General features: G+C 30.7%; 10 protein-coding genes, 1 long non-coding RNA gene and 1 other non-coding gene across 28 annotated transcripts; 7 read left to right on the top strand and 5 right to left on the bottom strand.

Moving 5' to 3' along the window:
* Window positions 1-9,493: 9,493 nt before the first annotated feature.
* Window positions 9,494-19,628, top strand: LOC112536748. The gene is made up of 3 exons (XR_007217466.1): window positions 9,494-9,864; window positions 15,119-15,189; window positions 17,528-19,628. It is a non-coding gene; the product is annotated as an uncharacterized LOC112536748 (long non-coding RNA).
* LOC8286291 (transcription repressor MYB5) lies at window positions 17,247-18,943 on the bottom strand. Its single transcript, XM_015727149.3, has 2 exons — window positions 18,639-18,943; window positions 17,247-18,309 (listed from the first exon to the last, which is right to left on the bottom strand). Exons 1-2 carry the CDS (start codon window positions 18,941-18,943, stop codon window positions 17,568-17,570), a joined length of 1,047 nt encoding a protein of 348 aa, XP_015582635.2. The 3' UTR covers window positions 17,247-17,567.
* An 11,982-nt stretch (window positions 19,629-31,610) lies between the features above and the next one.
* Window positions 31,611-38,366, bottom strand: LOC8286292 (peptidyl-tRNA hydrolase, mitochondrial). 4 transcript variants are annotated; one of them, XR_007217399.1, is made up of 11 exons: window positions 38,249-38,366; window positions 37,920-38,073; window positions 37,749-37,833; window positions 37,599-37,666; window positions 33,562-33,612; window positions 33,299-33,474; window positions 32,889-32,947; window positions 32,734-32,810; window positions 32,357-32,497; window positions 31,924-32,005; window positions 31,611-31,810 (listed from the first exon to the last, which is right to left on the bottom strand). XR_007217399.1 is itself a non-coding variant. In XM_015727152.3 (10 exons), the coding sequence occupies exons 2-9, from the start codon at window positions 38,025-38,027 to the stop codon at window positions 32,366-32,368; spliced, it is 756 nt and encodes a 251-aa protein (XP_015582638.1). In that variant the 5' UTR covers window positions 38,028-38,073; window positions 38,249-38,366; the 3' UTR covers window positions 31,611-32,005; window positions 32,357-32,365. The 4 variants fall into 4 exon arrangements, 3 of the variants coding, with proteins under 3 accessions (XP_015582638.1, XP_002532065.1, XP_015582639.1); XM_015727152.3 differs by having other exon boundaries at window positions 31,611-32,005; XM_002532019.4 differs by having other exon boundaries at window positions 31,611-32,005; window positions 33,401-33,474.
* A 3,312-nt stretch (window positions 38,367-41,678) lies between these two features.
* LOC112536749 lies at window positions 41,679-41,785 on the bottom strand. Its single transcript, XR_003080709.1, has one exon. It is a non-coding gene; the product is annotated as a small nucleolar RNA R71 (small nucleolar RNA).
* Window positions 41,786-42,566: 781 nt separating this feature from the next.
* Window positions 42,567-53,856, top strand: LOC8286293 (importin-5). The gene is made up of 20 exons (XM_048379614.1): window positions 42,567-43,978; window positions 44,265-44,468; window positions 46,628-46,732; window positions 46,838-46,903; window positions 47,023-47,187; window positions 47,463-47,537; window positions 48,040-48,194; window positions 48,677-48,812; window positions 48,905-48,974; window positions 49,071-49,198; window positions 49,306-49,362; window positions 49,529-49,714; window positions 49,801-49,893; window positions 50,697-50,782; window positions 50,868-50,934; window positions 51,007-51,073; window positions 51,174-51,310; window positions 51,492-51,583; window positions 51,704-51,770; window positions 53,192-53,856. The coding sequence occupies exons 1-20, from the start codon at window positions 42,716-42,718 to the stop codon at window positions 53,351-53,353; spliced, it is 3,381 nt and encodes a 1,126-aa protein (XP_048235571.1). The 5' UTR covers window positions 42,567-42,715; the 3' UTR covers window positions 53,354-53,856.
* A 2,100-nt stretch (window positions 53,857-55,956) lies between these two features.
* LOC8286294 (ethylene-responsive transcription factor ERN1) lies at window positions 55,957-57,297 on the top strand. Its single transcript, XM_015727150.3, has one exon. It carries the CDS (start codon window positions 56,122-56,124, stop codon window positions 56,995-56,997), a length of 876 nt encoding a protein of 291 aa, XP_015582636.1. The 5' UTR covers window positions 55,957-56,121; the 3' UTR covers window positions 56,998-57,297.
* A 999-nt stretch (window positions 57,298-58,296) lies between these two features.
* LOC8286295 (tubulin alpha-3 chain) lies at window positions 58,297-61,170 on the bottom strand. Its single transcript, XM_002532022.4, has 5 exons — window positions 60,902-61,170; window positions 60,115-60,329; window positions 59,827-60,026; window positions 59,006-59,514; window positions 58,297-58,883 (listed from the first exon to the last, which is right to left on the bottom strand). Exons 1-5 carry the CDS (start codon window positions 61,012-61,014, stop codon window positions 58,571-58,573), a joined length of 1,350 nt encoding a protein of 449 aa, XP_002532068.1. The 5' UTR covers window positions 61,015-61,170; the 3' UTR covers window positions 58,297-58,570.
* A 23,117-nt stretch (window positions 61,171-84,287) lies between these two features.
* On the top strand, window positions 84,288-88,091 carry LOC8286296 (mitochondrial dicarboxylate/tricarboxylate transporter DTC). The gene is made up of 6 exons (XM_002532023.4): window positions 84,288-84,527; window positions 84,772-84,855; window positions 85,324-85,385; window positions 85,642-86,003; window positions 87,301-87,515; window positions 87,655-88,091. Exons 1-6 carry the CDS (start codon window positions 84,405-84,407, stop codon window positions 87,709-87,711), a joined length of 903 nt encoding a protein of 300 aa, XP_002532069.1. The 5' UTR covers window positions 84,288-84,404; the 3' UTR covers window positions 87,712-88,091.
* Window positions 88,092-89,403: 1,312 nt separating this feature from the next.
* Window positions 89,404-94,984, bottom strand: LOC8258944 (elongation factor P). Of its 5 annotated transcripts, XR_007217313.1 has the most exons (12): window positions 94,704-94,984; window positions 94,562-94,592; window positions 94,454-94,467; window positions 94,318-94,368; window positions 93,570-93,639; window positions 92,964-93,030; window positions 92,781-92,848; window positions 92,103-92,226; window positions 91,261-91,300; window positions 90,241-90,320; window positions 89,948-90,015; window positions 89,716-89,784 (listed from the first exon to the last, which is right to left on the bottom strand). XR_007217313.1 is itself a non-coding variant. In XM_048379123.1 (11 exons), exons 1-11 carry the CDS (start codon window positions 94,851-94,853, stop codon window positions 89,772-89,774), a joined length of 696 nt encoding a protein of 231 aa, XP_048235080.1. In that variant the 5' UTR covers window positions 94,854-94,980; the 3' UTR covers window positions 89,404-89,771. The 5 variants fall into 5 exon arrangements, 3 of the variants coding, with proteins under 3 accessions (XP_048235080.1, XP_048235081.1, XP_048235082.1); XM_048379123.1 differs by lacking the exon at window positions 90,241-90,320 and having other exon boundaries at window positions 89,404-89,784; window positions 94,704-94,980; XR_007217314.1 differs by lacking the exons at window positions 89,716-89,784; window positions 90,241-90,320 and adding an exon at window positions 91,964-92,029 and having other exon boundaries at window positions 94,704-94,983.
* Window positions 94,985-101,301: 6,317 nt separating this feature from the next.
* LOC8282187 (mediator of RNA polymerase II transcription subunit 13) lies at window positions 101,302-121,136 on the top strand. 10 transcript variants are annotated; one of them, XM_048379367.1, is made up of 25 exons: window positions 101,302-101,607; window positions 101,996-102,100; window positions 102,193-102,269; window positions 103,255-103,367; window positions 104,136-104,209; window positions 104,332-104,471; window positions 104,601-104,687; window positions 104,946-105,033; window positions 105,117-105,197; window positions 107,420-107,494; window positions 107,594-107,673; window positions 108,688-108,766; window positions 108,904-109,236; window positions 109,911-109,970; window positions 110,765-111,011; window positions 111,621-111,890; window positions 112,437-113,792; window positions 113,959-114,156; window positions 114,266-114,417; window positions 115,184-115,271; window positions 115,400-115,478; window positions 115,860-116,155; window positions 116,817-117,921; window positions 118,252-118,623; window positions 120,188-121,136. In XM_048379367.1, the coding sequence occupies exons 4-25, from the start codon at window positions 103,344-103,346 to the stop codon at window positions 120,796-120,798; spliced, it is 5,895 nt and encodes a 1,964-aa protein (XP_048235324.1). In that variant the 5' UTR covers window positions 101,302-101,607; window positions 101,996-102,100; window positions 102,193-102,269; window positions 103,255-103,343; the 3' UTR covers window positions 120,799-121,136. The 10 variants fall into 10 exon arrangements, with proteins under 10 accessions (XP_048235324.1, XP_048235322.1, XP_048235323.1 ...); XM_048379365.1 differs by having other exon boundaries at window positions 101,303-101,607; window positions 107,423-107,494; window positions 113,959-114,226; window positions 114,294-114,417; XM_048379366.1 differs by having other exon boundaries at window positions 101,303-101,607; window positions 108,688-108,751; window positions 108,907-109,236; window positions 113,959-114,226; window positions 114,294-114,417.
* Window positions 121,137-126,091: 4,955 nt separating this feature from the next.
* On the top strand, window positions 126,092-128,132 carry LOC8282186 (H/ACA ribonucleoprotein complex subunit 4). Its single transcript, XM_048379398.1, is given in 2 exon segments — window positions 126,092-126,812; window positions 126,814-128,132. Coding segments are annotated over 2 exon segments (1,740 nt in total). The 5' UTR covers window positions 126,092-126,227; the 3' UTR covers window positions 127,969-128,132.
* A 7,382-nt stretch (window positions 128,133-135,514) lies between these two features.
* On the top strand, window positions 135,515-137,681 carry LOC8282185 (H/ACA ribonucleoprotein complex subunit 4). Its single transcript, XM_002523381.4, has one exon. It carries the CDS (start codon window positions 135,635-135,637, stop codon window positions 137,378-137,380), a length of 1,746 nt encoding a protein of 581 aa, XP_002523427.2. The 5' UTR covers window positions 135,515-135,634; the 3' UTR covers window positions 137,381-137,681.
* The last annotated feature ends 2,828 nt before the right edge of the window (window positions 137,682-140,509 follow it).

Genomic DNA, 140,509 nt, shown 5'->3' with positions numbered 1-140,509 from the left:
TTATATTTGATGTCTATCATTATGTATGTGGATAGATTTCCTTGTGTAAATATAACTCTATTTCTGTAACCATTTATACCTATAAACAAGTGTTATAATCAATGGAACAACACACATAAATACACATACATATATATATACAAAATATTGTCCCTTCTCTCTTTATTTACTTTGTTCTTGATTTTTATTTTACAACACTCTAAATTCTTCTTCTTATTCTTTGTTTCACAACATTAAACAAGTTTTCTAAAGTGTAATTATAATTTTAAAACACAAAATCTGTGTTCTATTTTCATTTTAAAAAAATTATAAAAATATTCTATCTCCAAGAAAAACTCAAAGATTTGTCTTATAAAAAAATGGTGCATTTTATGTTAATAAACGATGAGTTTAGAAGGCTTTTACAACATATTTAATTATCTTTTCACGTCAATAATTTCAATTCCAAATGACAATTCAGCAAAGGCACGTTTACGAAGGATTGAATAAGACTTTAACCATCCACAAAGTTTGATATGAAAAATCATTACTAATTTGAAAATAGATAAAAATGAGTAAAATTTAAAATAGATTGGCTCATTAAGCCCTTTTTGGTAATTTGTGCTAAGGTTTTCTTTGTTTTCAGATCCTCTCTTCATGAATCTTTTATATGAAAATTTTCATTAGGGTTTGTTTTTCTCATAGAGACGTAAATTCTTGAGAATTAAAATTATGAGACTCGTGATTTTCAATTTTAGATTTCTAAAAATGTAAAATTTATTGTTCTTAATAGATAGATTTAAAAAATTCTATTTTTCGTATTTAAGAAATTTTTCACAGTAGAAATTGTATAGCAGTTTCATAATAAATTAGAATGGTTTACATATTTTAGTATTATGAAACTTACTAATATTATCTTACCTTCTAATTATTAAACTTTATTTTTAAAATATCAAATTTTAAAAATCACAACTAGAGTAAAATTTAAAATTTTAATATAGAAAAACAAAATTTTTTAAATAAGAATGTTTTATTATTAGAATAGATTAATAATTTTAATTTAAATATATAATTTTAAATCTTATTTTTGAATTTTGAATAATATTTAAAAAATTTAAGACAAAAGATTTTAGGAATTATATTTCTTATATACCTTATCTTTCTCATATTTAAATTCTTATGGATTTTAATTCCAATTTCCAATTATATAAAGAAAAGTAAAATTTTATGAATTTCTTACAACTTTTAATTCTGTCATTATTTTTTTTGTTGAAAAAGTAATACCCTTAATGAGTTTACAATGTTCAAACAAAAAAGTACAAGTATTGTTTTGTTATCCATAGAAGACTGAATGAGCAATGGACTATACAACAGGAAGTAGCCATCCTCTTACATTCACCATAAAAACGAAATCTCACATAGTGCAAAGGTGAGAACTTGAACTCAAGACCTGCACCTCATAAGAACATTTGCTCTTGTAACCTCAGTTAGGTCTCAAATATAAAAAAAGAACAAGCATTTCAAACTCCAAAATCTAATAACTTAATTTTTTTAGTTAGCAATAATGCTTCTCACAGACAATAAATCCACGATCATAATAATAATAATAATAATAATAATATAGAAAAATGTATCTACCGGCTTAGTTAATAGTAAAAATATATTTTAAATTGTCCTTCTAAATCCAAAAATAAAGGCTAATAGAATAATCATATTAACATTGAAAACATATATTATTCATCACCAATGATAAATTACACTTTTAATATATTTTACAATTGTAAAGAGAATAATCAATATTTAAACACCTCTAGAGATCATTTCCTGAAAACGTTTAAAGGACTCCTCTCTCTGAATTCTAAGCTGATTATGGAAGTTCTTAATGAAAGCATCTGCTCTTTCATTAATATCATCATCCTCCATAGTCATCATCAGCTTCCTTCTTCTCATTCTCGTTTTCTTCTTCTCATCACTCTTGCCATCCATGTTAACTCTGACTTGCTTATTACAAACTTCTCCTTGATTCTCCATTTTAAGCCACTTAACTTTATCTTGGGTTGGCCAAGTTTTCAATCTATAAATAGATAGAGAGCTAAGGGAATTTAAGAGAAAGAGAGAGAGAGAGAGATGAATTATGGAGTAACTTAATTCTGAAGACGATGCTTGTAAACATGATCATTTATTTATAGATATTAGTGTAAAGTTAGAAGCATAAGTTTGCCATGCTTCAAATCAATTATAAAAACAAGTTTAAAACTTAGAGGCATGAGTTTGACATGCTTCAAATTAAAGGAAAGTTCATAGAAAATTTGTAGGGAATGTTTTTAGGTCACAAAATGACAAGCATAACGTTTCTTAGTATAACTACATGTACGTACTAGTTTATACATTCATGATATCTAAACCACTATTTCATAAATTATTAATTTAATCATCAAAATAAGTAGTCGGAGAATCTCATTTCTGGATTCTCTAACTATTTTTCTAAGTATTCTAGAGATCAAATCAGCCTGCCGAGATCCTGATGATCAAGGGAAAAAATAATTTGTATATGGAAGCAAATAAATAGTTAATGGTTAAGGGGTAAAAGACATTAATTATTATTATTAAGAGTTTTGTTTGAATAACATATAGTTTGATTCTAATGTGGTAATGCTTATCCCATTAATTGCTTTTTAGACAAATTAGAGGTCTTGGGTAACTTTGTTGTATTATTTTTAATTGGTGACAAATACCTAATTTAAACAAGAACAAAGCTCTAAAAGAAATCATTTAAATAAATACATTAGGGTCCAAAACCTTCAGCTTTCATTCACAGCCATTTCTGACTGAATTTAATATACATTCCTCCTAATAACAAAAAGTGGAATGTCATATTCCCAAGAAAATAATTATACAAATAGAAAGGACAGTTCAGAGTCAATTGAAAGGGCAACAATTTTTATTCTTAAGAATTAGAGATCTGAGTGTTTATTATTGAAAATAAAACATTTTAGAGTTTAATTCTTTTTTTTTTTTTTGCACTAGATTTATTTTTATTTTTTTGGAGAATATAAAAAATAATTATTTCTATTATATAAATATTTCACAAAGCTAATTCGGATTTATATAATTTTAAGTATATATAACAAAAAAAAAAGATCATTGTGGATCATGTTTGGAATAAAAATCATTAAAGAATATTCTTATTGGCTGAATTCCCTTTTGATACTAAAATAAAAAATGTGGTATTAAAGAAGGAAAAAAAGAAAAAGTAAAAGACTTTGTACCAATTAAGAACAAAGTAACACTTTATTTATTATGACATTTTAGTGAATGTCACTATTATAAATGTTACTTTTATAATTAATGTGGTTATAATTTGGCTTTATGAAATATTTTGTTTCAACTGTTGCTTAAAAGATTACATTAACATGTAAATAAAACTGATAAATTTCAAACTGATGTGAAAAAATAATTTAAATACTAAGTTGAATTTCAAAATAAAAAATTAGTAACTCTTATTTTAAAAATTTAATTAGCTTTAAAAATAAAATTTATTATTAATTAACTAATATTAAAATATAAAAAAATATATTATTCTCTTAGTTATTGTATATACACGAAATTTCGATAAAAATTTCTCTAAATTTAATAGATCTTAACTATTAATATTAATACGGTAAATACAAGAGCTTTCCGTCTATAAATCTGCCAACTCAATATTTCAGACTTAAAAAGAATGTAAAATCATAAATCTTGCAACTTCTAAGGGCTGTTTGTTATATTTTTTTATTTTTTGTTTTTTATTTTCTAAAAACTATAAACTGTTTTTTATTTTTATTATCTATTTTTCTAAAACTGTTTAAATTTCTATAAGCAATTCTAAGAATATTAAATAGAATTAATTTAACAAATAAATATTAAATATAAATAAAATAAATAGAATTAAGAATTAATAAGAATTAATAAGTTAATATAAAATTAATATAATAAATAGAAATATAAATATAAATAGAATAAATATAAATAAAATAAATTTAGAATTCATAATATCAAATAGAATGAAATTAGAATTCATAATATCATAAGTACTTAAAGAAATAATAACAATAAAGTTATTAACATAACATTGTATAAAAATATTATATTTTTATATATAATTAAAAAAAATTATTTATTAAATTAAGAAAAATTCACATTAAAAGAAACTAAATAGTAAATAAAAAATATTTTCAACAAACTAAACAAAAAAGATATAATTGTCACTTAAGAAGTGTATTAATTTATTGATTGATATAATCTTCTCACAGACGTTTTGCTATTCAATATTAATACTTTCATATGCTTCATTTCTCTGATTGTCCTCAACATCGATGTTATCATTTGCATATTCCACAAACAAAATATTCATATCTCTTTGCATTTTAATAAAATTATGGACCACAGAATAAGCAAGAGCGATATATTTTTTATTTTTGAATTTATATGAAGGCAATGTCTCTAAGAATAGGAAATCGTACTTTTAGCACTCCGAAACATCATTCAATGACATTTCTTAATGAAGAATGCTTATAGTTATATAATTTTTCAGGACCTTATGGATATTGCCCCCTCTATAGTCACGCAAATGATAACGTTCTTCTCGATATGATAAAAGAAATTCAGGTATGTTAATATATCCAGAATTAATTAAATAATATTTACCTCGCGTTGGCATTGGAAATTTATTTTTTGGTTGAATAATAGTTTCCAAGAGAACTCTTGCATTATTTGATGTTCCTTCCCATCTAGTCATAACAAAAGTAAATCGCATGTCAAATGAACAAGCAAACATAATCTCTTGAAAAGCAAAACCTAACATTATGAAAAAATATGGTTGATATTATATCTATATAATGCATATACAAAATTATAACATTTAGTAATTATATAAAATAAAATAACAATTATTAACAAAAAAAAGAGTTCGCGATTTATTATAGTTTTATACATTATCAAATATTAAAATAACATTCATAAATAATTAATAACTAAAATGAATAAAGTTAAAAACAAAAACAATTTGAAATTCTAAGGCTAGCTAAAATTGGCTCAAATATTAAGCACCCAATCCTTTTTTATTTGGTCTGGCATAGCTAAGAATATAGCTCTCCATATTGAATCATCATGTAATAGTTTAGCTGCCTTTGCATAAGAATTCCTATCAATTCCTTCAAGTTCATTGAGTACACTTAAGCAACTTAAAATATATTCCTCAATTTAACTTGAATGAGATCCACTTTCCTCTCCGCTATCCCTATTTGATAATATTTCTGAGTTCATTTTCATTTAAATTAATTCTAATTTTTTTTTTAGAATTTTCTCCCATTATATTTCTGTCTCTTTAATAAGTTTATTGAAATTCTTTCATCGACTTCTCAAAGCATTAATTTTATTTTTCAATTGTACTTGAGTATAACTCTTTCTAGTTTTCTTCAGTAACCCTTCAAAAATGGTTTTCCATCCTTTTCTAGTGAGTTTTTCTATTTTCCTTCTTCACTTCCTCTTCCATTAATGATATAAAATGATCTCCAGCTTTCTGAGACCATACTACCTCCTCTTGACTAATCTCAACGTCATCTTGACTACAATCATTTCTTCGCTTAAGCTTGTCATCTAGAAAAATCAAATTAACTCTAACATGTAAAATATAAAACACAGGAGCCAAATATATCTATAAGAGGATTATTGAGTGATAAGTTTACTACTTGGTGGTTTATGTAGCCCGATTACAACATGTGAAGTAGTCATTTAAGCAAATATCTCACAAGTTGAGCGTGTACTTTAAAAAAAATGAACCAATGATAACTCCAATAATTTTGAAATATTATTTAAGAGCCCTACACAAAAAATATTGATTTTTTTTATGTAAATTCTATTTTTATGAATCTCTAAATTTTTAATATTTAAAAAATAAAGAAATATACTAAATGTGTTCCAAATCTTTTTTAAAATTTTTCTCGTGGTATATTATATTATTCTTAATACATGTACAAAAAACTAAAATTAAAATTTTTTTAAATGAATTTTTTAAGGGAGGAGTATGAGGAGTGTAACATAATGATATTTCCTACTAACAGACTTCAACATGCTTCTTAGCCTCTTTAGGGGGGTGCAGTATGCCTCACCCCATCTTGATGTTAGAATTATTAATATGGCCTAATAGATCCCCCAGACCATCATAGGAGTCCAAAGGCAGCAATCTTAACTTCTTGGGAAAGTGTTCTGCTAGGATACTCGGGCATCGGGGATTACCTTTAAAGAGAAAATCATCTCTCATTATCCTTTCCATACGATACTTTTTCAAAGCATCATTTATTCTCTTATTTATTGTCTCATCAATCCATGTAGAGTCATGAATTTGAGAACCAAAACTCTCCTCTTTGGTATCTCTAATTTGGCTATTCCTCAAACCGATTATCCTCTGTCCAAGTATTTGTTGTCCTTGAAACTTGGATGGTCAGTGGTGGACCAGTATTAATAGTATGCTCAATGCTCCCTAAAGCTTGGCTAGTGCTAGTCAACATAGCTTTTCTCGTAAGTGTCTGAGCTAGAACACACTCATAATACTTTTTCATCTCCTCCACCTGCCGATTATACATAACAACAACGTCCTTTGTTGTTGCCTGCCAAGGAATCTGAGGAAGACCAGGCGGTGGAGGTCAGCTCGAGGTGTGATGGGCAATAGAAATAATGGTGGTTGAGACATAGGTGCTGAAGGTCTCTACCCTATCTCCTTCTACCGCGCAGCCGAGATATCCTCCATGGGTGGTGGACCTCTCCAAGTATAATTTTCATTGAAGATCTGCCCATGCATGAGGTAATGATCAAAAAGATTTCTTCTCCAAGGTTAAGAAGATGGTATAGTCGATCTTATAAAGAATAATGTAGTATACTTTTTATGACGGGTTAGGCTTGGTAAAAAATTTAGACCTGCATAGTCGGCTAGGTCTAAAAATTATAAAGAACAATGTAGATTTTGATTGATTTTAAATTTTTATCGGTCATTTTTAATAAAATAATTGAAAAATAATAAAAAATAATTAAGAAACAACTAAAAAATAATAAAAAATTAGCAGTAAATATTTAAAAGAAAGTTAAAAAATTTTATTTTTGAGAAAAAAATTTACACAGTAAAAATGATATTTTTTATTTTAATATTTTTTTTAATTGTTCCTTATCTTATCTATGTAAGGACCAATGGATGATAGATTATACATCAAAAGGCCGTCATTCCTTCATACTCGTCACTAGAGCCTTAAATCCTATTCATGAACCACATTGTATTGTGGTTCAGTCCAGGTACAACACGTGCATCATAATTTTGACCGCATTTTTTTAAATAATTTATATTCATTAAACATATATTAAATATTTATTAAACATGTACTAAATGTTCATTGTTTAAACATTAAATATACATTATTTGTTAATTTTATTTTTCTGAAAAGATATTTATACCATAATATATATAATTGTTATATAACTTTCGCTTGACGTTTTATTTTTTACTAACTGTAATGACGATTTATGTTATGTCTATGTTATATATGTCCATTTGAATCAATTAACCGATATATGATATTCATTAATAAATATTCATTAACAAACTTATGAATGTTATGTCTATGAATGATGAATGCTTATTTCAATCATAAAAATATTTCCATATGCATTATAAGAACAGTGAATCTAACTTTCATATAGAATCAATATCTTTTTCATCTTAAAACAATATTTCATAGTGATTTAAAGAACATATATAAAGTTTTAACTGTTGAATTAATAAGAATAAGTTAATAAACATGCAGATCATAAATGATGAACATCTTCACTAAAACAAGAGTATTTAAAAATCGACGGAATACAAAATGAACATCGTTACAATAAATAATGAATATTATGCCTATGAATAATAAATATTGATATCCATCATAAAAATATAAAATTTTTTGTTATGGAATTATCAATTACATATTGATGCAATTCTTAATTTGTCAAATGCATAAGAAATTAGTTTCATTTACTAATAATATAATTTCTTAGTGTATGAAAGCTTCCTATAAATTATATTATATTAGTTTTAATAAATAATTTATCTTTTATTTATCGAAAGTGTATCGATTTTTAAGTTCATCAGAATATAACTAATTAAAAATACAAAATATATTAAGTTTTAAAATTTTATTTACCTATAATATATATATATATATATATATATATATATATATATATTCCATGTAAAATATTTCATAGATTCTTTCCAATTTCCTTATTTGATAATGTCATTTATATATATATATATATATATATATATATATTTATATTTATTAGATTTTGAGGCATAAAAATATTTTGACTTGTGTTACTATATTTTAACATATATTATTTTTATTTTGACACATCTACTTATTCTTAACACATAGAATTCAAGTTTATATATAAAAAATTTAAAAAGATTACAAATATTTAATTTATTATTATTTTAAAAAATATTATAAATAATTATAAAATATTAAAAATTCTATTTTCTCTATAAACTTAATTTACATTATTATATATAATTAAAATAATTACGATAAAAGAATAGTTTTCTAAATATATAAAAATTTAATCAATATATAATTTTTTAATATAATATTTAATTTTTATAATTCATTTTATCATAATTAAAAAAAAGCAACCTAAAGAAGCGAGGTGTATGGCATAATTTATTCTCGTCATGAAAATAAAAATTCACCTAATACAAAAATGAGAATTCAAATTTAAAATTTCCATTTTTAATAAACAAACGATTTTCCACTTGAGTGAATGAAGTTTTCATTACATTACTAACTACAAATCAAAATAATTTGAGACAATTATACATATCCTCTTAAATATTGGCTCTATTGTGCTTTTCTGTTTTAATTATTAAAGTTTGAATTTTTTCATCATTTATCTATAAACAAATTAAAATTAGATATTAATATGAAATATTTACATTGGGCTGATATTCAACCGCTTTGATCGGTAAAAATAGTAACGAGACTTTTAACTAATTGATTTATCGGTTTGGTTTTTAAAATAGTAATATTTAAATTGTTTATTATTTTCATTTCGCATTTCACTAACAAAATATATTAATTTGAAGAATAAAAAATACTGAGATAAAAGTACAAAATAACACAAATGTAATCCTAAATAACCCTTTGGAAGGGAATTATTCCAAATAAATTTAGTTCCAAAGAAGCCTTCCACTAAATTAGAAAGGAGAAATATCAGAATGACAGATTTACCTTCTGGAATGACAGGCAGAGTAGACAAAGTATTAAGGAAAGTTTGTTCTGTCTAACAAAATCTGACCCATGAAACTTTGAGAACGTTTGGTTGGTCTTTCCAATGGGTCCATCAAAACACCTGCTCAACCGGTCAAACTTAAACAATCATATACACAAAATCTATAAATCTACTGGTCAATATATATTTATACCTTATTTTTGCTTCCAATTGCTACACTTGTCCTTCTCTTATTAGAACTACTCTTACAAAGACCAAACCTGAAAAAAAATAAAATAGGAGAAGCCTTATAACTTGAAAATTACAAATTCTAAAACCCTTTCTCAAAGAGAGAAAGAAGTCTCCCTCTCCTTATCATCACCCATTTCATCAGAATACCCAAATCACATTTCAAAAGAAAAAGAAAAGGGTTTTGGAGCTTTTTCTCTCTATGTTTTCTTCTTTTTTTTCAGTCCAATATTAATAGATGACGGAGTTTTGAACTTGAAAATGCTATCGGTCGTAAAATGTAATTTTTCGACTACTAAAATATCCATGAGAAGAAGAATATTACGATGGAAATTTCGTCCACGAATAGATTTTCCGGTAAGTCTTTGTTTCCTAGTCTTTCAATGAACAGTTAGTTTTAATTCTTGTTCTTGTTATTGTTGCTTTTCTTTTATCTCTTTTCAAACTCTTGCTTCACTCTGTTGATATTGGGTAGTACATGCAAAAATGCTGTTTTTTTTTTTTTTCTTTTTCTTGATATTTTGCTGTTTTATGTGCTATTCTATTTAGAAAATTTGTGTTGTGGGTTTTTCTTTTGCTTCAAATAGGCAAAAATTAAATTCCTTTTATTGTTTGAATTGGGGGCACAATCTGCAAATGATTGTTGCACTTAAACTTTGTTAGACTAATTAGTTGAGATGATGTACCGGAATTAATTAACATTAAATTGCTAAATCTTTTCAGTTTTTAAACATGTAAGTTAATTTACTCACATAGTTTTTATATATTTGAGAATGTTTATTACTTTCAATATTTTTTGTCTGGTTAATTAGTGAATGCTATATACAGAAATAAATGTGGTGCAATTAAGTTACATAATAAGAACTCATTGTACCATTTTAGAATACATGATAATGATATATTTATAAATAAATCGTTTTGAATATCACATTATTCAACATTATATATATTATATATATATTTATGTTAATGGGTTTTATAGCATTTTGCCTTTTCATGTGAGAAATTTAGTTTATATTATAGTTGATCAAGAAGGCAATATGTAGCATGTAATGGAAGTTGTAGTTCAATCTTGCACCATTCATTATATTAATGTGTTTTTCAATTATTTAAAATAATAAAACATATATTAGTCTAGTGGTAAGATAAAAATTTAAAAAAAATTAGAGCGGCCGGACTGAATTTAAAAAAATAATTGTAAGAAAAATAAAAAGATATTAATTACACCTTTCCATCCTAAATTGGTGTATTTTTTCTAAGAAAAGTGAAGACAAAAAATATAAATTATATATTTTAAAAAAATAAAAAAAATCAATCCATGCAAATTTAGTATTTGAAAAAAAAATAAGGATGAATGACAAATGGAAGGGAAGTAAATGATCAACTAACAGTAAGTATAATTAAGCTATGGAGTTACCAACTTTGTGGGTGCCTAACAAGTCAGCCATCCACCAATCTGATTCTATATATGACTGGTAGTTTGAGTCTAACAATAACAATTTCCATCTCCTATAACACTATATATATTAGCTTAATTGTCAATAAGTTTCTGTATTTTAAATTTGATTTTAAATTTAGTATGTATTTTTGAATTTCTTAATTTTTAATAATATATTGAATATTATTTTTAATTTTTAGCAAAATTATCAATTAATATTTATTGAGGTGATTACAATTTTAATTATGATAATGAAAGAAAAAAGAGAGCTAGATTAACATTAGAGTTGTCGATTGATTTCATAACTATAAACTAACTAAGCAAATGATTTAATAATATGCATTTTTATTTACTATCTTACTCATCTTTATTATGGTTCAAAAGTTTTGAAGATTCACAATTTAACCTTGGAAAGTGTAATTTGGACATTAATTTTATCGGTCCTATTCAATTTAGTTATTTTTAAAATTTATAGACTTTTAATTCAAATTTTTATATATTTAACTCAAATTAACTCTTTTTTAAAAATAAAAAAAAAAGAAGAGAGAGTAATAGTCACCCTCTCTTGAAAATAAAAAATAAAAAATAAATATAATAATATTTAAAAATATTTTATATTTTAGTACAATTAATATAATTAAACAATAAGTAGTTATTACTTTCATTATTCTTACTGAAATTATAGTTACTTTCACTATCATCGACACCACCACCACAGTAATTGTGTCATTCACTATTATTATTAAAAGAAAAAACAGTAAGAATATTGAAAAGTGTGAATATTTATTTTTTTTATTGTGTTTTATTTAAATATATATATATATAATTTAAATAATTTAATTTAATGTGAGAAATTAATATTTTTTATTTTTTATTTATCCATTCTCTTTCTAGAGAGAGTACAACTCACTTTCTTATTTTTATAAAAAATAATACTAATTTGAACTAAATATATAAGATATGAGCTAGAATATCTATAATTTAAAAAATAACTAAATTGAACCGAAACAATTTGGAGAATGATTAAATTGGACATTATTCCTTTAACCTTTTATCCATTTTCTGCTTTTTTTATTTTTTTTATTTATTGTAACTGTCGAAAATATTTTAAAATTTAGATTTTTATGATTTTAAATAAAAATATGATAAAAACTCTCAAAATTTCGAGGAATCAATTCACAACTCTAATGCTTATAATTTTGACAAATACTAAAATTAAAATCAACAAAACATGTTGCATTTGGAACAAATAAAAAGTATAGAATTTATATGACAATTAAGCTTTTCTTTTTAATTAAACAACATACATTTAGAAAGAGACAAAACAAAGAAGACAGAATTATATTAAACTATATAATTTAATATTTTAATATTGAAGATGAGTCCAATATTATTAAATAGAAATAATTCAATATAAATCTATGAATTAGCCATCAAGTATTTATTTTAAAAATCAATTGAGTTAAATAAATTAATAAATTAGAAAAACTAATAAAAATGTGAAAATCTGAGGTAGATTTTTCTTGCAACAGATTAGGTAGTTAGTAAGGTATGTTATATATACTTTTATATCATTTCTTGTTTGGCTGGTGGGAAAGTGATAGAAAAATGAATAGTTTGTTGACTTCCTTCTTAGGCTGCTGCATTGATAATTTGAAGTGCTTTTGCAAATGATTGACTGAGCCCAGAAAAAGCCCATTTTCAAAAGTTGTATGCCCTTTAAGTAACAAATAGACAATTAAGGTCAGCTTCTAGATGCAATCACAATCTTAGTCTGATTGGAAATTAAAAGTAGTTAATTAATTTCAAATGTCACCTAAATAGTCATAAAAAAAGACTCAATTATCAATTAAACTAGATAATCATATATATTAAAAGCAGTGATCCTAGAAAATTTAATATATATTAAAACAATTAAAATTAAGAAATATTTTATCAAATATAAATAAAAAAAATTAATAAAAATTAACGAATTAAAAATAAAAAATTAATAAAAATCAGACATAAACATATAAGAATTTAAAAATTGAGAACAATTATATAATAAAAATTAAAATAAATTTAAAGAAAAAGTAAAGGTAATAAAATATTAGGATAAGTGGAAGCAGCTGGTCCGTTGGCCCTCTAATAAAATTACGACTTTTGAAAACCGACACATTAATCTTAAAATATTATTATTTTTTATAATAAATATAAAAAGTTAATTATATTTACTGTACGGACTCCTTCCTATTGAAATCCTCATTATTTTTTTTGAAGAGAAGAAAATAAAATAGGAAAAATGGAAAGGGGAGAAAAGAAAAGGGTCAAATAATACGTTTTGCCGTTAGTGCAACAAGTCAAACATCTACCAATCTCTTTGACCGGTAGTTTGAGTCTTAATGCTTTTATCTTTTATCCCAAATTACTTTAGGAAATCATTATATACATATATATATATATATATATATATATATATATATATATATATACACATTGCATGGAATAATGAGTCTTTTTGCCCTAAATTTGTTCACATTTTTATAATTCTATCTTATTTTTCAATTAATATTGATTTCTCATTTCTTACGCGTAATTAAAAATAATAATGTAGAAAATAAAAGCATATAAAACTTATTTACTTGTAGAGAATTTTTTTTCCGTTTTCGTTTTCTAGTTTTTAAGAAAAATGAATAGAAAATTTATAAAATTTGTACAAGATGTTTATCTTATACAATTTTTTTTATTTAGATAATATTTTAAGTATAAAGAGTAAATTTAAAATAAATAAAATAAAAATTTATTATTTTCATTTGAAACCAAATAACGAAAAATATGGAAAATATGATAAACTTATTTTCAATAGTTATTTTAAACTTCAGTTATAATTTTAAGAACATAAAAAATTATTTCTATTTTTTATTTTTAAAAAATACAATGAATAAATATAAAATTCTATTTTATATTTTTATTTATATTTTTAAAAAAAACTAATATAATTTTCTATAAGTAAACAAGTTTATGTCTTTTATTGTTAGAAAAAATAGAAAAAATTCTTAAAGTAGTAACTGTGAAAGGGTGATTTTCCACAAATACTTTACTTTCTTCACATTTTGTATTTTATTTTAAATAATTATTATTAACAAAATATAATTTACTCTATAAAACATAAAGCTATCGTAGAATTGGACAAACTAATTGGAAATTCTATTTTGTTTTTCTTTATAAATTAGATCCATCGATAAACTTTGAACCTTGACACCTCACAACTTTTAAAATGATTCTATTGGAAATCTTTTTACTAAAGTCAAAAAAGGTATTTCTTACTGAGATAATAATATTATTAATCTTCACTTATTTTTATTTTTTGTTATAAAATTTTAATTTATTTAATTTTGATCATTTAAATTTAGTTTTAATTACAATTTTGTTATTTTTTCAATATAAAGTGACATAGGTATTTCTTTTTCTTTTTTATTCGTCTTTTCATGTTGGCTATTTTTCTCAACGCGTCAAGCTTTCATTTGCCAATTACTAAATTGAAACACAATTAAATAATTTAAAGTTGAATAGTTGAAATAATAAATTAAAGTTTTATGATTAAAACAAAACTAAATGCTAAGTTCAGTGATTACTTATATCATTGTTTTCATATTTATTAGTTTTCAATAATTTTACCATCTATCGACCATCAATGTCGAAATATAAAATTGTGTCACTTTCTTATTCGTTATAGTATATACAATTAGTGTAAGTAATATTTAGCCTAAACTAAAATTTATCACACTTTAAGTAATCCATAGAGACAAAATAAGAGTTAGTATATGATTTATTCGAAGTTGTCCTGTGGATATTGAAGTTCTACAAGCAACACTTCCTGATACTGTATTCGAAGCAGTCGTTCGAATTTTTTATGATATGCAACTGAAACATAGGATTACTCCTATGTTTCTGATTTATGAATCTATGATTTATCAATTTATCATTCATGTCCTATATATTTACATTTATAATTCAGCTTCCCTTCCATTTTTTCCCTTACCCATTATCAAATCCTCTCAATCATCCTCCCTCATTTTTCGTTCGATGCACCCCATCTTTCCCCTTATATTGATGTTTGTTAAACAAAGTTTTCAGATTAGAATTTCATTTATAAATCCCAACTAAATTAACCCACATATATTCATTATTCAGATGGCTCCAACAAATGTTGACTTCAACCTATGCTCAGCTGCAAGTCTTTTACAGATTATGCTGCGATACAAGTAAGTTTGTGTTTTTTTTTTTTTTTTTTTTTAATATGAATGCCTTGTTCATACAATAACTATATTTGGTCAAGTAAATGTGCTCATGCATTTGTAATTTTCTTTATGGATGGTATAAGATATTGGTAATAAAAATGTAGATATTGGTAATGAGAATGAAACCATGCGTATAGGTACTGAAAATGTAGATTAATAGGTGAAGTTTTGATTTGGAACAACGTTCATATGCATACTAAAGATACAAATATAGATTATTCATCATTTGGAAAACCTTAATTTAATTATCTAGGCCGTTTTCAAAGGTCTTGCAAAGGCAACCAATTCATCCTAAACTTTGGCCTGTTAAGTGAAGTTTTGAGAATGCATCTATATCTCTAACACACTTTTTGCACTCAAATTCCTATTAGTTTTAAATTATCACCCGTAAACCCTAATCTCTCTAATACATATACATATCTTAGAAACATTTGGAACCATAAGTTATTTGAGTATAGTTTTTTTTTAATTATTATTTTAATACATATATATATAGTTATTCTATAGCGGTAGGACCCTTACGGGTGGCAAAACACTAATTCAAGAGTTTTAACACAGCTGCATACCTAAAGTTTGAACTTGAAACTTTGGTTAAGCTAGAAGAGACCATTATCATCTCATCTATAGACTCTAGGTTTTTTTTAATTATTTAGCTAGCCATTTATGCTCACGGGTGAACCAGCAAGCCAAACTATTGAGAAATTATATAAATTTATCAACTTATAAATAATAAGAGGTAAGATAAAATAGTTTTTTTATTAAATTGATGGCACATTCATGAACATGTGCATATACGAGCATGGTAATTAAGAAAGTAATCTCAAAGAGTTTAAATTAATAATTTATTTTCTTATAAAATGTGAATGGAATAAACAAAACTAGAGCCCTGTTTAGCAAATTGTTATAAAGAACATGACTAGTTAGTTAATTAAAATGAATAAAATCTACCTTGATATTTGAATAGATTAAGAAAAGAGAGAGAGAGAGAGAGAGAGAGAGAATATACTGTATCAGACACCAACTTTAAAGTTGCAATACAAGTCAGAAACCCGAAATTAGAAAACACAGAAAAAAGAAATCAAAAGTGGCCTAAAGTAGTATTTCAATCTGCATGGGAAGGACCAAATTCCATGCAAAGAGGTGTGGATATTGCAGGTATGAACTATATATGCTGGTGATGATTATAAGTTTCTATAAACAAATGTCTAGAGCATATGTTAAACCCATTAAATTTTGTACATTGGTTCGTGAATGCATTGTCTCAAACAATCGCTACACAAGTTGAAATGCAGAACTGTACAAAATGCTACTTGTTTTCATATAAAACCTCATTCTCTTCCTCTATATTAGTTGCCATCTAAGCTATTGTGAATCTAGAAATGTTGTCAGTTTAGAGTAACGATCTTGTTCATCTCGAACAATGTCAAAGAACCCTTCTATTCGTAAACTTAAAAATTGTTGTAGATGAGATTCCAAAAATAACTTAATATTTCTGGTATATCTCACATGAAAATATCCGTTTAATCAAAGTAAATTTTGTAAGTTTTACAGCCATATTTACAAATAGGCAAAATAGGCTGCAATTGACAAGATGAGAAGTATAACAAAATGCCTTTGCCATTGAGAAGGGAAATTATAGTACTTGAGTTTTAGAATCAAAGTAGAAAGCATAATATGTAGCTAGTCGCTTTAGAACATCATCTTTATAACATATAGGATGATGAGAGAAGCAATTAACTTCCAAGGAACTTTATAGATTTCTAACTCTAGACTTAGAAATAGTTCCACTTGGGATTGCGATTGGAAAAGTGATTTCTCTTTTTTAAGAAAAGAAAAAGAAAATCTTTTGATTGTGAAAAATGATTTTAGGAGAGAAGCAAATCGATTGATTATGTAGCCTTAGAAAATAAAGGATGATAACAAGTAACTTAACATGTAACCACATCTTCTTTGAATAATTGCTAGAAAGTGTTTTAGTTTTTGACGTATATGTGAGATTGAGAAATTCAATATCAAGCATCTGAATCCCAAGCATAGATAAAAATTGATAATGTAATGACACAAATGATTACATATTCACACCAAAGTCTGCATTGTACATTGTTCTGCAAATAATATGCGCTTAGAGCAGCAAATACAAACTTACACCACAGGAATTGAAACAATTAGAAGATGAAAACTGATGAAGTGAAATACAGATATAGATATAGCATACATAAAATAATAAACAATCCCTCTAGCATTCTCTGCTAACTAATAAAACAGCTGAAATTTTCAATTCCATGCCCCTGTGCAAATGCAGGTGCTTAGTTTGGATATATTTGGATTGCTCAAGATGGTCACTAATCCTTTTGGCTCGGACCATTTTGGTTGAAAGTGGAGGACATGAGAGCAGCTGATTCCCAGCCAGTAGCAAGGCCAAGTGCTGAGGCATTAATTGAAACCAAAGGATCAGAACTAGGAACAATCCCGTAAATGGCCTGCTGCTGTTGTTGCATCTGATGTTGTTGACTAGTGAAAGCTTCTTCATTGATGAGTGAATCAATAAATGAAGAAAAGACATCATCAGTGCAATAATCATTGTTACAGTAATTGATATCTTCATCAGCTTCTTCATTGCTAAGCCCTTGAATGTTGCTTCCCAAATGCATTCTAGAACCTTCATCAATACTTCTCAATAAGCTTGTAAATCCATGGCTAGCATAATAAGCATTATCATTGGCACAAGTAGTAGTAGTAGTAGCAGTAGTGTGATATTGATCAAAGGAAGTGTTTCCATAGTATAGATTTTCTTTGTTGCTGATGATCATTTGACCACTTGCACTTGTAGTTTCTTCCAGAGCAGAAGAAGAGGAGGCAGGATTATTATTACTTTTACGCTTAGGGCTTGATGATTTGCGAACAATAGTAGTACATGGTTTTGATGAAGAAGCTTTGTGCTGATCAACAGATTGAAGGCTGAGTGCCTTGTGCGTTCTTGGATCAATTCCTTGGCTTATCAGCTTCTTGCTAAGGTGAGTGTTCCAGTAATTCTTGATCTCATTGTCTGTACGCCCTGGAATTCTCCCAGCTATCAGTGACCACCTAAACCACAATCCAGACAAGATCTGAGTGGAAGTTTAATATCAATATATAGTTCAAATATAATGTGTTTAATGAGTACAAGGATCTGAAGAATATTAGAACATCCAATTGCTGACAAGAAAGAGAAAAAGAAAGAGGGGAGCGAAACTCGGTCTTTTCCGATGACAAAATGCAAAAGTGAAACCCTAGAACTAGAAAAGAGAAGAGACGCAGCAGGAAGCAAACCCTAAAAACCCAAAGGATAAACAAAGAATCTGAACAAAACCCAGACAGTAAGAAGAGTAAAACATGATCGAAATGGAGTGAGATTATCGATTTTGTTAATCAACCTGTTGCCCAGAAGGCGATGAAGGCGAAGAATGAGATCTTCTTCATCAGGAGCGATCTGACCACGTTTGACACAAGGACGAAGGTAATTCATCCAACGAAGACGACAGCTTTTGCCACAACGAAGAAGCCCAGCTTTTTTAGGTAAGGTACGCCATCTTCCTTCGCCTTCTTTGTTTATATAGTTTGCTAGGAGTTCATCTTCTTCTGGTGTCCATGGTCCTCTCTTCAGCCCTACTTTACTGCAACATGCCGTAATCTTTGCTGATGTTCCTGCTGCTGTTTTTGAAGCTGACGGGTTTCTCATATTCTTCTTGTTCTTCACTTCTTCTTTTCGTTTTTTCTTTTTGCTTTTTTTGGGTACTGTTTCTCTCTTGTCTGAAGAGATCTAAAGTTTGTGTATTTGTTTTTTAAATGTTTGATCTCTTATTCGTTAAGTATACAAGAAAGTGAGAGTACATGTGTAGGCTTTGATAAGGATGACTTGGATTGGTTTTTATTTATTTATTTATTATTTTTTGTGGGGGGGAAGATTTATGGATGATGGAGCAAGTACCGATTATGGTAAAAATATATTATTATATTCTTTTAATCTTTCAATTTTATTTTATTTAAATTTTTATTTTATTCTTTATAATTCTCAAAGTTGATATTTTTTACTTGAATTAAAATATTTTATAAATTTTTATTTATTTAATTGACTTTTATATTTTTTTAATCTTAATAAAAATTATTTAATCTTAATAAAAGTAAAAAATAAAAACAAAATAAACATCAGAAAGCATAATAACATAAGATTGAAAAGTTAAAAGAATCTAAAAATTTACTTTTCCACTAATTTATTTTCATATTTATAATTTACAAAAGTAATTATTTTAAAAATGATTGTTTTTGTATTCGTAGGTGTTCCTGAAAATGAAGGATGAGACGCGAGAGGCTGCAGGCAATAGCAGCAGCAGCAGAAAAGATTAAAAAAAGAAAAAAAAAAAAAAGAAAAAGAAACACAAACTGAAATGAGATTCCAACGCGCTGTTAGAGAGATTCACGAACACGCGCAAAGGGAAATGTCTGGCATCCATTGGTTGGTGGTCATTAAATATTTATTGGACGATCGACACGTGGCAGAGCGAGAGTCGTCACCATGGGCGTCATCTTCTTTGTCGTGTTTATGTTATATAGCAGAAATGGATGAATGAAGAACTTGCATTTTATTTATTCAAGAAATTTTTGCTTTTTATTACTCTTTTCTTTTTGCTTGATATGAATTTGAGGTTGCAAATTTTGTTCTTTTATTTTGGTTAATCCGCTTTGAATAAGGTTTGTATTTAACCATAAAAATTAAATATTTCCAATGACATATTTAAGCATAAAAGTTTACATTTTAAATATAATAAATATCGAATATAAAATTATTCACAGCAACTCATTTTAACAGTAGTTTTTTTTGACACATCTCATTAGTAAACATATTAGGAAAAAGGCTCAAATATGACACTAATGTTTACACATTCTCTTACATTGGAACTTTATATTTTTTAAGGGCCAAATATAATTTTATATTGTCAAAAATGGGACATTTAAACCCTCCTTCTAACTATGAATTTAACACTATTAAAATTATAGAGTTAATAATGTAAAAACAATTCTAATTAACTATAGTCTTCTTTTTCTTTATTTTTTCTCTATTAACACTCGTGTTGTCTCTTTTTTTTTTCTTTTTTTTTTTTCTCTATCAACGCTCATTTTATTTCTTATATTTCACGTTTAAAATTTAAATACATTTCATCGATTAAAATTTAGATAGAAGATGTCTTTCTTAAAGAAAAAATTAGACAAAGATGTCAAATTACTCATGAAAGAGCATGAGCATCAGAGGAAGTAAAAGCTCGTGGTTTATACAAATCAAGCAAGTTAATTCATTTGTATATTTGGTATGGAATTGAAATAGCGTGATAGAGGTTATAGTTTTAACTTATATGAAATGGGTTCCACAACATCAGCAATCCAAAAACTAAAAAAAGAAGAAGTTATAAACGTGTTGGCTATAAAAAGCGAGGAGACCCATTTGGATAGTCGTATTCTCGTTAGTTTTCAAGCGTTGGTCTTGATAAGTTCTTAGTTCAAGATAGATTAGGTGTTGGCTTTCCAAGAATATATAATATCTAAGTTGTTTGTTTTAGACTTTTGCATCGTTTCCGTATGATTATAATCATTAATAAAAGAAACAAACCACCGCACTCTATTCAAGGTCAGTACTTTTGCAGGTCCCCAAACATCAAAATGTATAATCGCAAATGATGCGGGACTTTTATTTAAACTAGTTGGAAAGAGACACGATGGCTTTTTGCTAGTTCACAAGTATCGCATTTGAAGTTTAAAGTAGATGTTCTTAAAAATAACTTAATCCAAAAGATGCATGATTAAGGCTTTTATGCCATAACTAGATCATATCTTCTATACTTGTCGATACCAAGCTACTATTTATCGAACTTGATTTCGTCGAGGTACTTAAGCTAGATGGTGCAAGGTCAAGAGAATAGACTTTGTCTTTTCTAGTAACACAACCAATCGTCCTCTTTATCTTGATGTCCTTAAAAATACAATAATTAGACCAAAAGATTTACTACACAATTCAAAGAGGTGGTTAGTTGGGATACAAATATAAAATTGGAGTTTAGAGATGGAACGATCAAAATAGATTCTAAATTTAGGTTGTCAAGTGTGAATGACCATTTACCAGTAACACTAACTTTTGTACTATTGGCTGTAGATACAACATATTGCTTGATTATTTTTAGCTCGGTAGGTGTGTTAAAAGACATATGATCAGTTGCTCCAGAATCAATAATCCATGTATACGACCTAACAGTGGCAGAATTATAAAGAAAGTTACTTGGTGGTTCTGAAGATATGTGTAAGGCAGCTACATCTGGCATGGAAGGTTGTTCGGCTACAGCTATTGATGCTGATGCAGTTTTTCTAGTTTTTGACTTTCTTTTCGGGGCTTTAGACGGATCTCACCATTTAGGATATCCAATTATATCATAACATCTGCTTTGAGTATGACATGCCGTACCATAATATGTACATTGTTTTATTGAATTGATCTATTTATTATCAATATCAAAGCTACGAGTAGTATTATTCCGAGATGATGAGTTAGTTTTTTTGGCGAGCAATGCAGCTGACTCCGAGGAAGCTTATTCTCCAGTCAAGTTTTTTTTATTTATTTGCTTCTCAGCGAACATATGCATATGTTCATTCAAGGCCTAAACTCTGATCCATTTGAAGGATTTCTCCTCTCACTTGTTCAAACTCATCATCAAGTGCATTTAAGAAGATGTGGATTCTCAACTTCTCCACAGCTGCTTTATACTTAGTAAAGTCCTCAAGATCTTTCATTCTTACCTTATCTCGAAGATCAAGTTCCTGGATATCTTAACTAGCTCACCATAGTAGGTCGGGACCGATCTGCCAAACTACCGACTTAGAAATGCTCGTTGATTAAGAGCAAAAATCTGAGTTTCATCTGATCCATCATAGAATGCTTTTGAAAGCGCACTCCAGATTTCACGGGCTGTAAGGATATGAAAATACCTTTTCATAATCTCCGGTGTTATTGATGTGAGTAACCAACTTTTAACTTTCTAATTTTCAGCATACCACTTGGAGTAAGACAGATCAGTTAATTCAGGCTAAGGAGAACCTCCTATAATATAATCAATCTTTTTCGCCCAGCAATATGCTGTTGATATTTAAAGAATTTATCTTTCCCACATTGCTAAGTTATTAAATTTGAGGAGTATTTTTTTCCCACATTGCTAAGTTAACAATCTTGAGGTGCCTTTCAAGCCTATATAATAAAGGCCTCACTTTGTTATTCATTCATCCCAAAAATAAGAGAAAAATATTAGAGAGTTAAAGCAATTATTTTTCTCCTATTATAAAGAGAGAATTTTAATGTTTTCTCCTTTATAAATAGAGAGTTTGTAACTCCTATTATTTTCTTATAGTAAGATTCTTCTATTCTTGCCCGTGGTTTTTACCCTAATTTGTTTAGGGGTTTTCTACGTAAATCCGTGTGTTCTATTGTGTATTTTGTCTTTCTTTATCTTTATTTTCTCAAATTATTAGTTGTGATTTTGCTCTATCAGGTTCATATTTTTCTACAATTGGTATCAGAGCCTGGTTGGCAAGAAATTTCTTAAAATTCGGTGGTTGCAGCTCAGTCTAAACTTTCACATCAGAAGAGGGTTTTTTGAGGTTTCTTTGGTGCAAAAAAGCTTGTGTGAAGTAGTAAGAATACTTACAATCTAGGGAAGGTTTTGTCTAAGGAGATTGGTATTTAAGAGGTCCGCTTGTGACCCTCCAGTCTTTCCTGGGAACTTACCTAGTGAGTTGTGTTCATTACTGCGGTTCATTTTATAAGCTAAAAGGCACCGTTTGTGATAGAAGCAATGGCGGTAAAATTTGAGATTGAAAAGTTCAACGGGAGTAATTTCTCACTGTGGAAATTAAAGATAAAGGCTGTATTGAGAAAAGAAAATTGTCTTGCGGCTATCAGTGAACGACCGACAACACTCACAGATGATAATAAGTGGAACGAGATGGATGGGAATGCTATTGCAAACCTTCATCTGGCACTTGCAGATGGGATCTTGTCCAGTATAGAAGAAAAGAAAACGGCAAAGGAGATTTGGGACCACCTCACTAGACTGTACGAAGCCAAGTCATTACACAATAAAATTTTCCTTAAGAGGAAACTTTACACATTAAGAATGTCAGAATCTACTTCAGTGACAGAGCACCTTAATGTCTTGAATACTCTATTTTCTCAACTCACATCTTTGGGCTATAAAATAGAGTCACAAGAACGTGCAGAACTTTTACTCCAAAGTCTACCTGATTCGTATGATCAACTCATCATCAGTTTGACAAATAATGTTGTTACCAAAATTCTAGTCTTTGATGATATAGCAGCCGCTATTCTTGAAGAAGAAAATCGGCGAAGGAACAAGGAAGACAAGCAGGCATGTTCACAACAGGTGGAAGCCTTGATGGTGATGAGAGGGAGATCAACAGAACGTGGTCCAAATGGGAGTCACACTCATGGTAGATCAAAATCAAAAAGTAAGAAGAATTATAAATGCTACCATTGTGGTAAGAAAGGTCACCTGAAGAGGGGTTGTTGGAGTCTGAAGAATTCCAATCCTCAAGGAAATGTGGCATGCACTTCGGATGATGAAAATGTATTGTGCTATGAAGCAGCAATATCAACTGAGAGCAGGAAGAGATTTGCTGATGTATGGCTTCTTGACTCAGGAGCAACTTATCACATGACCTCTCGAAGAGAATGGTTCCATCATTATGAACCTATCTTAGGAGGATCTGTATATAGTTGTGAAGATAATGTCTTAAAAATCATAGGCATTGGAACTATCAGGTTGAAGATGCATGACGGTACAGTCCGCACTATTCAAGGAGTGCGACATGTGGAAGGTCTGAAGAAGAGTTTGTTATCTCTGGGACAGCTGGATGATCTTAATTGCATTATCAAAGTTCAGAAAGGAATCATGAAGATTAGCCGAGGAGCGCTTGTAATTATGAAAGGAGAAAAAATTACTGCTAATTTGTATATATTTTTGGGAGAGACTGTGCATGAAGCAGAAGCATCTGTTGCTTCAAGTAGTTCAAGCAAGAGATCTGCAATGGTGTGGCATCAGAAGCTTGGACATATGTCTGAACAAGGCATGAAGGTTCTTGCTGAGAAAAATCTACTTCCTGGTCTCACAAATGTGTCATTACCCTTTTGTGAGCATTGCATAACAAGCAAGCAGCATCGACTACAGTTCAATACATCCAATTCTAGAAGCAAGGATGTTCTAGAATTAGTTCACTCTGATGTATGGCAAGCACCAGTTTCATCACTAGGAGGAGCTAAGTACTTTGTGTCCTTCATTGATTATTACTCTAGGAGATGTTGGGTGTATCCTATCAAGAGCAAGGGAGATGTATTTGCAGTTTTCAAAACTTACAAAGCACGGGTTGAACTTGATTCAGGCAATAAGATCAAGTGTTTGAGGACAGATAATGGAGGAGAATACACAGGTAATGAATTTAATAGCTTTTGCAAGCAAGAAGGCATCAAGAGGCAGTTCACTACGGCATACACTCCTCAACAAAATGGAGTGGCGAGCGGATGAACAGAACTCTGTTAGAAAGAACTAGAGCATTGTTGGGAGCTCGCAGGACCTAAATAAGGCATTCGGTCAGGCGCTTAACACTGTTATGTGATTAACCGGTCTCCATCTACAAAGAATTGATCAAAAGACACCGATGGAGATGTGGACCGAGAAGCCGATTGATTATTCAAATCTCCATATATTTGGAAGTCCTGTATGTGATGTATAATACCCAAGAAACTACAAAGTCGGATCCAAAATCCGGAAGTGTTTGTTCTTGGGATATCGATGGTGTGAAGGGGTATCGCTGTGGGATCCCAACGCCCACAAGGTTATAATCAGCAGGGATGTAATCTTCTTAGAAGATAAATTGAATGGAGAAGATGATAGCACTTCAAAAGAAAATTCAGAGACTACAACTATACAGGTGGAAAGAAAGTTTACAGAAGAAGATTCTTCTGAAGTAGCACCAGAGCACGAAGAGGAAGAACTAGTCGAGTTTGAAGAGCCAGCCGAGTTTGAAGAGTCAAAACTTGGAAAGGGAAAACGTATAAAATTTACACCAACCTGGCAAAAAGATTATGATATAGGCAGTAATGTCGCATACTGTCTTCTAACTGAGGAAGGGGAGCCATCAACTCTCCAATAAGCAATGTGCAGTTCAGATGCATCTCAGTGGATGGCAGCAATGCAAGAAGATATGGAAGCTCTACATAAGAACAAGACTTGGGAGCTTGTGCCACTACCACAAGGAAGAAAGGCCATTGGCAACAAATGGGTCTTTAAGATCAAAAGAAATAGTGATGATCAAGTGGAGCGGTTTCGTGCAAGAATGGTGGTGAAAGGATATGCTCAGAAGGAGGGGATTGACTTCAACGAAATATTTTCCCCTGTGGTTCGATTAACAACTGTTCGAGTAGTTTTAGTGATGTGTGCTACATTTGACTTACATTTAGAGCAGCTAGATGTGAAAATAGCTTTTCTTCATGGAGATCTTAAGAAAGAAATTTATATGCTCCAGCCAGAAGGTTTTGAAGAAAAAGGAAAGCGGAACTTGGTTTGTAGGTTGAACAAATCTTCATACGGTTTAAAGCAGGCGCCGAGGTGTTGGTATAAGAGATTTGATTCCTTCATCATGAGCCTTGGATACAACAGACTTAATGCAGACCCTTGTGCATATTTCAAGAGGTTTGGTAAAAGTGATTTTATTATCCTACTGTTGTATGTAGATGACATGTTGGTAGCAGGTCCCAACAAAGATCATATTGAAGAACTAAAGGCACAGTTGGCTAGGAAATTTGAAATGAAGGACTTGGGACCAGCAAACAAGATTCTAGGGATGCAAATTCACCAAGACAGAAACAATAGGAAGATTTGGCTTTCTCAAAAAAATTATTTGAAGAAGGTCTTGCGACGCTTCAATATGCAAGATTGTAAGTCAATTTCTACCCCACTACCTGTTAGTTTCAAATTATCCTCCAGTATGAGTCCTAGCAGTGAAGAAGGAAGGATGGAAATGTCTCGAGTACCGTATGCATCAGTAGTGGGGAGTTTAATGTTCGCGATGATTTGTACACGACCAGACATTGCACATGCAGTAGGAGTAGTAAGTCGGTACATGGCGAATCCTGGCAGAGAGCATTGGAATGCTGTAAAGAGGATCCTAAGATATGTTAAGGGAACCTCAGATGTTGCATTGTGTTATGGAGGATCAGACTTTATTATCAGAGGATATGTTGATTCAGATTATGCAGGTGATCTTGATAAAAGTAAATCTACTACAGGGTATGTGTTTACACTTACTAGCGGAGCTGTGAGCTGGGTATCAAAACTGCAGTCAGTTGTGGCGACATCAACAACAGAAGCAGAATATGTAGCAGCTACACAAGCTAGTAAGGAAGCAGTATGGTTGAAAATGATGATGGAGGAACTCGGGCACGAACAAGAGCATATTCCTCTGTTCTGTGACAGTCAGAGTGCCTTGCATCTCGCAAGGAATCCAGCTTTTCATTCAAAGTCAAAGCACATACGAGTCCAGTATCACTTTGTTCGTGAAAAAGTGGAAGATGGCACTGTGGATATGCAGAAAATTCGTACTAAAGACAACCTAGCAGATTTTTTGACGAAGGCAGTTAACACTGATAAATTTATATGGTGTCGATCCTCTAGTGGCCTAACAAAAGCATAAACAGTATGGAAAGGCAAGGAAGAAAGAACGGTGTGAAGATATGACTGATCCTCAATCAAATCTTCAAGTGGGAGATTGTTGATATTTAGAGAATTTATCTTTCCCACATTGCTAAGTTATTAAATTTGAGGAGTATTTTTTTCCCACATTGCTAAGTTAACAATCTTAAGGTGCCTTTCAAGCCTATATAATAAAGGCCTCACTTTGTTATTCATTCATCCCAAAAATAAGAGAAAAATATTAGAGAGTTAAAGCAATTATTTTTCTCCTATTATAAAGAGAGAATTTTAATGTTTTCTCCTTTATAAATAGAGAGTTTGTAACTCCTATTATTTTCTTATAGTAAAATTCTTCTATTCTTGCCCGTGGTTTTTACCCTAATTTGTTTAGGGGTTTTCCACGTAAATCTGTGTGTTCTATTGTGTATTTTGTCTTTCTTTATCTTTATTTTCTCAAATTATTAGCTGTGATTTTGCTCTATCAGGTTCATATTTTTCTACATATGCATCTCCATGATTTGAGACCATGTGTCATAATTGGTATCGGTGAGAGTTATTCCAACTTTAAAGCCATAATTTTCAGAATCGATATGGATAATTTATAATGATATGGTAGTTGATTTAATGGGTTTTTCGAATAAAGAGTAAGACATTTTTATAACGGAAATTTTGTGTGATTGTGATACTATAAAACAACTTGATTTTAATTCATCCATTCATTATGAATATTTTAGATATAAAGATTTATATAGACTTTTATTTACAGGACTCCTATTTTAATATAAACTATAAATCTAATAAATAGAAACGTATAAGGAAAGAGATAGATACATAAGACATATACTATTTAAAAGATAAATACAAATTAGATCTTCTACACAAATCTCATACTTTCTTGGGCGGTGTAATTAAGTTGTAGATCTCATACTTACTTGTCGGATGCCTAATATGGGCGGTTTAATTAAGTTCCAAACCTGATTTTTAAAGGGAATACCATATACCTATAATAAACTACAAAAAGCCAATTTATAGCATATGTAGACTTGGCAAAACAAGAAGTACAATAATCGAATAATGTATTACTATCCTGCATTTTATGGTTCTCTTTTTTCTTTTTTTCTTGGTAGATAATTTTTTTGTCTTCTTTACCTTAAAGCCAATTCCACATATTTAGCTTAATCTAAAAAATTGGTATTAAAATACACTTTAGTATAACAAATTGAAGGTGTATTCAAAATTAATTAAGAACAAAAGGTAAAAATAAAATAAAATCTTTTAACCTAAATGAATTAAAAAAAAAGGGAAGCTAGGAAAGCTACTTCCACACTCATTCTCATGGTCTTTCTAACGAGAATTAGGATGGAAAAGGCTTCCACCCACGGTTAAAGAGAGAGGCCCTTGACATGAAATTTTTTACAAACTTAAAAGTAGAGGTTATAGATTTAAATTAATTAAAAATTAATGGTATTTAAAATAAAATTAATATATATATATATATATATTATTCTAAATTGCTATATATAATAGATTCTATATTGCTTTCAATCTAATTAATAAAAATAAATCACCTTTTATCTTTAAATTTTCTTTTTAGAAAAAAATGTGTCAATTTTAAATGATCTACCTTATACTTGATGCTTACGCTTGAAATTAGAATGAATCAAGGCATGTAGTAAATTTGAAATTAGATAAGAGTTTTTTTTTATTATTAACTAAATTTGGTTTCATTAATTTTAATGTTTCAAATATATATATATATATTTGACATGTGTCTCTTTTTTTAATATATAGAATTTTTATTTTGACATGTGTATTTATCTTTGACACATGAGATTCAAGTTTATATATAATTTTATAGTTTTTTTCTATTAATTTATTGTTTAATAAGTTTTTTTTGATATGTATTCCTTTTTTTTGACACAAAGGGTTTTTATTTTGACATATGTGCTTATTTTTTACATATAAAATTCAAGTTTATGTGTAGTTTTATGATTTTTTTCTATTAATTTATTGATTAATAAGTTACATTTCTAATTAAACACTAATTATAATCCTAAGAAATAGCATATTAATAATCAATTAGTTTTTTAATTAGATAATGATAAGTTTCATAATTAGATAATGACTATTCTAAAAAATAGTATATCAATTATATTAATTAATAAATTAGTTTTCTAATTAAATAATAATTTTAATTCTAGAAAATGATATTCTAACTATTATATTTACTAATATACTAATTTTTAATTAAATAATAATTTCTAATTCTAAAAATTAGTAAAATCAATTATATTAATAGTATTAATTTAAATAATATTAGAATTAATTAATAAATATTTTAAAATAATTTTTATATTACTACATTAATAGAATCTTAAAATATTAAAAGTTAAGAAAAATTAAAATATCTAATTTTTTATTATTTTTAAAATATGATGAATAAATATTAAATATTAAAAAATCTATTATATTTTATCCATAAACTTGATTTTATAATTATATAATAATAACGGTCGTGCAACGCATAAACAACGCATAGTTTTATCCGACGTCTTTATATAATCATTAATACAGGTCCTTATATTTTTCTATAAATCTTTTATTATTCTTTATTTTCATTTTTGTTAGTTAAATATAAAATCCAATTGAGTTAGGATTTTAGGTAAAAATGTCTCTATCCTACAAATATTTTAGTTAATAGAAATTAGTAAATAATATCCAATTACAAAGATTAATCATGAATTGAGTTTATTAGTATATATTTAACCAATTTTAATGAAATATTATGCAATAAATTTTTAGTAAATAAATTTATCTTTTTCTCCTTCCCCTTTCATATACATGGAAGATTTTAATAGTTCAACCCCTTTTATATACATGGAAAATTTTAATAATTCGATTTATTATTATTCATAAAATAAACATAAATATTTTCAACGTTGAAAAGTTAGCCTAATCTTTAAATCATTTATAATGTATATCTAAATTTTACTTTTCCTTTTTGTTGGATTTGTAGAAGTTTATTTAAACTAATATTATAGAAATAACTACTAAGGAAATAATGATAAAAAAACTACTTCAATTTTGTAAATAATATTTTACCTAAAAAATAAAAGAAAATCCTCTTGATTTCTCTCATGAAATAAAGGAATTGTAGACTGTAAAAACTGACAATTTTCAATTTATGTGATTTTATTCATTAACCGATAATCAATTTGAGAATTTGATTGTGTTCTTCTATAAGTAAATTATAAAATGAGTATTTTATAATTAATTGAAATTAAAATGTTAGTTTTCAGATTGTCTTAAACACTAATTACTAAATATTCACATGCATAGTTTTGATAAATGGGTAATTAAATGAAGGAATTTTATACTGAAAATCTCATTATAAATTTTTAAACTAAATGAATGATTAATATTATTAATTAGTGTTTAAGATATTTAATAATATGAATATATAATAAGTTTAATTGAGCTATAGCTTCATTAAGGTTTTTAATAATTATAAATTTAGTTTAAACTAATATAGTAATTAAATTACATAACTGTTGTTATATATTAGCTAAAATTTATAGGATAAGTATAAAAGGACAACTAATTACTTGCAAAATGTCAATGTGGGTGAAAAGGAAATTTTTTATGGAAAAGATGGATATAATTTCCTTAATGTTAGTTCCATTTTTGTTGAGAGTTTTACTCAAGGCACAACGGATGAGCTTTTAGTTGATGTAGGACTCCTCTTCTTAAGTCTTATGATATGTTAATTTCACACTTTATAATTATAAGAATTTTAATTTTATGATTTAATTATTAATAACAGACCAAATTAACCTAATTAATTAAATCATTAATGAGTTTTTTTTAGTAAATTTTCACGTCTTTCCCTTTCTTCGTACTTTTATATATATTATGATATGATATAATATTATAGTGTCTTATTTCTATATAAATTTTATCTTTATACTACTACTATCATTTTTCTATTAAATTATAGTGTCCTATCTCTATATAAATTTTATCTTTATACTACTACTAACTATTATTTTTCTATTAAATTAGTAAAATACTAAATCAATCGATCATAACAACACTAATTATAAGACTTTTTCAATAAATTTATCCGTCGATCTCCCTTCTTTATACTTTAATGATATGTTATGATTAAATTATAATATTCTATTTATATAAATTTTATCTTTATACTACTACTAACTATTATTTTCTATTAAATTAGTAAAAAATTAAATCAACTAATCTTAACAACTAGTATTTTTTTATTAAATTATATTAAACTAGTAAAAGATTAAATCAACTAATTTTGACTACAAACCTTTTCAGTAAATTTATCCGTCTTTCCATTTCTTCGTACTTTTATATATGTTATAATTATGATGTATGTTTTTAATAAATATACAACAAAAATATAATATTATATTTTAAAAAATTATCAAAGCTGAAAAAACACTTCAATTAGTTATTAAATTAAATCTAGTATTCTTTGGTTGATTGCATTAGTGGGAGTACCAATATTGGTGGGAGTCTTATCACTTTTAAGGTGAAAGATATGTAGGAACACCACCACAAGGCATTAGGCTCCAATAATTAAAATAAAAAAAAAAAAGTTAAAATAAAAACCATAAAATCAGACTCAAACATGAAATTAGCCAACCATAAGCTGAGCCAAGTAGACAACCTCCAAAAGTGGCCTAACCTTCTTCCCGAATTATAGAATCAATATGAACAACTTTAGCTAACACCATCAATGAACTTGGCCTTTGAATCTCCTACAAATCATTCTACACCTGCTTAATTAAATCAGAACTCAAGAAAGCATCAACATTAAACTTAAGGCTGCCCAGAACATGAGGGTTTCATCTATATGGCAAGGAAGAAGCATCAACAAGAAGATGGTTACCAACATCAAGGACTAGAAATTGCTGCTCAATGCAGAATCTTGAAGATTGAGAAACTCTTCCCCTTTGGATCAGAATGGACGCCTTCAGAGAAAAACAAAAAAAATACTTGATTAAAAAAAAATACTACTTCAGATGATACTACTATATTTCCGAAACATAACGATGTTAAATTTATGTTAAGACATATAACCAAGGTCTACTACCCTAACTCGCTATTTACACATCAGAGTCTCTAGTAAGAACTGCAATTGAGGATGCTATAAATACGAAACATAAAGCAGAAGAAATGAGTGGATAAGATTTGAGGGAATAAGTTCACTTGTGTCGGCAGTATAATTATTTTATCAAATATGTATTCAGAAATAAAAAGCCATGTTAAAGCATTTCTAAACATTAAACAGTTAGTCATATTATGTGAAAGAAATCTAATACCTATGATTGCTATGTTGGCATAGTTTGCAATCTTATGTGCTTGTACTTCTGCTCCTGGTTGAAGCATCTTGCAGTCTCTGTCAAGCCTTTGAACAAAATGGACTTTAGTGCAGCAGCTCCCTCGGGTATAGCAGTATCAATCTTATTCAGAAGAAAAGCATACAACACCATCAGGATTTCCAAGTGACAGAATGCTGTTATGACTACCGAACATTTATCATAAACAAGCGCAGCAAAATCACAGAAGAATAAAAGTTCCCCAATCAAGGACAAGAAATTGCTATAGTTTACATTATATACTATGGCAGGATGCTATGAAATAATAACATGCAAAAATTTCACAAAATCATCGAGGTTATTCTTAAACATGAACTTACTCGCTTTTGAGCTGTTGCATTGAATTTCTGCAACAAGAAAGCTTTGGGATCCATTTGACCTGGAGGCCTCCCAATACCTAAAAATAAAATTAGTAGTATTTAGTTTTTAGAAGGCAGTCTAGAAACAAACAAAATGATCTTGATTTCAAACTAACCAATTCTTAGCCGAGCAAATTCTCTATTTCCTCGAAAATGATGGATGACACTCTTCAATCTAGTAAAAGAATAATGAAATAGAGCAGACAAGAGGGTCAAGAACAAATGTTTCACAAATAGAAACTGCAAAATACTAAATCCATTACTTAATAACCACAAGTAGCTGTAACCCATAAAGGCCACTGGTGATGGGACCTAGTGGTAGCCATATTAGCAGCAAATCTAGAGTTGTCTAAAAATCAAATTGATGTCCACGACTTAGGATATAATTATATAAACTACCCATTAGAAGTTAAAGAAAGTAAAATAAAATTTATTTCAGATTGTATACTACTGATGAGATAATCAATTGATCATGCACTGTGAATAACAGAACTTTTTTTCTTTCCCCCATTAAGTATGCACTCACTTGCATTTCTCAAGAATACCCCGGCGCAACATTTTTTGTAGGTAAGAATACAATCTTATTCGTGGTACAAATTTTTGCAAATTCCTCCCTACATATCCATACCCGTTGTGGCTTCCATGACCTCCTTTGGGTTGAAGTCGAAGCACTCCACATGGCAAGTCCATATCATCGTGTAGCTAAGATTGCAGAACATCAAATTTTTAAAATGGTACCAATATTTCAAAGCTTTGTAAACAGAAATATTCTGGAAGTAACTAAATTACCACAATCACACGATTAAGCGGTAGCTTATAGTAAGCCGCAAGCGGTCCAGCCTGCATTTGGAAGAAAGATAAAAGTAATTATGTTCCTGAGATCCTTATGCAGGTTTCTATACTTTCTAGAAACTAGTAATCAAGCAGCCAAGCAACAACTTTCAAACATTAAACCTTCTACACTTTAACTTCAATTTCTGAGAGCCAGATATTAAAGAGAGATATGTATTTCTCCTGATAAATAATAAAGAATAGAAGTGAAAGATTTAACTTCATAAATTCACAACAGAAAGAATAGGCTCTTTCCTCAGGTGCAGTCAAGAGAATAATGAACAGAATAATGAATAAACCCAGCATTTCTGTGAATTGGAACTCAAACCAAAGTTGCCCTCATTATCATCAGGATAACAGAAATATGTTCCAATTTTTTCTAAAAAAAGGAAAACTTGGATACATGCATGGACACCATCACTGTCAGCACAGGCTTTACTCTCCTCTCCTTACCTGTAAACAACAAATATATGATAATCATCCATAAAAGAGCAGTAGCACAAATTTGAGAAAGAATGGGGTCCAACTTCTCTTATATTCAAAATGCGAAGCCCACACATCTTTACTGAAAACAATCTCCAGAACATTTTCATTCTTTCAAAGCATCTTTTGATTTGTGACCTTAATAATACCACCTAATGGCTAATATTCAATTCATTCTAATCATGTTTATTCCCCTGCTTAATGCTTACTTGGTAGGACAAGTTTTTAGAGTAATACCACTCCCAGCTTTAAAGACATAAGAGCTAATGATTAACCAACTCACAAACACACAAGATAACAAAGAAAGAAAAATGTAATAGTGCATGCCAGGTTTTTAGGTATAAATGCGTTCATATTAATAAATAAAAAATAAAAGACATGAATCATGGTACAAAAGAAAAAGCCCATGCAACACTTATATGTTAGCTTAAACTAGAAAAGGATAAGAATAAGAAGATATTGATTGCTCTAAATATCAGGTAAATTTTAATTTGTATCACAAAATTCCTTGAGTTTTAATTCGGATATCACTAAACCCCTTTCTGTCAGTTTCCAGTTAAGAACTTGACGAAAAAGTGATGTGGTAATCCAACTGTTTAATTTTTCTTTTAAAAAAATTACATGTCATTATCATATGCCTCATCAGCAATAACAAGACCAATAATATTAAGAATATCTTACACTCATTTTAAAATTAAAAAGTATATATTAAATTTAATTAATTAATTCAAATAATAAAATTTTAAAATATTAAAATCACAATGATCTGGTTTTAATCCTCTTATTCATTTTCTTATTCCTTTTATGATCAACATAATAACAATAATTATAACTCAAATCCCACTTCCCCTCAATTTCTGATTCAATCTTCAACTATCTATAATCGTAATCACGATGACCCACCATCATCGTCGGTGTGGTCCTCACCCAGCTTCTTCTTCTCTCTCTAAATTTCTTTCAATTGATTATTTTTCTACAACCCAACACAATCAAACCTTTTGTCTATTTCTCTCGCTGATGCCTTTGATTTCCTCCACCGTTTCAACCCCGTTCACTCTCTTCGTGCTCATCTTCGTTTAACTCTATTATTATCTCTCCCATTTTTCTATTCCTCGGTGTCACATCCAAGCCACTCTTTTCTTCTTGATTTTCTATCAACTTTTGCTTACTATACTGCTTTATTATTCTATTTAAATTTAGCCCTCCCTCATCTCCCTTCAATCTGTTTGTTTTTGGCTCGTTCTTTTTAGTTAAGCTCAAATCTAATTCTAACATAACTAGACCCCTTTACCCGCGATAATTCATCAAATCTAATGATATTGGGCAACATAAATCCTTAAATACAGTGATAAAAGTATCAAATTTTAGGTTTTGTCCGGATTTAAGCTATTTGGATTGTGAAAAAATGAAAGAGAAAGTAGGTCTGCTAATTTTAATTTTAATATTTTTTTAGTAATGTTATTTGATTTAATTTGTTTAATTTAGTGTATTTTAAATTTAAAATGAGTGTCACATGTTTCAATATTATGATTTTGTTATAATAATGTGGCATATGAGAATGATATGTGTTTTTTTAAAACAAAATAACCAACTGGAGTCCACATCATTTTGCTGTTACACAGTTAACCAAAGACCGGCGGAAAGGAGTTTAGTAATATTCCAATTAAAATTTAAGGAGTTTTGTGATACAAATTAAAATTTAGGGATTATTATGATATATAAAACAAATTTGAGGGACCGTCTACGTAATTTACCCCTAAAAATACTCTTTCACTAGTTATAAAATGAGATAAGCATGCCCAGTTAGTATGCAACAATTACTAGAACCATAAATTTAGATGTCAGCTCAGGGTTTCAAATAATGGCCATTATATTTTGGTTTCCTAGTCCACCATCACCTAGTCGTTTCTTTTCACATGCTATATCAGAGCCATCTCTCATTCTTCTTCCCTAAAACAATAAATTTTCTCCTTCATAGAGCATCTAAGGGTGCTCTTTATTTTAAAGAGCATCTTAATTAATATTTAAATTAAAATAGTAGAAAATTTCATTCAAGTACAATGAACTATCATATTTTTGTTGTTTATTTTACTTTTTTCCATAAGCACTGATGCTGTTAATTTTTTCCTCCTTTCTTATTCGTTTTGTCAATAAAAAAAATAAATAAATAAAGTGCATGGGAAACTTGTATTATATTAATAAAATTATATAAAGAGTCAAATCAACTCTTTATTTTATATTTAAAGAATAAAGAGCCTGTTGGACTCTTGTTTTATGTGACTATATTTTATAATACTTTTTTTATCAGATTAATAATAATAATGATATATTTAAAGAGTTCCTTAAAGATGCTCTTACATCTTCTCTTTCACAGTTCAAGTAAAAGAGAACATTGGTTTATCCAACTAATTCCTTCTTTCCCATCATAATTTCTGCTGCTTTTTCATGTTGATGGAATATTCCATGGCTTTTGGAACAAATGCTTCTTTATACCATCTCTTCTTGTTTCTACTAGCCTTTACTTCTAACTTTGTTTTGTACCAACTATGGTATGTGGAAATTGTAAAGGTATATTATCAAGCTCTTAACTATCTGAAATCCACCATTATAAATCTAAAGCCAACAGAATAAATAAATAATATTTTCTTCAAAAAGAAACAAAAGCCAAAGACTCCATACAACCTATCAAAATTTTATCTGACAAAATGAAATAAAAAAGAAAGGTATTGAAATGTGAAAGATAAAACCTTGACTAATTGTCTAAGCATGCACAGGACATAGAGTCACCAGCACCATATTACTCCTGAAGTGTATGAAGAAGGTGGTGCCTCAGTTGTAGCAAAACGAATAGGTGGAGATGATAACAAACACAACAGTAGCAGGGAAGAAAAGGAAGTATTAAGAAGAGTATCAGGTAGAGTACTACTTAGATTAGAGATAGATGGATAATTGCAGTGAACTTAATTGACTACTGGTAGATTTATGTAAGCCTTCCCGTACAGCCTGTTGTTTGTTTTCCACCAATCAAAACTACTTAGAATGACAGCAATAAAGCTGTGGAAGTAGCTATTGCCTCTAAGCTTGTTGCATCTACATCCTCTTCTCACAAGCAAACAATGAAGGGGTAGAACCACAATGGGACTCACTTCTAACTGTATATCCTAAAAGTGTTAGTTCCTGGACAATGGAGACTCAATTGACTATTTGGACAAGGGAAGGGGTTTTTGGCCCTTTGGCCAATCAATAACCCTCATCTTTAGCATTCTTTCTGAGGCTTTATAAACCTCTTCGCCATTTTTTGATAAATTTGCCATATATGTTTCTAGTGAAACACTGACTGGATTGTCAAATGCAAATCAAGTGGATGACCGCAAAGCATACAGAATATTACATGATGCAGTTTCACAGAAAATCAGCAAATTAAGATATTACAAATAGCAGCAGCGACAACAACATTATAATAACAAGTGTTAACTGCGCGAAGCGCTATATAAACTACAGTGATTACTTACTGATTCACCACTCAAATTCATGTAAGTTTGAGGCTTTGCAAGAAGAACTGATGCTTCACCAACAAAACCTGAGATGAATTATTAAATTCTCATAAACTTAAAATAGCTATGTGGGCACAAAAGTGAGTATCAAAAAGAAAAAATACTAGCCTTCTCCGAAGATAGCTTTGGAATGAAGTTTATCCATTGGAATTTGTAGCAATTGAGCAAATGCATCAATCATCTCAAAGCCCACCTGCATCAAGCAAAGTAAGGAATTTCAAATAAGAAATTATGAAAAGAGAATAAAAGACAAGGCTCTTTAAGATGATGCAGAAATACATTATGTCGAGTTCCTTTATATTTGTCACCAGGATTTCCCAAGCCGACAATAAGCCATGGCCGTGAAGCAACAGTGCAGAAGCAACGCCTACAAACTTTGTTAAGCATCTCATCTCATGCTCATATTCTACCAACTTCTTACACTTCTAGCCACCTGAATATCAAAGGTTTAGCTAAACTTCAATAAACAAACATGAACTAATCATTGAGACATTTAAACAAACAACGCAGTGGCCATCAGCATAGATCACCTGATTATTCCATCAATTCAATTTGTGTAGGAAAAACTTCAACTACAGACAGCAAGCAGAAGGAGATGAGAGGAGTACCTGGGTTTGGAGAGAGCGCGGTTCGTAGGGAGGAGAGAAACCAGAAACTTTCTTTCCTTTTTTTTTTTGAAAAAATAATAAAATTCCCCATCTTTTTTTATTTTTTTATTAAATTTATTGTGTTAAATTTTGTTACCGTATTAAAATATTGAAAATTATGATTTTTTCTTTTTTGAAATTACGATTTTTATAGTTTTTTTTATCTTTTTGGTAGAATAATAAAAAAAAACAACTAAATAACAATAAAAAATAATTAAAAAATAACCCCACCATATTTTAAAAAAAATAAAAAACAGTATCTAAAAGAATTTACAAGATAAAAATATTTTTTTATTAATTTTAAGATATTTTCTAAAAATTTCTTTTTTTGCCCTTCTCTTTTATAGAAAAGTTTAAATAAATTACTGAAAATATAGTTATTTGATCAAATATATATCTCTGATTTTGAACGTTGGTCATTTAGTTGGTTTAATTTTTAACTTTCTATTTAACCTATCAGATATCTAAACTTGTTTTTTTGCGATGTTTTAATACTTTTTAACATATGTATTTTCCATTCAATAGGTTAATATGTTATTATATAAAGATATTTAAATATTACTAAAAAAATAAAATTTTAATAAAATACTTTTTGACATATATTTTTATTCAATACATCCATGTGAACGTATTAAAATGTTTAAATATTTTTAAAAAATAAAGTTTTTGTATATGTTAGATTAAATTAAAAATTATAGATGTTTAGATATTATTGAAAGTAAAATTTAGTTGTCTATTATATCAAATTAAAAGTTAAAATATTAAACTGACTAACCGGTACAAGTCAATAGTATAATATGTATACTTATTTTGAATAATATTAACGTCAATTCTACTATTATTTTATGGTTAAAATTCCAATTCGCCCCTTGATTTTGAAATCAATTGGGCAATTAATTTGTATTTTAATTTTCAGATTAATTTATTTAGCCATTTAACAAAAATAATCAATTTAACCCAATCAAAGACTTATTCAATACAAAAGTTTAATTTGGTCCTTAAACTTTATACTAAATGTTAAATTATATAAAAATAAATTTTTATTGAGATCAAGTAAGATTATTTAATTTTAACATAATTAATTCATATTATTTAATAAAATTAATTAGATAATATTTTTAAATAAAAGTTTTAAATTAAGTAAAATTATTGAACTCATATAAAATTATACTATTACAAAAATATAATAAAAATATTATATTTTAGTAATATTTAATTTTAATTTATAATAGAAAATAATTTAGTTAGTATGTGACTTGATCTTGGATCTTTACCCGATCGTTATATAAATAAATTTAAAAATTAAATAAATTTTGATAAATATTAAATTAAATAATTCTATAAATGTCTGACATTTCTACGAGTCAAGATCTAGCTCGAGTTTGAGACTAAAAAATTATTAAGATATTATTTTTCTATTAGAAACTAAGACTAAAAATTGCTAAAATATAAGATTTTTGATTGGCCCAAATTATATATAGATATTTAGAGATATTCTAGAGTTTTAATAATATATTTCTATATATAAAATGGTGAAAAATGTGTATTTTTACCTTATTTAAACTTAATTGTCTATTTTCAGGAATATTAACAAAAATATAAAAATATGGAGCTAAAATAAGCTTAATTTGACATGTTCGCATCAATGTCCAAGATTAAGACGTATGGAATGCTAATTACAAGGCCCATAGGATATTTTAGTCATTTTATATAATTATTAGGATTATATTAAGAGTTATTTATGAGATAATATTTGGTAGAGATTAAGATACTTTAAGTCTTATCTATTAGATAGACCTATATTAGTATACTTATTATAGGAAGATTTATATAGAGGATGACTCTTCTCTATGTATATATCTTTGCAAGATTTAATTAAAAGAATGCGAGTTTTCTCTTACCTACTCTTTACATCTGTCCACCATTATTCTCTACAGTTTTCCATAAACATTTTAATTGAGTCTTCATTACTTTTTTTAAAATCTAAGGAGCTTTTCAAGAAATAGAGAGTGATGACCAATCTTCTTTCTACTTGAAGAAGTCTTTGATTTAGAAAGAGTTTTTACTTTATTATTTTTTGTCTTTATATTTAATGCCATGATCATTGGGTTAAATATGTTAGGTTAGTTTTCATAAGTGTTTAGTTTAGTCATTTTACTTTTGCATGAACCTTGTTATTTTTTTATTTAATGAATGATTTATTTACCTTCATATATTTATTAGTTTCATCTATTATTATTGGTTGACCATCGTATCAATTTAGTAGTAATATTTGTTATGAAAATCTTTATATTAAAAGCATTAGAAACATCATTTTTACTTTAATCTATGTTGGTATAAGAAACATATATTGCATCATTAGTTTGAGCGACTTATGAAAAAAGGTACATCATCCTCTCATTCATTAGATCTATGCTTAAAGTAAAACAAAGATATTACTAAGTAAATGGCTAGACTAAATATTGTTTTTAGCATATAGTTTTAGATCATAAGCATTTGCATTTGTATTGCATATTTATTTATTGTTTAGTTACTTTACTTTATGAATATTATCCTCTCAACATACTGATTTAGAGTGTTTAGATTTATTTTTATTGTTTTGTGTTAATAATTAATTTTTATAATAAGTGACCTCATAGTTCCTTGAGAGATCGATCTCGTGTGAACTTACCCTCACTATAAGAACGGTTTGTGCACTTGCGAGTACTAAAAAGATACATCAAGTTTTCGCATCGTTGCCGGGGAACTGTGTCCAAATTTATTATATTGATTCATCATCGAAAGTGTCTTATATTTATTAGTTTGTTTTGTGTTTTGTGATTTATTTTGTTTATGTGTTTTTATTTTGTTTGTTTTTGTTTTGTGATTTATTTTGTTTATGTATTTTTATTTTATTTGTAAATCTTTTTTCAATTTTTTTTTCAAATATAAGATTTTTTTTTTGTTTTATATGCTTTGCAGGAAACAACTAGAAGAAGAATCAAAATAAGAAATTGATATTATGACAAACCCACTAAGAGAAATAGGAGCTGAAAGGCGAATGACTATGAAAGATTATGCACGACCTATAATTAGTAACACTACTTCATGCATAGTTCTAAATGATGCATCTAGTAATTATGAACTTAAGAGCATTCATTTTAATATGCTTTCGTTTTATTGCATATATAATAAGGATGCATTAACATTCTTTGGAGAGTTTTATACTATAGTTCATACTTTCCCATTATCTGGACTAAATGAAAATCAACTAAGAATGAGGTGTTTCCATTATTCATTGAAAGAAAGAGCAAATGCTTGGTTAATGACCTTGCCTTCTAATTCTTTGAAAAATTGAGATGAAATCTATCAAAAGTTTATGAGTAGATTTTACTCACAGTAAAAGATAAAAGAATTAAAAGCTGAAATTTCTAATTTTTATTAAAAGAATGGTAAATCTTTTCGTGAAGCATAAAACCGCTTCAATTCACTTTTATTACAATGGCCATACTATGAATTTCCACTCCTAATAATCAATCAATTATTTTATGATGGATTGACACAATAATATCGATCTATCAATACTTCACACACGTAGTATACCTGCAATTTGTTCGCATTTGTTTTAATTATTTTCACCATGATAAAAAAAAATCTTTAAATAATATAAATTTTAATTTATCCCTTTTTGCATCATGTAATTTTCGGCTCAGCCTTATTAAATAATAGTTCACACATCTCAATTTTGATCATTGATAACATGTCTTACTACAACAATTTGTGAATATTTTTCTCTATATTTTTTCTTTTTGACTAATATTATATAAAATTAGATAATTAAATTTAAATAACATATAAACATATATTTCTACCATATATATAATATGGGTTTATAAGTACCTCATATTTGTAGCATACTATAATCATTTTGCATTTATTTTAATTATTTTCACCATAATAACAATTTTTTTAGCACATTTCATATATTTTATTAGATCATTTAATTTCATCTTTTAAATAAATTACATCATTTAAAATTATATAAATTTATCGAATATAAAATTTTATATTTTAAAATCTTAAAATAAACTAGAAAAAGCCCCAAAAATATACTTTTGGTTTTGTGAATTTTCAGAAACATAAAGCAAAATCTTTTTTATTTTATTTTTGGTTTAAAATAAAAAACACCAACTAAAGTGAACACACATTAATCATTACACACAAATTCCAGCTAATCCCTTCTCTCTCTCTCTCTCTCTTACTTTGCCCTAATCAGTGTTTCCTTATATTCCCTTTTCTCTTTCTTTTCTCCTTCGCTCTTTCTCTCTATTCTCTCTTTCTCGCACTAAAAAGAAAAAAAAAAACACAAAACACAAAACACAAACAAAAACAGAAGAGAGAGCCACCACCTATCCAAACCCTAAAACACTCAAACCCTAGCCTACAGCCATGGACGAGTCAGCTCAGCAACTCCAGCTCCAACAAGCACAGCTCGCTGCCATCCTCGGCCAAGACTCAGCTCCATTCGAAACCCTGATTTCATCGCTTATGTCATCATCAAACGAGCAACGATCACAAGCAGAAGTCTTATTCAATCTCTGCAAACAAACAGATCCAAACACTCTTTCACTAAAGCTCTCTCACCTCTTACAATTCTCCCCTCACGTCGACGCACGTGCCATGTCTGCCGTCCTCCTCCGTAAGCTTCTCACACGTGACAATCACGTGGTCGTCGACACCGATTCTTCGTCTTATCTCTGGCCACGCCTCTCTCTCGCTACTCAATCTTCGATTAAATCTATCCTCTTAACTTCTATTCAACATGAATCGACCAAGTCTATTTTGAAAAAGCTATGCGACACCGTTTCTGAGCTTGCTGCTAATATTTTACCTGATAATGGTTGGCCTGAATTATTGCCGTTTATGTTTAATTGTGTGTCGTCTGATTCTGCGAAATTGCAAGAATCAGCTTTTCTGATTTTTGCGCAGTTGTCTCAGTATATTGGTGAGAGTTTGATTCCTTTTATTAAGGACTTGCATACTGTGTTTTTACAGTGTTTGGGTTCATCGCCGAGTTTTGATGTTAAAATTGCTGCTTTGAATGCTGTGATTAATTTTATTCAGTGTTTGACTAGCTCCGCTGATCGAGATAGGTTTCAGGATTTGTTGCCTGCTATGATGAGAACCTTGACTGAGGCTTTAAATAATGGTAATGAAGCTACAGCTCAAGAGGCTTTAGAGCTTTTGATTGAATTAGCAGGTACTGAGCCGAGGTTTTTGAGGAGGCAATTGGTGGATGTGGTTGGTTCCATGTTGCAGATTGCCGAAGCAGAGAGTTTAGAAGAAGGGACTAGACATTTGGCAATCGAGTTTGTGATTACCTTGGCGGAGGCGAGGGAGAGAGCGCCTGGAATGATGAGGAAGTTACCACAGTTTATAAGTAGGTTGTTTGCGATTCTAATGAGGATGCTGTTGGATATTGAGGATGATCCTGCTTGGCATAGTGCGGAAAATGAGGATGAAGATGCTGGCGAGACAAGTAATTATAGTGTTGGACAAGAGTGTTTAGATAGGTTGGCAATTTCATTGGGTGGGAATACCATTGTTCCTGTTGCGTCTGAACAGTTGCCTGCTTATTTGGCTGCTCCTGAATGGCAGAAGCACCATGCTGCTCTTATTGCTCTTGCTCAAATTGCTGAGGGTTGTTCTAAGGTATATTAAATGCTATATTATTTGGTATTATATTACTTTGGTGCCATTTGTAGTTTTATTTCTCGTTTTTCAATTATGGATATTGCTTATTGCTGAAACTACTGATTGTCAATTTTGAACAACTTATCTGATTGTCTTTGTTGTCAAGTTAATTGGATATCATATAAGCAATAATTCATTGTCTAGATTATTTATTCAGTCTTGAGAAATTTGTCTTCAGGATGTTTTCTAGTGCAATGCTGTACCACAGTGGTATTCATGATTTCTGCTTTTTACTGTTGCTTAGGTAATGATAAAAAATCTGGAACATGTAGTGTCAATGGTTCTGAACTCATTCCATGATCCCCATCCTCGTGTGAGATGGGCAGCTATTAATGCAATTGGCCAGCTGTCTACAGATTTGGGTCCAGATTTGCAAAACCAATACCATCAAAGGATATTGCCAGCACTGGCTTCTGCAATGGATGATTTCCAGAATCCTCGAGTACAGGTTAGTTACTGCTTGCTGCTATCACCTTGTACTTTCCTGAGTTATCAATTCTATATATAGCATAGAAGTTTTGAAAGTAAAATTTTTTGCTTCATTTGATGCAAGTCATTATGATTCATTACCTTATTCTATGTTTGGTTTTGTGCTCATTTAATCTGTCATTTCACTAACATATATTAATTGGCTAGCATAGAACAGGTGAATAACTTTCTGAGTACATTTTCCTAGCATTGCATGTATCCACAGACACTCATGTGGACACGGGGCACCATTCCATATCCCATTTTCTGCATCTACCTTTAGAAATTTCAATACCTTCTGTTTTCTTGTTTAAAGGTTATTTGTCTTCTGACTTATTCATCTTATCTAACTTTCCCGAGTATATTCTGGTTGAATGCCGTATCTTCTTATTATCTTATAGGTAACTTGGCAATAAGAAGTGCTTAAAAAAACAAAGGGTTTAATACAGAAATGCTTGCATCTAGCTGTTTTGGTCCTTTGGCACAACTCCATTCATTTAGTAAATCCTTCCATTTGGAGCCCCCCTATTAGTAAGTTTAGATCGAACCTATCCATCTTTTACAATGGATGGTTGGCTATTCAAGGACTAGCTGTACCTACCCTTTCTTTTTTGGAGTCAACATCGGCAATGCAGTTCATCCAACGATAAGCCTAACCCAGTGAGTCATACAACAAGCCTTGTCTTTCTTTTGGAGTCTACGTGTATTAGTGAGTGGCATATTCTAGCCACACAAGTGTTCTTGCGCCTCTTGCAGCGATTGCATGTACTGTACAAGCGGTTCATGAAGTAGAAAATGAGCTTATAAATTTTGGTCCTGGGATTTGATTTTTCATACATGCAATTGAGATGGGGGCTTTTATTATGTTGACAGTCTGTCCTTTCAGAATAAAGAGAGCTTAAATCATGTTACAAGCAACCTATTGAGGTCAACTAGGAAACATGGTTATGGTACAATGCAAACATGCAGAGTCGACAGTTCTGAGAACTTGCACTATGATATAAGGATGATGTGTCAATAATAGAAAATGAGCTTCTAATTATTAAAATGTATATGTCTATATCTTAGTTTGTCAGGTGAACTCGTGGACTTTCTCACCACTTCTGTTTTTTAGCTGTTCAGACCCTTTATCCATTTTTACTGGAAATTAGTGAAGACTTCAAAACAATAAAAAAAAGGAAAATCCATAATTTAGCCGTTCTTGTGATGGCATGTAGAGAATGTTTCATTAGCTTTTTTAATGGCATATTCTATTATCTTGGAAAAAGGGCTCAAAGTATCTTAAGTTGAGGTATTCGATTAAAACTGGTAATAATCGAGTGGTATCTGCGTTTTGTTTTTTTTTTCTATCACTTTTTTTTCTTAACATTAGTCCTAGCAATTTAGTTTTGTGAGCCTTCCTAATTTATACATTTACTATATCTACCTTTGAAGTTTTTGAATTTTGGCTGAATGAATGAGGAGTGTTCAGCTATTCTTCAGAACAAGCTGCCACTCAAAAGGAGAGATGCGCATGTCCTTTTCAAATTTTAACGAGGACAATTCACATATATTGTGCAAAAGTACCAAATGCCTGTTTAGCTATGTCTATAGTGTCTATTAATCTTTACTTTTAACTGGCTACTTGATTGAAGCTGCATCCTATTACATTGCCTAGTTGGATGTTTTATTCTGTTGAGCTATTGAACTTTTATTTTACAATCAAAGAGATGGTGCTTGTTTTGGTGGATCCGACTCGCACATTTTATTGCATGAATTCACATGCTATGGTCGGTAAAGGGCCACTGCCTCTTATTAGTGTCTGCTGCATTCGGTATTCCATTAGGCAAATTTCAGCTCCAGGTACGAAAGTTCTTATTTCCACGTATACAAGATGATATATTTCTTCTGAAAATAATTTTTGATTCCACAGTTGGAATGAGTAAAGATAAATAGAGCTGCACAGGCTTCTAATTGTCCTATTATGCACCAAGATAATTATTGCTTTATTAGTACTATGGTTGATTTTGCTTATTCTGCTAATTATTCTGCATTCTGGTTTTCACGGTTATCTTACTTATGTTATTAACTTCTTGCTCTCTTCCTATTATTATGATTTCTCTGCATCAATGAATTACTAATTGTATTCTTTTGTGACAGGCACATACTGCTTCAGCAGTGCTCAACTTCAGTGAGAACTGTACTCCAGAGATTTTAACACCCTATTTAGATGGAATAGTAAGCAAATTGCTTGTACTGCTACAGGTATGCCAAGAAAAGAATTGAAATCACATTTTTTAATCATCCAAGTACACATGCCTTAACTGAAGTAGAAATCTTCTATCTTAATAATGTATATGTGCACTGCAGAATGGAAAACAAATGGTGCAAGAGGGAGCTTTAACTGCCTTGGCTTCGGTTGCTGATTCATCTCAGGTAATTCATGAATTTATTTTTGTTATTATAACTATTAACATTATTGTTATTATGGTGACTATTATACTATTATTATTTGTGTTAGGGTAGACTTGATGTAACAAATTCTGGTATTGCAGGAGCACTTTCAGAAATACTATGATGCTGTTATGCCGTACCTGAAAACTATTTTAGTGAATGCAACAGACAAGTCTAACCGTATGCTTCGTGCCAAATCCATGGAGTGCATCAGTCTAGTTGGGATGGCTGTTGGGAAGGATAAGTTTAGAGAGGATGCTAAGCAGGTATGTTATGAATCAAAGACATGGGAGTATTACTACTTGAGCAATTTTCCACTGCATACTTTCAACCTGTATTCTTTCACATGGGGACATGACATCTCCATAATATGAAATTATTTTTTACCTCAGTGCAAATGAGAAGGTCTCATTGACTTCTTATAATTTCTTTCTTGTATTAGTTGTATTCTTACTGCTTTATTCTGATTATGTTATCTTAGTTTTCGGTAACTTACGGCAGGACTTATTTTTATTTTGTTTTCTGGTTTTTCTTTTTCAAGGTTATGGAGGTCCTGATGTCTTTGCAAGGATCTCAAATGGAGACAGATGATCCAACAACAAGTTACATGCTACAAGTATGCCTTTTATCTCTAGAAAATATGTGCATGAAATTGATGAACTATTAGGGTCTGTTTACTTTTAGAGAATTCTTTTCCTTTTTATTTTCTAGTTTTTAAGGAAAATTTTCATTTTCATAGAAAATTAATGTAATATTTGTAAAACATGTTTATTTTATAAAAAACTTTTTTCTATTCTATTTAGGTAATATTTTTAGTATAAAGGGTAAACTTAGAATAAATGAAGTGAAAAACTCTTTATTTTCATTTGAAAACAAATGACTTCTTATATAAAGAAAAAGAAAAACATAGAAAACATATCAAAGTTGTTTTCAAACATTTTTCAAAATTTAGTCATAATTATGAAAACTTAAAAAAATTGTTTTCTATTTTCATTTTAGAAAAATAACACAAGTAAACACAAAGTTCTATTTTCTGTTTTCATTTGAAAAGTTTTCTATAGGTCCTTAATGTTTGCTAGCTTTTGTCATCTCATGATTTTTAATTTGAAACGGTGTAGGCATGGGCCAGACTTTGCAAGTGTTTGGGACAAGATTTTCTTCCATACATGGCTGTTGTCATGCCACCTTTGCTTCAGTCTGCACAACTCAAGCCAGATGTAACAATTACATCAGCAGATTCTGATAATGATATTGATGATTCAGATGATGAAAGGTACTAACTCTCGTTGGGAAACATGACTTATCTGTTATGAAATATATACATGCATTGATATGTTTCTATATTTTCTGTTCATGTGGCTCTTTCTTTTCCCTTTTAAACCTAATTTGTTACTTTTATTTGCATGAATTAACTTTTCAATCACACTCAAGGCTTTGGATTTCCCCTTTAAGGAACTTTTTTTTCTTGTACCCTTCATTTTATTGTAATATATTTTTGCTTAGACAATTTTGCCAAATTCTGTAGTCTGACATCTTTTCTCTTAGCTTTCTACCCCCTCTCTCTCTCTCTCTCTCTCTCTCTTCTCTCACTCTCTCTCTCTTACAAACTAACCCTGACACTTAATGCTCATGTGTGCATATGCATGAAGGAGCACTAGATCACGCTTGTAATGCACGCCTATGGAAACACATGCACTCATGATTGTGTTGCATGAAATATTTGACATTCTACTGATAGCTGTAGCTATGTTACAGTATGGAGACCATTACCCTTGGAGACAAAAGGATAGGGATCAAGACCAGTGTGTTGGAAGAAAAAGCAACTGCTTGTAACATGTTGTGCTGCTATGCGGATGAGCTTAAGGAAGGGTTCTTTCCATGGATTGATCAGGTTTGTTTCTGTGGAAAAGACACAAATAATAATTTAATTCCTTAACGTTTCCAGTAATATGATAATGATTAGATGGAACTTTTTGCTTGCAGGTTGCCCCAACCCTCGTCCCCCTTCTGAAATTTTACTTTCATGAAGAAGTTAGGAAAGCAGCTGTTTCAGGTATCAAGTTAATTAATTGCATTTTTTTTTTCTTTTCTCTCTTTGTCCCTACATTGGGCGTTACGTCCTCACCGGAGTCACTGGACCTGTTTCTAGCCATGCCGGAGCTACTGCGTTCTGCAAAGTTAGCTGTAGAGAAGGGGCTGTCTCAAGGTCGCAATGAGTCTTATGTAAAGCAGTTGTCTGACTATATTATTCCAGCTCTGGTTGAAGCATTACATAAGGTCAATTTAATGTCTATTTGTATGGTTGTTGGCACAATGCATAATTTTACAGCGAATGTGATTCATATTGTGGGCGATGAAGTTTCTGAATTGCAATTTGGTTGCAGGAACCCGATACTGAGATTTGTGCGAATATGTTGGATGCATTAAATGAGTGCTTACAGGTTTGTCATTTTTATTATGAGGTTAAATTCTGTAATTTTTTTTGTTTGTCTCATGTAGTTACTATAGAATTAATTTTCAGAAATTGTCTGTATGTATTTTTTCCCTTGTGATATGTTGTGAGATCTCTGAATTTATCTGGCAAATTTTGTAATCTATTTCTTGCAGATATCTGGAACACTTGTTGATGAAGGTCAGGTGCGATCAATTGTGGATGAGATAAAACAAGTGATCACAGCTAGTTCTAGCAGGAAAAAAGAGAGAGCAGACAGAGCCAAAGCTGAAGATTTTGATGCTGAGGAGGGAGAGTTGATTAAAGAAGAAAACGAGCAAGAGGAAGAAGTTTTTGACCAAGTTTGCATCTGACAGATTGATTAGTTTGTTAATTGATAATCTCTATGATATTAGTTTTCTTATCTCAATGCTAATTTCTGTTCCAGGTGGGTGAAATCCTGGGAACTTTAATCAAAACATTTAAAGCCTCTTTCTTGCCTTTCTTTGATGAGCTATCGACCTATCTAACTCCTATGTGGGTAAGTTTTGCCACAAACATACAACTTAATTATCTTTTCTTTGTCTGCTTTTGTGGTGTAAAACTCGACTGTTATAGCATCTTTTGCATAGTAGATTTAGGTTGATTAGAATGTTCACTTATTATTGGCTGGATGTTATATTAAGGCCAGCTTTTGTAAGTTACTAGGAGTTACTAATATGGAATCTTGTTATTCTACTTGTCACTTTCTAAAGATTTTGTTTATGTGCTCTTATAACTTATCAGCACAGACTAAGATTCTGTCTTGTAACTTATGAGCAGAAACTTGCTCATATATAAACTCTTTTGGTAACAGCATGAGGTTTATGCAATTGCTTTACATCTTGTTTTCTGAGTTTGGTGTGTTTTATGGCGAATTTGGTAGTTTAATGTGGGAAAACCTTTTTGAGCTCATACTTGTTCCATTCTTCATTAATCATGCAACTAAATGTAATCTGTACTTTGACATGGAAGTTTCTCATATTATATTTCCTTAACAAACAACTTTATCAACCAGATCTGTTTATATGTTCATTTCAGAATACAGCTAGTCTTGTTATTTAATTCTGTATTCAAGTTGTTGGTATTGTTTTTTAAAGGAGCATTTATAATTTGCAATGTCATTGCTGTTGAATTTGGAGGAGTATATTTTTCTATTACTTGTGAATTTTAATAGGTAAAGGTCTGAACTTGTTTGAACATATGCAATACCAAGTAACATCTGATTCAGTCCAAATTGGCACTTCAGTATATTCCTTTCTGTCTTGTTTATGAGCTATTAGCCTGATCCGTTTTATTATCTAGGGCAAGGATAAGACTGCTGAAGAAAGAAGGATTGCAATTTGCATTTTTGATGATGTTGCAGAGCAATGTCGTGAGACAGCTCTTAAGTAAGTTTGAAATCATGTTATGTAGTTAATGATTTTTGCTGAAAACACTTGTTTGATTCTAATTTCTCCTTTGCTGTTGGTACAGATACTATGATACGTATCTTCCATTCCTATTAGAGGCTTGCAACGATGAAAACCCAGATGTTCGACAGGTTTGTACTAACTAAGCTCTAGTCATTATATCCCTCAGATTGTTGATACTCATCAAGTTAATAATTTTTCAGGCAGCTGTATATGGACTTGGAGTTTGTGCCGAGTTTGGTGGATCAGTATTTAAACCTCTTGTTGGCGGTAAATTGCCTGCATACTGGATCTGTTTCTTCTACTTTTGGAAGTGAAAGAGTTGATTTTCTGTTTTATGCAAGTTAACATTTGTTATTGGCTTTTCCAGAGGCCCTTTCGAGACTAAATGTTGTGATTCAACATCCCAATGCTAAGCAATCTGAAAATGTCATGGCATATGATAATGCTGTTTCTGCTTTAGGGAAAATTTGTCAGTTCCATCGTGAAAGTATAAATTCAGCTCAGGTACTACTTGTTTATCATTTAGTAAACTATATTATGTTCTTAGAGGATATCTATGATGTATAGGCACGAGACTCTAAAGAGTAATGTCTCTATTAGTAGAAAGTGAGAATGGTATTATAGTAACATACCCATTATGTATGGAAGCTTCCCTGCAATTTCTAACCACCCTTATGTTTGGCAGATTGTTCCAGCATGGTTAAACTGTTTGCCAATAACAGGTGATTTAATTGAAGCAAAAGTTGTTCATGAACAGCTTTGTTCAATGGTGGAGAGGTGAGAACTTTAGGTTGTTTATGCTGTTTCTTCTTGTTTCTTTTTCTTTGTAGTTAGTTTGTTTTTCATTTCATCTTAACATTCAGTAGTAATTAACGTGCGTCTTGCATGCATCTGCAGGTCGGACAGTGAACTTTTGGGTCCCAACAATCAGTATCTTCCAAAAATTGTCTCAGTATTTGCTGAGGTTAGTTAATCATTCATAAGTTAATTTAACACCTTTACTATTTGTTAATGTCAAAATGTTGCAAGTAGGTCTGCTGTGTTATCTCAAAGCTTCTTGCTAGTATGAGGCTGAGTTATTGTTCCAAAACTAAGCTAAAATCTGAAAATCCTTTTTTTCACATCTGATCCAATGTATACCAGAGTTTTGAGTATGAGAACCATGTCTCGCTAACCATATTATATTGTCCTATGCTTCATCTGTATATTAAGTTGGTTCTGGGACAAAGATATGTGTCTGCATGTGCCATCTGAATCTCTACATTCTAATCAATGTATTTTCTAAAATCTGGATTTGATGGCTGGTCCAACTGAGCTGTGGTAGTTGATTGTTTGCCACTCCTACAGCTACTCCTAAGCCTTCAAATTAAACTGGTTAGCCTATCTGGTTCTAGCTGGGTGACTTGGGCATTTTCAGTCAGGTGGCAATATGCTTTCTTAAGCTGCACAATCATCTGCCAAAACTGCACAGTTCATTGCTTGAACTCTTGACCACATTATTTAAGTATATCAATAACTCTGCCTTTTTCCTCAATGTTAGACCCCTTGATTGCGGGCTCCTATCACCATATCTACTGTTGTTTCCTCTTCTGTCTATTTAACTGTTCAAGTATAAAATCTAAACATTTCAAATGATAAAAAAATTATGCTGGTCTATAACTGGAAGACTTGACTATTCAATGGAAGTGTGAATTGGTGCTAGCCGTATGCACTACTTTTTGCTCTCTTACGAGGCATCAAACAATTAATGTATGTTAGCTTCAAAATTAAACATATATGGGCACAAGTTCATTGGTCTACTTGTTGCTTTTGCAAACTCTTTTTGTCTTTATGGGGCTGCTTCAGTTATACAGTCCTAATATAAATGGGTGGTGTCTACTTAGTGCTTCTATTCATATGGTCAACTGGCTTTACTTTTAAGTGATAACAAAATGGCTAAAAACGAAACAGAAAAGTTGGACCCTTAATATATTATTTTTAAAGCTTTTCATCTGCTAAAGAAAATATGAGTCTTTATCATTAATGGTTTGCTTTCTCCTATTTGTTTGTGCAATTATTACATAATTCTCTTGTTAGATATATGATCTTGAATAATATATAAATTTAAGGTGAAAGTACATGCTTTTCAGCTCCAGTTTAAGTTCTGATCATTGGATGCTTTCCTGGTTCATTGACTTGCTGGCTTTTCAAATTATTGCTGCTCATATGTTAATGCCTTTAGCGCTGCTGAATTTTACACGGTCTCTCTATATGCAAAGTATACTATGTTTGCTGACTAATTTGGGCATGCTGCTAAAATAATTTACATTCTGAATTGGACAGTTTAAATATTTATTTTAAATCTGCCTGGAAATTAATTTCTTATGCTGGTTGCTTTAATTGTAGGTTCTTTGTGGTAAGGATCTGGCAACAGAACAAACTGCAAGCCGAATGGTTAACCTGTTGAGGCACCTTCAGCAGACTTTACCCCCAGCAACATTGGCTTCAACTTGGTCATTGTTGCATCCACAGCAACAAATGGCATTACAATCGATTCTCTCCTCATAGTGGCTGGCAGTAGGCGTCATACTGGCTCTGGGAAAGATGCAAACTCCAGTCTCTACGAGTGAGAGTACTATTTATTACCCCCCCATTCTTTTGCATAAGATGGTTCTCCCATCATTTGTTTTTGCACGAAATTCTGCAGCAACCTCGCATCAAGTTTTATAGAGTGTGAAAGCCCATCATCATTGCGATTGAAGTGAAATCCTTTTTTTTTTTTTTTTTTGTAGAATGTGTATATTATTTATAAGTGTTAATTTATAGTTGTTCTCCAATCAAGTCGATGAGGAAGAAAAGAAAAGTGTAGGCATTTGTGGTTTGGTTTCATATTTCTTATTTCATTTTTGGGTTGGCGCGTGAGGTTTGAGGGTTGTCAGTGAGGCAATTCTTGTCGCAGTTTTGGTCCATTATGGTTCTTTTTCCTTTTCATACAAACTTCCTGATTGTGGTTATTGTATGGATTGAAATTTTGAATGTGATTCTTTCATTGTATTTGTGATTTTGAGTCATTTTCTATTGTTGAAAATGATTGGACTCATTGATCCTTCCCTTCTTATTCCCGTTCTTTAGATCTTTGCCACTTCTATTGTATTCGAAAATTGTTAAAAAGTTAAATGCGTATATTTTTCAGTTGAAGTTAGTTCGGCTTGGAAAATTTTTTCCAAAGGCCTTTTAGCTGGACAATGTCCTCCAAGTCATACGGAATTTCCCGACAGAATATTCTGCCATCAAATCGCTTTCATACTGTTTGTAGGCCTGATTTTATGTCTCATGGGTTCGAAATTTAAGCACGTCATACTGTTTTCCTATTATTATTAGTTTCCCAATTGTCCCATCTTACCCTTCTCCCTGTTTATTTTCTTGTCTTTTGGTTCATTTGTTGGGTAATAAGATATGGTCATCGATCGATGAGGGTTGATGCTTTGCCTTGTTTCTACTGAAAAATGTTATAAGTTTTTCAGTGTCTTGGGACTTTAGATGCGTTTTTCTTGCTGTTCTTAACTTTCGGTTTGCATTATAAAATTATATTTACTTTAATTTAGTTTCAGTAAAGTTAGTTTTGCTTGATTGTTGTGCATATGGAGGGCTGCAATTGAATCATGTCGAGCTGAATTTTAACAAGCCGAGCTCTTGTATTCAAGCTCGATCTCATCTTGTTCCAAAATTACTGAATTTGCGAATAGCTCGAGTTTGACTTATAAATAACTTCATTTATTATGAGCTAAGTTCGAATTCAACTTATTAAATAATTATATAATAAAAAAAGTTTAAACTTAATGAATATTTTATTAATATAAAAACTTATAGTTATCAATGTTATTAAAACGGAAATGTAAGGGACTTTGGTATATAAACTGAAATTTAGAGACTGCAAAAAATGTCATTTATACTTTTGTTTTGCCCACAAATAATAAACTAATTAGCAGAACACATATTTACACACTTAATATAATATATGTTTGAATTTTATTTTTATAATTTCAGTTACTTTTAATATTTGATTTAAATTAAAAAATATTAAAATTTATTTTCTGATAATATTCAAAATATTTATAAGCAACACAGGGGATGTAGTGAATAAAATTACATGTCAAAAAATATTAAGAAAATTTAAATATTTATTAAATTATATTAAAAATTAAGATATTAAATGGCTAAATAGAAAAATTTATATATCCAAATATGTATTTGGGGGAGATAATTCATATTGGATTGTTTGATATTTGAGAGTGGAGATTCCATGGAGTCCCACTATGCTCGATTCGATTCCATTAAAAACCAAAAAAGAAAATTAAATTAATTAATTTATTGGAATTGTTTCTTTTAGGGTTTTCTTTTGGAAGGACCCAATCATTTAAATGATTGAAAGGCAGGTCTCCAAGTGTCTTTCCTTCGTTGCCTTCACGATTTTCTCTATGTTATTTTCGTTGACCAACTGAAGGCTACCTACAGTATTATTCCTTTTGACTCTTGTTTTTCATACATTTATGTTTTCTTTTTCTTTTCTTTTTTTCTTTTCTTCAGGAAATGGCTTGCATTTGCATCCCTCAAATATTTCTATAAGTTAGGGGTTTCTTTTAATGATTTCTTTTGTAACATTCAACGAGCTAATTTAGTTACCAAGTATGCTTTTATTTATTTATTTTTATTATACCCTTGAAATGTAGTAAAAAAAAAATCAATCGGTCAATTAAAAAATGTAATATTAATCTGAAGAATGAAAGATTTTAAACTTTATGAATTTAATCAAAGTATATGAGTTTTAAATTTATGAATAACAAAATTAGTGAAATTTAAAAATTTTATCGAATTTTTTTTAACGCAAAATTTATGAATTGAATAAAAAAAATATAAGAACAATTCATTATTAAGTAAATTTTGACTATGTCACTTTCAAATAAGAAATTATAATTTATATTTTATAAAATTTTCATCTAAAATCTTTTAATTTAAATGATATTAAATGGTGCGAAATATATTCTTCAGGTTTTCCGGCATTATAATATGTATGTTATGTTTGGTTGGAATAAGCTTCCTAGCGAAACTTACACATCATCTATTGATTTGGTCTTTTAACTAAAAACTTTGAGAAATCAGTCATCCTTAAAAAGACAACAAATTCAAACGAACGAACATGCTGACAAGAAACAGAAGACGAGGCTCCCCACTAACATACTTCTGTCTGAATTTCATTATTATAAAATCATCCTCCTCCTCTTCCCCATCTTCATTCACTTCTCTTCAACAGATTGTTTTCTTTTTCTTCTTTCAAAATGGAGACCCAATCTAAAAGGCAGCCAAAAGGGGTCTCACCCAACAAGCAAAGCAAGTTCAAGGAAAGAAGCACATTCAATAACTTCAAAACCAAAACCAAATTTGTTGGGGTTAGGCAAAGGCCTTCTGGAAAATGGGTAGCAGAGATCAAAGACACTACACAGAAGATAAGAATGTGGCTCGGAACTTTTGAAACTGCAGAGGAGGCTGCTCGAGCTTATGATGAAGCTGCTTGCTTGCTCCGTGGTTCCAACACTCGGACCAACTTCACCACACATGTTCCTCCAAATTCTCCTATATCCATGAAAATCAGAAACCTCCTCAATCATAAAAAGAACCTTAAACAAAACTACCCTGCAACCGCCACCTCAGAAACCACCGTTAGAGCAAGTATGATAGTTAGTGGTAACAGAAGCGATATCATCAGCAGCGATGTTTTTGTACCCCATAGCAGCACTGCCGGTTTTCATTCTGGTAATGCCCATTTCAGTTCACTATTATGCATTGGTGCCAAGCAAGAAAACCAAGATACGTCTGATGATGTCTACCGTCCGGACCTGAGTAGCTGCACTGGGGGACTCGAACCCAGTTCATCTCAGTTTTATTATTCATCATGGCCACTGTTCCCAACTGGGTTCGATGAGCTTCCATTAATTCAAGAAGGGTTGGAGTTGCCAAAGACTGTTGGTATGTTGCCTGATGCAACTGATCATGACTTAGAAGTAGCTGGAGTTGGGCGGATGAAGGTAGAAAGACAGATGTCAGCGTCATTATATGCAATGAATGGAGTGAATGAGTACTTGGAGAATGCATATGATCCAAGTGAGGCTCTCTGGGACCTTTCCACTTTGACTCAACTGTTCTGTCCTAGTTGAGTTGATTCTTTTCTCTCTCTCTCTCTCTCTCTCTCTCTCTCTCTCTCCCTGTATTTTATGAAATTTGATGCATGAATCAATGAGCTTTAGCCTACCAGAGTTGTCTCTGGCCTGAAGAGGTTGCCAGTTGTCCCCAGAGTGTGAGAACTGCAAGTTCATACCTTAGTCTTTGTCTTTTTAACCAAAGAGTATTTTTGACATATGAAGGTAGGAAGCCTTAGCTGGCCTTTTCAATTTTTCTTTCCCTTAATTATATTTACTGTAATAAATAAATAGAAGAGACACTTATAAATTGACAATAAATAATTGACTTCTTCTCAACTATTTAAAATTAATAAATATAAATCAATTACTTACTAATAGAGATATACGTCTAAATTAGATAATATTTAAGTATTTAAAATTAATAAATATAAATTATTTATTTATTAATTTAATATATAAATAGAAATATATGTCTAAATTAGATAATATTTTGAAGAGACGACAATTTTTAGTTTGAGAAAACTTTCATTTAAAAGAAAAAAAGTTGAAATTTGGAACCAGAAATTCATATTAGCTTATATATAAGCAAATTTTAAAGAAAATTTTTTAAAACTATTCTAAATTCAACAAAAAATATCATTTATACAATGTAAATTTTTTTTTCCAAAAATACTATTTTTCTAATTTTTTTTTCAAAACTACAGTGATTATTTTTCAATTGTCTTTTCATAATTTTTAATTTTTCTTTGGATGTCTTTTTGTTGTTTTACCAAAAAATTAAAAAAAAAAACAACCAAAATCGTATTTTTAAAAAGGTTTAAGAAATTATATTTTTAACATTTTTACCCAGTAAAAATAAAAAATAATAATTTCACACTGTATTTTTTATAAAAAATAAAAAAATATGGATATTTATATTATTTTTCCAATTTTAAGTCCAACTAATAATCAGACTGATAAATGGAGAAAACTAACTGGTAATTGCAACAATATCCACTTATAAACTACTTTCATAAAAGAGATAAAATAAAGAAGCTGCATGAGATATATTCAAGAAAAATTATCGAATAGCAGAGTACCAAAAACTCAATCCACAGATACTCAAAATAAGAGTACATAAAAGAGAGGCACAAACCAAGGAACACCCACTAAAAAAGCACCAATTAGCAGTAAAATCAATATTAACAAAGAGGAACATACACATATATATACACACACAGTAACACATAATAGATATTATGGTGGCTATAGTGAGAAACGGTGAAAATGAAAAGAAAAGAAAATGAAAATCTCCAAAAACAGAGTGCCCCATAGTAATGCCAAACAAGCCTGCTCAATAACATTTCTCATGATAATCACTCGCAGCTCTTTATTTTGAATATCAAACTTAATATCACAAAGAACACATAAAGAGAGAGAGAGAGAGAGAGAACATAAACAAATTCGACAATTTTACAGCTTGTGAGAAAGATAGTAATGGATACATATCACAAAAACCAGAGTTGAATCGCAAGAGGGAATGGTGGCAAACCCTGACATACTGAATCAGTCTTGAATTTGAAAATGCTCCTGCGGCAAGAAAGAAATATCAATAATCTTCGCCTTCCTCTTCGTCGTCCCCACCTTCAGCACCAACTTCCTCATAATCTTTCTCAAGGGCAGCCAGATCTTCACGAGCTTCTGAGAATTCTCCCTCTTCCATGCCTTCACCAACATACCAGTGAACAAATGCCCTCTTGGCATACATGAGATCAAATTTGTGGTCAATGCGAGAGAAGACTTCAGCCACTGCTGTGTTATTGCTGATCATGCAAACAGCACGCTGCACCTTGGCAAGATCACCTCCAGGTACTACTGATGGAGGCTGATAATTGATACCACATTTGAAGCCGGTTGGACACCTGGGAAGTTCAAGTACAGAATTCTTTCAGATGGATAGAGCAATATTCCAAACCAAAGTAACACCAAAAATATTAGTTTATCAGCACAAGGTGAAGTTTCAGTTGCATGCAATATTTCTTACCAATCAACGAACTGAACAGTCCTCTTAGTTTTGATGGTGGCAACGGCGGCATTGACATCCTTGGGAACAACATCTCCCCGGTACATCAAGCAGCATGCCATATATTTCCCATGCCTAGGGTCACACTTAGCCATCATGCTTGAAGGCTCGAAAACAGCATTTGTAATCTCAGGAACAGACAACTGCTCATGGTATGCCTTTTCAGCTGAGATGACTGGAGCGTATGAAGAAAGCATGAAGTGAATACGTGGATATGGCACGAGGTTAGTCTGGAACTCTGTAATATCCACATTTATGGCTCCATCAAACCTTAATGAAGTTGTCAAAGATGATATGATTTGCGAAATCAATCGATTCAAATTGGTGTAAGTTGGTCTTTCTATATCTAGGGATCGTCTGCAAATGTCATATATAGCTTCATTGTCTAGAAGCACAGCGACATCTGTGTGCTCAAGAAGGGAATGAGTAGAAAGTACACTGTTATAAGGCTCCACAACTGCAGTTGAGACCTGCAATCAAAAGGAAAGGCAGCTTAGCTGAGTCCAGCCAAATTCCTTTCTTCCATTTGTCATTTAAGTTTACCATGATAAAATACTAAATATGAAATAATAAAGATACATGCAAATTTTTAAGTACACTGTAATAAAAGAAAAAACAGAGGAACCTTCAGCTTGACAAATAGCAAGAACATCCATAACAGTGATAAGAAAAAAAAAAAACTTATGGTACTCCCACATAAAAAAAAAAAAAAAAAAAAAAAAAAAAACAAACTACTGCCAATGTATGACATCTAAATACTGCATTTTAAGTATTATAAGTACCTGAGGAGAAGGATAAATGGTGAACCCGAGCTTTGATTTCTTTCCATAATCTACAGATAAACGTTCTAACAACAAAGACCCCAAACCAGAACCAGTTCCACCACCAACAGCATTAAACACCAAAAACCCTTGTAATCCAGTGCAGTTATCAGCCAATTTCCTCACTCGATCAAGGCAGAGATCCACAATTTCCTTACCAACTACAAGACACAACCACATCAACTTAATGTAAGAAGAGCTATATATAATCTACACAACATTATAGAATTTAGGAACAAACTCACTTACCAGTATAGTGTCCTCTGGCAAAATTATTAGCAGCATCTTCTTTCCCAGAAATAAGTTGCTCAGGGTGGAACAGCTGCCTGTAAGCACCAGTCCTAACCTCATCAATGACTGTTGGTTCCAAGTCAACAAAAACAGCCCTTGGCACGTGTTTTCCAGAACCAGTCTCACTGAAGAAGGTGTTGAAAGCATCATGTCCAACACCTACTGAAGTGTCACTGCGTAAAACATAAACATTAACATTCGTAAGAACCCAACTCAATGTCCAATCTAAATAACAAACAGTAAAACCAAAATCAAACAGAAGAATCATATGCCACTTCACAAAGACACTTGAAAAAGACTTCTTTTTTGGTCTCTGTTTAGAAATTTCTTGATCCAATCTTCTATTTTAAAGCTCTAACAACCAACAAGAAGAGAGATAGAAAAACAAATAACCAGAAAAATGGAAACAGCCCAAGAAATATATTCACATAAGAGATTATAAAATTAGCACAGGCAAAAAGAAACAAACAAACATAAAAATATAATACATATCAAACAGTGAAATACAACTGGGCTTATCTCAGGATCTCATCAACCAATTAACCACCAAAATTAAGCATTCAAAAGAAAAGTAAGAGATCACATTATTTTTCTTGGCTTCTCAAAAGATCACAATTTTTCTTCATTTGGGTTTCGGAAGCATCAATTTTTTGTGGTTTGGGTTTTCAAAGATCACATTTTTCTCATTTGGGTAATTAAGAGATCACATTTTGAAGAAAAGGGTATTAATTAGAATTAGACAAACCTAGGCATCATGCCATCTGGTTGGATGCCATGTTCCAAACAGTAAAGCTCCCAACATGAATTTCCAACCTGAATTCCTGCTTGTCCAATGTGTATGCTTATGATTTCTCTCATTTCTCTGATACCCTTTACTCTCTTCTTCAACCTCTTAAAGATTCAAAACAAACAATGCTAGAGCAGACACAGAACAAACTAATATACAGATCTTTCTTTGTCACTGTCTATAACTGCTTTTTCTTTTGATTTTTTTTTCTCTTATTTGGAAACCAATAAATGAATTGGATTTGATAAATGATTTGGAATCCGAAAGAAGTGTGGGATCCCCTGTACCCATTGGGTGCCAGAGTCTCTTGGGTCCCTTCCACTACCACATTTCCTTGCCAGCTTTTCGCAAATTACAATATTGGCCCCCCTTTTTCTTGGAATTCATTTTAGTTTACCATATAAAATAGGAAATAAGTGCATACAAGTCCATGAGGGTAATATTGGGCAAATAGAAATTTAAATGTTGGGCCAAAGCTGTACCAGCAAATAGTGTGAGCTGTTACATACACTGACCATGTTTACACATCTCCAACTTGCCAGCTCATCCAGCCATTCCCCTCAATATAATGGAAATGGATCCAAGTGTCCAATTCTTTGTCTTCTTGTTTTAATTTTTATTTTTTTATTTAATTTAAAAAAATTATAAAAATATATATTATAATTTAGCATTTTTATATTTAAAGGATTGTAATTTTTTTAGTGATAAGAAAATATTTTATAATTTTTTAATACTATCTTACAAACTAATATTTTTAAATTTTTATAATTAAATATTAATATAATACTCATTTGTATTAACAAAATCACTTATTTAGTGATTTACTTGCTACATTGAATTTAAATTTAATAAAATTAATATATATATATATTTTTTATTAGGAATAAAATAAAATAATTTTAAAATAAAATTATAATATTTTTGAAAGTATCGTGATAATTGATTTGATGGTAAATTATTTATAAAATAATTTTATTTTTAAAAATAAATATTATACTAATATTAAATTATAAAAAATGTAAATATATTAATTTATTAGTAGTAAAAATATAAAAAAAATTAAATCACAAGATATTTCTTTATCACAAAAAAAAAAAATCATAATCTCCTAAATATAAAAGTATCTAACCACAAAATATATTTTTATACTTTTCTTTTTAATTTTTAATTATTTCTGCTTATTGAAATCTTGCATCAAACTTTATTTTTTCTTTTAAAATGAATTTATTATTACACAAATTCAATTTGAATATAGAGAATTTAATAGTATTTTTATTTTATAAATAGTAATCTAATTGAGATTGTGTTATAGCTGCCAATACCATCAAATTTTCAGTTCAATTATGAAGTTTATATGATTATTTATTTTTAAAAAATCTATTTTTTTAAAATTTTAATTCTATAAAGAATAAAATTCTACTTAGCATTTCTCATATATTAAAACATGTCTTCTACCATCAATAATAGAAATTGTTCCATAAAATTTTAGAAGTGTTATTTGGCATCTATCAAATTCCTTTTTTACATTTTCATTTAATTAAAATTGAATTATTTAGTTCTTACAATTTAATTTTTTTCGGGTTCAGAAAAAACTCAAAACACGAAACACAAAACACAAAATACAAGTAAAATATATATTTACTATCATATTATAAATAAAGACACAAGATGGCTCCAGCAGCCAGCAAATGCAAATCCTTGATGAGCCTCCAAGTCCATAAGTTTTCGAATCTATGCTTGAATTGCCTGTTGTTGGACCAGCAAAGTTGGTTACCACATTTATTAATGTACTACTCTCACATTACATTATGCTTTCTTGAATGTTAGAATAAAATGCATAAATGAAAATATGTATACATAGTATTATATATAGAAAGAGTGCAGATATTCTCTTTGAAAAATACACCTTATTATATGAAAGTTTTGTTAAATAAGCAACCAAATTTGTATCATATTTCCATTTTTGAACATGAATTAAGAAAAAAAAAAGAATATATAGAATAATTAATATGCGGGTTATCGGATAAGTCGACTGTTCGATTGACGAATTGATTTTTATTTTTGTTATAGTATTATGATATAAATACTTGCAGCATAAAATGAAAAATTGGTTATTTATAAGAGGATAAATATAAAAATATTTTTTCTTATGATAATTAATTATAATTTTTATATTACTGTCTCTCTAGTCTATAAAGTAGTTTTACTTGTAAGATTTATATACAAAGGGTTTTTTTTTTAATTGTTATTGAGTGTTAAAAGAAATAAATTCAGAATTTTTTAATTTAATATATTAATTTTAAAAATCTTTAGCAAACTATTTCTATTAAATTAATTTTTTATTTGATTCTTTTTAAAATTAGTTTTTTAAAATTATTCTTTCCAAAAAAAAAAAAGGTACTATTGTCCACTCAATTTGAGACAATCAACTCATATTGTTTTCTACTTAATGCATTTCTCAGCTCTATCCTATTGAGGTTCTTCAGGGATAGAGATCAACATGGATGGGGTACTACTGTGGATCCCAGTTGAAGGAGCAGTTGGAAGGTCTTCAATGATCCGTATATCTTCTTTCTAATTTTTCATGTAAAGAAGAGGGATTATCTATCATGGATTGGTACATGCATGCATAGAAAATATTTAAAACTTACCAACTTAACACTATTTAAAAGTCTCAACATACAATTGAGAACAAAAAGAAGTAAACTGGGGGGAGACAATGATTCATGGTACCCACATAAATGGGTTAAAACTCTTTATTACTGCCCTAGTTCCACCATTATAATTAGCATATGATTCTTGAAAGTAACCTATCATGTCTAATTGATATAAAAAAAAAAATCATAATATTTCCAAAAGAATTAAATGTCACTCCTTTCTTTTTCCTGCAAAAAAATAAGATATCTCCTAGAATGGCACATCTTCTACAAAACTCACTGATATCATACTCATTAAAATTTGAATTTAGGTGTGAAAAGCTTGTAGCATTCAGTTTTCCTGACTAATATTACTTGGTGAAGTAAATGACCCATCATTAGTCATGTAGGATCCTTGCTCTAAACAACTACTGTTAGATGCTATTGTAAAAATCTAAATGCTTCAGGACAATTTTTCTTAAATCTTTTGTGATTCTTAGAAAGGAGGACTTTGCTCCATGAACATGAATTCTCAGTGAAACTTCTAGAAAATATGCAATGTCAGATTTCTTTAAAACATTCAAATTCCTTGTAATTTGTCTGATGACCATGAGAATTTTTCATTAATGTCCTCCTTGATCTTCAACATTTAGCTGCCACAACCAGCCTTTTCTTGCTCATAAATAAAGCCAAAACATATTACCTAGAAAAAGCACAATTGGAAACACATCAAAACTCAGTCCCTCGTAGTTCATGAACTTTTTTTATGACCTTAATACATAATTTCTCATAATCTCATCAAAACAGTAACAAGAGAATGTTCAAAATTATTCTTATACTCTCTTGTTTGTCATCCCCCAAGGAATATAAATTATGGAAATCTTTCATACTTAAGCTATTTAAATAGAACCTACACATGCACCCAAAACAACTAGCTATTTCATGCTAAGACTATCTATATCATTAAGTATCCTTCAGGCCTCAAGATTACACCTGAGTTTACTTTGTATAATCATAAGTCAGATAATAGATTTTTCCAGAATAACATTTTAGGAATTCTGATGAATGAGCAAACATGACAATAATTTATTATGTTCGTCAGCCATGAAGCTAGTAAATGATGCTATCAATTAGGTTATCAGAAATTGGGAGGACAATGAGATTAAAATATACATGTATGTATATATGTATTTCCAAATCAGTAGCTTTTCTTAACAGAATAGGTTCTACTGATAAGTCATTTCTCTCTTATTCCAAATGTATTCATCATCCAAAAGCACAATTAGAATTAACTTAAGAATCTAAGATAAAATACAAATGAGAAACAAAAGTGATTCTATTATTAGGAACACCATCTTTGATTTCCAATATAGCAGAAATTCAAACAAGCTAGAAAGCATGCATACAAAATTACATTGTAATTATAACAGGGATACAAAGACAAGAACAATAATTGTTGAATTCAAACTATATGTCTGTAATACCAGAAATTATAATTTCTCAATAATAATATGTGAGAGTTATTGAAGATTGATTTAAATTTTATAAATTCTTTTCTTTTGTTCTCTTCCCAACAAGAGCCGCAAGACTTAAAAGCTACAAGTAGGTTATAGTACAATAAAAAGAGTAAGAATTAATCTATAATCTACAAAAAATAACTATAGATTAATAAATAATATCATCCATTAAAAATACATTTAGAACATCTTTTCTGTAGATCGTCTTCTTTTTCAAGTTCTTCTACCTCCGAGTCTTCAAGATTTAAAGGATTAGTAAATAGTGAGAAAATCACTATTGAAGATTTTACAAAGCATATTAATAATTGGGAAATACCCAAGATTCAAAAGAAGCAAATCTATGAGTTTTCAAACTTTCCTATCTTCAAAACAGATTTTACTATCAAAACTGAAGAAAGAAATATCCAAATTTCAAAGCCTTTTGAAGAAATCTATCTTCTAAATCCAAAAATCCTTCAGAAACATAAAAAAAAAGACTATAAATACATCTACATAGGCCTTGTCTAGGTAGGAATAAAACCCCTTACCAGAGAAGGTTTAGATACTTCCATCTTAGCAGTCCTTAGAGACGCTAGGTTTATAAATTTTTATGATTCTTTATTAGGTAATGTCGAGTCAAGCCTTAACAAAGAACCTATTAGTTTCAATTGTTTTCCAAATATTACAATTTCTTTAAATGACAAAAATATTTTAAAGAGTATTATTCTCCAAATAAAAATGCATAATTACAAAATGCTTAAAGGGTCTATCCCGATAGCTTTGATTTTCAAAATACATTACAAAGCCATGATTTATGCCTTTGGTTCGAAACACAAACTTCACTCACCAAAAGGAGAAACCTTATTCCTCCAAATAGACCTTTCTAAAGCCAACGCAACAATTCCAAAAACTATTCAATGGAAAGATATCACTCTTCCAGAACTAAACCCAACTTGAATCACCAAAGCAGACAGAACTAAACACCAATCTCAGAAACATAACCCAGTTTCCAGATGGGAAAGTAAAGCTCACGTTCAACAGGAGCTCAACCTCTTCCAGATTTTCTGATGACAATTCTTCAATTTCGACCATAAATATTGGAAGGGTATCAAATATCTTTATGTTATCTATGCCCCTTACAAAGAACCAACTTCATCACAAACATTACCAAGATTTTCAACATCAGATTTACCGAGATTTTCAACATCAGACTTACCAAGCTCAAACACCATATTATAAAATGTTGATTACCAAAGCAATGTCCCTATACCTGTTTACAATGAACCAAAGAAAGATGATGATATAGAGACCATCTCCACCCCCTCTTTACCATCGCCATCGACAATAACCCAAAATCTAAAAGCAGAAATCAACATGATTTCAAAAGATTTTCAAATCAATAAAAAGCTTTTACATGAAGATTTCTATTCAAAGAAAAACCATTCTAAAAAATTTTGGTTTTTTTAAGAATTTTCTACAGGAAAAGGATAGTATCCAAGAAAGATATTATGAATTTTGCATGCAAAACAAGATCCAAATCATATTTTTTGATTGGTTTCAGATTTATTGCAAAGAAAATAATATCTCTTATCCTTTCAAAAATAAACTCATTAGTCCAGTTACTATTAGGAACAAAGCCCCAAAAAAGGTCGGAGAAAACCAAACCATCCAGTCTGAGCATCCTCCCCTTAGGAAGATAACCATTCCTTATGGAGAAAATGAAATCAAAGCCGCACCTTACAAATTAGTAGGAGAAGAGTTTGAGAAAAATGTCAAAAATATTGTTCAACAGAACAATTTCTCAAATACCTATCTTAACACAATAGGAAAACAGCTGGTTAGGATAGAAAGCCAAATCTAGAAACCCACTATAGTCTTAATCTTTGTTGTCCTAATACTGGTCATCAAAGAGAGGTAAGTCAAACAGAAAAACTCAAAAATTTCGTCTTCAAACCCTACCAGATTTCAAAGCCTAGTCAAGACCAATTCCACAAGCAAACTAGGTTTGCTAGAGCAGTTAGAGAACAGCTTAGCAAATTAACCACTTCCGAGTCTTCCAAAAACCTAATACCAGATACTCCTCAAAGCAGTAGAAATATCAGTGCTATAAATCAAGCCCAAAGCAATGAATCTAATGATTCAGAGCTAGAAAGTGTCACTGACAAACCCTCCCAAAATCAGTAGATTGGGATGGCAAGCCCCTAGATTAACTTGGCATACTCCTAGGAATACTGCCCCGGATTTAAGCATAGAAAACAGAAATAATGTCCTTACACAATCTAGGTTCAATGCTTCCTCCGTCTATGAATGGAATATAGATGGAATGTATGAGTACAACATTCTTGGACTCTTACAACAGATGACCATGACAGCTAATGCCTACAAAACCCAAAGCGGTACCTCTAATAGAGCTATAGCTGAGCTCCTTATAGCCGGATTTTCAGGCTAGCTCAAAGGATGGTGGGATTACCATCTCACCCAAACACAACAGCTGCAAATCCTAGGTGCCATCCAAACCACAATAGAAGGGACCCCCATCTTAGATAAGTTAGGAAATCTTATTAAGGATGCTGTGTCAACCCTAATTCTTACGATTTCCCTACATTTCATAGGAGACCCATCTCATCTGAAAGATAAGAACGCTGAGCTTCTCAGCAATCTGACCTGCAAACAACTTAGCAATTTCCAATCTTATAAAGATACTTTCCTGACCAGAGTAATGCTTAGGGAAGACTCAAACCAACCTTTCTGAAAGGAAAATTCTTAGATGGTTTACCTAAAATACTAGGTGAAAGAATTAGGAATACTATCAGAGAAGCTCATAATGGCAAGATCCCTTATGATTTCTATACTTATGGCGAATTACTTAGCCTTACTCAGAAAGAATGATTAAGAATTTGCCATGACCTTAAATTTCAAAGAAAGCTCAAATGGGAAATTAAGAAAACTAAATAAGAACTAGGTAGCTTTTGTAACCAGTTTGAGTATAATCCCATAGAACCTTCCCCCACCTGCAAAGGAAAATGCAAAGAAGATTTTTCTAAACTTTATAAGAAAAAACGTTTTCACAAAAGTAGGAAGGTGTCAAAAAACAGAGAGAATTTCTACAAAAGGCCCTCTTCAAATTTTTCAAAACAAAGTCTCAGAAAAGATTTTAGCAAAATTATTTGCTACAAATGTGGCAAAAAAGGACGCACTTCAAAGTATTATAAGTTTTCTAAAAAACTTCAGAAACTCCAAATAGAAGAAGAAATTTTGTGCAAAATTTCAGCTCTTCTAGTTGAAACCTCTGAATCAGAATTTTCTACTGACGAGAAAGAATTCCAAATTGATGAAATTAAAACCTCATCCGAATATTCTGAATAAGAATTAGATGATATCCCAAAAAATATTAATATGCTCACTAGGCAACAAGAAGCTCTTCTTGAAGCTGTCAAGTATATTAATGACCCTCAAATTCAAAAATAAATTTTGAAAGAAATTCTAAAAACCGAAACTCTCACTCCTTCTTCTAGTAAGAACACCTATGATCTTACTATGATCTTGGAAAAAGGAAAAAAAGCAAAAGAATCCTCTTCTTACTATCCAATAACTCCAAAAAAATTAAAACCATTAAAACAGAACTCAAAGAATTAAAAGAAAAACATCAAAATGATTCTGTTTTGCTCCAAAGCTTGATTCTTAAGCAAAACAGTGAATTTGATTGTGAAGAAGAAAATAATTTTCAAAATCTTGAGGTTTCTGAAGATGTTTCAGAAAACTTTATTAATGTACTAAAAGAAACAATCTCAAGAAAATATTTGATTCATATAAAACTCATTTTTTCTGATGATTTTCAAATAGAAACTATAGCTTTGTTTGATACAGGAGCAGACCTCAATTGTATCAATTATGAGCTGGTTCCTAAAAGATATCATCAAGAGACAAAAGAAAGATTCACCTCTACTAATAATTTAAAGATTAGAATTGTGGAAAAAACTGAAGCTGCAATTCTAAAAAAAAAAAATTACTTTAAAAAATATTTTTATTCTTACAAAGGATTTGCAACAAACTGTTATTTTGGGAACTCCTTTTATCAATTTAATTACCCCCTTCAAAGTAACTACTGATGGTATCATTTTTAAAGCTAAGGATTCAAAGGTTGTGTTTCCTTTTTCAGAAAAACCCAAGAAAAGAAATCTTAATCTTATAAAAGCTCACTCAATTTATTTTGAAATAAATGCTTTAATTAAAGGAAAGCAAACTCAGCTTTCCCATCTAAAACAAGATATGATTTTAAAAAGAATCCAAAGCCAGCCGCAAAATGATGTTGTCCAAAAAAGAATTTCTGATTTACAAGAAAAAATCGAAAAAGAAGTTTGTTCTGACCTTCCTAATACTTTTTGGAAAAGAAAACAGCATATGGTAGATTTACGATATGAAAAGGAATTTAGTGAAAAACAGATTCCTACCAAAGCCAGGCCTATCCAAATAAATGAAACTTTAGAAAGACATTGTAGAATAGAAATCAAAGACTTAGAAAAGAAAGGCTTAATTGCTAAATTAAGATCCCCTGGTTGTGTGCAGCTTTCTATATCAACAAAAATAATGAAATAGAAAGGGGTACACCTAAATTAGTAATTAACGACAAACCTTTAAATAAAGCTCTAAAGTGGATTAGATATCCTATTCCAAACAAAAAAGATCTTCTTTAAAAGCTTCATTCTGCTTTATCTTTTCAAAGTTTGATATGAAATCAGGATTTTGGCAAATCCAGATTCATCCTAAAGATCGTTACAATTACAGTTCCATTTGGCTAGTACGAATGGAATGTGATACCTTTTGGATTAAAAATACTCCTTTTGAATTTCAAAAATTATGAATGACATTTTTAATCCTTATTCAAAGTTTTGCATTGTTTACATTAATGATGTACTAATCTTTTCAAATTCTCTTGAACAACATTTCAAACACTTAGAGATATTTTTCTATGTTGTTAAGAAAAATGGTTTAGTTGTTTCCAAATTCAAAGTATCATTATTCCAAACAAAAATTAGATTTCTTAGGTACTACATCTCCCGAGGAACTATTACCCTAATTGAAAGATCTCTAGCTTTTACTTCAAAATTTCCAGATAAAATTTTAGAGAAAACTCAATTGCAAAGATTCCTTGGCAGTTTAAATTATGTCATGGGTTTTTATCCAAATTAAACTGTTTAGCAAAACCTGTCCATGATAGGTTAAAGAAGAATCCCCCTGCATGGTCTGACGAGTATACAAAGATAGTTCAAAGCATCAAAAAATAAGTTTCTGAAATTTCATGTTTACATCTAGCTGATCCATCTGCATTCAAAATTGTTGAAACTGATGCATCAGATTTAGGTTATGGTCGAATTCTTAAAGAAATTCACAACAAAAAGAATGCATTATCCAATTTACTTCTGCACACTCGAATGATACTCAAAAGAATTATTCAACTATCAAAAAAGAAATTCTTTCAATAGTACTATGTATTTCAAAATTTCAAAGTGATCTTTTAAATCAAAAATTTCTTTTAAGGATTGATTGTAAATCTGCAAAAGAAGTGTTGCAAAAAGATGCCCAAATTATAGCTTCAAAATAGATTTTTGCCAGATAGCAAGCTATTCTTGCCGTTTTTGATTTTGAAATCGAATACATAAGAGAAGATTCGAATTCAATACCAGACTTTCTAACCAGAGAATTTCTTCAAAAACAGGAGTGACAATGCCGCGAAAAACGAGAGCAAAAGATAAAGAAGAAAAGTCAACAGCAAATACAAAAGCTGTTCAAAGCCCAAAAAAGGAGATTTTTTCTTCCTCTTCAAAGCCTATCAGAACCTAGACTGAGATCACCCAAAAAGAAATAGACAAAAGCAAAAAAGACCCAGCCCAAAACTAATGAATACATAGAAAAATAAAATTTTCAAAGCGTTTTAACTGTCGAGGAAGGATTCTATACAGAAAGCCCCTCAAAATTGGTTTCAAAAGTTTTCCCTCCAGGATGGTATTTTAAACCCTGGAATAAAATAAAACCTCAGTCTTATTACCAGTCTATCCTAGAGGTAACTGGTTCTGCAAAATTTAAACACTTTAAAAAGCATAAAGACCACAAAGACCCAGCTTATTCCACATGCACTATTCAAAGAATCCTCCACCCTTCTGATTGGGGAATGGATTTACACTCGTAAAAATCTTTTCCAACCTCCCTCCAAAACACCTACCCATCAAGCCTCAATACAACCTTTAACTACTGGGACTACCAGCAAGCCTGTTTTAATACCTTTCTCTTACAAAATGAAGGACATAGCCATTCTTGGCTTTTCTACTTCGACACAAGCACAATTCAAATTTTCAAAATCCCATATTGGTTTAAACAATGGTGAAATTATTGTGGTTTGTTTAATCTATTCAAAGCTCATTACAAACCAAACAAAATAGAAAGATAATTTCCTCTATTGCTTTTATTTTATTCAAACTTCTTCCTCCCATGGGTATGTGTGTGGTATTTCCATTTCAATCAAGCAGCAGATGGAGAAATCATTCTTACCCGAAGGTTCAAAGTTAAATGGTGGGACAAATTCAACCACCAAGAAAAACTATCTCCAAAGATGGTACAAAGTTTTCTTATAAAGAATAGCTTTTTGCCAGCACCCAAAGAACAAACTACCTTCCTGGCACAGAAGTCTTTTATTCTTCCAAAACTAGCGGCGGCTCAAACAGAAGAAGACTTCCTATAACTAATCAAACAGTTGTCAGAAACTGCCTCTTCAAAAGGAAAATCTAAAGCTTCATCCTCCTCTTCCAGCACTAGCTCGGCAACAATTGACTTAGATGGTGACTCGAATGAAGATGACTGTTTTGGGATATTTAAGCCCTTCAAATGATATCATTGTAAGCCCTTGGGTTGAAAACTAGAAATGGCAACCCATGTTAATTTTCTGCAATGGGCCAAAAACTCTTTTTTTTTTTTAAAAAAAAAGTCTTTTCGTAACAGAAAAAAGACAAAAGACTCTGCACCATTACTTTTTTAAAGAAAATGACGAAGACTCCACAATAGTGAAGCATGGCAAACAATTTCTGCTCCTTTTTAGAAGAATTATGGAACCCCTCACTCCATTACCAAAAGCATCCAAAGAAAGAATTATTTAGGCCAAAGGCTGAAGACCTCTATAAATAGAGGAGCTTTCAAAGAAGAAGGCAAACTGAAAAATCACAAGAAACTCTTGTATTCTTCAAGTTCTACCATTAGAAATATAGTGAGCAGAGAGTGATAGAGAGAAAAAGAGAAAGAGAACCCTTCCTCTTGTATTCTACTACTCTTGTAAGTTATATTTCTTTATTTAAAGCTTTCATTTCAAAGTTTGTATATTTATTTATTAATAAGAATTTGTTATTTTCTTTCTACATTGTTGTGCATATTTTATAGCAAGTATATGCTCTGTACTTGCCTCGTCTGAGGATCCTGCACATCAAAAACTTATTATCTCCTTCCCCTTGTGATCCTATTTAGTGATAATTTTTTTTATGTTTAATTAGATTTTCTACTTTAAGAAGGGTTTTAATATTTTTCTATTTATAGATGATTTTCAAATTTTTCATATTTTAATTTTTTTAAATAATTTTATTTAAAAATATATAAATATTTTTCTAGCGTTTTGTTTTCTAATTTTTTTAGAAATTTTTGTATCTCGATATCATATCCTATCATATTTCTCATTTCTATTTCCATGCAACTAGATTAATATTATTGCTTTTAAATAATATATGAAAGGGGAACCCTTACATGTGATACCTCATTTCTCCACCTTGTAATATATGTTATAGTTATTAATTTATTTCTTCAGTTTATTTAACCTAATAGCTCGTATTTGAAGTTTTCTTCGCCAATTTTTAGGTTTTCTCTTTTTATATTTTTTTTTCTACAAACTCTCTAAAGAATTTATATGGGTTCATCTAAATCTAATTCAATTATCTTCAAGATGTCTGTAAAGAGGTTATAATGATTGTCAAGACTTAAATCGAGTACAATTTCATGTTAAAAGAGATTTTCTCAAGGTTTTTAAATAAATGAACGTGTTTCTTTTATATACTGGAACTCCATGCATGCTTCTGGTGAGTAAGAGTGATGCAGTGCTATTCTTTTCTTTTTTTGCCTCTCTCTGTTTGCAAAGACAATTATTTCACTACATTTAATGCTATATGTCTAATGGAATATGTGTCAATAATCTAATATTTAAATGTAAAATGCTCATATATACGTGTTATTCTCCTATTAGTTTTAGTGTATATGCCAGATTTAAGTAAGAGTTTTCATATCCTTATAGCGGTACCTATGTGAAAGTGGTTGTTTTGTTTAAAATGACTTTTCTAATGGAGTTTCTGCACAAATGTCCAAAAAACTAAACCAACTAACTTCTATACTTGAAATTTCAAAATTTTATGGAAATTATGCTAAAGACTAATGACCTAACTATTACACCTCTTCACCAAAGATACACGTTTTCAAATAGTTTGCTCCCTAAATGGAAAAGGCTTTTCGCTTCCCTTAGGATAGTTAACAAAGAAATGTTTATAGAGCTATTCAACATTGCAGAAGAATAATTAAAATTGTATAGCAATAGGCCTCTCAATTGTAGAGAGTTTAAATGTAAAATATAATGCTTCAATTTTGAGAATTCTGACTAAAGAATCAAAGGTTAAGGTAACATTCACTCTAGTTCTCTAGAAATTAGAGATGACTAAAGATATGTTGCACCACATGTTAGTGTATGCATATAAGTTAATGTATTAACTAGATGTTTAGAATTATTGATATATACTTCGTTGTGTATGATTTTAGTCTTTGAATATGTTATTATTATCTTTGTGCAAATACAAACATGCAACATCAAAGATAAATGGTAGTAAAAATATATAATAATTTTTTTAGATTTACAGTAAATAATATAAACTAAGTATGTTATGAATTTATTTCAAGTATATGATACTCTAATTTTTATTACAAGTTATCTATTCAAATTTTAAATTGTAAAAGTAGAAAATAAATATGAAATTGTTGTTATTTTTCTATTGATCATGGAATTATAAATATATATACAATTGGAGAAGTTTTTATTCTAGAATATTCTAATCTCTAGAATTATCTCTAATTAATTACACTTTATCTTCTATTAATTACTCTATATTCTATAATATTCTAGATTATTCTACAACACTTCCCCTCAAGCTGGAGCATAGATATCAATCATGCCCAGCTTGTTACAAAAGTAGTCCACTCTAACTCCCTTCAAAGCTTTTGTAAATATATCCCCTATCTGTTCTCCTGCCTTCACATAACTAGTAGTGATTAGACTATGTTGTAGTTTTTCACGAACAAAGTGACAATCAATCTCGATGTGTTTTGTTCGCTAATGAAACACTGGATTAGCAGTAATGTGAAGTGTGGCTTTATTATCACACTAAAGTCTTGCCGGCAAAGACATTTTTATACCAATTTCCATCAGAAGTTGGTATATCCATATAACTTCACATGTTGTTTTTGCCATAGCTTTGTATTCTGACTCCGCGCTTGATCGGAATACAACATTTTGCTTCTTGCTTTTCTATGAGACTAGACTCCCTCTAAGAAAAATACAATAGCCTATAGTGGATCTTCTGTCCATTTTAAAACCTGCCCAATCTGCATCCGAGAAGCATTCGATTTGAGTGTGCCCCATGATTTTGATAAAGAATTCCTCATTCTAGAGCTCCTTTTAGATAACACAATATTTGTTCTAAGGCTGCCCAATGATGAACTGTTGGAGCTGTCATAAATTGACTAACAACACTAACTGAATAGGCAATATTAGATCGAGTTATTGTAAAGTAATTCAACTTCCTAACTAGCCGTCTATATCTCTCAGGATGCTCAAATAATTCACCATCTTCTGTTAATTTCATATTTGGATGCATTGGTGCATTGCATGGTTTTGCCCCCAGTTTTCCCGTTTCTTGTAGTAAATCAAGGACATATTTTCGCTGGGACAAAAAAATGCCTTTCTTTCTTCTCATTACCTCAACACCCAAAAAATATTTCAGATTTCCCATATCCTTCGTGTGAAACTGGGAATGAAGGAAGGACTTAAGTGATGAAATGCCTGTAGAATCACTCCCAGTGATGACAATATCATCCACATATACCACTAACAGAATGATGCCAGATTTCGAGTGTTTATAGAAAACTGAGTGATCAGATTTGCATTTTCTCATCCCAAATGTCTCAACAGCTTCACTAAATTTTCCAAACCAAGCTCGCGGGCTTTGTTTCAACCCATATAATGATTTGTGAAGATGACATACCTCCCCAGACTCCCTCTGAGCAACAAATCCAGGTGGTTGCTCCATGTAAACTTCTTCCTTAAGATCACCATGAAGAAAGGCATTTTTGATGTCCAGTTGATGTAATGGCTAGTCATGTATAACGGCCAAAGAGATGAAAATCCGAACAGATGCCATTTTAGCAACAAGAGAGAAAGTATCAGAATAATCCATTCCATAAGTCTGAGCATAGCCTTTTGCTATTAAGCGGGCTTTGAGGTGAGCCACTGGCCCATCTAGATTAACTTTGATGGTAAATACTCATTTACATATGATCGCCTTTTTGCCTGCAGGTAAATCAACCAATTGCCAAGTACCATTTGCATCTAATGCATTCATCTCTTCTATCATGGCGTGACGCTAACCAAAGTGAGATAAAGCTTCATGCACTGTTTTGAGAATAGTGATGGAATCGATAGAGGCAATAAAAGAATAGGAAGAAGGTGACAAATGATCATAAGATACAAAGGAAGAAATGAGGTAAGTGCACTGACGTTTACCTTTTCAAATGGCAATAGGAAGGTCCAAGTCGGCAGAAGGATCTGATGATGATGAAGCCATAGGTACAGGACATGAATCACTGGAAACCGGCCTTCTAGAATAGACATGGTGAATAGGTGGTCACTGAACTTATGGTGGATTGGAGTCCGCAGCTACTATGCTGGTGGTCGTATAAATCAACTAATCATCATCCTCAGCTTGTTCTGAAGAAGGAGATACAGAGAAAAACCGAGTGCTTTCGAAAAAAGTAACATCAGTAGATACCAAGTATCAATTAAGATCAGGACAATAACAACATTATCCCTTCTGAAGATGAGAATAACCAAGAAAGACACACTTAAGAGACTTAAGATCTAATTTTGTAACATGAGGACGGACATCTCTAACAAAACATGTACACCTAAAGATTCATGATTCGATAGGAAATAAAGGTTTATTAGAAAACATAATACTATAAGGAGGCTTACCATGAAGGATAGAAGATGGCATACGATTGATTAAGAAACAAGCGGTTAAACCCGCATCAGCCCATAATGATTTAGGAACTTGCATCTGAAATAGAAGAGCTCTAGCTGTTTCAAGGAGGTGCCTATTTTTCCTTTTAGCTACACCATTCTGAGAATGTGTATCAACATAAGAAGTTTGATGTAGAATATCGTTTTGAGTCATGTAAGTTTGAAAAGAGTGGGATAAGTATTCTTTTGCATTATCATTTCTTAAGTTAAGCACAGAAAGATTAAATTGTGTTTTAATTTCAGCACAAAAATTAAAAAAAATGTGAAAATAGCTCATAAAGATTTTTCATTAAATAAAGCCAAGTAACACGAGAATAATCATCGACAAAAGTGAGAAAATAACGAAATCCAGTTTAGACACTACAGAACAAAGACTCCAAATGTCAGAATGAACTAACTCAAAAGGACTATTAGCCCATTTATTGACTCTTGGACCTAAAAACACATGATGATGTTTGGCAAATTGACAAGACTCACAATTTTAAAGTAGATATACTAGAAAACTGAGGATAGAACTGTTTAAGTAACGGAAGTGATGGATGACCCAATCGACACTGAATATTGAATGGACTGAGGGCACTGGAACATGCAATGGGTTTAGACACCTGAGTATCTAATATGTATAGTCCTCCTGACTCATGTCCTCTACCAATATCCTTCTTCGTCATAAGATCTTGAAAAAGATAGTAGTCAGGAAAAAATGAGATACAACAATTTAATGCTTGAGTAAGTTTGCTAACAGAGATTAAGTTGAAGGAAAATTGTGGAAGATGTAAGCAGATGATAAAGAAAGGGATGAAGTTGCATTAATAGTGCCTGAGCCCATAACACGTGAGGGCGATCCATCTGCTAAACTAACAGTGCTAGAAGAGGAAAGTGGTTGAAAAGAGGAAAATAGATTGGGGTTGCCTGTCATATGATCTGTAGCACCAGAATCAATGACCCATTTTGATGAAGAGGAAAGAAGAAAATGACTTGGATTACCTGAATCGGCAATAGCAGTGATAGGCTGCGAGGAGGACCTTAATGTCTCTTGATATTGAGAGAATTTAGCATATTCATTTGTAGAAACCATGATTGTCTTATCAGTTGGTTGGGGAGAAGGAGTTGTAGTAGCTGCAATATGCGCAGACGGATTTCTTTGAAGCCTAGTTTGCAATTTCTTGCAAGTTCATTTTGTGTGTTCGGGCTCATGACAATAGTAGCAGACAACTCCCCTTTGTTCTGGAACCCGATTACTTGAACTTCCCCCTTTATTAATGTTCCTGCTGAAACGCCCAGAAACAGTATTTCGACTGATAAAGGCATTAGTTGGCTGAGATGGAGCAACTGATGGGGTTGATTCATTAGGACAACCCTACTGATTTGGTACCACTCATGATTACAACAGTAGGCAGCAGAGAACGAAATGGATAATAGCAGTGTCCAAATAGCAAAGACACAGGTAACAAAGCAAGAAACACCACAAGAATCTCACAGTACTGCTCACTAGGGCAGAAGATTATTTTTAACAAATGATTGCTCACTTGGGCAATCTGAAGCAAAGGAGGATCAGATAATCAGATTAGGTTCTGATACTATGTAAAATTAGAAAATAAATCTGAAATTGTTGTTATTTTTCTATTGATCATGGAAGTATATATATATATATACAATTGGAGAAGTTTTTATTCTAGAATTATCTTTAATTAATTACACACTATCTTCTATTAATTACTCCATATTCTATAATATCCGAGATTATTCTACAATATAAATCATTTTTTTATATTTTCTACATAGACATGGGATGCAAAGACTTTTTTTTTTACCATAATAGATATTGGAAAGAAAATATGAGGTATGGTAATTGTCATTCTTATACTAAAAAATAACTTTCTATACTTTATAATTAACAGTATGTTATTCAAACTGCTAAGTTGTATATACTTTTGCAGCTGCAAAAAATGTGTCCTTAATCTTCTTTGTTTTTTTTTTTTTTAAGTTAGTCTTCAGATTATTCAACAAATGAAATATACAAACTCTATGGCTAACTTCAGGATATATATTTTTTTATAGTTGTTTCAATGCTTTCATGTATGTCTGATATTATACACATTCATTCTTTATATCCAAATGCTTTTCTAATTCTTATGAAGAACCATTCCTAAGATAAATCGTTTTCTGAATCTAATATAGAGAATGCTAAAAGAAAAATCTTACTCGTTGCATCTTGTGTTGTAGCTGTTAGTAGTGTACTGCCATATATTGCTTTCAAAAAATTCACATCCACAACTATGATAGGTCTGCAATATTTCCATCCTTTTATTGATGCATCAAGAGCCATAAAGAGGTAGAGAAATGTGTTGTCCTCTTTTGTTTCAAGCTCAACAAAAGATCCTGGGTTTGTAGTCTTTAACATATATGAAAAACTTGGAATTATTGTATAAGACTCATTTGGTTTACCTCTCATATTTTGTATTACTTTTTTCTTTGATTTCTATGCTTTGATATAGTTTAAGGAAACTCCATAATCCTCTTTCATGTCTCTAACAATATCATATGGTGTGTATATTGTTTTTATACTGAGGTAGTTTGATTTTATATAATTAGCAACTATGCTTGTAGTTGCTTACCGATGATCATTTAATCTTAATTCTAATGGACATGTGTGGATGTTATTGAACTTTTGAACTACAAACACCAATATATTTCCTCTTCTTGATGCCTTTAATTGCCACTTGCAATTCTCATCTAAATATTTAACAACATATTCCATATCACATGATTTTTTTTTACCTTAGTAGCAACTCAAGACTATTTTGAAGGTTTCTTTGTCTTTATAGATCAGTCTTTCTTCAATTTTTGTATGTCTTCTGTTGCTAATGATGGTTGATTCCATACTTTCATTTTCAATTTCATCTTCTTCAATCTTTTTGCTTTCTTTTATTATTTCTTTACTTATCATATTTACATATTTCACGAAATTTTGGATGGTATCTATTTTGTGTATATTTTTTAAGTTCTGTTCAGATACCGTATTTAAAGATGCTGGAGCAGGTTCAATTCTTGCCACTTGTAGATTTGTCCTTGAGCATGATCCGAAAAATGTATATTGTTTCTGCATTTTTTAGAAGAAACAATATACCAGAAATTTTAGGTTTGTGGCTTACCTTTTACTTTTCAAATATGTTCTTCAAAATCAACTGAAAATCGTTCCAACTGTGTAGAAATACCTGCATTATTGTGGATTCTTCAATTTTTACTCTATAATGATAAGATCTATTAAAAGTCTAATGAAATAAGCTTCACATCCTTCATAATAATTAGAATTTTTTTGTAAGAATGGGAACACACCTTTTTTTTTTTGTTGCAGTTTTTTTTTTGTTGCAGAGAATGCTTGATTTCAGTTTGAAGATTGATAGAAACTAATGTGATTTTGAATGGTTATATTTATTCGTGTTTTTGGAATAGCTTTATTGAAGCTTTTGATGGAGGTTTTTGAAAAAATAAGAACTTTGTTAAAGCTTTTAATGGAGGTTTTTGATAAAAAATAGTTTTGTTGAAGTTTTGGATAAATTTTTTTAAAAATATTGTTTTCTATATGAAGTACCGTATAAATTATATTTTAAAAGCTTTATATAATATTTTTGAAAGAATTATATTTCTACTGTATAAATTATACTTTTCATCAATTTTTAAATTATTTCTAATTTTTTTTTATTTAAGCCTTTAAAATAAACAATACAAAAAAGTTGAAATTGTTCAGTTTTTAAAAAAATATACTTGTTTAGGGCTCCTTTATGGACTAGGCTTTGCATATGGCCTATTTTTTTATTTGAGCCTTTATTGGGTTAAATGAAAGGTGATGATTATTTTAAAATAATAATAGTAATAATAACTTATACAATTTAGGTCTAACAAATATTTAATTCTTTTAAAAAAAATTTATAAAGATATATTAAATTAATTAAATAATATTAAAATATAAAATACTTATTTATTTATATATAAATATATATATATCATATTTATTAATTATATTATATATATAGTTTAAATGTCCAAACAATTTTGTAACAACATCATTACTTTCTTTTGTCATTTTATTGAATTTTTGAATCTTTATTTTATTTTTATTATTTATTATTTTTTTATTTTTTAAACTATTTTTTATGATATTTTATTTATTTTGAGTTATTATATTTTATCTTCATTTTAGCTAAAATACTCGGATCCTGAATAAGGGTTTAATACAAAAAGTAAAAAATTAAGAAATTTAGTAAAAATAATATTAAAATTTTAAAAGTTCAAGGAGTTGTCCAATTTATAATCCAATTGCTGCTTCTCACATATGTCAAGGCGTGGCGAGAATCTCGAGAGGGATATTATTGGGATTTTCTAGAAAGCGTAAGGACAAGATAGTAATTTTGTAATTTTAAAGATTAAAGAGAATAAGAAAATGAGAGAAAAAAAAGTTTTTTCTATTTTTTTACGTCACTTTTTATAGAATCTGCCGCAAAGTTGGCTGTGGGGGTATGTTCTGGTGGATCGAGGAACAGCATTAATCCTCTCCCAACTTAACTTACTAAAATAGCCTTGCAATCTAGACTGATTACCTTCTAAGCCATTACTTTTCGAATATTACCCCATCCATCTAGAAAAATTGGTTCAAATCCTTCGCTATTGGGTGAAAGATCCCTCTTCTTTGCATTTATTACGATCAATAGCGAAAGATCCCTCTTCTTTGCATTTATTACGACTCTTTCTTCATGAGTATTGGAATTGGAACAGTTTTTTTATTCCAAAGAAATCAATTTCTATTTTTACAAAAAGTAATCCAAGATTTTTCGTGTTTCTATATAATTCTCATGTATATGAATATGAATCCCTCTTAGACTGTTTAAAAATTTAACTTTATAATTCATTGTTTATGCGGTATATATATTATTTAAATTTGTCTAAATTCAATTATATTTTTATATTATAAATTTATTTCATAGAAATTTACTGCATTATGGATATTATACCCCTAGTAATCTATTCGTATAAATAATTTTAGATGATAAAATGAGTACCCACTTAATAAATATATAAATATTAATGCAATTAAAAAATAAAATAAAATAAATAAAACAACCTATTACAATAAAAAGCTAGAATAAATATAAACTAAACCAATTAAATAAAAATTTAAATATATATAATATCTTAACCTATAAAAACCTTAATTTGAAATTGAATTTTATTTCTCTTAGTAATTTAATATGATTGATATATATTTTCCATAGTAATATTGTGCATTAAAATTAGTTAAAAATTAAGGTCAAAACAAAAATATTACTATTAATCAAGGTAATTAATTACACTTAGAAATTAAGAATAGTATTTATATTAGATGCTGTCAAATTGACCTTTTAGATTTAAGTCAAAGTGAAGCAAAGCTGTGATTCCTTTGAAGACAGTTTTGTTCTAACAGAAGGTCAAATTTTGGTATCCATATGAAACCACTTTTGGTAGAGCATAAATAGAGCCCAACAACCACAAAAGGAGTGGAATGACCATATTATCCAATGCCTCATAATAGTATGAAAGAAAACTTTTTTTCTTAAGAGAATAAATAAATGAGTTTGAATTGAATTAGAAATAGGAAGGAATTCCAAATTAAATGTTGAGAACTTCAATTTCAAAATTTGATTAAAAGAGAATAAAATTTACTCATATTATTTTTATTTTTATGAGATTATTATTATTATTATTTAAATTTGTAATTTTTTCTGATTATTTTTATATATTATCAAAAATTAATAGATGAAATTTATTAGACCCATCTCACATCAATAACTTGTTCCCTACCACTTATAGGTAGTTTTAGACAAGTTTCTTTTGAAGTAGATACCTGAATACTAAATACGGCTCTTAATAATCTATCTTCAGAAGCATACGATGATACTTGATTAAATTCTAATACAATTAAGATGTTTGACTAATTATTTCTAGACTTTTTAAAAATAGTATAAGATTTTCAAAATATTTATAGACGGGCATATTATCTCTAAATTAAATAATACATATTTTATATTTTTTTTAGAATTTGAATTCAAAATTTTAAAGTTGTAGAATCAATGTATATGATTTTATGCTTTATTTTCCTATAAATATCTTTATTAAAAGAAAAATAAGCCTTAGGGGATGAAATAAGTATGCAAAAAATTTCTTTCTAATTCTTTTTGTTTCCAAAGCAATTTAGAAGAAGGAATTATTAAAGAGAATAAATATTTGCAAAAGGGTAAAATAAACCTAAACCATTCAAATAAAAGATATAATAAAACAAGAAGCAAGATTCTCATTACTATCAACATCATAGTCATTACTATGACACTATTTTATCTATTTGAGAACCGCAAAAAGAGCCTCATAAAATGCAGAAAAAGAAAAAGGGCATAAAAGGGTAAAATTGTCCACTAAATAAAATCCACCAATCCATACCCAATTTGTGTTGGTGTTGCATCATAGTTGCAACAAATCTCATGCCATACAAAAAAAAAAAAGTTATTCTGCCTGCCAAAAATATTTAAATTATAAAAAAATAAATAATTAAAATGTTAAATTCCATATTTGATTTTTTTTAGAAAAAGATGGAACTAAATATGAAATAATATTTATATAACTCTTTAATGGTTTTTGTATTTGCCAAATTAGTTTGAGAATATATATATATATATTCTAACTTAATAAGGTAGTGTAAATCTATTTTTCATTTATAAAAATAGTTATAATGGTATTCTTTTGAAAGAACATAATATCTTTTATATAGAGCATTTTTAAAATATTTAAATATAAAATATAAAATATTATATTTAAATCTAGTAGATTTTTATATTTTATTTTTTTATAAATATTTAATAATTTTAATTTTTATAAAAATTTTACCAATAGAAAAATAAGAATTATAAATATTAAATAACTAAGTGTATATAAATTTATAGTGCATTTATTAAATATAATTTGGAGCATAAAGTTTGATTCTCAATCAACTTTCTATTTTATATTTAAAGAACAAATAGTGTATTAAAGTATTAATTTATTAAAAAATTAAAACAAAATATTTGACATACATAAAAAGTATGTTAAAAATGCTCTAATTCATTATAGAAAAATAAATTATTTTAAAATTTTATTCATCTATTTAAATATCGCTGCATCTATATTAAATAGTAAAAATTTTATTTTAAATATTAAAAATTTATTCTAAATATTGAATTTATCATATATGTATACATTTATATATAATATTTTAAAATATTTAATCTATTTTGATATATGTTTATCTGCTATAAGACTAATCTATATTAATATACAGGAAAATTCTATTCTATTTATTTAAAATTTTAAAATATTAAAAACTTTATTAGGTTAAAATCTTTTCAATCAACCTATTTTAAGTTGTTATAAATTTTAAATATATGATAAATATTTTGTAATGGGACTTTAAAATATTAAAAACATTAAGATATTTATTAATTTATTTTAAAATATTATTTATAATTAAAATAATAACAATATTACATACAACTTAAAAATAAGATATTAGTTATAATTATTTTATTGTTATTATAATATACATATTAAGGCAAAGTTTTAATTGTCATACGTTAAAGCCTTACAATTTTCTTAAATTATAAATAACAATAATTACAAAGTTTCAAAAAATAAAAGAAAAAAATTGTCCAACCCAATTAAAAAGGTCAGAATTTCTTGTTTGAAAATCAATTGTTGTAAAAATAATAATAATAATTATTATTATTATGGGAAAGTCCGGCAACCAAACAATCCCAAGAGTGTTTGTGTGTACTTTATATTTCTTCTTTTTCTCTCTCACAGGCTCCCACGCCTCCTTCCTCAACATACACACATTAACACACAGCTTCTCTCTCTCTCTCTCTCTCTCTCTTTAGAATCTAGAACAGAAGAGAAAAATGGGAGATGAGAAGAAGTCCCAAGCAGCAGCTGGTGTATGGCCTACTGTTAAACCTTTTGTTAATGGTGGTGCCTCTGGTATGCTTGCCACTTGTGTCATTCAACCCATCGATATGATCAAGGTTTTTATATTTGCATATATCTTGATATCTTTATGCATCTATGGATTACTTTAACTACTTTATAGATCAGTTTCTTTGTATAGAGTTGTATATGATTTAAAGCTTGTGTCTTTTTGGAGCTGTACTGGGTCTTTAGATCTGGGTTTTTTGGGTTTATGTTTTGAAAAGGGTTCTTTTGGTTTTAGGTGCTAATTTGGGTTGTTATGGTTCTTGTTTTAATAGTTTTATTTTGGGTTTGGTACAGGTGAGGATTCAATTGGGTCAGGGTTCAGCTGCTCAGGTGACGAGGACTATGCTTAAAGAAGAGGGTTTTGGTGCCTTCTACAAGGTTTGAAAAGTGAATTTTGAATTTTCGTTGTATAAACTTTTGATCTATTTTTACTATTTGGTTCTATATTTTGTTAGTTATAAGATCTACGCGTGCAAACGTTTGATCTTTGTCAATGCTTGATCTGGGTTTACTTGTGTTTCAAGTGGAAAGTTTGAGAGTGTCAATCATATAGCCTTAGAATCAAGCACCTTATAGGGTATTCAATTCCAAATTTGACATGTTATGTAGTAGAAGTTACAATTTTCTGAAGTTCAAACCCTCATTGCTATACTGTCTTTTAGTGTAATGGGGGTCTACAGAAAGGAGATAAGTAAAGGATATGTATGAAATTTCCGGTCTTGAATACATTAAGTGTATCTTGGCCAATGAAACTGTTTTATCTTTTTTTGACTTGAGATGTGATCAAGTGTTTTGGCTGAGATTTGATAATTGTGTACTGTGTCTGAATGATGATATTTTGAGCAGGGGCTATCTGCTGGACTACTCAGGCAAGCCACATATACAACTGCCCGACTTGGATCATTCAAGTAAGTGTTTTAACAAGTTTTGACACTGAGATATCACTTAATATTTTTCATTTACATCTACTGTCCATTTAAATTGCAATAATTTGTCATGATGAAATTGTGGTATGGAAACGAAATTGCCTATGTTCTTATTCTGTTGAATGTTGTTACTCAGTCCCTTCTCTAGTTGGTTTACCTTGTGAAACTGTATTTATCTGTTTTCAGATTTAACTTTATTAATCTTGTCAGATTCATTTACTTCTTTTTTTTAATTAAGGATTTTGACCAACAAAGCTATTGAAGCCAATGATGGGAAGCCTCTACCTTTATATCAGAAGGCTTTGTGTGGGCTAACTGCTGGTGCTATTGGAGCAACTGTTGGCAGTCCAGCAGATTTAGCACTTATCCGTATGCAGGCGGATGCCACTCTCCCTGCTGCTCAGCGCCGAAATTACAAAAATGCCTTCCATGCCCTTTACCGTATCTCCTCAGACGAAGGAGTTTTGGCTCTGTGGAAGGGTGCAGGCCCAACTGTAGTGAGAGCCATGGCATTGAACATGGGAATGCTTGCTTCTTATGATCAAACTGTTGAGTTTTTCAGGGATTCTGTTGGTTTGAGTGAAGCTGCTACTGTGATTGGTAAGTTTCTTCACAAATTTGTATGTGGATTGCTTCAAATTGGTAAAGTATTCTTGTTGAATTTTTGCCAAATTGATCTAGTGTTTTCCTAAAATTTGTTTATTTTTGGGGATTTTTTGGTATAATCATGTTAAACTCAACTTTATGTATGTTACTTTCTCAAAACTTTTAGATAGTTGTGTGCATGCTTCTTGGAGAAGTACTTAAAGTATAGCATTGAATTTAATAATAAGGACAAGGCAGCTTTTAAAAAGTCACTCGTCCACTTGTTCAAATAGATGTACTTTCTACTCTGTTTATCTTTGTGGAGTGCATCCTTTTACAGCTGCTGTGATATTCTTGAAGCCGTGCAGAAATGATAGCTATTAGTGGATGGAGTATCTTATAGATTGTGCTATTGTTAGAACTAAATAGCTCTAGCCAGACTAACACATTCTATGGGATTCTGAATTGACAAAAGTTTCCTTTTTGGAAAGCCTTATATTGCATGCTTGTAATCATCCAATTTTGGGGGAAAGGTTCTCCAATCTCTAATCAGTGGCATGCAACTCTCTCTCTCTCTCTCTCTCTCTCTCTCTCTCTCTCTCTCTCTCTCTGTGCAATGTGCACATTGTATGCAGGCTGAGGTTCTGCCCCTTTTTGGGCTAATCTACATGTATTTTTTGTCACCCTGGATTGAGCAAGTTGCACTGTTCTGTGTCTGTGTTAGAGATTTTGGCATGCCTCTACTAGTTGTGAAAACATGCTTGTGCTTGCACCTTATGAGCGGTAAATAATATTAAGTGTAAAATAGTGTGAAGAACTGCATTGTTAGTGAAGCCTAATGTGTAAGAAAAGCGGCAAAAGCTAGACTAGCTTCATGTTTAGGTCTCTCATGGATTTTTTCATAGTTTAAGTGAACTTAAAATAATTCTTGGGGGAGCAATATATGGAAATAATTTTGTTGGCGTGGTATTATGAATGAGACTTTACACTAGGCAATCAATTGAATCAGAAGAGTAATCTTCTTGTGATGTTTGCTGTTCTCTTGTTCTTTTGGCCATTGTTTTACGTCTTCATGAATTCTACTTTCTGTTGCTCTATTTTGGTAGAGATCGATACTGCCAGCATGGAATTGAGAGGATTTTGTTAATATTCTGTTAAATTTTCTGGAGCAAAATGCTAAATGTGATCATCACATTTCTCCTTCTAAACTATTGTCTGGATACCCTGACTTCAATTTTGACCATATCTCGCATGTATGCTGTTTTTGGTACTTGGCAAAAGTAGTTTGACAATTTCTTCTTTTCCTTGTCAGGTGCAAGTGCTGTATCAGGGTTCTTTGCTTCAGCTTGCAGTCTTCCCTTTGATTATGTTAAAACTCAAATTCAGAAAATGCAACCTGATGCTCAAGGAAAATATCCTTACACTGGCTCTTTAGACTGTGCCATGAAGACTCTTAAGTCAGGAGGACCATTCAAATTCTACACAGGATTCCCTGTCTATTGTGTTAGAATCGCTCCACATGTCATGGTACTCATCTCTCTTGAGTCTGTTTCTTTGTACTTGTGTGTTTGTGTTTGCACATGTCACGAGCTTAGACCTGAGCTCTGATTGCTTGATGAAGTGTTGCTACTTTTGACTTCTGATTGTTGAATGTCTCCATTTGCAGATGACCTGGATATTCCTGAACCAGATCCAAAAGTTTGAGAAAACCGTGGGGTTGTAGTTTTCAGCAGAGACAGAGATTTTCAGTTGACTTGAGCTATTAATAATTATATTTTGCCCATGTAGTTTCTGGCTGGTTTGGTGGTTCACACCATAAGTGCAACCGATTGTTTTAAAAAATTTACAGTGCAATTGAGGTAGGCTTTTTAGATTTATTCAACTTGAACTTGAACTTGAACCTGAACTTGAACTTGTTATATTAGCTCATTGACAGATTTTGGACGCCATGAAATCCCCTCTCAAATTCAAGATAATTTTCCATTTGGAAGTCCTTCAGAAGAGAAAATTACAGGAAAAATAAATTTTGTACTTGATTATAAACAGGTATTTTTGCATTAGTTTTTGTTGTTCCTGAAATGAAAGTTGACAGGGTTTAAAGCATTTTTGTTATAATATAGTTATGGATTGCATGTGAGCTAGCAATTGCTTTTCATTAGCAAAACTTGTTTGGGGTGCATCTTTTTGTCCCTTCTTTTAAAGATACAGTTATACATTTTCCACAATTACAAGTCAGGATAATATTTTGGAGAATCTCGAAATTCAGTGCCCCAAAAAATTGATATGAATCAGCTCCATCAATCTGTATAGACATTTTCTGTATGTTGACAGGGTTAATTACTGAAATTTCTTGCTAATTCTTTCAACTTTACAATAAGTTTTACTGGTGCAGTGACTTGAAACTCTTGTGGCAATTTATTTATTTATTTATTTTTTGTGGCGAGTAGTCATTTAATTTGGTAGTTCGTCCCTCTGAAAAAAGAAAAAAACTTTCCCTCCCCTTTTTCTTCTTGGGTCATTCAAACTCACGGATTATCTCATTACCTGATTTAGTACCCCGTATCCTCTCCGTCCTTCCTCCCACCAACCAAAAACTTGTCATTTGTAAAGTAAAAAGGATGGCAGTATATCTCTAGATTTTGGTTCCTCTGACCTCATTTTGCGGTCTTAAACCCGATAAATTTAAAAGTAACTGATTAAGAAATTCAAGTTCAAACTCAAATTCCGTGCGGATATGAAATCTCAATTAGGCTTGTGGCTTTGTTTGGCCGTGGAGTAGCTAATATGCAGACAAAATGGATCTAGATGATACAAAGGGACGGATGGCTGCTACTTGGCTTTATTCTTGATGTATGATAATCATCAAGTCCAGGTGGGGGCAAATTCACACCTTAGCCCATAAATGTACAATTACACCTTTTGTTTTCTTATAAAGTTCCTACAAATGGATGACAACCATTACAATTCTCTTGTTCTTCTATTTCCTCTCATCTGGGCCATTTCTTTCAGACCAGCCTTTGCCTTTTATTTTTCCTCATCGCTTCTATTTTTTTATTAGTAAGAGATAATTATCTCGAAATGCTCACAGTAAAAGTGATAAATTATCTAAAGCAGATATCAAGACATCAAACACATTGAGTTAGAAATCCAAGTGCACATAATCACTTGTCTTTGCAAACCTACACCTTATCAGAAATGTTGTCTGTATTAGTTTTTCTCGCCAATATCATGTGGAAAAAGAAAAATGCACCTTGTACCTTTTGTCTTTAATGTTATCATGATTCATTTCTAAGCCATAATAACTTTGTAGGTAAAGCTTGCAGGAATAGAAAATACAACGGCAACAATAGGGTTCAAAATTTTGACAATCACAGGATGCCTGAGATGAAGGCTCAGTAAGAAATCCATGACCAAAGAGATAAATTTGTCTATGTTCCTTGCAGAATAACTAATTAAACAGAAACCGAGTGTCTACACACACATTTCTAGATTTAAATAGCTGAAAACAACAGCTTTCTCATTTCGTCATGGTAAATTTGAACTAAGATAATGGAGAGAATTACAATCTCCATGTTCGTCTGCTTAATTTTATTCCATTTCTACCAAAAGATATGCACTGATAGCAATGAATAGTTCAACCTCTAAAGATAAGTACTCAAGCAGAGAATTCACTGATAATTTGAAACCTGAGTTCTGCTATGTAAACTTCATAGGCCTAGTCCAATATGTCAAAAGGATTTTGCAACTTCCATATCCCACCAAAAATGAAGCAGCAGGCTGACATTATTTATTGGCCCTGAGAAGCAGCAGCCATTCTTATTAGGAAAAATGAAATGATGGTCAAAACAACTCTTGTTGCGAGTGGTATCCAAAATATGCAGGCTTAGACTGGAAGCAAGTTTAAAGAGGAAAAAGGAAAACAAGATTCTCTAGTTAAAATATGATGCGCCAATCTTCACCTGCTAATAAAGGAGTGCTCGTTAGTATCGACAATGATTTCTTCACCGGTATCTAGATAAGCAGGTACCTGCATATTTCAGAAAACATATAAGATTTCTCATCAAAACTTATGAGAAGACACATAAAGACACACAAATAAGACAATTTTCAAATGAAAATCTATGAAATTTAAGAAGATCGGTCACCACAGTGAACACGAGAAAGTCGGTCTACCTTGATACTCCAATAATCCCAAAAAGAAAAAAAGATTACTACTATTTACATCTTTAAACATCTCCTCTTATAGTTATACCATATCTCAAAACTTGTAGGCTACATATTGCATTTCATTTGTCAAAAATTTCCCCCATATAATGACTCGTTGCGCAAAACCTGCACAAAATAATTGATTTGTGTCTGCTCATTGATTTAAATATTAGTTATTTGAACCAAAACAGAAAGAAAATGGGAAGTGTAATTTGAGTAAACTAGCGTAATACATATAACATGATTACTTTGCTAAAATACCCTCATCTATTTTCATCCCTTTCTCATACTGAGTTAAATAGGCAAGTGGAAGAGCTTACAGCGAAAGGTTTTGTTCGACATAGTCTTAGTCCTTGTATATCTTGTTGTAAAAGCAAAGCATTACATGCTCAAATTCACTCTACTGATAGTAGTGATGATACAAATTCTATTTCACTTTCTCTGTCATTGTAAATCATATGTAAGTTTGGTTCGCAGTTGTTATTACATGTAAAGTCATGAACTCAAATGGTCTAATAGATCCATAAAAGACTGACATTAGGGATTTATAAGGAAAAACGAAAACCTAGAATCAGGAATCAGGATTAAACAACCCATAGCGAACACCCGTGAAGCAAAATGAAGTTTTATGTAATTTATTTTACGGTTGATCCATATTTCCCAGGTTAATCTCTTCAATCTCACACGAAAACGAATCAGAGATTTATATTTAAAAGAAAAACATTAAAAAAAATAGTGAGAGAAAGAAAAAGTTCGAAAAATAGAGAGACTAGAAATACTAGAGTTGGACTCTTTCACTCAAAATAGAGAACCAGGATCCCAAATGTTTACATCTCGATTAAGTGTAAGGAACCTAGCTCAACAAAATAGTGGACGCAAATTTAAACTACAAAAACAGAAGGAGAAAGAGACTTTTCAAGCTGCAAGGTTTCAAGCAACCGATGAAAAGTTAAGAGTAGTTTAGTTAAAACAAATCTAACCCACTAAGAGGTCATGGCAGTAACAGTTTTAACTATACAATAGCAGCTTGCCCATAAACAACTTGAAATGACAGTTTCTAACTTACTTGAATAGTGACATTATTGTCCAGCAGAGCCTTTTTATACCTGCATTAAAGAAAAAGAGTTACAAGTGGCATGAAAACAAACTACAGACTCCGCATCTAATCTCATTACTATTGATAATATCTACAATCAATGGGATGAAGTGAAAGCCTATGGTAAATTCATAAATCTTAATAAAAGAATTGAAGAACAATGAATACTTCAATAGAATATGATGAGAATATTGGTGTTCAATCACTCAATAAACTCAAAAGAGTGTATTGCTAAGAAACAGATATTACGTATTAATATGTATTTTTGACACATGGATATTACAGTACGCATGTGCATGCAAATTCAGAATTTTACTTGAGCATTTACAAATTAGAATTTTGATATCTCTTCTACTCGGTCTATATTTTTCATAACAACATTTTTCATTGATATTTTTGGGTAATGATACACCAATATAACATTATTTTTTCTCTTGTCATCTTACCTTTCCCTAAAGCATTTTTTAAGGCATTCTGTATGGAAATATTAAAACAATATTCGAAATCATATCACATATTAATATGACCAAATTTAACAATTATGAAAAAGCAAAAATACTAAGGATTCTTTGTGCATAACTTTCACCGCAATGATAACCAAAACCGATTACGTAAAGAGAAGAGCGTGAGTTTAAATAAATATTATGTGCATGCATCCATTTTGCACATTTACCTCACTATAAATGCAAGCTTTTACTTAAAGCAGCAGATTAGCAATCAGCCTTCAACAAAAGCATGTCTAAAAAGAGAGACAAGCTTTAGAAAGATTAAGCACAAGCACAAATAAGCATATAGAAAGAAATGAAATGTACCGCGGTGTAGCTGTAAGCCCCTTCATAGGTGGTTGTGTCTCCTTTATAGTGCATGTTACTTGTTTAGGAATTGATCCAGACAAAGGTGCTTCATCATATAATTGCAATTTAACTTGCATGTCCTCTGTAAACCAAGAACTTTGTACTTTAGTCCATAACAATGCATATCAAATACGGCAGTCGTTGATACTTGATGTGATGAAATAAGTGAATAGGGGGAATTGTTTGCTGCAGGAGCAGCATTCAAGGTGCAAAAATCAAAGGCAAGCACAAAAACTCTTCATATTGCTGCCCTATCAAAAATTACATTTGAGCGGTTTTCTGTAAGGCATAGGCTTTTCTTTGGTCCATGTCAGAACTGTCAGTTGATAGAATTTTAACACAATCTGTTGTCAACAATCATATCCTAATGATCGTGTTCTATTTATGTTATAACAGTTGTCAGAACAAGGCCTTTCTATTTCTGCAGTCATATTACCTAGAATTTTCAGGATAGACAATTTGTCAGTTTCTAACTTTCTACGGAACCATGACAATGCAAAAATTTAAAACCCTTAGAAGGGAGACCTGAAAAGTCCAAGAAATATTGCAAGAGACAGAAAAAAAAAAAGAGAGTAAATATAGCATGGTGGAAAAGAATAAGATACAAAACAACACATATTGTTGAATACAACCAACCTTTTAGATATGGTGCAGCATTGCCAAACAACTCTGTTGGCACTTCAAGTTGCTCAAACTTTTCAGGGCTGATGAGTATTCAAAACATAAGCAACATTCAGTAAGTTTGCAACAGCTATTTGACTAGAACAGTAAATAGTATAGAAGAAAGAGTTTTTCCAAGGAAATGGGGAAAGAACTAACTCCATTAGATATGCCTTTCCCTGTTCTTCATACAGAAATGTGAAAGACCTTTCCTGGACAAATACCCCTGCAGAAATTGCATGAAAATTATTTAAACTTTGAAATGAAACTGAAAGCATAGTGGAGATTGTTAGACATTATTTGTAGAACTAGTTGAATAGACAACGAATTCTTCTTAAAACAGCTGAGATAGAACATATAGATCTGATAAGCAACTCATACAATAAAATAACAAATGAATCTTAATAGTTTAAGGTTATCCAAAAGCATTAGGTGGGCCCTAGAGAAGGGAACATAATTCTAACAAAACATCCAGAAGCAAAGTCAGCTCCAAACCACATTAACTCTTCTGATCTTAATGTACAGAGAGAAAAGTAACATAATCCTAATAAGGTGAAATTTTCATCCAACAATTGGGTTAGATAATCTAATAGTTAGGTTCTTTTTCATGACTTGTCATATGATGATATTCTACGTGGTCGAAGAAAAACTGTAAGATGCATTGGAAACTTTTGCAAGGGACAGAAACAAATATCAAACCCAAGAAATGGGCTGCAAAACAACACTATACATTTTGGGACAGAAGGGGCAAGTTAAAAAACATACTTTCAACAGCTTCCTCAGTATTAAACCGTAAGCTTTGTTTGTTTCCATTGTCTATGTTGCGAAGCTCCACCTACGGCAATGGACAAATGCAATATAAAAGCACATTTATACATTTAATACCAACATAAGGACAAGAATGACACAGAATGAGAATATTGCTAAATGGAAGCAATCAACTTCATTCACCAATAAGTCTAAATAAAACTCAAAATGATAGTGTTATATTAATGATGAACCTATTAAAGAGGCAATGCATGCCAATGTTATGTGCCTTGAGAAAAAGGAGGGAACCTAATCCATCCTACAGAAAGCAAGCAGGGTCACTAACCAAATTTTATTAAATTGAGGATGGGTTTTAGCGAATGAAGTATGTAACCAGCTAAGTTCCTTTCTTTTTTCTTGTCCTAATTAATGCAGCAATTGGAATGTAAATATCACATTAAAGAAAAATGAGTACTTAACATGTCTAAAAGGATAGTTTTTTTTTTTCTCTTGTGTCTCATTCAAAACCTCTCAGAGAATATTGTTCCTGTGAAGACCTATTATCTAGACCTGGATTTTCATCTAAGCCTAGTCACTCCCATTTTTCTACTATAACTTCAATTTCCATTGGATCCATTTGTGATGAAATTCAATAGGATGCCAATACTAAAAATAAAGGTGCTAACTCAACCAATTTAAAGCATAAATCCGATACCCATTCAATTAAAATATAATAACACATCATACAGTTTAAAGAAATAAAAACCTGCATGGATGCTCCCCCTCTACCTCGCTGCTTATGCTCCACCTCAAGCACCTAAAAAATCCACATTTCAATAACTAGAAATGAGATTTAAACAAAAAGAAATATTAATACTGCTATAATTAACAGTTATAAATACCTGATAAACTTTTCCTGCATCATAAAAACTATTTATCAGCCACAATACTAGCAAAAGAAGAAAAGATAACACCCGATTGCTTTTCTTTAAAAAAAAAAAAAAACTTACCTTTAGTCTCAATGACATTGCCAGGTCTTAACTGCACCATAAACCCAACTAGTTAAAAGAAAACAACCCATAAACATCTATAAAAAAGTAATCGTAAATATATAAAATGAATTTCAAACTAGAACTCAAATAAAGAACAAACATGAATGGCAGTGACTTTAGCGCCGCGGTATTGACTGGCAGACCATGGAGAAGTATAAAGTGAAGAAGATGATGATAACAACTTTAATATCGAAGAAGAAGAAGTGAGTGACTCAGAGAGTTTCTTTCTTATTTGATGAAGAGCTGTCATTTTCTTTACACTGTTTTACCAATCACTGAGCATGGGCTTCCAATTTCCGAGTCTCCCGGATATTTTCTCCTCGTTTATCAAATCACTTTCTGGGAAGAAGAGAGCAGAAGAGATAAAAAAAAGTTTTTCATATTTTACAATAAGTCCTATAAACTTTTTCTTAAAACAATTAAGTCTTATAATACACTATTACCTTATGCCTAATTACTAATTAGATTCTGAGTTTTTTATGTTTTAATAATTTTATCCAATTATTTTAAAATTTTAAAATAAATATATATTTTTTCAATTTATTTTCAAAAATATTTTTCAATAATAATTTCTAAATTTTATTATGAGAAAAATAACGTAGCAAGTCAATTCTACGTACTAAAATAAAAATAATGGGTCAACAAAAAATTTGTTGTGTTTAAATGTTAAATGTATGAAATGATGCACATACATGACACTTTAATGGTCATATTATTAAGTTTAGAACAAACTATTTTAGTTGATCTATAACTATTATTTTTTTAGTAAGTACAATCGATTTTCTACATAATCTTTTATACCATGAATTTTTAAAAATTTATCATCGAAAAGTGTTTCTAAAAACGAATTTAAAAATATATATATTTATTTTAGAATTTTAAAATAATTAGATAAAATTATTAAAAAGTGTAAAATTTGATTTAATTTGTACTTAAGCCATTACCTTATGTTCATAAATTTTTGTTATTTGCAGTAAATGTCAGGTCTAATTACCAATTAAATTATGAATTTTATAATTTTTAATAATTTTATCTAATTGTTTTAAGATTTTAAAATAAAAAACCTATATTTTAGTTTATTTTCAAAAATATTTTATTCGATGACTACTTTTCAAATTTAATAGTAAGAAAGATGATGTGAGAAGTAACTATGCTTACTAAGAAAATAATAATTATAAATCAATAAAAATAGTTTGTGTTAGACTTAACAACATAGTTATTAAAAGTCTCACATATATGCATTCTTTCACATATTTTACATTTGAACGCAACAAGTTTTTTATTGATTCATTAATTTTTATGTTAGTAAAAAGAATTGACTTACCACATTATTTTTCGCATTATAAAAATTGTTGTAGAGAAATATTTTTAAAAATAAATTGAAAGCATAGATATTTATTTTAAAATAATTAATATTAAAAAAGTGTAAATTTCATAATTTAATTAGTAATTATGCCTATAGATAATACTAGTAAAATTATCCGGGCGTTGTCGTGAATTTAAATTTAAATATAATTTTGTAGTTATATATTTTTAACATAATTAAAAAAATATACATATTGTTTTTGAAACACAAAAATATAGCTCGCATAATAAAATATATTCAAAAAAGTTCAAATTATATAAATTATCTTCACAAAATTTGCCTTTTTATTTTTTATATAATTCGATAATCCGCAACAAAAAAAAGGTAAAAATAATTTAACATAATTGTTTATTAGAAAGATGAATTAATTTTAAAGGATTTTATTTGATATTATCAACATTTATCACTTAAAATTAGATTTTAATTATTTCTTAATTATTATTATCTCAAAATTCTAGGATTTAGTTCTCCTTTAAATAGAAGAAGGAAGTCCCTAGGCAACAGGGACAAAACAAACATATATATATTTAGAATGAAAAAAAAAAAAAAATCAGTTTTTTATAGCTTCAATATATTGCTGAAAAATACCCTCTATATCAGCAAAGTAAGATTCTAGAGTATAAGGGCAGAACCGACATTTGACAGGTCATAAAACGGTTTTCATAATGACCGATGCGACGTGCGAAGCGTCATTGGGCATGTCAAGCTCATAGGCATTTAAGATTCAAACAATATGATTAAGCTCACCTCTTGCTAAAAAAAATATGATCAAACACAAATAATAACAAACAAGTGAGGACCAATGATAACAAAGTATTATCGGTTAACCTATTATGATAAAAAAGACGAAGTTAGTAAAGTTTACATTCCACTGTAATAGGAAATCTAAGAGATCGTGTCATTGACTCTTCGGATAATCAATAAGACAAGTCCTATTATAATTAAACTGATCTATATCTATAGAGTTCTATTTGTAGTAGGACAATAAAACTTTTAATGTTTATATAAGCAACTATAACACAACGTTTACAAGTACATGTAATTTACACATTCAATATATTTAAACCACCATTTCACAAATTATTAATTTAATCATCGGAGTAAGTGGCTAAACAACTCCGTCCAATGCTTTCCAACTATCTTTGTAGATACTCTAGAGATTAAGTTACTCTTTCGAGATCTTGTTGATAGCTCATATAAAAGTATATTATAAGGCTCTTTTGTTAATAAATCTAATATTACTTATTGGTAAAAGGCAAAAAATAAACTATATCTCGTTGACAAAATTATTATAATATTCAACCTAACATATTAATTTATGATTATATAGTGGTAGTATGACATTAGTCATGTTTATTAAATAATTTTAACTAGTTTTATATATTTTAATTAATTAATATAATATAAAAGAATCTTATATCACATTATTATGTTGTAGGATTTAAGTTTTAACCTTAAGCTTTTAATTTTAATTAATAAATCTCACTTTTACTATTAAGACAAAATATTAATAAGTAATATACTGTGTTATTGTGTTTAGTAATATAAGACAATTTTTTGAACTTGCATATATTATATAGTTTATATTTTATATTTATAATATCAAAAATTCAATATTTATATGAAAATATAAGTATTATATATGAATTTAATAAATTTTTTATTAATAAATCAAAAATATATATTATACATATCTTTTTTAGAAATAAAGATATAATATTTTAACATTCCTGAGTTTTATCGTATTACACTAATAATTTAATAATTAATTTTAACCTCCTTCTTATTGACATCCTTATGTCAAATTTTTTCATTAATCAAACTATTATTTTTATATAAAATAATAGCTCTATCCTTATAAATAGAGCTATTTTAGAGTCTCTAAATAGGTCCATCCGTCTTTAATGATTAATTTTAACATTCTTCTTAGTTATATTAAAATAATTAGCTTAAATTTATAATCTAAGAATTTTAAATAAAAATATAAATTTTATTAGACTAACACTTTTATATTTAATTTTTACATACTTCAATGTTCAAAAGTTAAAGTTATAAATTATTATAACGATTTGAAAACATCAAGATTTGCATTGAGATACTTAAACTAAGGAAAAAAACTTAAATAATTTTTTTAAAGATAATATTTTTAATAATTAATCAAGTTATTTAATAAGAAGTTAACTCAAAAAATTTATAATTTTTTAATCATATTTTTAATATATAAATAAATTTGTAATACCTCGTAATTTCTATATTTTAATTTTATTTATTATTCGGAAGAATTTTAATAATTAAGTAATTTTGGTATCAATTTCAAGTGTTATATAGTTTTTAACTAATTAATTGAGTACCGAAATGCATTATTTGAGTTATTTTATTATTTTAAAAATAAATGTATTTTCTTGATTTGAAACATTTTAAAATTTACTTTATTTATATGCTTATTTTTCAATTAAGTTTGAATTTAATTTACACAAATTATTATTTGTTTTTTATTTTATATAATTATTATTTTTATAAGATTAAAACTAATATTGAGATATTAAATTAACAATTAAGTGAATATATATTTAATATAACACTAAGTATATATATGTATATAGATACATATAATAATAAGAAAATGGGGTTTATAGTAGCTATGTTTTCGAGGGACAGGTTTCCCTAAAAAAAGGAAATTAACGAGCTTACTTCCCCTCCCCTTCTTCTTCTTTTCCCACTGCTCACCCTACCACCATCATTTCTCCTCCACCTTTGCTATAATCACCATACTAGCCACTAAAATAGCTTTCTCTTTCCTTTTTCTCACTGGGGCACCTATTTCTCTTCTCCCTTTTACCGTTAGACGTCAAGCTTTGGAAGGAGAACGACGCTCTTTTGCTACCACCACCAAAGCTGTACCTTGCCGGCTTCTTCTCTCAAATCCAGCACCAAATTTGGACTCTTCACCGTCAAAAACATCAAGACAGCCTTTCCTCCACCTCAAATGTTGCTATTTAGCTCAGTCCTAGCCTACCGAAGCAGAAGCTCTCCAACCTCGATCTAGTGGCTTCCGGTGAGATTTAGGCGAAAAATACGCATATTTGGACTCTAGATGTTCTCAAGCTTCACCTAGCCTTTGAATTCTGACATAGTTGACTGTATTGGCTTTCAAACTCTGTTACTTTTCAAACACGTAAAATTTTGAAATTTTAGTTCGAAATAATTTATTTGGACTCGAAATATTATTTAAAAATATTTAGTTCATCGATTGTTGATCATAAATAAATAAATAATTTAATTTAATTAATTAGTAACTTGGTTATAAAGATATTTTAGATTAATTAAGGGGTTAATTATTATTTGATTGTACTCGGATTGTAAATAATTAAATTAAATAGCAGAAAATTATTTATGAGTTGATTGTGGAATGAATATGTGCGACTCTTATGAAATATTTAATGATTATTAAAAGTATTTTTAGCAGGTTCTGGATATTCTTTACAGGGGATAAACGTTCATATTTCAAGAGAGGCTTTACCGAATTTCGATAGAATTTTCAAATCAGAATTTTTATTCAGTGTAATTATAAAATTCTAGACCTAGGATTAATTATAAATATTTTATTGATTGAATTATTTCCGTGATAAGTTAATCCGATAGTTTAGGCAGCCTCGTCAGAGGTGTAGAAGCAGCTTGAGAAAGTCGATGAAATTGTAAATTAAAATCATATAATCAATTGCATATGTATCATGTCTATATTGAAATGCAACTTTATTTAATTAATAATAATAATAATTATTATTATTATTATTATTATTACTATTTTTGCCCTTATATCTATTATTGTTTTATTATTATTATGAATACTACATTTAAGATTTTACATTCTCCATAATCAATGATATTTGATTTTAGTATTTAATATTAAATCAACTAATGTGATGATTGCTTATGTATCATGTTAATTTGAATATTATTTTTACTATATTTGTAATGTGATTCAGAATGAAACAATAGTAGAATATGTTACCTAATAGGTTACATCGGGATCGCGTGTTCACTGGTAATAATCAGAGATAGATAACAAATGAAAAATTATGTGATTTACCGTTGTCCAACATAGCTCTCTGGCTTACGAAATTTTGATTTATCGAAGGAAATGTCCTTGGTCGAGCATTGCTTTTTGAATGCCGGTTGTATTAATAATTAAGTGATCAGATTGAATTTAAGAATCCTGGTCAAATTTTGCTCTCTAGGTGTCAATTTCATTAAAATAAAAAAGTCAAATAGCTAATAGAATTACAATATAGGGTTCTCCTGATATTTCTGTCATATATATATATATAATTGAATTTCTCGAATTATGATATGATACACGTTTTTATTATTTGGTGATAATTAATATTTATTTAAATAACTATTTTATACTGATAGTTATGTTTATTTTAGATTATATGATTTTAATTCATTTTTGAGACTGACAGTTTCAACTTAATTTTGTTTAGGTGATAGCTAGATTTTTTTACAATTTTTCTCCTTTTGGCAGCCTAACTTCCCTATTCCTCGGACCTAATATAATTAATTTTATTTATAGTTCTGATTATCAAAAATCTAAATATTATGCAATAGTTATTCTAAAATATATTATTAAGATTTGACAAGTTAAACCTCCGATGTTGTATTAATTGTGTATGTCGATGAATTGATATGAATAATGTAGTAATTGTGTGGATAATAATTAGTCAGAGAAACATTGGTATATTGAATAAATAATTATATTTTTTATTTAAATTATTAATTTATTAGACTTGCTATGAGTTTCGATGGTTTTATATCTATCTATTCTTTAATGCCAGTTACCGACCCACGGATCGGTCGTGACAAAATTATAGAAGAACTATACATACAAAACTTGGAATTGACTATTATAGGTGATATTAATATAGTAATGTTTATGAAGATAAATTGATATTTTAATTTTAGTTAATTTTTATTTTTGACCGAAGGATGTAATAGTTTAACGTAATAAAATGATAAATATATTAAAATTAGTTATAAAAACAAAAAAATCTACTAATATAATTTAATAAAATTTAAGACTATTAAAATATTTAATCAATTAAGAGTATATTAGATTTTAATATTTATTTTTAACTTAAAAAATAATAATTTAATGAAATTAAAAAATAAAAATATTAGAATAATTATTTTTTTAGAAAATTATCAAAAAAATTATTTAAATAAAAAAAATCGACTAAATGTAATTTAACAAAATCTAAAAATATTAAAATAATTAATCCAAAAGCAAATTATATAGTTTTAAGGTAATCTAAACTATAGTTTTAATTATGTAGTTCTGATATATCAAACTGCAAAAAAACATAGCACAAATTAAACCTAATTATATTCTCATCTCCAGCTCACATCCAACCCCTCGACTCAAGCCTACACCCTTACAAACCCTCGTTGCCGTCGCCAACCTTGTTGTCTCCCCGTCGCCGTTGCTGCCGTCACCTTCGTCGTTGCTGCCATTTCCGTCGCCCTTGCTGCAGTCGTCGTCGCCCTAGCTGCAGTCGCCTCCACCCTTGCTGCCGTCGTTGTCGCTGCTGCAGTCTTCTCAGCCGCTGCAAAGTTGCCTGCGCCCACTTGCTGTCAGGTATTGCTGTGGTTTTACTTCACTTCTATGGTTCTTTTTTGGCAAGTATTAGGCAATTGAACCAGAAAAGAATGCTATGGACATTAATTTGTGAGGAAATCCTTAGAATATATTGATGGGAAGGTGATGGTGGGGGTGAACCAGTTCAAAGAGTCCTCTCGTGCGATCTCTTTGTTTCCTGATAGGCTCCCCGGTTAGTTGATTAGCATGTCAAACTCTAACATGCTGGATCCCCTCTTATGCACCTCACATTAATACAGCTTAAAATTGTTATGGTTTCAGTCTATTGTGAAAGAGCAGGGCTGCACGTGGATGCTTATTTCCATTTTTTTCTTAAATGTTTGATGCTTTTCTGTGAATTGCAACTTAAATTTGTTTTTTGCTGCAGTCCTTTTATTTTCCTTTCAATATCAATGTGGTGGGTGAGTGTTGAATTTGAGCATGGTTAATCTATTGAAGAAGTGGCAGAAGCTTTATTGGGCAAGTGTTGAAGGTAATAAAAAATTCATTTAATGTTATTTCTTTAAATTAAGTTTTACACGACTTCTATATACTCTCGTCCCTTTTTTTTTGGATCTTGTTTAGCTGTAGAAGCAAGTTGTTTATGTTCAATTGAAGAAGATGTTGAATTATGGTGTGTATTTCCATGAAGTTATTATTGAGTAAGTGTTATTTAAATATTTCTTATAATTATAGTTATAAATAGATCTATTATTTAGGATTTAATATGCTAATTGTGTTTTTTTTTCGCAAAGGTGGTAGATAAATACTCTTAAATATAGACCTGGAAGATGTACAAATTGTAATAGATGTTGCATCGTATTTGGTTTTTATTATTTAGAACATTATTTTAAATTTTATTGAATTTATGGTTGGTTTGTATCAATATACTGTATTTTTAATGTTGGATACTTAGATTTAATTAGTTTATATTTTGTAATTTTTTTGTTTTCATTAACTTTTATTAATATATTTTAGAATTGAATTATTGTAAATGGGTACTCATTTAATTACTTGAATATTCATATAAACGGGTAGGTTACCCGGTACTCATTTAAATATCCATAAAATTTAATTTAATAGTCATTTAATTTAAATGGGTTTAATCGGGTTTAGGTAGTATGCTGGTATTCCTATTCGGATTTGGGACGGATTCAGGTAACAAGAAAAATTTCTTAAACGGATTTGGATGGGTTCGGGTATGTGTTTTTTAATCAGGTTCAGGTTAGGATATTTTTAAATGGCGGGTACTCTATTTGTTGCCATTCCTAGGCTTGAAGAGAGAGAGTGACTAGAACAAGGTAAAATCAAATTTTTCTTCTGTTTGTTTCTCCAGAAAATTGTTTTATTTAGAAAGAAAGGCTCAATTTTCAGTCTCACATATTTTTTAGCACCTAATTTAATTCAATTCAATTCAGTTCCAACAGGCTTCTAACAGGTTTACGTTGTTCAAGTTTTTAACCAAAGTAAAAAGAAAGAAAGTAGTAAAATGGTTCAGTTAGGGTTTTTGTTACTGCATCTGAAGTTTTTATGCTTCTGCTTTAAATTTAATTTATTCATTTGATTAATTCTATTGTTCTCTTATCTTCGATTCGTTAAAAACCTATAAACTTTACACCTTCTCTTTTTATGTAAAACATTTTGCAGGTAGAGATATGCTTTGAGAGGGTTTTTGTAGAGCTAGTGTTTGAGGAGAGGAGCTCTCTGTGGAGGGAGCAATTAGCAGTATTAAAGTGATGTGGACAAATGTTTTTAGAATTGTATGTTTCTTTTGCCTAACTTCATCTTTTACTCTTAGTTATTATTATTTGTTGGTTTTGTTTTCTTCTGATTATGGTCAACTTGACATGCTTAATAAAAGAATTGTTGATTTAAGATTCCATACCTGATAAGTTTTATTAATTGAGAAATCTCTGATGTGGAATATTGTACAATTTGCATAAAGATTGTTTCTTGCACATTCCTATTAACTGACATGCTTGGATTCTGAATTTTTTCTGATTCATGACCAGTGGTTATTTTTGCGAATTTCTTAGAATCAATGCCACGTGATTTTTTTTGTCTTATATTTTATTCTATGGGCCATTGCTTAATCTGATAAGGATGGGTTCAGGGCAGATTTCTGATGAAGCGGGAAAGAAACTTAACATGAATTATGGTTTGCATGAGTTAAACACTTGTAAGATATCAACTACTTATTCTTGAATAGGGCACTTTACATGTGTGGGTGCTACATTACAACCTGCTATATTGTGACTCATGAGGTGGAAGAGAGGGGATGTTTGGTTCTTTGGATACCTTCGCTATTGATAGAATTGGGAATTGCATTCATTACTTCTGTGTGATTTTTATTAGTATTTCACACAGAACTATTGTTTCACTTGTCATGTGGACTAAAACTTTGTTGCTTGGGAGACCTGAAACTTTTATGCATACCTTCTTCATTCACTAATATCTTATTTTTTAGCCTCTTATTTATTTTTGCATCATTCACACTTTCAATCTTATGTTCTTACCTATTTCTACAGGGAAATCTTAATCATATATCCTGGTTCCAGTTTATCCCGAATGAATCTGATTTAAACACTTTACCAGATAAGAGGTTAAATCATCTGTACATATTTAGCTTTCTTTTATTATAACTAAAAGTGAATCTAAGTGAAGGTACCTGCCATTGCATGCTTTGGATCACTGATAAAATGTCTGTATTTTGAGGTTGGGCAGTACAAAATTAGAGCAGAAAGATGCTGCAACATGGCTTGTGCTTTGGTCTCATTTGCAGTTGCAGAAAGATGGATTTCTCAGTACATGGACCAATTCCTTTGTCGGACCTTGGGATCCTTCTCAGGGTTTGCATAATCCTGGTAAGGATAGTGGTTGTCTACCAGTTATGTGATGATTAATGCCATTTAAAGGGTAAGAAAAGAAAATGAAATTTGTTATTTATAGGTTATAGTGCATCTGACATAGTCTAATTTATGACTGCCTGCCAGATGAGAAAATTAAGCTCTGGCTTTTCCTTCCTGGACACCACTCTTCTGTTGTTGAGCGCGCCCAAGCTGCAGTTTCTAGATTAAGGGGTAACCTCTGCTCTCAAGTTCTATTGCTCTCTCTCTCTCTCTCTCTATATATATATATATATATATATATATATATAACTTTATATATATGCTCTCTTGTTTGTCATTGGTCTAGTAGCTAATGGATGTTCATGCTATTGCTTAACCAATTATTACCCAATTTCTGGTCACCCCTCCCTTTCTTTTTCTTTTTTCTGGGCTATGTTTTACTTATGGTCATGCTAATACAATTTTATTTTTCTTGTGCATTTGTTTAAGTTGTTGCATCTGGAGTTTGGGTGGCTCCTGGGGACTCTGAAGAAGTTGCTGCTGCTCTTTCTCAGTCTTTAAGGAATTGTATAGAAAAGTAAACTTTCTCTTTTAAATTCTAAGATTTAAATGTTATCCATCATTTATTTGTATAAAAAATTTTGACATTGGAATTGGCAGAGCACTTGTTGGACTTTCTTACATGAGATTTGGAGACGTATTTTCAAAATATCACCAATCTCAAAGTGAAGGACTCTTCAGGTTAGATATTATGAAGTATTTATAGTCATATATGAATAGTTCACTAGAAGTTTCTAACTTGATCAATTTTAATTTTAATACCACTCATTAGTATGTATGACAATGATATCCAGAATCTAGGTCTTGTGATTGTAGCATTAATTTTGCTTTATTCTTGATATGTATATTTGATCCAATCCGCATTTAAATATCATGGCATCTGTTGCTAATTTTTTGTTTAATTCATAGTAGTTTGTGGTTATAGCATATTGGAGACAATCCATCATGCAGTGCTGCGACCTGCATGTAGCTGCTGAAATTCAGGAATACATATCTAGTTGCACACAAAAACACAAGGAACGGAAATGATACTTTGACACTCTTTTCCCTCCCTGTTATTATCTTTCCTCAATATATTAGTACTTAAAGGGCTTTATGGAAAAGCAGCTTTGCAAGTTTACAGTAGAGAAACATATTTTTTGGCAAGAGTTTTGTGGCTTAATATGATGAGATTGCAATGGTTGGAAATCAATATGTTCGCACACAACACTATAAATATTTAGGCAAAAATTCCTTTGGCAAGTTCTATAGTTTGAAATCTGTAGTAAATGCTGATGTGCAACAAATTAAACAAACATTCCTCAACCCTTAACAAAATTGGGCACTTAGTTGAATTGTATTAAAGCTCTTAATAGTCAAAGTTAATGGAAATAGGTTACACCTTTGTAATACCCCAGAAGGGAATTTTTCTCATATTTTGGAGTTACGTTAGAATTAATAAGATTTCACTAATCTAATTACAGTATTACTTGCGAGAGCAAATGACTAATGTACAATAAGAGGTAGAGAGATTTTCCCCCTTAAGTGATATTTTTTCTGGTATTTACAATTCATTTTTCTTTAGGATGCCATGGCTTTGTTACTTCTAGGAGTATGAGGAAGTTATTGTCAAATTGTTGTGTTTGTTTTTCTTATGGAAGGGAGGCTGTACAAGATTTAGAGCACCAATATTTATCATAGTTTCTGATGTGATACAAGATGCTTGTGGATATCCAGTTGCTGAATTGGAAGGTTCCGGATCCATAATTAATTCATTTGCGATATTTTTCGAGAGATAGATCCCATTTTTGTCTTAGAGAAATGACCTCCATACAAAAGGAAAATTTCTGTTTAATAGATGTGTCTATGTGGCTGTTGATTCAGTGCGAGATTCTCCTTTTTCCTTGGATGTTAGAATGGAATGTTTTAGTGTTGCAGCTTATGTGCCTACTAGGAAGTTCAATGAAGGAAGAATTGGGACGTCAACGTATGCAATTGTTCATACTTTATTCATTGGTGATATGTGGGTAGTATGGACTAGGAAGTTCAGTGAAGAAAAAATTGGAGTTTAATGTTTGTAAGCCCGATAAGGGGAATAGTCTCTTCATGTTTTGGCCACTATAAGAATTTGAATGAAGTGGTGATTTTTTTTTTCAAATTTTTTTTGGGGCTGTATGACCTTATATTCTATCTCAATGGAGCAATTATCCTAATAATGAGACATCAGAAAAGTAACAATTTTGTGTTCCTAATATATTTTACAAACTGGTGAGCTTATTATATCTATATTTAGAGTTGTCTATTCTAAGACTACTCCTGGCTCTGTTACTGCGTATAATGTCTTTGTTAGTGAGTAAACTCGGACTTCGATGCATGCAATGTTTATTAGGTGGCAAATCACTTCTTCATTTTTACACCTACTTTGGTGAAAGTTGTGGGTATTTTATGCAGAAAGCCAGGAATTTTGATTTTCAACATTTGAGCTTTCTGTTGTTCCATATGTTTGACATAATAGCAAAATATAACTATCTGGTAATGATTAAGGATCTAGAACTTGGAGTTACTAAGTTAACATGTTAATAAAAATTGAGGTCAATAGTTGTGTTTGCCAGAGTAAGAAGTTATAAAACTCCCTCGTGACATAGCCTGTATCTCACCTTTCTCTCTCTATCTCTCTCAGTAAGTTCTATGCTTATAAACTAGTTATGCTTGTCTAGAATCATAGTTTAATTTTTTGAGTTTTGTGGCATCATCTTGTTTTGGCAGATTTTCATTTGGTATTTTCCGTAAAGCGTTCATCTTTGCTCTCTCACTAAGTTCTATACTTATAATCTTGTTATGCTTGTCTAGAATTTATAGTTTAATTTTTTGAGTTCATGGCATCATCTTTGTTTTTGCAATTTTTCATTTGGTGTTTTTCGCAGAAGACAGCCTACGGTTGAGTTCATCTTTGCTGCCACTGAAGAGGCAATCTTTGTGCATGTTATAATATCTGCAAAGTTGGTGAAATTTCGTATCTTAGATTGTTTTGCGGTCCTGATGTTTGGTGTGATATAACACTTGTTAACCTTATATTAATTTGTGTTATTCATTTCTAGGCATATCCGAGCGCTTTCAAGTGGTGACATAGAAAGGGTGTTAAATCATTCTTCTAACAGTTCTGGTTACAGACTTCCAGGTTGGTTTATATATACTCTGGCATTCAGCATGTTAGAATTACTACTATAACTTACTTGGGCTAGAGGTAACATTATCACAGCATACAGTTAAAATATGGTTAAATACATTAGAAATGATATATGCTTTGATAGAAACCATATCAAGAAGGTGTGTTTGAACAATTCTCTGTGGCCATGCATATTACTCCATATTAGTGTATCTTTTTTTGTATTAATAGATATCCATGTGACAATGGAGAATCAGGAAGACTTTCTGTTAATAAAAAAAAGCAAATAAATTTATGGATGTACTTGCGAGGAAATATGTGCTCAACCAAATCTTTTTAAGTAACTCTGAGAGAAATTACAGTATTCCACTTAAAAATGCTACAGTGATAGAGAATAAGGACCAGAACATGTTAGCATGACTGCCACTCAGGCTGGTGGCTGGCATCGGCTTTTTACTCTTGGAGTACAAAGTCTGTTAGCACATGCAATTTCAAATGGAACAATGTTGGGATGTTTTGACTTAGAAATTGAGATCTTCAAAGCACCATCTTCTTAGTATTTTTAGAGTGCATGCCTTTAAAATTACAATATCTTTTATCATCCTGTAGCAGACACAGTAGGTTAGTCTTTTATTGGAGACGAGTCTTAGTAAAGATGCTTTATATACATCCAATCGGCAATAGAGGCCAATGACTATTCTACATACAACCCACTTATTATAGGTTGTTTTGCAAGAGTTTGACAGAAGTAGCTATAGTTGAGCTGGTGATTTTGTTGCTTTTGCCAGGCTTCTAGACCTGCTTAACCTGCAAAATCTCCACATCTGTTGCATCTTATTTTTTTTATTTAACGTAATTTGTCAATTTACTTACTGGACAGGTGGGAAGATTGATCAATGCCCCATTTTCTTCATTCTGCCCTGCGTTCTAATTATTTGGGTTCTCACATGACTATGATTGTCAAGTGCCAGTTATGCAGCCTTTCTTCCTTGACTTCCCTTAACTGTCATGTTTTATTTATTGCAGTGATTGTTTCTCCTCATGGAATGCGTGGTTGGCTCACAGGATATTTTCCAAGTGATCTTGTCAAGCAAGTATATTTCAGGTTGATTGTGTATTTTATTTGTTGGCTTGCATATTCACAAGGTCCCCTCTTTTATGGACAAGTGTATGTGGAGCTCATGCTACAAAATGATAATATCCTGAGTTAATATTCTTTTACCATGTCATATTTCTGTTCAGCAGTTCCGGCAAATTTAGGACTTCAAATGGATTTATAGGTGTACCATGTCATGTTTCTCAAGGGCCCGGGTGCATGCTGAGGGGCCAAAATTGCTATGTTGAAGTGACACTTGGTTGTCCTAGAACGGAAAGCGAAAAGGGGTTGAGGTCAAACTCAAATTCGATCAGGAACTTACCTAAGATTCATGTTGTGGAATCCCCAGCTGTGGGAAGAGGTGATTATAAGGGATCACTGGATTATCCTTCTGCACATGAGAAAACATTTATCTACCCAGCCGAGGCAGTTGTTGTTCCAGTCTTGCACACATCATATGCTCGATCTTCTCTGAAAAGGTGTGTTTGATTCTATGCTGGTTTCTATCCTGTGTGAATCAAGGTGCTATAGTTGGAATGTCATATTAATTTGTCACTTCCTGTGGACTTGTGGGTTTAATCTATTGATGTTTTGAAATAGAAATTTAAGGACGTTAGAAGTGTAATTTGGCCACTGGCTATCCTGGCACGACATAGTTACAGTCTCCCTCAGAACAGTTTTCTTTCCTTTGGCAAAATGCATTGTTGAGCCGCCGAATTTTTTGGTTTTATTCTATTGAGCCCCTAAATTGTTATTTTATTCTATTGAGTCTTTGTATTCTTAATTGAGTCCTTAATTAAAGCAGATATAGAAAAGGCTCAATAGACAAACAAAAATCTGGTGAAGTCTATGTAAATAGTCCTTACTCAAAGTAAAAAAAAAAAAGGGCTTAATAGGAAATATGGAAATCAAGGGCTCAATAGAATAAAACTGAAAAGTTCAAGGGATTAATAATGGGTTTTGTCTTTTCGTTATTTCTTTTGTGCACATGCATTTCCATCATCCTGCATGGTTCAATAAGAATCATCTTGTTGCATGTTTATGTAGTTTATCTTGATTTTTTCATGGTTGACCAGATGATTATGATCTATTTCTGTTCGGTTTGAGAGTTTTGTATATGTGAACTAAATTACTATAATTTGTGTTTTCACAGGTTTTGGCTCCAAAATTGGATAGGGCCGTCATTGCCTGCTTCATCTTTCTTTATGCATTGGTTAGTGCTTTTCTTGCAAATTTTGAATTTAACCCTTAAGCTATGCCAATTAATAAATATGATAGATACTGAGATTTGTGAGAAGAAAATATAAAGGAATATAGAGCTACCATATGAAAATTAATGTTACTTCATGAATTCATAAGTCAGTGAAGCAAGACATCTCACTATCTAAGTTTCAAATGCACCTCTTAAGTAAGTAATTAAAAGATGACTGCTCAAGCATACAACATGCATACAAAGTGTCAAAAGAAGAAAGAAGGGAAGAAAAAACGATCATATGAACTCAGTAATGACTGACTTGTGATAGGTTTATGCTGCATTTTAGTCAGGATGGTGTAGAATGTCTCAGTTCTGTGGGATGAGATGGATACTATTTTTCATAGATTATTTAGATTAAATGGGCCCATCTATAAAGGGAAGTAAATTTTTCCCTTTGCTCACAAAATTAGCATTGGAATGCTAGTTTTCTTCTTATGAGTTCTTGGTTTCAGAGATACTACTTACAGGTAAGAAGGCACAAAGGACAAATCAATATGCTGGTATATAATATGAATAGTTAAGCATTTACATGAATCAGAAGATTGTTTAGTTTCATGTTTACTTCAAAGCACTATGTTAGTTTATATGTGTTTTGAATTTTAATGCATAAATTGAATATTAATGTAAGTCGGCCATTTTTATTTTGTCTCTCTCATTGTTTTGCTTGCATCAATTTGTAATTATGATAATGTCGAGAATTAGGTATTGATCACGAATCTTCATTTTATGCTCTAATGTTCTTGTTTATTCAGTGGTGGTGACATAGATAACATGGAAGGATCGTGGATTGAATCTAATGGAGTGCGTATGCGACATGGCTGTAATAGTAGTAGCAATAGTAATAGTAGCAGCATTGGCTCCTTAAGCAGCAGCTCCAGTGATAGTGATCCTAAAAGAACCGGAGAAGCTGGTGACCTCGAGGCAGATGCAGATTCATTATCATGTAGACAGTCTGGTTTATCTTCTAATGATCAGATGGAAATTGATGGCCCCAAATTGGTATTGCAATTTTAGATTTGTATTGTCAATTTTTATCTGCTATACTTTCTTGCATTTGTCTCTGAATAGTTGCGTCACCTTGGCTGTCAAAAAATTTTAATTGAGCTTGTGAGATTGAATGAATTTTTGCTCCATTCTGGCCCAAGTCATTCACTGTTTGTAAGACGTGATGTTGGGTGATATGAAATTGAAATCAGTTATTACATTTCAGAGATCACTGAATTTGTGATTTTAATAATACCTTTTTGTAGTTTCATATTCGCGGTCTCATTCATATGATTCTTGATGCCACATTGATATGCATTTATTTTATTTGAAGTGTAAATAGTTCAGATGTCCCCCTTGAATATTAATGCAAGTATTTCTTGTTTCATTAGATTTGTTCTTTAGTTTTGTTATATTTATTATTATTATTATTATTATTAAGAAGGTGGAAAAATATCTCATGAATTTCTTTTTGTACATAGTCATTTGATTGCCAATAATTGATTACGCATGACGTTCATTGGCGCCTCTTTCCTTTTGGTCTAGTCAGATATTTTTTGCCTTCTTTCTTGGGTTTAGAGTATCAAAAAAGGAAAAAGAAAATTTAAACGCATTCTTTTGCAGGGTACTAAGCGTCCTCGTACAGGGATGCCAGAATCATTTGGTCAAATGGGAGCAATGAAAAATAATTTAATGCAAGATGCATACAAGTCTGATTTTGGTTCTCTTGAAATTAGTAATTCTGCCATCACAGGAGTTGCAAATGAGCAGATTGGAACTCATTTAGATTGGGATGATGATGACAGAGGTATAGGGATTAATATCCAAGCTCTTCTATCTGAGTTTGGTGATTTTGACGATTTCTTTCAGAATGACGTGCTGCCTTTTGGAGAGGTAATTCTTATACTTTGCATAGAAAATTGTTGGCATAGAAAATTGTCTTCCTTGATTTGAGGGAAGTATAAATAGAATAATTCTGACAAACATTATGACCTGCAAAACACTGCAACTGGCAACAGTTTGATTGATACATATTTATGGATCAACCTCAATGTCTAAATTGTCAGAAGCTACTAAATAGCATGAGAAAGCAAGTCTGGAAACTTATTGTTTTAATTTTGAACACTTTTTTCCCTGGTTGGATTTGCTTTATTAAGATGTGTGAACAACAGTGATCTTCCTGTTGGTTCAATTTTGGTCTTCCTTATTTTCATTTCAAATCTATAGTAGAAATGGCCATGAGCATCATTAGCTAATAATCTACTTTTCACTTCAGGAAACATTTCAGTATTCTACACCATAACATAATGCTACAATATTTATTCTACTAAAGTGATACTTTATAAATAGCAGAGTGATTAATAGGGAGCACAAAAACTGAAATTCTCTGGCGTTTATGGAATCTAATCGTGATCCTTTCTTTCCTCTGCTGTTGTGAAGCCTCCTGGTACAGCAGAGTCACAGGCTCTTATGTTTTCTGCTCCAGATTGTGGAGAAGTTGTTAGCAGTCCTATTGGGGTAATGGATGTTGCAGATCAAATGCTTTTGCCTGTGAGCTTTCCATCATTTGAGAGCTTTAATCCACCTCCTGCAGAAGCCATAGATGAGTGTGTCAGCAAAAATCGAGAAAGCACACTTGAACCTTTGACATCATGTCCAGTGCAGCACACTCCACCATCTTCTACAGGTGAGTTTGAGCATTTGATCAAAGCTGAAGCTCTGATGTCCTTTGCTCCAGAATATGGAGCTGTTGAGACCCAGACGAGTGAGCTTTCCTCGTCAATTTTCAGAAGTCCATATTATCCAAAGTCTCGCAAAGTTGAAAGTTCAAATTCAAGCCCAAACAATTACAGATATGGTGCAACTCCACCCTCATCTCCTTGCATTGATGGATCAGATGAGAAGACTAGCATGACTGTGAATCCAAAAGCAGGGACTGCACGTGTGGACACAAAGAAATATTACACTCATGTGGAGAGTGGGAAGGAGCAACATGATAGAAAATTATTCACACAAACTGATAGCATTGCTACTAGTGATGGGATAGTGCCATCTTCTTTCTCTACCTTTGATTCTACAAATGCTGTTAAATCTGTTCTGAAGAAAATGACTGAATCTGCTGTAGGATCAGAAAGTTTCATACTTTCTATGAAGACTGTGTTGGCAACTGAAGTTGAATCTCTTATGTTCCAAGCTTACATGTGCAGAGTTCGCCACATACTGTTATCTTCCTCTAACCCTGCATCTGTAAGTTTGAGTAGGTTAAGCAGCAGCTCTGTTTTGGGTGACCTACCGGGTGAGGGGAGTACAATGACAGACAATATATCTAGCAGGTATGAGGTGAAGAAGAAAGAATCGATACCTGTCAGAATTGCTGGTGATTTTGATGGGGGAGTGCTAGATGGTCATCTCAATGCACCTGTTGGTGTTTGGCGGTCTGTTGCAGTTCCTAAATTAACCAAACCTAGTAATTCACCAAGTATTGAAGTCAGTACATCCTTACCTCATCATTCATTGAATGATGAAAGAATGTTTTCGTATAAACATAGGCAGCCACTACAGGAGCTACTTGATGGGATGTCATTACTTGTTCAGCAAGCCACCTCCTTTGTTGATGTGGCTCTGGATGCTGATTGTGGTGATGGTCCTTATGGTTGGCTTGCACTACAAGAGCATTGGAGGCGAGGTTTCTCTTGCGGTCCTTCCATGGTCCATGCAGGATGTGGGGGGACTTTGGCTTCTTGCCATTCCTTGGACGTTGCTGGCATGCAGCTAGTGGATCCACTTTCTTCTGATGTAAGCTGTTCCCTTGTGCACATATCATGTTGTAGGATGATATTGTCAACCTGATCCTACATGCCTGGATTTTTTCTTGCAATGCTTAGAGTGCCCTTTCTTCTTTATATTTTGTTTCTTTCCTCTTTTCTATTTCCTAATTCTTTTTATATCTTTTCGGGTCCAGATTCATGCCCCCTCTGTTATTAGCTTGCTTCAGTCTGAAATCAAAACAGCCTTAAAATCTGCCTTTGGGAATTTGGATGGCCCATTATCAGTCACTGATTGGTGCAGAGGCCGTGGTCAGTCAGGTGATGGAGTTTCCACAGTTGATGGATCTTATGCTGAATCTATGTTAAGCGAGTGCAAGGATTCTTCAAGCACTGTATGTTTATCTGTTGGAGAACCAATGAGTCCAGCCCAGTCTTCTGCTGGTGCATCTTCTTGCCTTAAAGGTATACTGATAAATTATTTATTGGGCTCTGGAATTTCAGGTGACTTACAGTTTTGCAATCGCTGCAGTTGATGGTGCTAAAGCAGATGACACTGGGCAAAGGAGATTGAGCCAAGAAATAGAGTCGGAGCAGCTATCGAGTTCCCGAAGGCCAACAGTTTTTGTTCTTCCTTCCCCTGCTGTACTTGTTGGGTATTTATTGTGATTGCAGCTCTTTCACTTCAATACCTGATAAGACTTATTTTTTACACTTATTTTCACCACTCGTTAAGTGATTGCTTTTAGTAATGTTAGGCTGTTTGAAAAGATAAATTGCATCGATAGAAAACTTTTACTAATGCCAGGCAGGTTGCAAAGATAAATTTGCCTCTAGACAAATTCTACTCGGGAATGAGATAGAGCTTCTCCTCCCCCCTTCCCCCTCCCCCCCCCCCCCACAACAACAACCATTCTTTCTTGTTCTAGCCAAAACGAATTTTCTGACACTTTGGGGTTTCAGGTTCTATTTTTTTTTGCATTATAATACCCAACCAACTAATATCATTAGAACTTAACGATCTTATACTAATATAATGATTTTCTATTATAAATCATTTATTAAGTGATTTAGCATTTATTTATCTATAATGAACCCATGATAAACAAAATTAACATGTACTTTTTAGTTTATTAGGAAAAACTTTAAATGAATTTAACAAATGGTTTTATACTGAAAACTAATATTATATCAATGTCGCATCATTAAATATTAGTTAGAAAAGTATTACTGTGTTAAACAGTGACATTGTGGACCCTAAATGTCAAGAGAAAAGCCACAAACCCTTAAACCAATGGTGTCCTTTATCTGTATCCCCAAATTTTATTATATTTAATTACATTTGATATATATATTTATTGTATGACCTTTTGTTGTCTTCTTTTGTTGTTTTGGTGATCATTCCATCTCTATGCATAACAGGTATCAGGACGATTGGCTTAAGACACCAGCAAGCTCTTTACAACTCTGGGAGAAGGCTCCTTTTGAACCATATGCTTCGCCAAAACCTGTAATATTCTTGAAAAATGTTGCAGTTTTCACAAATTCCGCATGCCTGATAATTTATTATTTAAAAGTCTAAAATTCTGCTTTAATTGTGAGTGATATTTCAACTTTTCTGTTCATTAATTGTTGCAGATTACTTATTGTGTTATATGTCCAGACATTGACCCCCTTACTTCTGCTGCTGCCGATTTTTTTCAGCAACTTGGAACTGGTGAGTGGTATTGTATATTCGTAGAGTGATGTGTCTAGCAAGTGCATTATGTTATAGAAAACGTACATTACCCTCATTAGGGAGGATAGCTTATGCTGTTTTCTTGTGGAGTGTGTAAGGTGAGTATGGGTTTGGTACCAGTTATTTTTACCTGGCAGATAAGCTAAACTTATTAGATTAACTTTTTGGGAAAATGATTTGCAGCCAGCTTCTTGGTGAAATTTTGCTTTCCACAATGAGAAGGCCTTTGCTACTGGGACATTGTTGTTTCACTTTCAATTCTATGTTTAACATGCAAAAATGAGTATGCACTTGTTAGTCTGTCGCTATTACATCATGCTTCTAGTGAATTGGGTCTTATAAAAGAGTTTTCTCCTTCAGTTTACGAGACATGCAAATTGGGAACTCATCAACCTCAGAGTTTGGGAAACCAAATGGAGATAGACACAGGGAAGTTATCATATTCTGGTTTCGTTCTTCTTGACTGCCCACAATCAATGAAGATAGAAAGCAGTAATACGTCTCTTGTGGGTTCAATAAGTGATTATTTTCTCTCTCTCTCCAATGGCTGGGACATGACAAGCTATCTTAAATCTCTTTCAAAGGCTGTTAAAGCTTTGAAAATCGGTCCGTGCTTATCAACAAACCCCAAAGAAGGAAATACTGGCCCTTGTATGGTGAGTGGCAGGTTCCTATTTTTGTTCATTATTTATGGTGCATTAAATTGCTTTTCTCCTGATAACTTGTGGTTCAAAAGGCTCTGTAATACTGCTGTAAGCGTGTCTTTACCTAGCTTTAGCAAATATTCTTCATTTATGATAGAAGGTGCTGATATCTTTTGATTTGATTTGTCAAGTTGCTGCTTTTATTGTTTAAGTTGTTAAGCATTCCTACGGTTGATAGAGCATATCCAATAGTGCTTAATTTTAAAGGGCATCATCTCTATAATAAAGAGTATCAGTCAAAGAACTTTATTCAAGTCCAGTGAACTCTTTATATTTTGCTTTTTATTTCCATAAGTATTGATGGATTTAATATCTCTTTTCTTTCCTATTTAACTTTTGCCAGTAGAAAAGAAGAATAAAAATATCCATAATAAAGTGCATAGAAACTTGCAATGTATTTATTAAACTCAAATATAGAGTGATGGAGAGCCAAATCATCTTTTACTTTATATTTAAAGAATAAAGAGTCCATTGGAGTCTTATTTTGTTAGATGACCCTTTAAAATAAAGAATTTGACATATATAAAGAGTGCGCATTGGAGATGCTCATATGTAACATCTTTCTAATTGAAAGTGTACAACTGGTTTAACTTTTTTTCTCTTTGCCACTCAGGTCATCTACGTGGTCTGCCCCTTTCCTGAACCTATTGCAGTTTTACAAACTGTCATTGAATCTTCTGTTGCTGTTGGATCAACATTTCTCTCATCAGATAGAGAGAGGAGGCAGGCCTTGCTGAGTCAGGTTGGCAAGGCTTTAAGTTGCTCAGCAGTTGTGGATGAAGCATCGCCATCAAATGTTCTAGTACTTGCTGGTTTTAGCGTTCCTAAATTGGTATTGCAAATTGTGACAGTTGATGCCATTTTTAGGGTTGCGAGTCCTGCTCTAAATGAGCTTGTCATTCTTAAGGAGACCGCTTTCACTGTATACAACAAGGCTCGGCGAATTTCCAAAGGATTCTCAAATGATGTACAGTCATCAACATTGTCTGGTAGATCCCATTCTGTCATCCCACAAATGAATTCTATTCCAGCAATGTGGAAGGATTGTGTTGGTCCTAGACTTGGAGGACCTACACTACCAAGAGAGGGTGAAATGGATGCTGGCTTGAGATCAGGTAGTTGGGATAACTCCTGGCAAACAGCAAGGGGTGGAGGGTTGAGCTGTGATCCAAGTAGAAATGGAGATCTTGTTCTTCAAGATGAATGTCGCTACCTGTTTGAGCCACTTTTCATTCTTGCTGAACCAGGTTCTCTGGAGCATGCAGCTGCACCTGCAATTTTTTGTAATTTAACTGCTGAATCTTCAAAACTGTTGTCTGATGATAGCAGTGGAGGTTTCATGCAAAGTTCCAGTTCAGCAGTGAGTGCTGATACTGGATCTAGCTCTCAACTTGATGGGTCGGAGCCAGATGGCCTTGGAGGTGGTTATCAAAAGACTCTTCCAGGCCTACATTGTTGCTATGGATGGACAGAGGATTGGCGTTGGCTAGTGTGCATCTGGACAGATGCAAGGGGAGAATTGCTCGACAGCCATATATTCCCTTTTGGAGGAATTAGCAGTCGACAGGACACAAAGGGCTTGCAATGCCTTTTTGTGCAAGTTCTGCAGCAAGGATGTCAGATACTTCAGGCTTGCTCCTCCCCTGATATTGCTGCTGCAAAGCCCAGAGACTTTGTGATTACACGCATTGGAAATTTCTTTGAGCTTGAGTATTTAGGTACAGTTTTCTTGCATGATAGTCCTCCATGCTTTTCTCTGTTCAATAGTTGCCTTTCCAGGCAGAAGATCTTCCATATGCTTTTAACCATTTGCAACTGCTGGAAATTTAACTATTAAAAAATGGGATCTCTATTATGAAAGAAAACAGTCTAAATTATCAGGTTTTTTTTTATGGTTTATATACTTGCTTTTAGAATCTTTTAATGTGCTATAGAAATTTTTGCCATTCACTTGTTACCTATTATTTGTTTATCATGCCTGTTGGATGCATTTGCTAATTTTTTCAGCCTGTTTATGTTATATTTGTCTTCTGCTTTGTGATTAACAGAATGGCAGAAAGCTATTTATTCTGTTGCGGGTTCTGAGGTGAAGAAATGGCCCCTGCAACTGCGGCGATCTATGCCAGATGGGATGCCTGCAAGCAGTAATGGAGCTAACTTGCAGCAACAGGAGATGAGTTTAATGCAAGAGAGAAACCTTCCTTCTTCACCCAGTCCACTGTATAGCTCTCACTCTAAAGGTTCTGGCTTTATGAAGGGTGGTTTAGGACAATCTTCTGGAAGAAAACAGCTTATAGGTGGACACACAGTGGTTGATAACTCAAGGGGAATGCTTCAGTGGGTGCAGAGCATCAGTTTTGCTACAATTTCAATTGACCACTCTTTGAATCTGGTATTTCAAGCAGATTCACCTTCTCCTGGTAAGCTAAACCTCTCCACTTTACTATTTACTATATTTCATTAACTGATTCTAGATGCAAATTTTACATTGGATATTCACTTACACTTCCTTAATTTACCACTGGCTTGTAACTCCAGTTCATGAATTCCTCCTAATAAGTCTTTAGGTTATAGCTTTAATAATTCTAATTCTTTCACTTGTCTTGTTTGCTATTTTGGCATGGTATTCTTGAACTGCTGCTGTGGGAACTGGCTAAAATTGCTAGGGTTGCATACTATCACATGTAACATTGAGAAGCATATGCTCATGTTCATTTTGATTTATCTGAATGAAATTTGTGATACTGATGTCAAGGGTCAATTTAAAGGCAGTGAATCCATGGTTTAAGATGGACGAAGTTGAGGTTGAGGAAGGGGGGTGTATGTAGGGGTGAAAACGAGGTGAGCCGATTTGAACATGTCATTGTTTAAGCTCGGTTCGTTGAAATCATATAGTGATCAAGATAGGCTCAAGTTTGAGATATTTGAACGAGTTAAAAGACGAGTCGAGCCTGAGTCAAGCTTGAATCTTTTAGAATATTAATATTTTTTAACATTTTGCTTGTTTTTATTATATAAATAAGAATGATAAAAAAAATAAAAGTTTATTATTCATGAAATTAATAGGAAAAAACCCACAAAGAAATAAGCTCAAAGTGATAAAAAATTCCATTTAAAAAACTAAATAAAAGTATTTTGTTTTACTAAAAGAAAAATAAAAAGAATTTAGCTCGTAAAAACAAATTATTGCACGTCATCTATTCTTTTTAAGCTTTAGCTTATAAGAAGATTTACAAATTTATATTGAATGTGAGTGTATAGAAGATATTTCATAGTTAAGTATGAAATTTCTATTTTGATTTATAAGATATTTGTTTAACTTTATCTTTATTATCATATAAATAGAATTAATGTTAAAATTATATATATCCTATCTTATTATTATATTATCTATAACGAGCCTAAAAGTTTATGAACACAACCGAGCCGAGCTTTTTTCTTCTCAAGCTTGGCTCGAAGTCTTAACAAGCCTAAAAATAAGATCAAGCTCAGATCGTTATACTTTCTGAACGAGTTAGAACGAGTTAAAAAATGAGTTGAATCTAAGTCAAGCTTGAACCGTTCAAATCGTTTTATACCCCTAGGTGTATGTTGTTGTAGTCATCTTAACCTCTTGCATGGTCTATCACCTAGCATGCTCAGATCTATCAATTGGCTTAATATGCTCGTGCGTTATTGTGATAGTGAGTTGATGTGCTAGAACAATAATTTAAGTTCCAGGGAATGAGTTGCGTTTTTTGCACTATAATTATTGTTTTAGAGTTTTCAATCACATGCATGTAAAATATTTGTGACTAATGTAAATATGCTAGTTGAGATAGTTCTGGTCAAGCTTCTTAGAGTAGGTAACTCTTGGTATTCTTGAATCTGGTATTTTGATGGAAGGATGCAACGCAGTCGCAGATGGGATTAATTAGGATCAGGTGCAAGAGGATCTTGTGGGTTAATGTTGTGCATCAAGAATTAACTTCAAATGTTGTGCAGGAGGAACTCAGGGTGGCAGTGGTGTTGGTGCTTCTGGCTATCTTGAAGGTTTCACTCCTGTAAAGTCTCTTGGTTCTACTTCTGCATCTTATATTTTAATTCCATCACCTAGCATGCGCTTCCTCCCTCCAACACCTCTTCAGCTCCCCACATGTCTCACTGCTGAATCACCACCACTTGCACATCTCCTTCATAGCAAGGGCTCTGCAATTCCTCTCTCAACTGGTTTTGTTGTATCCAAAGCTGTGCCATCTATGGGGAAAGACTACAGAAGCAACTCAAGGGAGGAATGGCCTTCAGTTCTTTCTGTGAGTCTCATTGACTATTACGGAGGTACTAACATTGCCCAAGAAAAACTCTCTAGAGGGACTGGGAAGCAAGGAGTACGGACTTTAAGCTCAGAAGTTAGGGACTATGAAATTGAGATACACTTAATTCTAGAGTCTATAGCAGCGGAGCTTCATGCCTTGTCATGGATGACTGTGAGCCCAGCACATTTGGAGCGACGAACTGCACTGCCTTTCCACTGTGACATGGTTTTAAGGCTTAGAAGGCTGCTTCATTTTGCTGATAAGGAGCTATCTTCACAACCTGACAAGTCACAGTTATAAGGGAGGGTGAATTGCTGGTTTTCTTATTTCCTTCTGGATAATTAAAGATGGCAAAATGTCCAAGTGGAGCTCTGTGGATTGATATAATCAGGTCTGTCTTGATGCTTTGGTGTACAATGAAGCATAACATGTTATTTGTATATGTAACAGTAGCCTACTTTTATCAACTCCCAGAAAGAAAGGAAAAAAATTCTGGGAAAGAAATAGTTTAGATCTAACAGTTACAGTTACAACAGCAGTTGTCAAAATTGTAAATGAATAGGACAGTTTGTTACAGCCTAATCAGCATGATTAGTAGATTATATTAATGCGACACATTAATCCGGTCTTGTAGAAGAGATCCTTCTTGTTAGAGTCCAATTGTTGTATTATCATCCTTTGTTGTTGGTTTGTTAGAGAATTTTGAGATTAGCAGCAGCAGTTCAAATTTCCATCAGGTAGTTGTTAGGCATTTACGAGGTGCTTCAATGCATAACCGTTAGAGCATTGAGAGGACCTCAGAAGGCCACATTTCTGGTGTATTAGTTAACGTGCCCAACCGTTAGAGCATTGAGAGGACCTCAGAAGGCCACATTTCTGGTGTATTAGTTAACGTGCCCACGGTAAACGTTGGATAGCTAAGTGCGAGCAGATAACTGTTGAAAGTTATCTAAGTAGTAAGCGCACCGCACCTCAAGATGAACTCTCCCCTATTTCATTATCATATTTTTCTTCTTTTCTTTACTTTTGTTGTTCTATTTTATTTTATTTTTCTTTTTGCTTGTGTATTAACTTCACATTATTAAGGCTTCACCTGAATATATTTGCACACTTGAAGATGAATTTTTCTTTGTTTTCGATATGCTTGGTCTGTTAGGCATGACTCTATTTCTCAGGCTAATTAGCTAGTAAAAGTTAGCTTCAAGTTGCCATTTAGGGTTAATCTTTGTTTTTACCTGTTCTGTTTGTCCTGTCCTCGTTACCATTGGATCGTATTTATTTATTTAATGTTTTTTATTATACTTTGTTTGGAAAAGGTGGAGTTATTATAGAAACTCCCAAGTTTATAGAGGAATTAAACTGAGCAGAACCGGTTGTATTTCTTTTTCACCATTTAATTCTTAATCTTGTATTATCAAATGAATATGTGGCTATTGTATTATTATTAAGCTCATGGCAGGCAATATTTCTTCTTTTGTTTATTCTTTTTATGTTGACATAGAAATATCCCTTCTTTTGCATGATTTACAGTTCAAGGAAATGATTGAACTTGCGGAGTTCTTTCATTAGAAACCAGTTTGACGAGTTATCCTTGATTTGATGTTCTTTGTTATCATTTTCTGTAATGATAAATGATTTATTCCATTGCAAGAGAAATGGCCTAATAATCATGCATTTTATATTTCAGCAAAGCCCCTTTTCCTTTTTTTTTTTTTTTTTAATAAATAGTGGATGTAGTTAATATGTTAACTGTGTTAGAGGAGAGGTAAAAGATGTGTTAAGAGTGGAGGGCAATCTTTTGTAAAATGGTAAATAATAAATTTTTTAACCCTAATAAATTTCTAGCTCTTTCATTTGAACACTTATGGTCTTTAATGTACACTATATCCTGAGGGGGGAGGAAGAGTATTTTATTGTTGAAATAATTAAAAAAATGCTATGCAAAATCGATTAAATTTAATAATTAAATATTTAAATTTGTTAGGTTTTTTTTTTTAAATTATGATTTAGTGTACTAAATAAAAAATTATAAACACTAATGTTTACATAATATTATTATTATTTTAGTTATAAAATTAAATTTATAAAAAATAATTTAATAAAATTTATATTATTTAATATTATTTATAATATTTTAAAAATAATAATAAATTCTTTATTTTCAAGTTTTACAATTTTATTAGTATTAATAATATAAAATTATTTTAAAAATATTTATTAATTAATTTTATTATTTTATAAATTAATATTATCAATATAATTGATATTACTATTTACTAAAACTTAATTTTTTATCAAATATAATATTAAAATATATAATATAAGATGTTACTTTTTAGAACTAAAATTAATATTTAATTAAAAATAAATTATTATTTAATATAATATTAAAATATAATTAATATGCTATTTTTTAGAATAGAATTAGTACTATTATCCGAATAGAAAATTATTTATTAGTTAATATAATATTAAATATAATTAATATGTTATTTTTTCGAGTCAGATCTAATTAAGAAACTTATAAATTAATAGCTTAATAGGAAAATTATAAAATTATATATAAGTTTATGTGTCAAATACACATGTCAAAATAAAAATTCTATTTGTTATAAATTAAGTACACATGTCAAAAAAATTTTAAGCCTCAAAGTTTATATATATATATATATATATATATATATATATATATTTATTTATTTATTTATTTAAAATTAATAGTTATCAACAGAAACACAATTTGAATATAAGATGATGATACTTTTCCCCTTTGGCACCAACAAAAAGCAACGTGGCCAAATAGTGAGAAGTACAAAAGAGATGTTCTCAAAAGCACCAAAGCTATAAACACAAGAAGTTTGAAAAGTGCTTAAAAGAAGAAAAAGACATAAGGAGAGCCTAGGAAATTATCTTTGATAAATTTGACATAGGCTTGAAGGGTGCCATATTTTCCTTCTAAACGTTCAAACCGAGCATCAAATTCTCCAAACTTGACATCAAGCTTAGCATCAAAGTGAGAAATAATTTGGTTAATCTAAGAGTTGGAAGAAGAAAAAGAGGAATCACCCACTCCATGGCTTCAAGGACACTTCCTAGAGGACTCATCTTGCCCTTGTCGAAAATTCTCCGAATCTTGCACTTCCCAAATTGGTTCCCCATTAGCATTGAAAAATCTAAACTCAATGGGGGACACCTCTTTAATAACTTTCATTTTGACCAAGCTTGTGAGATCAAAGTATTGTTCCCAAGTTATATGGGAGGGAAGGCATTCTCTTCTGGGTGGAAGCACTCGAGGAAAAGAGCGATTCGTGTCAGTAAGCTCCCTATAACAATATCACCTACCTTCTTTTGGGCAATGGAGAAGAGATGATCTGCCAACCAACGGTTATAAGCCACTTGATGATTATTCTCCATGCGCCAAAGGAAGAATAACTCAGTTTTCCTAACTAACCCATTGCTTTCACCACGATCACAAATAGAGTAGGACATGAAATAATGTAGGTATTTGTGAGTAGGGTGAATAAAGGAAGAGGCTTTAGCGGTCTTGACATCCCAATTGCCTCCCGCTGTGAGTGATTGCTAAACATTTCCCGGAGTAAACTCCATTATCTCCCTTTTTTATGGAGGGCACCCTCATAAGATAATCCGAAAATGGTGGCAAATTGAGAGGTGGTGAAGGATTCTTCTTGACCTTTAAGTTGAAAGGTCATGTCTCCATTTGGTTTGAGGTCTATAGAGGAAAGGAACTTTAGGGTAAGTTCTCTATGGAATTCTTCTTGAAGGTTTACAAAGTTCATCCACTCATTCCTAGAGAGAAGTTCCACCATTTTCTCTTATAAATCCGATTTGGCTAAAGTAGCCCAACAAAAATGCCTAGTAGGGGTTATAGTCCTAAGTTTTAGATAGGCATACCTTTACTTATGCTCTTTATTGAGGATAAATGAGAGATACTCACTACTTCCGCAAGTTGATGAGTTGTATCAATAAATTCTAATACAACATCACCATTTTGCACATGATCACACAAAAAATGATACCTAATGTCTATACGCTTGATCCTAGAATATTGAATAGGATTCTTAGAAATATTAACAGCAATAGTATTATCACACTTGATAGAAATATGATTAAGAGAGACTCCATAGTCTACAAATTGCTGTTTAATCTATAATACTTAAGTGTAACAATAACTCGCGGCTACATATTCGGCTTTGCTAGTTGATAAGGCAACCGAATTTTGTTTCTTGCTAAACCAAGAAACAATGAAATTTCCTAGGAATTGGTAAGTATCGTAGGTACTTTTCCTATCTAGAATGCAACTGACATCATCCGCATCCGAATAGCTAATGAAATTAAATTCATTACCCTCAGAGTACCAAAGACCTAAATGTAATGTGCCAATAAGATATTTTAAAATATTTTTTGCGGTTTGCAAATGAGATTCTTTAGGACAAGATTGAAAGTGAACACATAAACAAACAACAAACATAATATCCAGTCTAGTAGAGGTAAGATAGAGAAGGCTACCAATCATACCTCGATATTTCATCTTGCAAATTGATTTACCGCTTTCGTCCTTATCTAGTTGATCGTTGTGCTCATGGGAGTTTTGCTTAGTTCTGCTCCGTCCACACCAAAATTCTTGAGTAACTCCTTGGTATACTTCGTTTGATTTATGAAGATTCCTTCACCATATTGTTTTATTTGAAGTTCAAAAAAGTACTTGAGCTCATCCATCATGCTCATTTCAAACTCACTTTGCATACACTTAAAAAACTCATCACACAAGAATTCGTTAGTAGCACCAAATAAAATGCCATGTACATATATTTGTACAATTAACATATCATGCTTATGCTTTTTAATAAAAAAGGCCACGTCGACCTTTCCTTTTGAAAAACTATTTGATAAAAGAAATGAGCTTAATCTCCCGTACCAAGCTCTAGGAGCTTGTTCTAAACCATACAAAGCCTTTTGCAATTTGAAGACATAGTTTAAGAATTTATGATTTTCATATCCGGGAGGTTGCTTAACAAATACTTCTTCCTCAATATGACCATTTAAAAAAGCACTTTTAACATCCATTTGAAATAATTTAAATTTTATGTGAGATGCATAAGCAAGTAATAGTCTAATGGTCTCTAATCTTGCAACAGGGCAAAAGTTTTATCATAATCTATCAATTCTTCTTGATTATAGCCTTTGGCTACCAGCCTAGCCTTATTCCTAGTAATGGTATCATTTTCATCAATTATATTTTTAAACACCCATTTGGTATCAATAATAGGATAGTCTTTAGGTCTAAGTGGTCAATTTTTATTTTTATTTTTTATATTTAGAGATTTTTTTACCATTACTATTATTATTATTGCACAATTTTTAGGGTATTGTATTATTATTATTTTTTTATTTCTACTTTCCCTTATAATATTGGCAAAATAATTCATAAAATGATTATTACATATTACAAATTGTAATGTTTACATTCTATTGATCCTTTTAATCTAATGTAATTTTCTTTAAATTCAAAAAGATGAAGGGTTCAGTGTTTAGCCTATTGACACATCACTTGTTTTAGGCCCATCCCATGTCAAAAAACCCAACCCGAATCAGCCCACTCTCTCAACCTCACTAGTCTACTACTTCTTCCAAGTTACTCCTAAAACCCTAAAAACCCTAATAAATCATCCTTTTCCCCTTCCTTCTCCGATCGCCTCCTTCAGTCAAAAATGGACCAGCAACAACAGAATGGCACTGATCAAGAACAAGACTTGACAATGATCAAACCCCAAAGCTTCACTCCCCCAAACGACACATCCAAATGGCCAATCCTTTTAAAGAACTACGATCGTCTCAATGTCCGTACAGGTCACTACACTCCACTCCCATCAGGTCACTCTCCACTTAAACGTCCATTAGCTGAATACATTCGCTATGGAGTAATGAATCTTGATAAGCCAGCAAACCCATCCTCTCATGAAGTTGTTGCCTGGATTAAGCGCATTCTTAGAGTTGAAAAAACAGGTCACAGTGGCACTTTAGACCCTAAGGTCACAGGTAATTTAATTGTTTGTATTGACAGAGCCACCCGTCTTGTTAAATCTCAACAAGGTGCTGGTAAAGAGTATGTTTGTGTTGCTAGATTACATGATAAGGTTCCTGATGTTGCTAAAGTTGCTAGAGCTCTAGAAACACTTACTGGTGCTGTTTTTCAACGGCCACCTTTAATTTCTGCTGTTAAGAGACAACTTAGAATTAGAACTATTTATGAAAGTAAGCTGTTAGAGTATGACCCAGATAGGCATTTAGTTGTATTTTTGGATTTCTTGCGAAGCGGGTACTTATGTCAGGACTATGTGTGTTCATTTGGGTTTAATTCTTGGCGTTGGTGGTCATATGCAAGAATTGAGGAGAGTTAGGTCCGGAATTTTAGGTGAGAAAGATAATATGGTTACTATGCATGATGTTATGGATGCTCAATGGGTTTATGATAATTATAGAGATGAGACTTATTTGAGGCGGGTAATTATGCCGCTTGAAGTGCTTTTGACTAGTTATAAGAGGCTGGTTGTTAAGGATTCTGCTGTTAATGCTATTTGTTATGGTGCTAAGTTGATGATTCCGGGGCTTTTGAGGTTTGAGAATGATGTTGAGGTCGGTGAGGAAGTTGTATTGATGACTACAAAGGGTGAGGCGGTCGCTTTGGGGATCGCCGATATGACTACTGCTGTGATGGCTACTTGTGATCATGGTGTTGTGGCCAAGATTAAGAGGGTGGTTATGGATAGGGATACTTACCCGAGGAAGTGGGGATTGGGACCGAAGGCTTCGATGAAGAAGAAGTTGATTGCAGAAGGGAAATTGGATAAGCATGGGAAGCCGAATGAGAATACTACTCAAGAATGGACGAGGAATTTGGTAGCCTTGCCCACAGGAGGAGACGCTATAGTTGCTAGTGCTGCAGCTGCAAAGGAATCAGCTATGGGAAATAAGGAAACTGCCGCAATCAAGAAAGTGACTGGAGAAGTTGAGGAGGGCAAGGAGAAAAAGAAGAAGAGGAAGAGTAAGGATGAAAGCACTGAAAGCCCTGCTGCTGAAGCTCCTGCTAAGAAAGCTAAAGTTGAAAAAGAAGATGCAATTGAGGTGAAGAAGGTGAAGGAAGAGATAATTGTTGAGGAAAGTGAAGATGAGAAGAAAGAGAAAAAGAAGAAGAAGAAAAAGAAGAGCAAGGAAGACAGTGAAGCAGAAACTTTAGTAGAAAAGGAGACAGAGAAGATAAAGAAAAAGGAGCACAAGGATAAAGCCGAAGCTGGTTCATCTGATACAGAAAAGTCTCAGAAGAAAAAGAAGAAGAAAGACAAAGAGGCTAAGGAGGCAGCAGCTGTTGAGGATGAGAGTATGAACGGCGAGGCTGATAGAAGTGAGAAGAAGAAAAAGAAGAAAAAGGACAGAGATGAAGAAGAAGCATAGACCGGAATGATCAGAATAATGATCATTTAGTACTTTCTGTAATCTTTTATGCAGTTTTAGCAGAATTTGTTTCCAGAATTTTGTTTTGCTTAATAGATGATTTCTTCAGTTGCAGTCTCTTGTATTATTCTCTATCTTATATTTTGTCTGAACTTTTTGCTGTATCGCATAGTTTTCTTTCTTTCTTGCCCTCTTTTATTGAGATGTTATCATGGAAAATATATTTTCCCTGCAAATGTCCAGGTTTTATTCCTCTTTTTTATTCCCTGGATTTCAGCGGCATTGCCATTCTCCATGGATGAATCTGGTTACTTGGTATATATACGTATCATTCCTTTGATTTGTTCTGTATAGACCGCCTTGAAATTGATTATTTCTTAATCAAGATTTTGACAGGAATAGCTATAGTTGATCTGGTAATTTCTTTTTGGCTTATTCCTGGCTTATAGTCTTGCTTAACCTGCAACTTCTCTGCATCCTTTTCATGTTTAGTTTTTCTTAGGAATAAAGTCCAATCTGGCCTTTTACTTTATTGTTCTCTTGGATTTAATTTAATTTTCTTTTTAATTTAAATTTATCAATATTTTAATTCAAATATTTACATATTTAGCTCAAATTAATTTTATTTTTTTACAAAAATGAAAGTGAGTTACACACTCTTTAGAAAGATAGTAGACATACAATAAAAAATAAAAAATATTAATCTTTTTATATTAAATTAAAAAATATATATCGATATTTAAATAAAGCACAATAAAAAAAATCGCTATTTTTAATAATAGTGCCAAAAGCAACAAAAGTGAAAGTAATAATTATAGTTATTTATTACTTAATTATATTAATTGTACTAATATTATAAAATAATTTTTAAATATTATTATAATTTTTTAATTATTTTTATTTTTAAGAGAGTTATTTTCACTCTCTAATCTTTTTTTGAATAAAATTAATTTGAACTAAATATATAAAGATTTAAATTAAAAAATTTATAAATTTAAAAAAAAAAAAAAGACTAAATTGAGTTGGATGTTAAAGTAAGCCATCAAATTGAATTTTTATTTCTTTTTATTATGCAATTGGTCAATGCCTCTTTATGGGAGATGGCAAGTTTGATCGATTGTCCCTTTTCTTCCCTCCGCCTCCATCGGACTGACTATGATTATCTGGTTGGCTCACACCCAAATGATTAAAAGATCCTATTCACATCCGTTCAGTTTGATCCTAAAAAATAAATTATATTTTTTTTCTTGAGTTATTATTTGGTGTCATGTGATACCGGTGTTATATTAAATTTTAATTGTTGAATTACTTATTTTAAATCTCAATTATTCAATTTCATTTTTTTAAATAACTTGTAACTTGAACAACTGATTAAAAGAACTAGATTTAGTTTAAAATAATAATAATAAAAAATTAGACTTTTTAAAAAATAATTCATTTCTATTCATTAAATTAATCATGTTTATTAAATCAAAATAGAAAATTAATGTATTTTATTTCTAATTTTTTTATTTTCATTAATACAATCAAATATTTGCTTAAAGATAGAAAATATGCACTTGTTCAATTTTATGAATATTACTCATATAATTGTAATTGATGGGTCCTATAAAAATAATATATTAATGAAGCAATTAATTTATATATATTCATCAAATAATTCTAAATTCAATTATCAGTTCATATATATTATATTTTCAAAATTAATTTAATCACATATTGTATTTATTATAGTATTTATATCATTACATGTATAAGAAAGATTAAATAAAATAAATATTAAATTTTAATACAAAATATTCATTAAAAATAAGATGGTACCACTTTAAAAATGCTAGATGAAATCCTATTATGATAGAATTACAGTAGGTCATGACATTTATTTTTAATAATTGAATAAGAAAAGTTAATTGAAATTAACAAAAAGTATAGACAAACTTAATTCATATAATTGAAAATTATTTATTTTTATCTAATTAACTTTTATGATTGAACATTAAGAATTCTATTTAGCATTATTTAATATTAATTTATAGGTATGTATTGTTGGATTTGATTCCATAAGATATTAATAACTCATTACAAATCTCTTAATATAGAATTATTTTTAAATTTAAGTCCGTCAGTGAAAAAATTATATCATAGAATTTTAATTTTCTTATGTTTAACAAATTAAATATGTAGGATATATATTTCAATTAATTAATATTTTTTTTTTGTTTTCTCTGAAAATTTAAAAATATTTGTCATTTTTATATATACTATCTTAATACAGCAAAAATCTAAAATAAAAGTAATTGAAAGAAAAAAGTGGTTTGCGGATTTTTTTTGAATAATATTAATATCAAAAACAACTTCTTTTATTACTTGTTTTACCTATTATTATAGATACAAATAACTGTGACACTAGTGGCACATGACACCAAATCAATTACCCTGTTTCTTTGATGGTGATTTATGGTTAATTTGTTCTTATAGAAATATTGATTGTTAGTTGTTACTGTTAGTATTTAAGAGAGGGAGGGATCGTCTAAATATAAAAATAATATATTATAAATTTGGGATTTTTTTTAACATATGTTCAGAAAATGGGTTGCATATGGTTCAATTTTTTTTACAACCTAAGATTTAATTTTTTTTTAATATGGTTATATTATAATACTTTTTTGATATTTTATTAGTATCTTTTTAGTATTCTTTTAGTATCAGTTTTATTAATAAAATTATGATACATCATTTTTATTTTTCATCCCTATCTATTCTTTTATTGTCAAAAGAATCCAAATAGTTGCTATATATACAAAAGTACTATAATTCTTTGCACCCTTAAATCATTTTCTTTTTTGGTTTCATTTAATATCCTATTTAGTTGTTTACTTTTATCTTCTTATTACTATTTTACTATTTTAAATCCTTAATTCTAGGAGTCAAGTCTTATGTTTTTTTCCATTTAAACTGATATAATTCATATTATAGAATATAAGACGAGAGTTTTTCTTCTCTCCAATTTTTACATAGTATCAGAGCTCTAGGTTCTAATTTATGGATTCTCTATAGTGAATCAAAATCTGTAGAGCACGGCTTTAATTGGTGCCACCAACAAGGACTCAGCAGCATCGTGGGAAAGCATTGCGAATTCGAATTTGAGCTCGTTCAGTGCTTTGGAAGGGTCCACTAATTCGTTCCAAGTGAATATCCATCATCTAAATGGAAAAAATATTACATGGAATGGTCACAAACTGTTCGTTTGATCTTGGAAGGCAAGAAGAAGCTTGGATATCTGACAAGAGAAGTGAAAAAACCTACAGATGGAGATCCAACTCTCAAGACTTGAAAATAGAAAAATTCTTTGGTTATTGTGTGGTTGATGAATTCAATGGAGCAATTAGCAAACCATTCATATTCCTGTTGATGGCCAAAAGATGCTTGCCAAACTGCCAAAGATATATATATATTCTGACCTGGATAATTCCTTGCAAATTTTTTGTCTAAAATCCAAACTTTGGCATGCAAAATAGGGTGACTGAGATGTATCCTCCTACTACAACGAATTGATGACTTTGTGGCAGGAGTTAGATCTGTGTTATGATGATGGCTGAGAGTGTATGAATGACAGTGTCCGGTTTGTGAAAAGACAAGAGAATGGTCGTGTCTTCATGTTCTTAGAAGGACTTAACAAGGAGTTAGATGAGACGAGAGACCGAATTTTAGGGAAAAATCCTCTACCAACAATTCGTGAGGGGGCCTCCTTAGATGTTCAGAGAGAAGAAGCACGACAGAGTACTATGCTTAACAACAACTGTGCGCTTGTAGCTCGGGGTTTTCAAGAGGAAGTGAAAGATGGTAAGCACTCTGAACGGTCGTGGTGTGACCACTGCAAACGCTCATGGCACATGCAGGAAACATGCTGGAGAATTAGCTAAAATGCCAATTTGCCCATTGTACTTGGAATCAATGGGAAATCGGCTCAGATTTTAATTTTCTGACTAATTTATCTAACAACTTGGCAAAAATGTCAATTCAACCCAATTAGAAGACTTACTCAATACAAAAGTTCAATTTGGTCCTTAAACTTCATGCTAAATCACAAATTATATAAAAATAGATTTTAATTGAATTAAAATAAAATTCCTTAATTTTAACGTAATTTATTCATATTATTTAATAAAAATAATTAGATAATATTTTTGATTAAAATTTTAAAATTAAATAATATTATCGAACTTATATAAAATTATATTTTTATAAGAATATAATAGAATCTTATATTTTAGTAATATTTAGTTTTAGTATTTAATAAAGTTATAATTTAGTTAGTGTCTTGGATCTTCACCTGATGATTATATAAATAATTTTAAAAATATTTTAGATAAGTTTTAGTAATATTAAATTAAATAATTTTATTAATTTTTAATTTTTTCCAAGTCAAGATCTAGATCGAGTTTGAGACTGCAAGATTACTTGGTTATTATTTCTTTTATTAGAAACTAAGACTAAATATTACTAAAATGTAAGATTTTGTTCTAAATTAATTAAAGCATAATCTTATATAAATTTGGAAATAATATTTAATTTAAGTTTTTAATTAAAAATATTATATAATTATTTTTATTAGATAATTAGAGTAAATTAAATTAAAAGTAATTAATTTCACTATAACTTGATTAAAAGTTAATTTTTATAAAATTTGACATTTAATTTGAAGTTCAATGATCAAATTAAACTTTTTGTATTGACTAAATATTTTGATTGAGGTTAACTGGCTACTTTTATCAAGTTGCTGCATAAATTGGTTAAAAAATTAAAATATGGGCTTATTGCCTATTGATTCTAAATTTAAGGGGCAAATTAAAAATCTGGCTAAGCAAGCACGCAGAAAAAGCCCATATAATTTTTATCAAAATCTTGAATCTCATGGATTTGGCCCACGTCCTAATTCCTAGCCCATTGATAAATCCTCGACCATTCGTCAAGAGTTAGTTTAATAACACGTATAAAAAGCCCATATAATTTTTATCAAAATCTTAAATCTCATGAATTTTGGCCCACGTCCTAATTCCTAGCCTATTGATAAATCCTCGACCATTGGTCAAGAGTTGGTTTAATAATTCTTAATAATTATTGATATGTAAAAAGTAAGAAAGCAGGAAAGAAAAAATACAGTTATAGAGTCTTCTGAAAGCTTATAAAATAGAGAGGAAAAAATACAAGTATCAGTGAAGAAGAAAATCAAGCATATCCAAGAAAAAAAAAAGCACGTTTATATAATAGGAAGAAGGTAGTTGAGCATAAGTAGAAATTAAAGTGAAATATGGATATGAGGTTGAGAAGAGTAAGGAAATGAGTGAGAAAGTTACATCTTTATCAACATGTGCAAAATGTAAAAAAACAACAGTATATGCTCTTAAGGCGAGGAGTTAATTGAAGATCAAGCCAATAATAAAGAACACTCTAAAATGACTCTACAAGCTAAAGAAGTTTATAACCTTTTAGTAAACAACCCCAACCAATCAAATATCATATTAAAACAGACTGGGAGTCTATCAACTTTATCTTTACATTTATCCTTAGATTAGTTAAGTTATACTTAGATTAGAACAATAATCCTTAGAATAGAAAAGATAATCCTTAGTCATTAATTTTTAGTGCGATCGAAGCTTTCAAGTGTTCATCAACATTCAACTACATCCTTAAATTATTTACTTTATGCATTTGAATTCCTAAAGCTTTCGAGTTACTATTTCAGTGTTTGTCTATTGCAATTAAATTCCTTAACTTATATTTTATATAATCACTCTTAGCTTTATTTCTTGAGCTCTTTTTTTCATTCCCAACTCATTAAAAACATGTTCCTAGCTTATAACTCATTTTTACATTCTCAACTCATTATTAACTTATCTTTTGGCTCATTAATTAGCTCTATGTGTTGATTTAACGAAATCACATCAATTTAGCTAAGAATCCAAAGTAGTTTAGGTCCATTCATTACCTACACAATCATCTAGATTAGAAGTCAAATAGTGCACATTTTACATTTATTACATCTATTACAATTATTTAAAATAACCAGTCTCTGGCACCCTCAACAATCAATCACACGTGAAAGGGCTAAAATACTGATGAAACAAACATTATATATATAATACATGTCAGACACATATAAACTAAATAAAGATATATAATAAATTTAGTGATAAAAATTTCAAAAATGATAATAGATATAATTTAAGTTATATCAATAAACAATAAATATTATTTTTAAATTTAATATTCTAAAAAAAAGGGTGTTATAAATAACTTCAAATATATAAAATATAAGCTCCATAGATATTAGTTTTACTTTTAAACTCTAGAATATTATAATTTCCTTAAGGATTCCCATTTGAAATATGTTAAATAAATATCTATTAAGTAATAAGATGAAGAAAACTTTCAAAAAAAATGTAACAATCAGCATCCTCTTCAAGTAAAAAAAAAAAAGTGAATTCAAACAAGATTTTCTATTATTTATTCTCTTATCAAATAAAATATAAATTCTTAAACATTAGAATGAATAAATTGAAAAAATGAAAATTATCTAAAAGAAATTTTGGGTTATGATTTTTATATATCATTTTCTATGTATTTAATTAATTTTTAATTTTATTAGTATGAAAAGGATTTAAAAATTATAATTATTTCGTGTATTTAATGAGGTAATTAAGTCAGTGCATTGTCCGAGTTGAGACTAAATTTTTTATTATTTACTAGAAGTTATTAATTTATTGAATATATATTTATCATAATTTTACTATATTTATAAGAAAAACTGAGTATATTAATATTTTAAAATATATAATTTTTAATTTTTAATTTCATTTAATCAAAATAATATTATATTCAATTAAGCTATATTAAAATAATAAAAAATAAAAATACTAAAAAATATTATAACAATTTGAATAACTAAATAATTTGTTTGATAATTCAAATATTACTAATTAAGTAATTTAAATTAATAAATTTAATCACAAAATCCTTAACATTTTGTATCTAATATAAAAAATTGAATTCGTCATATAAATATCTCTTTTTATAATAATAATTTTATTTTTATCTAAAAAATAATTTATAAAATACACTTTTTTTGGAAAAATAATACATTAAAATCAATTTTTTTAAAAATCAACTAAAAATTAACCACACTAAAATTCGTTTAAAAAAAATTACACGGATAATTATTTAATGAGGTAATTTGAAGCCGCATATGAAATTTTTATCTCAAAAAATGCTTATGTCATAAATTCAAGTTCTCCATGTCACCATTTTACCATTAACAATGTAATAGAGTAAAAGAAAAGTTTTAAATTTAACTATTTAAAAAAAATGAAAAAAAGTAAATAAATAAAATAAAAATATAATAAATTAGAAATTAAGATATTCTTACAAATATTTTTAAAAAAATTTGAGCACTATAAATTTTTAAAAAATAAATAAATAAAAATAATTCGGTTCAACCAATACCCATTATCGAGTGAAATCGGATATTACCTAATTGAACCGAGTAGGATTTGGGTGGGATACAAATTGCCATCCCTGTCTTCTTCTCAGTTCCCCCTAAAACCCTAAAAATCCTAATAAATCATCATTTTTCCCGTCCTTCTTCGATCGCCTCCTTCAATCAAAAATGGACGAGCAACGACAGAATGGCACTGATCAAGAACAAGACTTGACAATGATCAAACCCCAAAGCTTCACTCCCCCAAACGACACATCCAACTGGCCAATCCTTTTAAAGAACTACGATCGTCTCAATGTCCGTACAGGTCACTACACTCCACTCCCATCAGGTCACTCTCCACTTAAACGTCCATTAGCTGAATACATTCGCTATGGAGTAATGAATCTTGATAAGCCAGCAAACCCATCCTCTCATGAAGTTGTTGCCTGGATTAAGCGCATTCTTAGAGTTGAAAAAACAGGTCACAGTGGCACTTTAGACCCTAAGGTCACAGGTAATTTAATTGTTTGTATTGACAGAGCCACCCGTCTTGTTAAATCTCAACAAGGTGCTGGTAAAGAGTATGTTTGTGTTGCTAGATTACATGATAAGGTTCCTGATGTTGCTAAAGTTGCTAGAGCTCTAGAAACACTTACTGGTGCTGTTTTTCAACGGCCACCTTTAATTTCTGCTGTTAAGAGACAACTTAGAATTAGAACTATTTATGAAAGTAAGCTGTTAGAGTATGACCCAGATAGGCATTTAGTTGTTTTTTGGATTTCTTGCGAAGCGGGTACTTATGTCAGGACTATGTGTGTTCATTTGGGTTTAATTCTTGGCGTTGGTGGTCATATGCAAGAATTGAGGAGAGTTAGGTCCGGAATTTTAGGTGAGAAAGATAATATGGTTACTATGCATGATGTTATGGATGCTCAATGGGTTTATGATAATTATAGAGATGAGACTTATTTGAGGCGGGTAATTATGCCGCTTGAAGTGCTTTTGACTAGTTATAAGAGGCTGGTTGTTAAGGATTCTGCTGTTAATGCTATTTGTTATGGTGCTAAGTTGATGATTCCGGGGCTTTTGAGGTTTGAGAATGATGTTGAGGTCGGTGAGGAAGTTGTATTGATGACTACAAAGGGTGAGGCGGTCGCTTTGGGGATCGCCGAAATGACTACTGCTGTGATGGCTACTTGTGATCATGGTGTTGTGGCCAAGATTAAGAGGGTGGTTATGGATAGGGATACTTACCCGAGGAAGTGGGGATTGGGACCGAAGGCTTCGATGAAGAAGAAGTTGATTGCAGAAGGGAAATTGGATAAGCATGGGAAGCCGAATGATAATACTCCGCAAGAATGGATGAGGAATTTGGTAGCCTTGCCCACAGGAGGAGATGCTATAGTTGCTAGCACTGCAGCTGCAAAGGGATCAGCTACGGAAAATAAGGAGACTGCCGCACTCAAGAAAGAGACTGGAGAAGTTGAGGAGGGCAAGGAGAAAAAGAAGAAGAGGAAGAGTAAGGATGAAAGCATTGAAAGCCCTGCTGCTGAAGCTCCTGCTAAGAAAGCTAAAGTTGAAAAAGAAGATGCAATTGAGGTGAAGAAGGTGAAGGAAGATATAACTGTTGAGGAAAGTGAAGATGAGAGGAAAGAGAAAAAGAAGAAGAAGAAAAAGAAGAGCAAGGAAGACAGTGAAGCAGAAACTTTAGTGGAAAAGGAGACAGAGAAGGTAAAGAAAAAGGAGCACAAAGATAAAGCCGAAGCTGGTTCATCTGATACAGAAAAGTCTGAGAAGAAAAAGAAGAAGAAGAAAGACAAAGAGGCTAAGGAGGCAGCAGCTATTGAGGATGAGAGTATGAACGGCGAGGCTGATAGAAGTGAGAAGAAGAAAAAGAAGAAAAAGAAGGACAGAGATGAAGAAGAAGCGTAGACCAGAATGATCAGAACAATGATCATTTAGTACTTTCTGTAATCATTTATGCAGTTTTAGCAGAATTTTGTTTTGCTTAATAGATATTTTCTTGGGTTGCAGTCTTTTGTATTATTGTCTACTGTATCGTTTAGTTTTTCTGCCCTCTTTCATTGAGATGTTACCGTGGCAGTGTATTTTCCCCTGCATATTGTCCAGGTTTTATTCTCCTCTTTTTTATTCCCTGGATTTCAGAGACATTGCATTGTCTTATTCATGGATGAATCTGGTTAATTGATGTTCACATGTATCATTCCTTTTATTTGTGCTGCATAGATCATCTTGAAATTGATTATTTCTTAATCAATAGTTTGACAGGAAAAGCTTTAATCGATCTGGTAATTTTCTTTTTGGCTTATACCTGGCTTCTAGTCCTGCTTAACCTGCAACTTCTCTGCATCCTTGTTTGACCCCTTCTTTGTCTCAAACTGAACCTTAAAGGGATTTTCACAAATCGCAGGATAAGTATTTTCTGGAGCTAATACAAATATTCGATGGCAGAGGTGCATAATAGATTGATAAGAACATCATAAGCGCATAATAGATGGATAGGAACATCATAAGCTGCTGTTATTATTGATATCTTCGTCTCAATTCCTTCTTCTACTTCTTACATAACCCAAACTTGGAATAAAGAAGAAATAGAAAAGTTAGGTGACGAATGTGGTAAGAAACTCATAATAGAGTTCGATCACATGACCAAGTTTAAAGAAGCCCATTTTCATGTCAAAATGGTCCACAAAGTTAAGAATGTAATCGAGTCAGTGCCTGTGATTTTAAACTTCAAGTCATATCTAGAGATAGAACAGTACTTAAATTAACTTGGACCGAGTGACAGACTCGGTACTTGACAATTCAGTTGTAGGGACATCTCTAAAATTGTGAGCTTACTGAGTTGCTCCTGCCACCAACGAGTTCTTACATCATTGTTCCCATGGTTAACATGGGTGATCTTAGAAAGACTGTCTAAGCTAAATTGGGATGTCAAGACGTAATAACAAGAAAACTTTTCTAATGTTAAAATATGGATTTGGGTTGTCTCATAATTCTAGTGACTAATGAATTTTAGGAGAAATGATGGGTTGGTTTAAGGAAGGGCTATTTGCTGTTACAACTTGTAAAGAGGATGCTGCATCTACAGCGGAAACCTCCCCTAAATATGGGCATAATTTAGATTTCTTATCTGATGGTGAATGCTGGTCCATTATCAAGGATTAGGAATTATGAAAATGGTGGAACATCCATCCCTGGGGACTTGGAGCTTATTGCACAGGAGATTGCAAGAAAATTTATGGAGGAGTACCTTTAGCAGCAGAAGTTTTAGGTAAGACATTGGGTTATAGAAGGGAAAGGTAGCATGGTTGGAAATTAAAGATAACACAATCTGGAATGCGTCTGATGATGAAGAACCTGGAGGCTATATTTAAACTAAGTTTTGATCACTTGCCCTTGTATTGAAACCCCTGTTTTGCATATTGCTCAATTCTTCCTAAACATTCTTTCATTAAAAAAGAACAATTAATTCGGCTTTGGATGGCTGAGGGTTTGGCGGCTGGTTGGTCGTGTGTATATATATATATATATATATATATATATTATGATGTTTTATTGAAGATTATGTAGTTTAGATTTTATAATTTTTTATTTCTATAAAATAAGGAGTCAAATTTTATTCTTTATTTTAATTTATTTATAAAAATTATATAATTTTATACATTTTATTAATTGATTTTTAAAATTTTATCTTCTTAAATAAAAATTACAAATTAGAAAAATTAAATTAAAAATATTAATATTTGAAAATCTAAATTCCTAATAAATATGAAAAGTTATATTGAAGAAATTAAAAGAAATTTTCAGTGACTAGCGAATGTGAGAATACTAATTATCGAAATTCATCAGAAACCACAAAATGAGCAAATAGTTAATTTGATTTTAAACTAACAAAAATACAAAATAGATCTCTTAGTAAATGAAACCGAACCAAATCAAAGTTAGAGAATCAACTGAATTGAGCCAAACTAAATAAATTCGGTTTTGTGTAGTTTGCTTCTTAATTTTACTTTTATTCTCTAATCAAATTTAAAAAAAATAAATAAATAAATAAAAGTTTTTCTCTTTCAAAAATTGATTATTATTATTAAATTTTCTAAAGGATATCTTTCAAGAATATACTCATATGTTACCTACATTAATAAAAGAATAATTTTATTATAAATAAATTAGATAACATAAATATATCATTTAAAATAGTATATATTATAAATTAATTTGATAACGTAAATATATCATTTAAAATAGTATATATTTAACTATTTTAATAGTACATATAACAACTTCAATTTAGTTTGGTTAAATTGAATTTTTTTGCTCAAAATTAAATTGAGCTAAATTTTATTTCATATTTTTAATAGAATTAAACCAAATTAAATTAGAAAAATAACGAGTTAAAATTGAACTTGTTGATTTGGTTCCATTTTGTTCACGTCCTAAGTGGAGATGTCTATATATTTAGTTTTTATATAATGGTTTTTTTTTTTTTTTGCCAAATCTAATATATATATTAAAGCTGTAATAGAAAGAATAATTTAATTATAATTTGCAGTATATAATCATTAAAGAATGAAATTTTTCACTTTTTATAAATAATAAAAAAATAATTTCTTCTCTTTTAGTTTATAATTAATAATAATAACTACTTTTTTAATTTTAATTTTTATCATTTTAATTAATTATTTTATTTTATTTTATTTTCATATAGTATTTCTTATTATATTACAAAACTTTAATTTAAACTTAATTATCTATTTAATAAATTTTATTATTTATTTAAATTTATTAATGACTTTTGTATTTTTTCTACTGTTTAATTAATTTTTTTATTGTTCTTACTCATTTTATTCTAAGATTTATATGTATTTTTCTTTTTTTTTTCTTTCAGTGATTTTTTTTTTCATTTATCAATTGTAAAAAAAAATATAAATATTATATAATTTTATAAAATTTTATTATTTCTATCTAGAAACGACTGAGAAATTTTATTTTAATAAGGTATTGAAGCTATTTATATTTTTTTTAAATCGCATTAAC

The sequence above is a fragment of the Ricinus communis genome, chromosome 9, assembly GCF_019578655.1.
Source record: "Ricinus communis isolate WT05 ecotype wild-type chromosome 9, ASM1957865v1, whole genome shotgun sequence".
NCBI lineage: Eukaryota > Viridiplantae > Streptophyta > Magnoliopsida > Malpighiales > Euphorbiaceae > Ricinus > Ricinus communis.
The sequence above is the reverse complement of the archived record's forward strand: the minus strand, read 5'-3'. Positions and strand labels throughout refer to the sequence as shown.

Bases quoted from the DNA above. Each gene is read 5' to 3' on its own strand.
- LOC8286292 (XM_015727152.3), bottom strand. From the start codon at position 38,027: ATGCTTAACAAAGTTTGTAGGCGTTGCTTCTGCACTGTTGCTTCACGG. The intron at 37,834-37,919 runs GTATTTCTGCAT...TGCTTGATGCAG, and splicing joins ATAAAGGAACTCGACATAAT to GTGGGCTTTGAGATGATTGA. The intron at 37,667-37,748 runs GCTAGTATTTTT...AATTCATCTCAG, and splicing joins CAAAGCTATCTTCGGAGAAG to GTTTTGTTGGTGAAGCATCA.
- LOC8286294 (XM_015727150.3), top strand. From the start codon at position 56,122: ATGGAGACCCAATCTAAAAGGCAGCCAAAAGGGGTCTCACCCAACAAG.
- LOC8286295 (XM_002532022.4), bottom strand. From the start codon at position 61,014: ATGAGAGAAATCATAAGCATACACATTGGACAAGCAGGAATTCAGGTT. The intron at 60,027-60,114 runs GTAAGTGAGTTT...TGTGTCTTGTAG, and splicing joins TGCCAGAGGACACTATACTG to TTGGTAAGGAAATTGTGGAT. The intron at 59,515-59,826 runs GTACTTATAATA...TTTTGATTGCAG, and splicing joins CCATTTATCCTTCTCCTCAG to GTCTCAACTGCAGTTGTGGA.
- LOC8282185 (XM_002523381.4), top strand. From the start codon at position 135,635: ATGGACGAGCAACGACAGAATGGCACTGATCAAGAACAAGACTTGACA.
- LOC8286296 (XM_002532023.4), top strand. From the start codon at position 84,405: ATGGGAGATGAGAAGAAGTCCCAAGCAGCAGCTGGTGTATGGCCTACT. The intron at 86,004-87,300 runs GTAAGTTTCTTC...TTTCCTTGTCAG, and splicing joins TGAAGCTGCTACTGTGATTG to GTGCAAGTGCTGTATCAGGG. The intron at 87,516-87,654 runs GTACTCATCTCT...CTCCATTTGCAG, and splicing joins GAATCGCTCCACATGTCATG to ATGACCTGGATATTCCTGAA.
- LOC8286293 (XM_048379614.1), top strand. From the start codon at position 42,716: ATGGACGAGTCAGCTCAGCAACTCCAGCTCCAACAAGCACAGCTCGCT. The intron at 49,199-49,305 runs GTCAATTTAATG...ATTTGGTTGCAG, and splicing joins TGGTTGAAGCATTACATAAG to GAACCCGATACTGAGATTTG. The intron at 51,584-51,703 runs GTGAGAACTTTA...ATGCATCTGCAG, and splicing joins CTTTGTTCAATGGTGGAGAG to GTCGGACAGTGAACTTTTGG.
- LOC8286291 (XM_015727149.3), bottom strand. From the start codon at position 18,943: ATGAGAAACCCGTCAGCTTCAAAAACAGCAGCAGGAACATCAGCAAAG. The intron at 18,310-18,638 runs GTTGATTAACAA...ATTGTGGTTTAG, and splicing joins CATCGCCTTCTGGGCAACAG to GTGGTCACTGATAGCTGGGA.
- LOC8282187 (XM_025158120.2), top strand. From the start codon at position 103,344: ATGTGGACAAATGTTTTTAGAATT. The intron at 104,688-104,945 runs GTAACCTCTGCT...CATTTGTTTAAG, and splicing joins TGCAGTTTCTAGATTAAGGG to TTGTTGCATCTGGAGTTTGG. The intron at 107,495-107,593 runs GTTGGTGAAATT...ATTCATTTCTAG, and splicing joins CATGTTATAATATCTGCAAA to GCATATCCGAGCGCTTTCAA.
- LOC8258944 (XM_048379123.1), bottom strand. From the start codon at position 94,853: ATGACAGCTCTTCATCAAATAAGAAAGAAACTCTCTGAGTCACTCACT. The intron at 94,593-94,703 runs GTTTGTTCTTTA...TTTATGGTGCAG, and splicing joins CTAAAGTCACTGCCATTCAT to TTAAGACCTGGCAATGTCAT. The intron at 92,849-92,963 runs GTTAGTTCTTTC...AATACTCATCAG, and splicing joins GGAAAGGCATATCTAATGGA to CCCTGAAAAGTTTGAGCAAC.